The sequence below is a fragment of the Argopecten irradians genome, chromosome 2 (assembly GCF_041381155.1).
Source record: "Argopecten irradians isolate NY chromosome 2, Ai_NY, whole genome shotgun sequence".
Classification (NCBI taxonomy): Eukaryota; Metazoa; Mollusca; class Bivalvia; order Pectinida; family Pectinidae; genus Argopecten; species Argopecten irradians.
Window position 1 is genome coordinate 2,343,310 of NC_091135.1, and position 144,179 is coordinate 2,487,488.

At 36.6% G+C, this 144,179-nt stretch overlaps 3 protein-coding genes and 1 long non-coding RNA gene across 6 annotated transcripts; 3 read left to right on the plus strand and 1 right to left on the minus strand.

Annotated features, from left to right (window-relative positions):
* Positions 1-13,591: 13,591 nt before the first annotated feature.
* Positions 13,592-25,608, plus strand: LOC138312603 (uncharacterized). Its single transcript, XM_069253415.1, has 2 exons — positions 13,592-14,435; positions 23,681-25,608. Exon 2 carries the CDS (start codon positions 24,508-24,510, stop codon positions 25,606-25,608), a length of 1,101 nt encoding a protein of 366 aa, XP_069109516.1. The 5' UTR covers positions 13,592-14,435; positions 23,681-24,507.
* On the plus strand, positions 20,538-33,637 carry LOC138314121 (uncharacterized). The gene is made up of 2 exons (XR_011207334.1): positions 20,538-23,044; positions 32,319-33,637. It is a non-coding gene; the product is annotated as an uncharacterized lncRNA (long non-coding RNA).
* A 14,213-nt stretch (positions 33,638-47,850) lies between these two features.
* On the plus strand, positions 47,851-114,224 carry LOC138314122 (ATP-dependent translocase ABCB1-like). 2 transcript variants are annotated; one of them, XM_069254300.1, is made up of 30 exons: positions 47,851-47,974; positions 49,651-49,735; positions 57,225-57,284; positions 62,415-62,471; positions 70,177-70,316; positions 72,734-72,969; positions 73,162-73,174; positions 73,462-73,555; positions 75,337-75,508; positions 75,920-76,091; positions 78,691-78,815; positions 80,140-80,311; positions 80,665-80,778; positions 86,063-86,173; positions 86,576-86,701; positions 86,863-87,066; positions 89,195-89,365; positions 90,505-90,666; positions 91,545-91,566; positions 98,372-98,511; positions 99,384-99,554; positions 99,758-99,859; positions 103,326-103,403; positions 103,835-103,918; positions 104,149-104,594; positions 106,290-106,446; positions 106,766-106,963; positions 108,053-108,259; positions 108,953-109,099; positions 109,610-114,224. In XM_069254300.1, exons 2-30 carry the CDS (start codon positions 49,684-49,686, stop codon positions 109,808-109,810), a joined length of 4,134 nt encoding a protein of 1,377 aa, XP_069110401.1. In that variant the 5' UTR covers positions 47,851-47,974; positions 49,651-49,683; the 3' UTR covers positions 109,811-114,224. The 2 variants fall into 2 exon arrangements, with proteins under 2 accessions (XP_069110401.1, XP_069110400.1); XM_069254299.1 differs by lacking the exon at positions 73,162-73,174 and adding an exon at positions 73,228-73,240.
* Positions 114,225-118,769: 4,545 nt separating this feature from the next.
* LOC138314124 (phosphatidylcholine translocator ABCB4-like) lies at positions 118,770-136,833 on the minus strand. Of its 2 annotated transcripts, XM_069254301.1 has the most exons (17): positions 136,726-136,833; positions 136,285-136,521; positions 133,985-134,188; positions 133,267-133,437; positions 132,182-132,343; positions 131,921-131,942; positions 130,552-130,676; positions 129,997-130,146; positions 129,613-129,717; positions 129,158-129,235; positions 128,729-128,812; positions 127,889-128,334; positions 127,495-127,651; positions 124,887-125,084; positions 122,810-123,016; positions 122,056-122,202; positions 118,770-121,625 (listed from the first exon to the last, which is right to left on the minus strand). In XM_069254301.1, the coding sequence occupies exons 1-17, from the start codon at positions 136,810-136,812 to the stop codon at positions 121,425-121,427; spliced, it is 2,781 nt and encodes a 926-aa protein (XP_069110402.1). In that variant the 5' UTR covers positions 136,813-136,833; the 3' UTR covers positions 118,770-121,424. The 2 variants fall into 2 exon arrangements, with proteins under 2 accessions (XP_069110402.1, XP_069110403.1); XM_069254302.1 differs by lacking the exons at positions 118,770-121,625; positions 122,056-122,202; positions 122,810-123,016 and adding an exon at positions 124,458-124,569.
* Between the last annotated feature and the right edge of the window lie 7,346 nt (positions 136,834-144,179).

Genomic DNA, 144,179 nt, shown 5'->3' on the forward strand with positions numbered 1-144,179 from the left:
TATTTAAAACAATATTTTTTCTATTGTTTTATTTTGTCAAGTCATTTAGCTGATTGGACTAAAATGTTTTGTTCGTATCTATATAGGAGACAGTTTTGATAGGTTGTTTTATTTCTAAAATCATAGACAGGAGTTTAAGATTAATACATGTAATAATTTTGTTATCGTTTTTTTTTAATTTCTATATACAAAGACCAAGGTCTACAATGATCCTTGACAAAAAAGGACCATAATGATTATGCAAAGTATATCCAAGAACAGATTCTCAAATGAAATCCCCCCTTTCACACCTTTCACCACCACCACACCCTGAATTATAAAAATAATGAAAAGGGAAGCATCTTGTGGTTATATTTAGCACCGAATGGGAACTTTACTTAACCTCAGAGGGTCACATGGTATGGTGACGGAGATAAATCTGTCAAAAATATGACCTAAATTTTCCAACGCTGTTGATAGAAGGATTAGAGGACATATCATTGAGTTACACAAAATAACAAAGGACATCCATGATAAAGAGTCGTGTACTTTCTTAAAATTATGGAATAATGTTACAACTACCCCTTGGTAGGCATAGTAGCAGAGAAAATACAACAATGATATTCCCACAGTAATCAAGGAAACTTTTATTTAGTAACTATTTCAAAACAAGAACAGCGAAGCTGTGGAACATTCTACCCGAAGATTTTGTTTCATCACCAGACCTTAACTGCTTAAAAATAGACTGGATAATACATGAAAAAATCAGTATATACTATTTAACTGTAAAAGGCTGCCATAACCGGGATATGAACTTTACCATTTTAATTATAAATCTATATCTTTGGTGAAGAGGAACTAATTAGGCCATGTACTGGATATTTTTAAAATTTTAAATATTTTAAATGACAATAGAAGAAACTAATAATGTAGTCAGGTTTAGCGGACTACTGTGACATAGGAAGTATTTATCTTAAATGAACCAAAATCCACATAGCATGCTAAACATCAATGTCAGGCTATCAATGTTTGAAAAATGAAAGTGTTTTGATCTAGTTATATAGGTTATCACGAGATTAAGATACCAAAGTCCACTTTTACAATCATGCAATAGGCACAATTCTGACATCCTACTGGTAGTACAGGGGGTGCCTGGAATTCTTTAAATAATTAACAGACTTAAATAACGGAACAGCCCACATCAACTTTTATAACGCTTATAATTAAATGTGACCTATGGAAATCTTAAGATGTAAGCATCATAACTAGGTCATGTCAAGATCAAAATGTAGCACTTAGCATCAATAGTGTGTTATAGAATGAAAGTTTGAAACTATTGTTTTTAATTATGAAATAGAACAAATACTTAATAGGTCACTGGGATCTACGTTTTAAATTTTCCATCTGCTTTCTGAACTCAATTTCACGTCCCATGATTTGCAAGCAAATAATTCAAATATAATATTTCTTCTGAAATATTTATACATATACAATGCATATAATTATAATTAGGACGTAAACAATGAAAACATCAATTTTATTGACCATTTTGTTCCTAACATTACCATAAGCGCAGATAAAATTGAATGTTGTGACTGACATACAATATGCAGTTGACCCAAAGTAATCTTCATGAAAAATATTTTGCTTATCATAAAACGGCCCAACATGATACCCCTCCTTTGAGAATATAGTTTTTTTTTCATTTGATAATCTAATTCAATTATATACTGTAAACAAACGGTTTTTTTTTACATATTTTATTTATCTATTTTTTGGATAAAATACAAAACTATTTATTGGTAGTGTCTGTGTATATTAAATTTTAACTCAAATATTAAGTTTTATTTATGTACGTGTGTGTTTAACTCTAACTAACAGATTTGGCAGTAATTGATCTTTTAACTAACATGTTTGATTTGATCACTTTTGTATATCATTAACCGCAATGTTATAGTGGTATAGTTTCAAAAAAAAAATTATCGGGAAAACCTGATAAAATCCAGGAAAAACAATTCCAAGAATTTAAAAAAAATCGTTCATAACATTAAACTACGTGTAACTGTTACTTTTAATGTGTTATGATTGTATAATGTAGACAAGAAGTTTGAATTTTGTTTCCACAATTTTGAATGAGACATTGTTGACCTGCGCCACAATCTGAATGTGACTCGTACAAATTTATTGTATGGTTTATAAAGTACTATTGTATTGTGTCACAGAAATGTCTTACATGTGTGTTTTGTAATGATAATACAAAGAAAGTATAACTCAAAACTCATATTAAAACATAAGTGTGGAACACTGGTCATATCAAACCATGGTACAATGTTAAACTTTATGCCTAGTATGCAAAATCATATTTAAACGATCCACTGAAAAATAGTTAGTCAAGGGAAAATACATTTTCATTCTCTATTTTATATGGTTCTGGTCTGTGGTACCATGGACTTTGGACAGTTCCAACACTCTGTAGGATAGAAGAGAGATTGCTCAACCATTATTAATTAATGGCAGTTCGTGGTTTCGACAAATTCGCCAATATTCCATGTAACGTTCTGATTGTTCCATACATACAAGATACACTGGTCAAAACGTCGTGGTGTGACGGAGCTCAAAAACAAATCAAAGGAAATATTTTTGATCGTTGAACTTTTATACGTATTGTGTTTTATTTTTTTTTATTAAACCCATGAACAATCTGTGATCTGTTTTGTATTTTGTTGGATTCATAATCACACAATCATATACCTGCCTGTGCATTATGCTAACAATTAGTGAAAGAACTAAGGATTAGTAACTTAATCTGTACTTGATTTTAATAACTATGGTATACTGCCAGATAAACTTTATTCGTGAATACGACAGCCTCGTCATCTTGGCTTTTTTAGTCTCGCACCAAAATAAACCATGTATTCGAATTCATTATATACCAAGTGGCTAGTTTTGTAATAGTTATTAATGGTACTTGCGATAAGGATCCCTCTCCTATATGTCGGAGCAGTTGAACAATATTTATTGACATTTTATTCATCGCATAGAAATAGAGTGTAAGAAACTCAAATATTTCAGTCCCCTGGACAATTTAACAAGTTATGAGCCATCGGACATTATGTAGTAGGGCTCCATGTGTAATCACAACCAAAATCCCCCTCTCGGTGACAACTAGGCCTAGATTAGTGTTCCCAGGAGATTGCGAAACAAGTGATTTATGACAAGTTAGGATTAGCTGCTACCTTGAAATCCCACTCAGCCACCCAACCAGCCAGCCGTGTAATACTCCTATACAAAACAAGCATGTCCAACCAGCCAGCCGTGTAATACTCCTATACAAAACAAGCATGTCCAATGACAGTGGTAAAACTCATTTGCATATAATGACATTATTATCAAACGTACGTCTAACGTTTTCGGATGGGAGGAAAATCGTGCAGAAAAAAATCGCACTCGTGTAGAATACGAGTATGTTTGTGTTACCTAAATCACTAGATAGTGTTGTGGCCATGCTAATTATGCCACACATTTGACGTCACACGTGGCACGCTCTCCAGCCACCGCTTATATTGTAGCGTTCTGCCGAACAGCATGGCTATTTTTGTGAGATCCGGCCTTCGGCTGCCACTTGCCGAAGGGTTTATTTGTCTTTCATTATCCCGTTTTACTATTCATGTCATATTATGTAATCGTGTTCGTTTTGTGTGTCTTGATAAAGGGGCAGATCGCCTTGAAAAGGTGGGGTTGTGAAATCCGCCCACGTGCCGATTTTTTCAAATTTTGCGGTGTTAAAGGTCTAGGTACATAACTACTTTTTATGTGCTTTTTTATTTATTCTGTATGTTTTAAAAAGGCATAAAGGGCCTGAAATGATGTTTTCTAAAATTACTTTGGGTACAGTGTATGTGGCAAGGGGACCCCTTGTGTCCATCTTTTGAACATATTTTTTGTTTTTTAATTATTTTTGAGAATAAAAGATACTTCATTCTTTATTTAATATCCATTTATAATGATATTTACGAATTATTTTTACGACAAATTGATTTTGAAGCAAAAAAACTCATTTTTTTTGTCAGGATAAAAATTGAGGATATTGGGTTTGCTCGAAAATATTTGGCATGTTATTGATTTTGTCCACTCTTTTAAACCATTTTAAAAGTATACTATAGGTATAATCCTATAACAGGTACTTTTTCAAAAAAATTGAAATCCGAGAAAATAGCATTTCATTGGCTGAAATGTAGCGAGGGGAATTTTCTAAAAAATCAATATTTGTCCTAGTTGACCATAAATTTAAAATTGATCATAGACACCATAATAATATTTTTTACGAAAAAGTAAACATTTTTGGAAAAAACGAAAACGAAACATTGCTCTTTGTCATCTCATATCACCCTGTTACTGCAAGAAATGTAACCCTATAGAGGTAGGCAGGCTGGTAGCCTTGCTTAAGCCCCAATGATATTATTGGTGATAGACGATTGTAACCCTATAGAGATAGACAGGCTAGTAGCCCTGCTTAAGTCCCCATGAATATCATTAATAGATATGATATTTGAATATTCCCGCTAGGTAAACAGGAAGTGGGGTACCTGTTGAACCTTGACAGAAGTTGTTATGTTAGCCGTGTATAATTGTGGATCGCGGGGCTGAGTTAAATTATAGTGTATTTTATAAGAGTACAAGTATTAGTTATTTAATAACAACCATGTATATATTTATTAGGCTGTGTTTAATTTCATAGTGCATTATTGTGGTGTATATAGTGTTGCTTAGACCTAGTATTGATGTGTAGTATATTTAAAGGTCAGTAACACGGGATTGTTTACTCATGTTTGCAGCCAGAGTTAGGTTGTTGTTTTAAGGCATGGCCAAACTAGGTGACCGAAATATCAGTAAATTGTTACGGCACCTACTTTGTAGCGACTACGTGGGATGTTCTGGAAAGCATGGCAGGACATCGCACGGTCTATGCACGTGTTAAACTAGGTGACCAATTTATTAGTTAATTGTTACCAAATAGGTATGGGTATGGTAGGGACTACGTGGAATGTTCTGGAAGGAATGACAGGACATCGCGTAGTCCACACACCTGTTTAACTGCGCAGTATAGTTTGTGCAAAATGTGCATATTACAGGCGGTTCTGTCCAGCCTCAACCAAGTCCAGTCAGAAAATCAAAACATTTCTATTTTGTTAAGCCTGCATCAGGCGCCGGTAAGGCTGTATTCTGAATTAAAATTAGTAAATTTTGACAGTTTATGATGAGCTGGGTAACCTTTGGGGCAAGCATTGTCCCAACGGCACGTGTACCAGTCACGTACCCAATCATTATAAATAGAGGGCCGCAATAGGCCCTAGTCAGACGGAAACTAGACGGAAACTAGACTGAAACTAGACTGAAACCAGACGGAGACTGAAACTAGACTGAAATTAGACGGACATCAGACGGGAATAAGACTGAGACTGGGTACTTCCGCCTCACATACACCTACGTCACCGCCTCCTCTAGGGCCACCTTTGAGAGAGAGAGAGAAAGTGAGAACTCTTGTCTACACTTTGAATAAAAGCCGTCAACAAGCTTCTACCCTACTCCTTGTCGTCATTTCGACCAACACAGCCATCCATAGGACGACAAGGTGGGGTAAGAGGTTATGTTATTTGGTGCTGCATGACCAGGATCTTCAATATAAAGAAGAAAAGAAAGAACCTGAAGACGAAGAAACAGACGGCTAAAGGTAAGCGAAATTTCTCTACTTTGATTAGTACCTCTAGTAGCTGACCATTTTTAATGTTGTTTAGGTATTTAGTGGTATAATTTGGTTAGTTAGAAACCAGGTACTGTCAGTATACATATTTTTGGCAATATTTAAAAAAAAATATGTCTCTCAATTTAGATGTAGACATGGCCCAATTAACTGAGCGTATGGCAGGTCTAACACAGACAGAACAAAATAAAAAAAATATGCCCCCAGATCAGAATATTGCTCAGGACGATAGTGAGGTAGTGTTAAGAAACATGGCACAACATTTTAAGAACTTCTCTGCAGCTATGACAGCGCAGGGAGTTTTCCAGGTCGTTAGGTCATTTGAGGGTGACCCCACTAAATTCAAGACCTGGATAAAAGAAATAGAAAAATACGCGAAATTAGTAGGGCTAGATGACAAGGAAATCCCTAATATAGCGTATCAAACAAGTGTAGGTTCAGTAGGGGATTTTATCAAACGATATTTAGACGATTTAGAGGGAGATCTGTCTTGGGAGGACCTTAAGAAACTCCTCAAACAAAGATTCGCTGACATAACAGATTCGCATCAAGCTATGGCCTTATTACGTAAAACGATACAGAAACAGGACGAAAGCGTCCAGATATACGCTGAACGACTCCTGCAAGTAGCAGAAGACGCGTATCCTGATGCCCAGGAATGTGAAAAGGGCATTGTTCAAAGACAATTAGTTAACGCCTTTTGTGATGGGTTGCATTTCGACTATGTTAAGATGAAGGTTATGCGCGAGGACCCAGACACATTAGAGAGGGCGGTACATATAGCTATGCGCGAACAGAACCTTAGGAAAAGGTTCAATCTAAGACAAGACATGAATAATGATAATGACATGGTCTTAAGGCCAAGACAGGAACATGTATATGACCCTCAGGTAGCCCCTACGCAAGACACCTACTTTAACCTTAGACATAACGAAACTAACACGAGGCGAGAAGTACCAATGGACATTGACCACACCAGACAGAGACAGTGTTATAAATGTAAACAAAACAATATCATAAGACATAGACCACGCCCAGTACAAGACAGAAATAGTTTTAGGGAAACACAGAGACAGACACCCCTTAATAGAGCCCCTAGAAATAGGTATTCAGACAATAGCAGATATCATAACCAAACTCAAAATAGGTCGTATAGTACAGGTAACAGAGTGCAAACTCAGAACCCCCCACAAGTGCAGTCATTAGGTCGAAATAAACAAAGATCACAATTCAGATGTTTTCAATGTAATGAAGAAGGTCACATAAGAAAGAACTGCCCCCAATTAAATAGAAAAGGTAGGCCGTTAAACTAAAGACCTCGCTTCATAAGGAAACCGATGGGGCGAGGTTGAAAAGAAATAAGAAGCATGTGTCTAAGAAAATAGAAATATCGGGTAACCCAAGTACAACTGTGATAAAAATAGGTAAACAAAAATTAAGAGCTCTCTTAGACACAGGTGCTGAGGTTTCCATAATCAGCAATAGGATTTTTAAGATGTTACCGAATAAACCACGACTAAGAAAAGAAAGCATGACTCTCCAATCCGTCAGCAGTACACCGCTCAAGGTAATAGGTTCAGCAGACATTTCATTTCAAATAAGACATTTGACCTTAAGACATAAATTTTATGTTGTTGATGGCATGAACAGAAACTGCATCCTTGGTTTAGATTTTCTTAAACAAAATGGCGTTAGAATGTATTTTGACCTTGCATGTATGCGTATAGGTAAGACCTATGTTCAATTAGAGGAAGACATACATATTGCCTCAATAATAAGGACCACCCACAAGACATTGTTAAGACCGCAAACGGCAACGGTATGTCAGGTAAGACTCCCAAGAACTTTTAAGATACCAGGATCAAAGCTCTTAGAGATATCACCAAATGACACTTGTATATATGATGAACCTGGTTTGACCTTACAAAACGGTGTAACAAAGGTCACGAACCCTCGCAAGATACCTATCTTGATACTTAACCAAACAAACAGGACGATTAACCTAAAACGAGGAAGTGTAGTAGGCAAAGCACAGGCCTTAGAAGACAAAGACATTTCAAGTATAACTGCGACAAAAGACGATGACAAAGACGAAGAAAACTTTAAGGAGGTAGATGTACCAGACGAGTACAGTGCTGAGACACTAAAGATATTAAGAAGAAACAAGGATCTATTCGCCAAAAAGGATTCTCAGCTTGGACATACAAAAACAGTTAAGATGCATATAGAAACAGGAGATCACAAACCAATTAAGAACCGACCTTACAGGACACCCCTGAAGAAACGTCAAGTAGTGGACGAAGCCATTGACGAGATGTTAAAGGCAAAGGTCATAGATAGGTCTAGAAGTCCCTGGAGTTTTGGCTTAGTGGTAGTTGATAAGAAAGATGGAAGTAAGAGAATGTGTGTAGATTTTAGGAGTTTAAATAAGATCGTTACCCCGATGTCAGTACCTCTTCCTTTGATAGATGACATTTTGACCCTCCTAGGACACTCAAAACATTTCACTACATTAGATTTGAAAAGTGGATATTGGCAAGTAGAACTCGACGAGGAAAGTAAACAAAAGACAGCTTTTGCCTGTCACAAAGGACTATTCCAGTTCAACAGAATGCCTTTCGGACTAAGTAACGCCCCTGCTGTCTTCCAAGAATTGATGAATATTGTCTTACAAGGATGTGAACAATTCGCCACGGCTTACCTTGATGATGTCATAATTTACAGTAGGACAGCTGAAGAACACCTGAAACACTTACAGATAGTCTTCAACAAATTAAGACAACATGGACTCAAACTAAAGCTTAAGAAATGCACTTTCTTCAAGAAAGAGACGGAATATCTTGGCTTTATGATTACGGACAAAGGTGTAAAGCCGGACCAAAAGAAAGTTGAAGCTATTAGGGCCTTACCAACCCCTACTTGCGTAAGAGATGTAAGAGCATTCATTGGAATGTGCGGTTACTACAGGAAGCACATCCCCAACTTCTCAAAAATAGCGGAATGTCTTACAGAACTAACCAAGAAGTATGCTAGGTTCAAATGGACTGAAGAATGTCAGAAGTCATTTGACTATCTTAAAGAAAGTCTTACAGTAGTACCTCTACTAGCATACCCAGACCCAAACCAACCATATGTGCTTTATACAGATGCATCAGACACATGCATAGGAGCTTGTCTTACACAGAAGACAAAGGAAGGTGAAGAAATGCCACTTTATTACTTGTCACATAAGCTTAGCCCAACACAGCGTAGGTGGTCTGTGATAGAGAAGGAAGCTTTTGCTGTGGTATATGCTCTTCAGAAGCTTGATAACTACTTACACAACAGTTCCTTTGTAATAAGAACGGACCATCGCCCACTTTCTTACATATTCTCAGACAAGAAGACATTGAATAAGAAACTCTCCTTATGGTCCCTTACTGTAGCGTCCTATAATTGTAAGGTAGAATATATTGAAGGTAGATTTAATTGTTGCGCGGACTTACTATCAAGACTACCAACAGATACAGGAGAAGAAGCTGAGGATAAGCAAGGAGAAACCCAGGAAACTAAGGACATTCATGATGTCTTGGACGTAGATGACAGAGCCTTAGAGATTGGAGCTCTCAACTCTAACAAATTTAAGCCAAGAGACTTTGTCAGTAGTACAGTTGATACTCCAGACGATATCGTTAAACCTCATATGGATCTCCCTAAAGACATAGACATGAGAAAAATTCAAGACAATGACGAAGACATATCAAAGCTGAGACTTAGACTTTGTAATGGACAAGCAACCAAGAGTGAGGAGGAGCGCTTCTTGGTTGTAGATAACTTAGTGTATTATTTGTCAAACGCGGAATCAGATGACCCGGTCTTGAGACTTTACATTCCGAAGGAACTTGAAGGAATGGTGATAAGACAGTATCATGATTTCCTAGGTCATATGGCAGTTGACAAAACATATGACGTAATAAGAAAGAAGTATTATTTTCCTTTGTTATACAAGAAGGTTCACCAACACATTGAAAAGTGTGTGACTTGTCAGACAAGAAGTCAGAGTAACCCTCATCCTCCTCTTCAAGACAGCCAGATACCCCCATACCCTTTTGCTAAGGTAGCAATGGATTTGTCAGGCCCTTATCCCCAGACATTATCAGGAAACAAAATACATCGTGTCGTTCATAGATGTTTACTCTGGCTTTCCGGAAGCATTTCCAGTCCCTGACAAATCAGCAGCAAACATTGTACATCTTATCTTGGAAGAACTATTCCCAAGATATGGTAGCGTATTAGAACTGGTTACAGATAACGGTTCAGAGAATATCGCTAGATCAGTAAAGGAGACACTAGAAGCATTGAATATCCACCATGTTACCACTTCTTATTATTGCCCCCAGTCAAATGGAAAAGTGGAGAGATTTCATAGAACGATGGTAGACATTTTGGCCAAGAAGATCAAAGAAAACGTTAACACGTGGGATCTTTTCTTGAACCAAGTATTGGCCGCAGTAAGATTTCATACCAGTGAGGTAACAAAGGCTTCGCCTTTCTTCCTGCTTTATAACCGCGATGTAGTACTCCCCTTGGACACAATCTTAAAGCCAAGACGGCGGTATGCCGGTGAAGAGTTACACAAGATCGCCTTAGAGCAGCAACATAAGTCCTTTGTTCTAGTGCATAGACACATGAAGCAAGCGAAGAAGAAACAGAAGAAACTCGCTGATAGGAACTGTAAAGACGAGAATCTTAAGACAGGAGATCCGGTTTACATAAGAAACCATAAGCGTACCTCAAAACTGGACAATAAATGGACACCTTACTATAGGATTATAGAGCAAACTGGACCAGTAAGTTTTAAGGTAAGAAACCAGCTTACAGGTGAAGTCACGAAGACACACGCGAGGCATTTACGATTAGCAAATGTTGATGAATGGGAGTTGCCCAAAGATAATATAGGTCGACCTTTAAGGAAATCGACATATGTAGTTCCCCCTGAGAGTAGTTCAGAGGAGTCTGAGGAGGAAACATCCTTAAAAAGAGTCATAAGATATAGAAGACAAGAAAGGTCAGATTCGGACTCTGAGGATGATATTCCGTTAATGGAGCTAAGACAAAGGCTCCGGACTCGAGAATTGGACAAAGCTAGTCCTATTGATTCAGATGATGAACTTATACCTTTATCACAATTGAAAGGTAAGTTAAAAGAAAACAATAACGCTGACACTCAGACAGATGACGACGATGATGATGATTTTGTAGATGCGTCTGAGACTGGTGGTACTGCTGATGACATGGAGATTGATGCGATAAATAAATTAGCAAATGAAGTTACGCCCCAAATCTCCACCGCAGTAGATAAAACATGTCAAGATGATAGGCTCAACAATAGAAAAGATGTAGATTCTAAGAACCAGACAAAGAAAGTTAAGAGAAATATATCAAGAGACTCTGAGGACAATTCAGAGCTATTTAAAAAATGTCTGAAATATTTTCTTCGAGATCAATAACGAGATTCATTAGTGAATCGTTTCTTATCGTTTCAGAAAACGAAATATAAGCTTTTGTTCTTAATCTAAGATATTGATGAATATTTAGGTACATACACTAAGATCGACAGGGCCCTTAGTGAAGCAAAGGAATTAGTTGGATTAGCTAGAGATTATCTTAATCATTTGAAACTTCAGATCAATATGCTATCTCTAGGACATTTAAGCCCTTCAGTCATTTCACCCCCAGACTTGTACGAACTCCTTATAGAAGTAGAAAGCAAACTTGACCCAGGTGTAAGAGTACCTTTTGACCCGGAAACTGACCTTTGGAAATTTTATAAGACAGTGACCTGTACGACACTTATTAGTACTGATAGCCTTATTGTAGTTATTTCCATTCCATTAATAGACATGATTGGCAAGTTTGCTGTGTACCGAGCACATAACCTTCCTCTTCCGTACCTTGGATCGAATCAAACAAATATTTTGGCGACTTATAAATTAGAAGCAGAAGCTCTTGCAATCAATGAAGCGAAAACACAATTGGTTACAATGACAATTGAGGAGATGAATCAATGTGTAAATAGCGTTAAAAACTACTGCAGGTTTCGTAGTCCAATGTATACTATAATGGGAAATAAGAAATGTATTGTTAATCTTTTTATGAATTGGACCAATAATTTAGTTAAATATTGTACTACAGTAGTACAAAATACAAACACTTCCCCTATGGCCCAGTATTTGACCAATGGCCAATGGATAGTTGTCCACGATAGATCTTTGACCTTTACACTGAAATGCCCCTATAGAACCCAATCTGGTACTGTGGTGACCAGATACCCTATTGACACCTTATCCCTTACGGAAGGTTGTTCTGCATCAAATGAATATATGACCTTGCCCTCATATTATCATTCAGAGAGTAAATATAACCTAACAGATCATTTTCAACAGGTGATTCAAATTATTATGTAGGCTCCATTGAACTCTGGAAACCAATGACCCAAAGACTACCAAATGTAAAAAACATTAAGATACCCCATAAACTTAAGCCTATAAAGGAAATCCCCATTGATGAGTTGATAAATGAACTTGACAATTCATTTGATCTTGAACCCATGGAATCTGATTTGCCCCTCTCGACCTACTTGTCGATAGTAGGTGTGGTAGTAGTTGTTGTTATAGTGATATATTTATGTCGTAGGAGAATTAGGGATAAATGTCAGAAATGTAGGTTAGGTAAATGGTCAGTGAAAAGGGGAAAGTCAGAGTCGAGTGCTTCGCAAGCCTCAAGACCCATGCAAAGACACAAAAGTAACCAATCCACAGAAGACATGACAGCCTTAGAAGAATTGATGACAACATACATCAAGGAACTCATCCACCAGGAACAAGAAAACACAGAAAAACCTACACTGATGTCAGGAAATTACCCTGAGGGCGTTGACCTCGCCGAGGCAGATGTAACTGCCCCATCAGGAAGTGGAGGAATTGAATCGGGTAAACAAGACTGCCTTACAACCCGAGTACGAAGTGTAATATACCCAGACTTAAGAAAAGAGCTCAGTCTTCCATAGACAGATATAAAGTAACGTCTTGGTCGTAACAAGACAATGTCTAAATGTGAAGAAGGAAATGATAATGACCCGGTGAAACATTATGCCGTGATATTTAACGTCTATATGATTAAAGATACTTACGAGACAAAGATATACATATAATGTCTCGGTTATTACAAGACAATACGGAAACGTCTTGGTGTTAACAAGACCAACTCTTGTCTGGATATTAACGTTAATCAATTAAAAAAAAATCACAATGTCTTAATGCGGATAAGACAAAATGTGACCTCTTCAAGAACCGTGGTGGATGACGGACCTAAGAACATAAAGAAGCTCTGAATATAACTAAATAAGCAGCAACTGTGGAGATAAACTGTGGATTTTTATATAGGAGCAGCCATATTATTACGAATGATTTTTAACGATGAAGTTACCATGGAACTCGGTGACTGTTAAATAGGTTCAAACTAAAATGGACGTGACTGTGAAATAATATTACTGATTTTCAACGACGTAGTTACCATGGAACTGTGTGACTGTGAAATATGTTCGAACTACAATGGAAGTGACTGTGAAAATATGTTTGAACTACAATGGACGAACTGTGAAATATGTTTGAACTACAATGGACGAACTGTGAAATATAATTACTGGCCAATTTTTATGATGTTGTGACCATAGAACTGTGACTGTAAAAAAGACTTTATATTGCATGAATATATTAAAAGAGATGTTTTTAGACTATAACGTCCAAGATAATTACAATATGTGTATGTACATATTGTGCATTAAGGTAAAGAGTTGTAACGTTTAATAGGATAACTTCGCGATAATTAAAAAATATACTGCATGACGCATGCGAATGAAAGAAGGTTGAAAGGAGAAATGAATGGAATGGCCACTAGTTACTATTTAGGGAATTTTTTTTAAAAGGAGGCGGTGGTAAATTGAAATATTAATAATACTTGATACTTTGCGTTAAGAAATATGTAAGCCATTCTGAGAAATGCCTTACATATTGTCTTGTTTGAAGAAAGGGGCGATTGTAACCCTATAGAGGTAGGCAGGCTGGTAGCCTTGCTTAAGCCCCAATGATATTATTGGTGATAGACGATTGTAACCCTATAGAGATAGACAGGCTAGTAGCCCTGCTTAAGTCCCCATGAATATCATTAATAGATATGATATTTGAATATTCCCGCTAGGTAAACAGGAAGTGGGGTACCTGTTGAACCTTGACAGAAGTTGTTATGTTAGCCGTGTATAATTGTGGATCGCGGGGCTGAGTTAAATTATAGTGTATTTTATAAGAGTACAAGTATTAGTTATTTAATAACAACCATGTATATATTTATTAGGCTGTGTTTAATTTCATAGTGCATTATTGTGGTGTATATAGTGTTGCTTAGACCTAGTATTGATGTGTAGTATATTTAAAGGTCAGTAACGCGGGATTGTTTACTCATGTTTGCAGCCAGAGTTAGGTTGTTGTTTTAAGGCATGGCCAAACTAGGTGACCGAAATATCAGTAAATTGTTACGGCACCTACTTAGTAGCGACTACGTGGGATGTTCTGGAAAGCATGACAGGACATCGCACGGTCTATGCACGTGTTAAACTAGGTGACCAACTTATTAATTAATTGTTACCGAATAGGTATGGGTATGGTAGGGACTACGTGGAATGTTCTGGAAGGAATGACAGGCATCGCGTAGTCCACACACCTGTTTAACTGCGCAGTATAGTTTGTGCAAAATGTGCATATTACAGGCGGTTCTGTCCAGCCTCAACCAAGTCCAGTCAGAAAATCAAAACATTTCTATTTTGTTAAGCCTGCATCAGGCGCCGGTAAGGCTGTATTCTGAATTAAAATTAGTAAATTTTGACAGTTTATGATGAGCTGGGTAACCTTTGGGGCAAGCATTGTCCCAACGGCACGTGTACCAGTCACGTACCCAATCATTATAAATAGAGGGCCGCACAATAGGCCCCAGTCAGACTGAAACCAGACGGAGACTGAAACTAGACTGAAATTAGACGGACATCAGACGGGAATAAGACTGAGACTGGGTACTTCCGCCTCACATACACCTACGTCACCGCCTCCTCTAGGGCCACCTTTGAGAGAGAGAGAAAGTGAGAACTCTTGTCTACACTTTGAATAAAAGCCGTCAACAAGCTTCTACCCTACTCCTTGTCGTCATTTCGGACCAACACAGCCATCCATAGGACGACAAGGTGGGGTAAGGGCTATGTTATTTGGTGCTGCATGACCAGGATCTTCAATATAAAGAAGAAAAGAAAGAACCTGAAGACGAAGAAACAGACGGCTAAAGGTAAGCGAAATTTCTCTACTTTGATTAGTACCTCTAGTAGCTGACCATTTTTAATGTTGTTTAGGTATTTAGTGGTATAATTTGGTTAGTTAGAAACCAGGTACTGTCAGTATACATATTTTTGGCAATATTTAAAAAAAAAAATGTCTCTCAATTTAGATGTAGACATGGCCCAATTAACTGAGCGTATGGCAGGTCTAACACAGACAGAACAAAATCAAAATATGCCCACAGATCAGAATATTGCTCAGGACGATAGTGAGGTAGTGTTAAGAAACATGGCACAACATTTTAAGAACTTCTCTGCAGCTATGACAGCGCAGGGAGTTTTCCAGGTCGTTAGGTCATTTGAGGGTGACCCCACTAAATTCAAGACCTGGATAAAAGAAATAGAAAAATACGCGAAATTAGTAGGGCTAGATGACAAGGCAATCCCTAATATAGCGTATCAAACAAGTGTAGGTTCAGTAGGGGATTTTATCAAACGATATTTAGACGATTTAGAGGGAGATCTGTCTTGGGAGGACCTTAAGAAACTCCTCAAACAAAGATTCGCTGACATAACAGATTCGCATCAAGCTATGGCCTTATTACGTAAAACGATACAGAAACAGGACGAAAGCGTCCAGATATACGCTGAACGACTCCTGCAAGTAGCAGAAGACGCGTATCCTGATGCCCAGGAATGTGAAAAGGGCATTGTTCAAAGACAATTAGTTAACGCCTTTTGTGATGGGTTGCATTTCGACTATGTTAAGATGAAGGTTATGCGCGAGGACCCAGACACATTAGAGAGGGCGGTACATATAGCTATGCGCGAACAGAACCTTAGGAAAAGGTTCAATCTAAGGCAAGACATGAATAATGATAATGACATGGTCTTAAGGCCAAGACAGGAACATGTATATGACCCTCAGGTAGCCCCTACGCAAGACACATACTTTAACCTTAGACATAACGAAACTAACACGAGGCGAGAAGTACCAATGGACATTGACCACACCAGACAGAGACAGTGTTATAAATGTAAACAAAACAATATCATAAGACATAGACCACGCCCAGTACAAGACAGAAATAGTTTTAGGGAAACACAGAGACAGACACCCCTTAATAGAGCCCCTAGAAATAGGTATTCAGACAATAGCAGATATCATAACCAAACTCAAAATAGGTCGTATAGTACAGGTAACAGAGTGCAAACTCAGAACCCCCCACAAGTGCAGTCATTAGGTCGAAATAAACAAAGATCACAATTCAGATGTTTTCAATGTAATGAAGAAGGTCACATAAGAAAGAACTGTCCCCAATTAAATAGAAAAGGTAGGCCGTTAAACTAAGGACCTCGCTTCATAAGGAAACCGATGGGGCGAGGTTGAAAAGAAATAAGAAGCATGTGTCTAAGAAAATAGAAATATCGGGTAACCCAAGTACAACTGTGATAAAAATAGGTAAACAAAAATTAAGAGCTCTCTTAGACACAGGTGCTGAGGTTTCCATAATCAGCAATAGGATTTTTAAGATGTTACCGAATAAACCACGACTAAGAAAAGAAAGCATGACTCTCCAATCCGTCAGCAGTACACCGCTCAAGGTAATAGGTTCAGCAGACATTTCATTTCAAATAAGACATTTGACCTTAAGACATAAATTTTATGTTGTTGATGGCATGAACAGAAACTGCATCCTTGGTTTAGATTTTCTTAAACAAAATGGCGTTAGAATGTATTTTGACCTTGCATGTATGCGTATAGGTAAGACCTATGTTCAATTAGAGGAAGACATACATATTGCCTCAATAATAAGGACCACCCACAAGACATTGTTAAGACCGCAAACGGCAACGGTATGTCAGGTAAGACTCCCAAGAACTTTTAAGATACCAGGATCAAAGCTCTTAGAGATATCAGCAAATGACACTTGTATATATGATGAACCTGGTTTGACCTTACAAAACGGTGTAACAAAGGTCACGAACCCTCGCAAGATACCTATCTTGATACTTAACCAAACAAACAGGACGATTAACCTAAAACGAGGAAGTGTAGTAGGCAAAGCACAGGCCTTAGAAGACAAAGACATTTCAAGTATAACTGCGACAAAAGACGATGACAAAGACGAAGAAAACTTTAAGGAGGTAGATGTACCAGACGAGTACAGTGCTGAGACACTAAAGATATTAAGAAGAAACAAGGATCTATTCGCCAAAAAGGATTCTCAGCTTGGACATACAAAGACAGTTAAGATGCATATAGAAACAGGAGATCACAAACCAATTAAGAACCGACCTTACAGGACACCCCTGAAGAAACGTCAAGTAGTGGACGAAGCCATTGACGAGATGTTAAAGGCAAAGGTCATAGATAGGTCTAGAAGTCCCTGGAGTTTTGGCTTAGTGGTAGTTGATAAGAAAGATGGAAGTAAGAGAATGTGTGTAGATTTTAGGAGTTTAAATAAGATCGTTACACCCGATGTCAGTACCTCTTCCTTTGATAGATGACATTTTGACCCTCCTAGGACACTCAAAACATTTCACTACATTAGATTTGAAAAGTGGATATTGGCAAGTAGAACTCGACGAGGAAAGTAAACAAAAGACAGCTTTTGCCTGTCACAAAGGACTATTCCAGTTCAACAGAATGCCTTTCGGACTAAGTAACGCCCCTGCTGTCTTCCAAGAATTGATGAATATTGTCTTACAAGGATGTGAACAATTCGCCACGGCTTACCTTGATGATGTCATAATTTACAGTAGGACAGCTGAAGAACACCTGAAACACTTACAGATAGTCTTCAACAAATTAAGACAACATGGACTCAAACTAAAGCTTAAGAAATGCACTTTCTTCAAGAAAGAGACGGAATATCTTGGCTTTATGATTACGGACAAAGGTGTAAAGCCGGACCAAAAGAAAGTTGAAGCTATTAGGGCCTTACCAACCCCTACTTGCGTAAGAGATGTAAGAGCATTCATTGGAATGTGCGGTTACTACAGGAAGCACATCCCCAACTTCTCAAAAATAGCGGAATGTCTTACAGAACTAACCAAGAAGTATGCTAGGTTCAAATGGACTGAAGAATGTCAGAAGTCATTTGACTATCTTAAAGAAAGTCTTACAGTAGTACCTCTACTAGCATACCCAGACCCAAACCTACCATATGTGCTTTATACAGATGCATCAGACACATGCATAGGAGCTTGTCTTACACAGAAGACAAAGGAAGGTGAAGAAATGCCACTTTATTACTTGTCACATAAGCTTAGCCCAACACAGCGTAGGTGGTCTGTGATAGAGAAGGAAGCTTTTGCTGTGGTATATGCTCTTCAGAAGCTTGATAACTACTTACACAACAGTTCCTTTGTAATAAGAACGGACCATCGCCCACTTTCTTACATATTCTCAGACAAGAAGACATTGAATAAGAAACTCTCCTTATGGTCCCTTACTGTAGCGTCCTATAATTGTAAGGTAGAATATATTGAAGGTAGATTTAATTGTTGCGCGGACTTACTATCGCGACTACCAACAGATACAGCGGAAGAAGCTGAGGATAAGCAAGGAGAAACCCAGGAAACTAAGGACATTCATGATGTCTTGGACGTAGATGACAGAGCCTTAGAGATTGGAGCTCTCAACTCTAACAAATTTAAGCCAAGAGACTTTGTCAGTAGTACAGTTGATACTCCAGACGATATTGTTAAACCTCATATGGATCTCCCTAAAGACATAGACATGAGAAAAACTCAAGACAATGACGAAGACATATCAAAGCTGAAACTTAGACTTTGTAATGGACAAGCAACCAAGAGTGAGGAGGAGCGCTTCTTGGTTGTAGATAACTTAGTGTATTATCTGTCAAACGCGGAATCAGATGACCCGGTCTTGAGACTTTACATTCCGAAGGAACTTGAAGGAATGGTGATAAGACAGTATCATGATTTCCTAGGTCATATGGCAGTTGACAAAAACATATGACGTAATAAGAAAGAAGTATTATTTTCCTTTGTTATACAAGAAGGTTCACCAACACATTGAAAAGTGTGTGACTTGTCAGACAAGAAGTCACAGTAACCCTCATCCTCCTCTTCAAGACAGCCAGATACCCCCATACCCTTTTGCTAAGGTAGCAATGGATTTGTCAGGCCCTTACCCCCAGACATTATCAGGAAACAAATACATCGTGTCGTTCATAGATGTTTTACTCTGGCTTTCCGGAAGCATTTCCAGTCCCTGACAAATCAGCAGCAAACATTGTACATCTTATCTTGGAAGAACTATTCCCAAGATATGGTAGCGTATTAGAACTGGTTACAGATAACGGTTCAGAGAATATCGCTAGATCAGTAAAGGAGACACTAGAAGCATTGAATATCCACCATGTTACCACTTCTTATTATTGCCCCCAGTCAAATGGAAAAGGTGGAGAGATTTCATAGAACGATGGTAGACATTTTGGCCAAGAAGATCAAAGAAAACGTTAACACGTGGGATCTTTTCTTGAACCAAGTATTGGCCGCAGTAAGATTTCATACCAGTGAGGTAACAAAGGCTTCGCCTTTCTTCCTGCTTTATAACCGCGATGTAGTACTCCCCTTGGACACAATCTTAAAGCCAAGACGGCGGTATGCCGGTGAAGAGTTACACAAGATCGCCTTAGAGCAGCAACATAAGTCCTTTGTTCTAGTGCATAGACACATGAAACAAGCGAAGAAGAAACAGAAGAAACTCGCTGACAGGAACTGTAAAGACGAGGATCTTAAGACAGGAGATCCGGTTTACATAAGAAACCATAAGCGTACCTCAAAACTGGACAATAAATGGACACCTTACTATAGGATTATTGAGCAAACTGGACCAGTAAGTTTTAAGGTAAGAAACCAGCTTACAGGTGAAGTCACGAAGACACACGCGAGGCATTTACGATTAGCAAATGTTGATGAATGGGAGTTGCCCAAAGATAATATAGGTCGACCTTTAAGGAAATCGACATATGTAGTTCCCCCTGAGAGCAGTTCAGAGGAGTCTGAGGAGGAAACATCCTTAAAAAGAGTCATAAGATATAGAAGACAAGAAAGGTCAGATTCGGACTCTGAGGATGATATTCCGTTAATGGAGCTAAGACAAAGGCTCCGGACTCGAGAATTGGACAAAGCTAGTCCTATTGATTCAGATGATGAACTTATACCTTTATCACAATTGAAAGGTAAGTTAAATGAAAACAATAACGCTGACACTCAGACAGATGGTGTTGACGATGTTGATGATGCGTCTGAGACAGGTTGTACTGCTGATGACATGGAGATTGATGCGATAAATAAATTAGCAAATGAAGTTACGCCCCAAATCTCCACCGCAGTAGATAAACTATGTAAAGATGATAGGACTCAACAATAGAAAAGATGTAGATTCTAGAACAGACAAAGAAAGTTAAGAGAAATATATCAAGAGACTCTGAGGACAATTCAGAGCTATTTAAAAAATGTCTGAAATATTTTCTTCGAGATCAATAACGAGATTCATTAGTGAATCGTTTCTTATCGTTTCAGAAAACGAAATATAAGCTTTTGTTCTTAATCTAAGATATTGATGAATATTTAGGTACATACACTAAGATCGACAGGGCCCTTAGTGAGGCAAAGGAATTAGTTGGATTAGCTAGAGATTATCTTAATCATTTGAAACTTCAGATCAATATGCTATCTCTAGGACATTTAAGCCCTTCAGTCATTTCACCCCCAGACTTGTACGAACTCCTTATAGAAGTAGAAAGCAAACTTGACCCAGGTGTTAGAGTACCTTTTGACCCGGAAACTGACCTTTGGGAATTTTATAAGACAGTGACCTGTACGACACTTATTAGTACTGATAGCCTTATTGTAGTTATTTCCATTCCATTAATAGACATGATTGGCAAGTTTGCTGTGTACCGAGCACATAACCTTCCTCTTCCGTACCTTGGATCGAATCAAACAAATATTTTGGCGACTTATAAATTAGAAGCAGAAGCTCTTGCAATCAATGAAGCGAAAACACAATTGGTTACAATGACAATTGAAGAGATGAATCAATGTGTAAATAGCGTTAAAAACTACTGCAGGTTTCGTAGTCCAATGTATACTATAATGGGAAATAAGAAATGTATTGTTAATCTTTTTTATGAATTGGACCAATAATTTAGTTAAATATTGTACTACAGTAGTACAAAATACAAACACTTCCCCTATGGCCCAGTATTTGACCAATGGCCAATGGATAGTTGTCCACGATAGATCTTTGACCTTTACACTGAAATGCCCCTATAGAACCCAATCTGGTACTGTGGTGACCAGATACCCTATTGACACCTTATCCCTTACGGAAGGTTGTTCTGCATCAAATGAATATATGACCTTGCCCTCATATTATCATTCAGAGAGTAAATATAACCTAACAGATCATTTTCAACAGGTGATTTCAAATTATTATGTAGGCTCCATTGAACTCTGGAAACCAATGACCCAAAGACTACCAAATGTAAAAAAACATTAAGATACCCCATAAACTTAAGCCTATAAAGGAAATCCCCATTGATGAGTTGATAAATGAACTTGACAATTCATTTGATCTTGAACCTATGGAATCTGATTTGCCCCTCTCGACCTACTTGTCGATAGTAGGTGTGGTAGTAGTTGTTGTTATAGTGATATATTTATGTCGTAGGAGAATTAGGGATAAATGTCAGAAATGTAGGTTAGGTAAATGGTCAGTGAAAAGGGGAAAGTCAGAGACGAGTGTCTCGCAAGCCTCAAGACCCATGCAAAGACACAAAAGTAACCAATCCACAGAAGACATGACAGCCTTAGAAGAATTGATGACAACATACATCAAGGAACTCATCCACCAGGAACAAGAAAACAAAGCAAAAACCTACACTGATGTCAGGAAATTACCCTGAAGGCGTTGACCTCGCCGAGGCAGATGTAACTGCCCCATCAGGAAGTGGAGGAATTGAATCGGGTAAACAAGACTGCCTTACAACCCGAGTACGAAGTGTAATATACCCAGACTTAAGAAAAGAGCTCAGTCTTCCATAGACAGATATAAAGTAACGTCTTGGTCGTAACAAGACAATGTCTAAATGTGAAGAAGGAAATGATAATGACCCGGTGAAACATTATGCCGTTATATTTAACGTCTATATGATTAAAGATACTTACGAGACAAAGATATACATATAATGTCTCGGTTATTACAAGACAATAAGGAAACGTCTTGGTGTTAACAAGACCAACTCTTGTCTGGATATTAACGTTAATCAATTAAAAAAAAAAATCACAATGTCTTAGTGCGGATAAGACAAAATGTGACCTCTTCAAGAACCGTGGTGGATGACGGACCTAAGAACATAAAGAAGCTCTGGATATAACTAAATAAGCAGCAACTGTGGAGATAAACTGTGGATTTTTATATAGGAGCAGCCATATTATTACGAATGATTTTTAACGATGAAGTTACCATGGAACTCGGTGACTGTTAAATAGGTTCAAACTAAAATGGACGTGACTGTGAAATAATATTACTGATTTTCAACGACGTAGTTACCATGGAACTGTGTGACTGTTAAATACATTGTATGTTCGAACTACAATGGAAGTGAATGTGAAATATGTTTGAACTACAATGGACGAACTGTGAAATATGTTTGAACTACAATGGACGAACTGTGAAATATAATTACTGGCCATTTTTATGATGTTGTGACCATAGAACTGTGACTGTAAAAAAGACTTTATATTGCATGAATATATTAAAGAGATGTTTAGACTATAACGTCCAAGATAATTACAATATGTGTATGTACATATTGTGCATTAAGGTAAAGAGTTGTAACGTTTAATAGGATAACTTCGCGATAATTAAAAATATACTGCATGACGCATGCGAATGAAAGAAGGTTGAAAGGAGAAAGGGGCGATTGTAACCCTATAGAGGTAGGCAGGCTGGTAGCCTTGCTTAAGCCCCAATGATATTATTGGTGATAGACGATTGTAACCCTATAGAGATAGACAGGCTAGTAGCCCTGCTTAAGTCCCCATGAATATCATTAATAGATATGATATTTGAATATTCCCGCTAGGTAAACAGGAAGTGGGGTACCTGTTGAACCTTGACAGAAGTTGTTATGTTAGCCGTGTATAATTGTGGATCGCGGGGCTGAGTTAAATTATAGTGTATTTTATATAAGAGTACAAGTATTAGTTGTTTAATAACAACCATGTATATATTTATTAGGCTGTGTTTAATTTCATAGTGCATTATTGTGGTGTACATAGTGTTGCTTAGACCTAGTATTGATGTGTAGTATATTTAAAGGTCAGTAACGCGGGATTGTTTACTCATGTTTGCAGCCAGAGTTAGGTTGTTGTTTTAAGGCATGGCCAAACTAGGTGACCGAAATATCAGTAAATTGTTACGGCACCTACTTAGTAGCGACTACGTGGGATGTTCTGGAAAGCATGGCAGGACATCGCACGGTCTATGCACGTGTTAAACTAGGTGACCAACTTATTAGTTAATTGTTACCGAATAGGTATGGGTATGGTAGGGACTACGTGGAATGTTCTGGAAGGAATGACAGGACATCACGTAGTCCACACACCTGTTTAACTGCGCAGTATAGTTTGTGCAAAATGTGCATATTACAGGCGGTTCTGTCCAGCCTCAACCAAGTCCAGTCAGAAAATCAAAACATTTCTATTTTGTTAAGCCTGCATCAGGCGCCGGTAAGGCTGTATTCTGAATTAAAATTAGTAAATTTTGACAGTTTATGATGAGCTGGGTAACCTTTGGGGCAAGCATTGTCCCAACGGCACGTGTACCAGTCACGTACCCAATCATTATAAATAGAGGGCCGCAATAGGCCCCAGTCAGACTGAAGACGGAAACTAGACTGAAGACTGAAACTAGACTGAAATTAGACGGACATCAGACGGGAATAAGACTGAGACTGGGTACTTCCGCCTCACATACACCTACGTCACCGCCTCCTCTAGGGCCACCTTTGAGAGAGAGAGAAAGTGAGAACTCTTGTCTACACTTTGAATAAAAGCCGTCAACAAGCTTCTACCCTACTCCTTGTCGTCATTTCGACCAACACAGCCATCCATAGGACGACAAGGTGGGGTAAGGGTTATGTTATTTGGTGCTGTGACCAGGATCTTCAATATAAAGAAGAAAAGAAAGAACCTGAAGACGAAGAAACAGACGGCTAAAGGTAAGCGAAATTTCTCTACTTTGATTAGTACCTCTAGTAGCTGACCATTTTTAATGTTGTTTAGGTATTTAGTGGTATAATTTGGTTAGTTAGAAACCAGGTACTGTCAGTATACATATTTTGGCAATATTTAAAAAAAAAATATGTCTCTCAATTTGGATGTAGATATGGCCCAATTAACTGAGCGTATGGCAGGTCTAACACAGACAGAACAAAATCAAAATATGCCCACAGATCAGAATATTGCTCAGGACGATAGTGAGGTAGTGTTCAGAAACATGGCACAACATTTTAAGAACTTCTCTGCAGCTATGACAGCGCAGGGAGTTTTCCAGGTCGTTAGGTCATTTGAGGGTGACCCCACTAAATTCAAGACCTGGATAAAAGAAATAGAAAAATACGCGAAATTAGTAGGGCTAGATGACAAGGAAATCCCTAAAATAGCGTATCAAACAAGTGTAGGTTCAGTAGGGGATTTTATCAAACGATATTTAGACGATTTAGAGGGAGATCTGTCTTGGGAGGACCTTAAGAAACTCCTCAAACAAAGATTCGCTGACATAACAGATTCGCATCAAGCTATGGCCTTATTACGTAAAACGATACAGAAACGGGACGAAAGCGTCCAGATATACGCTGAACGACTCCTGCAAGTAGCAGAAGACGCGTATCCTGATGCCCAGGAATGTGAAAAGGGCATTGTTCAAAGACAATTAGTTAACGCCTTTTGTGATGGGTTGCATTTCGACTATGTTAAGATGAAGGTTATGCGCGAGGACCCAGACACATTAGAGAGGGCGGTACATATAGCTATGCGCGAACAGAACCTTAGGAAAAGGTTCAATCTAAGACAAGACATGAATAATGACAATGACATGGTCTTAAGGCCAAGACAGGAACATGTATATGACCCTCAGGTAGCCCCTACGCAAGACACATACTTTAACCTTAGACATAACGAAACTAACACGAGGCGAGAAGTACCAATGGACATTGACCACACCAGACAGAGACAGTGTTATAAATGTAAACAAAACAATATCATAAGACATAGACCACGCCCAGTACAAGACAGAAATAGTTTTAGGGAAACACAGAGACAGACACCCCTTAATAGAGCCCCTAGAAATAGGTATTCAGACAATAGCAGATATCATAACCAAACTCAAAATAGGTCGTATAGTACAGGTAACAGAGTGCAACCTCAGAACCCCCCCACAAGTGCAGTCATTAGGTCGAAATAAACAAAGATCACAATTCAGATGTTTTCAATGTAATGAAGAAGGTCACATAAGAAAGAACTGTCCCCAATTAAATAGAAAAGGTAGGCCGTTAAACTAAAGACCTCGCTTCATAAGGAAACCGATGGGGCGAGGTTGAAAAGAAATAAGAAGCATGTGTCTAAGAAAATAGAAATATCGGGTAACCCAAGTACAACTGTGATAAAAATAGGTAAACAAAAATTAAGAGCTCTCTTAGACACAGGTGCTGAGGTTTCCATAATCAGCAATAGGATTTTTAAGATGTTACCGAATAAACCACGACTAAGAAAAGAAAGCATGACTCTCCAATCCGTCAGCAGTACACCGCTCAAGGTAATAGGTTCAGCAGACATTTCATTTCAAATAAGACATTTGACCTTAAGACATAAATTTTATGTTGTTGATGGCATGAACAGAAACTGCATCCTTGGTTTAGATTTTCTTAAACAAAATGGCGTTAGAATGTATTTTGACCTTGCATGTATGCGTATAGGTAAGACCTATGTTCAATTAGAGGAAGACATACATATTGCCTCAATAATAAGGACCACCCACAAGACATTGTTAAGACCGCAAACGGCAACGGTATGTCAGGTAAGACTCCCAAGAACTTTTAAGATACCAGGATCAAAGCTCTTAGAGATATCAGCAAATGACACTTGTATATATGATGAACCTGGTTTGACCTTACAAAACGGTGTAACAAAGGTCACGAACCCTCGCAAGATACCTATCTTGATACTTAACCAAACAAACAGGACGATTAACCTAAAACGAGGAAGTGTAGTAGGCAAAGCACAGGCCTTAGAAGACAAAGACATTTCAAGTATAACTGCGACAAAAGACGATGACAAAGACGAAGAAAACTTTAAGGAGGTAGATGTACCAGACGAGTACAGTGCTGAGACACTAAAGATATTAAGAAGAAACAAGGATCTATTCGCCAAAAAGGATTCTCAGCTTGGACAACAAAGACAGTTAAGATGCATATAGAAACAGGAGATCACAAACCAATTAAGAACCGACCTTACAGGACACCCCTGAAGAAACGTCAAGTAGTGGACGAAGCCATTGACGAGATGTTAAAGGCAAAGGTCATAGATAGGTCTAGAAGTCCCTGGAGTTTTGGCTTAGTGGTAGTTGATAAGAAAGATGGAAGTAAGAGAATGTGTGTAGATTTTAGGAGTTTAAATAAGATCGTTACCCCGATGTCAGTACCTCTTCCTTTGATAGATGACATTTTGACCCTCCTAGGACACTCAAAACATTTCACTACATTAGATTTGAAAAGTGGATATTGGCAAGTAGAACTCGACGAGGAAAGTAAACAAAAGACAGCTTTTGCCTGTCACAAAGGACTATTCCAGTTCAACAGAATGCCTTTCGGACTAAGTAACGCCCCTGCTGTCTTCCAAGAATTGATGAATATTGTCTTACAAGGATGTGAACAATTCGCCACAGCTTACCTTGATGATGTCATAATTTACAGTAGGACAGCTGAAGAACACCTGAAACACTTACAGATAGTCTTCAACAAATTAAGACAACATGGACTCAAACTAAAGCTTAAGAAATGCACTTTCTTCAAGAAAGAGACGGAATATCTTGGCTTTATGATTACGGACAAAGGTGTAAAGCCGGACCAAAAGAAAGTTGAAGCTATTAGGGCCTTACCAACCCCTACTTGCGTAAGAGATGTAAGAGCATTCATTGGAATGTGCGGTTACTATAGGAAGCACATCCCCAACTTCTCAAAAATAGCGGAATGTCTTACAGAACTAACCAAGAAGTATGCTAGGTTCAAATGGACTGAAGAATGTCAGAAGTCATTTGACTATCTTAAAGAAAGTCTTACAGTAGTACCTCTACTAGCATACCCAGACCCAAACCTACCATATGTGCTTTATACAGATGCATCAGACACATGCATAGGAGCTTGTCTTACACAGAAGACAAAGGAAGGTGAAGAAATGCCACTTTATTACTTGTCACATAAGCTTAGCCCAACACAGCGTAGGTGGTCTGTGATAGAGAAGGAAGCTTTTGCTGTGGTATATGCTCTTCAGAAGCTTGATAACTACTTACACAACAGTTCCTTTGTAATAAGAACGGACCATCGCCCACTTTCTTACATATTCTCAGACAAGAAGACATTGAATAAGAAACTCTCCTTATGGTCCCTTACTGTAGCGTCCTATAATTGTAAGGTAGAATATATTGAAGGTAGATTTAATTGTTGCGCGGACTTACTATCGCGACTACCAACAGATACAGCGGAAGAAGCTGAGGATAAGCAAGGAGAAACCCAGGAAACTAAAGACATTCATGATGTCTTGGACGTAGATGACAGAGCCTTAGAGATTGGAGCTCTCAACTCTAACAAATTTAAGCCAAGAGACTTTGTCAGTAGTACAGTTGATACTCCAGACGATATTGTTAAACCTCATATGGATCTCCCTAAAGACATAGACATAAGAAAAACTCAAGACAATGACGAAGACATATCAAAGCTGAGACTTAGACTTTGTAATGGACAAGCAACCAAGAGTGAGGAGGAGCGCTTCTTGGTTGTAGATAACTTAGTGTATTATCTGTCAAACGCGGAATCAGATGACCCGGTCTTGAGACTTTACATTCCGAAGGAACTTGAAGGAATGGTGATAAGACAGTATCATGATTTCCTAGGTCATATGGCAGTTGATAAAACATATGACGTAATAAGAAAGAAGTATTATTTTCCTTTGTTATACAAGAAGGTTCACCAACACATTGAAAAGTGTGTGACTTGTCAGACAAGAAGTCACAGTAACCCTCATCCTCCTCTTCAAGACAGCCAGATACCCCCATACCCTTTTGCTAAGGTAGCAATGGATTTGTCAGGCCCTTACCCCCAGACATTATCAGGAAACAAATACATCGTGTCGTTCATAGATGTTTACTCTGGCTTTCCGGAAGCATTTCCAGTCCCTGACAAATCAGCAGCAAACATTGTACATCTTATCTTGGAAGAACTATTCCCAAGATATGGTAGCGTATTAGAACTGGTTACAGATAACGGTTCAGAGAATATCGCTAGATCAGTAAAGGAGACACTAGAAGCATTGAATATCCACCATGTTACCACTTCTTATTATTGCCCCCAGTCAAATGGAAAAGTGGAGAGATTTCATAGAACGATGGTAGACATTTTGGCCAAGAAGATCAAAGAAAACGTTAACACGTGGGATCTTTTCTTGAACCAAGTATTGGCCGCAGTAAGATTTCATACCAGTGAGGTAACAAAGGCTTCGCCTTTCTTCCTGCTTTATAACCGCGATGTAGTACTCCCCTTGGACACAATCTTAAAGCCAAGACGGCGGTATGCCGGTGAAGAGTTACACAAGATCGCCTTAGAGCAGCAACATAAGTCCTTTGTTCTAGTGCATAGACACATGAAGCAAGCGAAGAAGAAACAGAAGAAACTCGCTGATAGGAACTGTAAAGACGAGGATCTTAAGACAGGAGATCCGGTTTACATAAGAAACCATAAGCGTACCTCAAAACTGGACAATAAATGGACACCTTACTATAGGATTATTGAGCAAACTGGACCAGTAAGTTTTAAGGTAAGAAACCAGCTTACAGGTGAAGTCACGAAGACACACGCGAGGCATTTACGATTAGCAAATGTTGATGAATGGGAGTTGCCCAAAGATAATATAGGTCGACCTTTAAGGAAATCGACATATGTAGTTCCCCCTGAGAGCAGTTCAGAGGAGTCTGAGGAGGAAACATCCTTAAAAAGAGTCATAAGATATAGAAGACAAGAAAGGTCAGATTCGGACTCTGAGGATGATATTCCGTTAATGGAGCTAAGACAAAGGCTCCGGACTCGAGAATTGGACAAAGCTAGTCCTATTGATTCAGATGATGAACTTATACCTTTATCACAATTGAAAGGTAAGTTAAATGAAAACAATAACGCTGACACTCAGACAGATGACGACGATGATGATGATTTTGTAGATGCGTCTGAGACAGGTTGTACTGCTGATGACATGGAGATTGATGCGGTAAATAAATTAGCAAATGAAGTTACGCCCCAAATCTCCACCGCAGTAGATAAAACATGTCAAGATGATAGGCTCAACAATAGAAAAGATGTAGATTCTAAGAACCAGACAAAGAAAGTTAAGAGAAATATATCAAGAGACTCTGAGGACAATTCAGAGCTATTTAAAAAATGTCTGAAATATTTTCTTCGAGATCAATAACGAGATTCATTAGTGAATCGTTTCTTATCGTTTCAGAAAAACGAAATATAAGCTTTTGTTCTTAATCTAAGATATTGATGAATATTTAGGTACATACACTAAGATCGACAGGGCCCTTAGTGAGGCAAAGGAATTAGTTGGATTAGCTAGAGATTATCTTAATCATTTGAAACTTCAGATCAATATGCTATCTCTAGGACATTTAAGCCCTTCAGTCATTTCACCCCCAGACTTGTACGAACTCCTTATAGAAGTAGAAAGCAAACTTGACCCAGGTGTTAGAGTACCTTTTGACCCGGAAACTGACCTTTGGGAATTTTATAAGACAGTGACCTGTACGACACTTATTAGTACTGATAGCCTTATTGTAGTTATTTCCATTCCATTAATAGACATGATTGGCAAGTTTGCTGTGTACCGAGCACATAACCTTCCTCTTCCGTACCTTGGATCGAATCAAACAAATATTTTGGCGACTTATAAATTAGAAGCAGAAGCTCTTGCAATCAATGAAGCGAAAACACAATTGGTTACAATGACAATTGAGGAGATGAATCAATGTGTAAATAGCGTTAAAAACTACTGCAGGTTTCGTAGTCCAATGTATACTATAATGGGAAATAAGAAATGTATTGTTAATCTTTTTATGAATTGGACCAATAATTTAGTTAAATATTGTACTACAGTAGTACAAAATACAAACACTTCCCCTATGGCCCAGTATTTGACCAATGGCCAATGGATAGTTGTCCACGATAGATCTTTGACCTTTACACTGAAATGCCCCTATAGAACCCAATCTGGTACTGTGGTGACCAGATACCCTATTGACACCTTATCCCTTACGGAAGGTTGTTCTGCATCAAATGAATATATGACCTTGCCCTCATATTATCATTCAGAGAGTAAATATAACCTAACAGATCATTTTCAACAGGTGATTTCAAATTATTATGTAGGCTCTATTGAACTCTGGAAACCAATGACCCAAAGACTACCAAATGTAAAAAAAAACATTAAGATACCCCATAAACTTAAGCCTATAAAGGAAATCCCCATTGATGAGTTGATAAATGAACTTGACAATTCATTTGATCTTGAACCTATGGAATCTGATTTGCCCCTCTCGACCTACTTGTCGATAGTAGGTGTGGTAGTAGTTGTTGTTATAGTGATATATTTATGTCGTAGGAGAATTAGGGATAAATGTCAGAAATGTAGGTTAGGTAAATGGTCAGTGAAAAGGGGAAAGTCAGAGTCGAGTGTCTCGCAAGCCTCAAGACCCATGCAAAGACACAAAAGTAACCAATCCACAGAAGACATGACAGCCTTAGAAGAATTGATGACAACATACATCAAGGAACTCATCCACCAGGAACAAGAAAACAAAGAAAAAACCTACACTGATGTCAGGAAATTACCCTGAGGGCGTTGACCTCGCCGAGGCAGATGTAACTGCCCCATCAGGAAGTGGAGGAATTGAATCGGGTAAACAAGACTGCCTTACAACCCGAGTACGAAGTGTAATATACCCAGACTTGAGAAAAGAGCTCAGTCTTCCATAGACAGATATAAAGTAACGTCTTGGTCGTAACAAGACAATGTCTAAATGTGAAGAAGGAAATGATAATGACCCGGTGAAACATTATGCCTTGATATTTAACGATTAAAGATACTTACGAGACAAAGATATACATATAATGTCTCGGTTATTACAAGACAATACGGAAACGTCTTGGTGTTAACAAGACCAACTCTTGTCTGGATATTAACGTTAATCAATTAAAAAAAAAATCACAATGTCTTAATGCGGATAAGACAAAATGTGACCTCTTCAAGAACCGTGGTGGATGACGGACCTAAGAACATAAAGAAGCTCTGGATATAATTAAATAAGCAGCAACAACTGTGGAGATAAACTGTGGATTTTTTATATAGGAGCAGCCATATTATTACGAATGATTTTTAACGATGAAGTTACCATGGAACTCTGTGACTGTTAAATAGGTTCAAACTAAAATGGACGTGACTGTGAAATAATATTACTGATTTTCAACGACGTAGTTACCATGGAACTGTGTGACTGTTAAATACATTGTATGTTCGAACTACAATGGAAGTGAATGTGAAATATGTTTGAACTACAATGGACGAACTGTGAAATATGTTTGAACTACAATGGACGAACTGTGAAATATAATTACTGGCCAACTTTATGATGTTGTGACCATAGAACTGTGACTGTAAATAAGACTTTATATTGCATGAATATATTAAAGAGATGTTTAAAGTATAACGTCCAAGATAATTACAATATGTGTATGTGCATATTGTGCATTAAGGTAAAAGAGTTTAATAGTTTAACGTTTAATAGGATAACTTCGCGATAATTAAAAATATACTGCATGATGCATGCGAATGAAAGAAGGTTGAAAGGAGAAATGAATGAAATGGCCACTAGTTACTATTTAGGGAATATTTTTTAAAGGAGGCGGTGGTAAATTGAAATATTAATAATACTTGATACTTTGCGTTAAGAAATATGTAAGCCATTCTGAGAAATGCCTTACATATTGTCTTGTTTGAAGAAAGGGGCGATTGTAACCCTATAGAGGTAGGCAGGCTGGTAGCCTTGCTTAAGCCCCAATGATATTATTGGTGATAGATGATTGTAACCCTATAGAGATAGACAGGCTAGTAGCCCTGCTTAAGTCCCCATGAATATCATTAATAGATATGATATTTGAATATTCCCGCTAGGTAAACAGGAAGTGGGGTACCTGTTGAACCTTGACAGAAGTTGTTATGTTAGCCGTGTATAATTGTGGATCGCGGGGCTGAGTTAAATTATAGTGTATTTTATATAAGAGTACAAGTATTAGTTGTTTAATAACAACCATGTATATATTTATTAGGCTGTGTTTAATTTCATAGTGCATTATTGTGGTGTACATAGTGTTGCTTAGACCTAGTATTGATGTGTAGTATATTTAAAGGTCAGTAACGCGGGATTGTTTACTCATGTTTGCAGCCAGAGTTAGGTTGTTGTTTTAAGGCATGGCCAAACTAGGTGACCGAAATATCAGTAAATTGTTACGGCACCTACTTAGTAGCGACTACGTGGGATGTTCTGGAAAGCATGACAGGACATCGCACGGTCTATGCACGTGTTAAACTAGGTGACCAATTTATTAGTTAATTGTTACCAAATAGGTATGGGTATGGTAGGGACTACGTGGAATGTTCTGGAAGGAATGACAGGACATCACGTGGTCCACACACCTGTTTAACTGCGCAGTATAGTTTGTGCAAAATGTGCATATTACAGGCGGTTCTGTCCAGCCTCAACCAAGTCCAGTCAGAAAATCAAAACATTTCTATTTTGTTAAGCCTGCATCAGGCGCCGGTAAGGCTGTATTCTGAATTAAAATTAGTAAATTTTGACAGTTTATGATGAGCTGGGTAACCTTTGGGGCAAGCATTGTCCCAACGGCACGTGTACCAGTCACGTACCCAATCATTATAAATAGAGGGCCGCAATAGGCCCCAGTCAGACTGAAACCAGACGGAGACTGAAACCAGACGGAGACTGAAACTAGACTGAAATTAGACGGACATCAGACGGGAATAAGACTGAGACTGGGTACTTCCGCCTCACATACACCTACGTCACCGCCTCCTCTAGGGCCACCTTTGAGAGAGAGAGAGAAAGTGAGAACTCTTGTCTACACTTTGAATAAAAGCCGTCAACAAGCTTCTACCCTACTCCTTGTCGTCATTTCGACCAACACAGCCATCCATAGGACGACAAGTACCCACCTTTGTTTACATGCACGGCTATCTAATGCTACAAAGTGGCAAACAGTCGGGTTCAAACTTTTCCGATGCGACAGTGAAATTTTCCATCGGCGATAGAATTAAATATTTCGTCGGTTATATTAATACTTTCAGCGCGAAGATTAACAGATTTTCTGACTGACGTTGGTAATTATCGAGCGGACGCGCCGAGCCGTGACGGCCGAGTACACACGGCTTGCACAGGTAAACCATTAGGTTCGTGGAACGGGCCAAGCTATCCGATTGTAGACTACCCCTGTTTACGTCATGCATGCACTAAAACTACTTTATTTTTCTCTAATTCTTGCTACCTGGCGAAACATGCATTTTCAACCTTTTTTCGGGGGAGTTCCGATACGAGCGGTAAAATATGAATTACTGTTTGTACTGATGTGAATTGTGTTGATACTAAATGCTGTTCGAGGTTCTCGTTTCAGATATCGTAAGACCAGAGAAGCAGATCGAAGAAAATACCAGGATGACGTTATGATGCAAAACTTATCAGCTGAAGAGGATTAATCTTGAAATAAATGAAATTATACGACATAAGTTCACGTGTTAATTTTTACCAATTTCCAATTTGTAAAGCTTGTCTACACACCTTGTATACATGGCTTCGATCTGCGATTGAAGACGATTCTGTAGTTCTAGATCATTGATATTCAATTAATATATAGTATACAAATGTACCTGAGGTTCTCGTTACAGATATCATAGTGTAAGACAAGAGAAGATCGAAGGAAATACCAACCTGACGTCATCACTTGTGTTAACTGTTGAAAAGCTGAAGAGGACAATAAAATTAATCGTGTTGATTTTTTTTACATCCCTGAAAAACTTTGATATATTTTCCCTATAAATGGCGTTTTGTAACACCAATCACAGAGTTCCTTTGATGTGGTAACCTTCAACCTCTCACCGATCTGTCGACACCCGAATGCCAATCCCACTCGAAACTTCCAACGATTAACAATGGATTTCATCAGACCCATATCACGCTTGCGCGTCATTGCGTAAAGAAATCAATCTGATCATCAAATCCATTACAACATCTGTCAGTCTGGTTTAGACTATGTTCCTAATTTGATCAGTAATTAAAATAGTGATACCTCTGCAAACTTTGCATTTTACTACTGCTTATCCATACATCAAATTACAGATAACATATATACAGGTATTATCTATAAGTATCATATTTTAATATTAATGAATTAAGTGTATATCTTAATCAGTGCCGTCTATGAACAATACCTTTTAGAAAACAATTAGGGGCGTAATTAAATGCTCGAAATATCATTGAGTAAAAATACATTAGATTTTTGTTTTCTACATACGGTTGAGTTTATGGTGATTTTTATGAAACGTATTAAATTAATCAGTTTCAAGTTTCTAAAAATATCGAAGAAATGTCTGACATTCTCGACTCACTCATGTCACACAAACGCCACCGCCCCACATGTATACAGACCGCACACGCCATCCCCGTCATGAAATAACTATCCACCCAGCGTGAACCAATGACGACCTTTTCTGTTCCTGTCAATTTTTATCAAACCCTGGTCATGCCACGTTTGGCAGCCACGCGAAAACTGTAAATATGTAGTGTGTTTTTATTTAAAGTTAGATAAAATTAATTTAGATTTTACATAGATTTCTTGGGGTTGTTTGCACTTAACTCAAACGTACTTATACCAGGAAATTGGATTGTTTTTCAAATTACAAACATTTCAATATGAATGAACTAATTGCAAATGTTTTTAAACGTTAAAATATCGCCAAAACACAACAAGAAATTGTATCTGTCCGGCATTGTATGTTTACAACGGAAAGAACCGAGTGGCATCATTGAGTAAGTTCGTGAATCGAAGTGTCGCTGAATTTACCATTCCGGCTACATGGATATAGAATGTAATAACCACCTACAACGAGCAAACTTATAATTTAATCGGTCTACCATCCGGCGCTTGATTAAGGCTTAAAAGCCCTGAACCATTACAAGCCGTATCTCCAGTGAGCGTAGTAAAGAAACTTAATGTGGGGGGAACGGGTGTGCAAAAGTCCCTCAATTTATTTGGAAACCCACATCTCGCCACGCACCAGCAGGAGGAGATTGATGACTTTAATTCAAAACACACAACCATTTTTTACTTTATACACTTTTTTTTGATATATCGTTGAGTAGAATCCTTGTACACATTTATAGACAGTGGCGTCGATAAACGGAAACTAATGAATACGCAAATTGCCATGCTAGCGCCAAAGGTGCGATATTTTGGTGGGGGGGGGGGGGGGGCGACAATCTCCTACGAGAAAAAAAAATATTACGATTTAGAATTTTACGATGCATTTGATGAATGTGGGAGCGCCTGATGGCGCGAGATTTGGGTGTTTGAGGAGGTCCGAGGGTCTCCCCCGGGTAAAAATATTAGATTTAGAATGGCTGTGATGAGTTTTACGATATATTTTAATGATTTTAAAGCGTTCTTAACATAATACTTTTTTTATTTAAATTTACCTGCATTAAGAATTGGTAATTGTGAATGCCGTCATATCTATGCAACTCGATCTGAACATACTGGCTTCACACCATCGGTACATTGTTGTTTAACACAAAATAATAATTAATTAATTGTTTTGCTAAGTCATATAAACAGATGAATCTTTTAAGAGACATTTTTTTAAATAGTACGTAGAACCCCCTGATTGACATTTTAAGTCTAGTTCACGAAAATGTGCAGGAGGACCCTTTTTTCTTTCAAATGTGCAATTTTAGAACATTTCAGTCGGCGAAAACAAGAAATGTATGCCCTCGTCCTTGCCCCCCCCCCCTGACCCCTCCAACCCCGCCCCCACCTCCCACACCCGCTTCCTACGCCCCTGTATCTACATTGCCAAATAAAACAGCATAGTTCTATGAAGCTTTAGAGTATTTGATGGAAATATGACAAGAAGTGAGAGGTATTTTCACACGTTAATTATGTATATATTATACATAAATACAGGGTGTACATGTACATTATTAAGCAAACATATATGTACATAGGTCTACAATGTATATGTAAGGTATATTTTTGCTTTGAATACATAAAAGTACACATAAAATTTATATATATAGTTAGGCTGATTTTTTTTTAAGTAAATCGGGTGTAAAAAAGTTATATAACTAGTGACATATAGGGGAATGTCCATTAGACGGATAGAGACTATAACTAGGTATATATAGGGAATGCCCATTAGACGGATAGACACTATAACTAAGGGTATATAGGGAATTTCCATTAGACGGATATATATTATAGCTAGGGCTATATAAGGAAAGTCCATTAGGACGGACAAAGACTATAACTAGAGATATATAGGGAATGCCCATTAGACGGATAGACATTATAACTAAGGATATACAATGTATATGGAATGTCAAATATTGATATAATGATAAAAGAAATACACGTACTTACTTAGTCCGCTAAACATGCCTATAATATTAGTTTTTCGTCATTTTTTCCTTATTATAAAGTCTATATATTAGGCCATTTTTTAAAAGCCTAATAATATTGGCAGGTTTAGCGGAATAGTACATAATATCATGACAAATGAAAATAAAATAATGGTAGAAGCAAGTATAAAAACCATATAATATAATGAAAACCCTTCTTTATGGCTACAAAAACCTGTACAGTATAGGATTATTTTACACTTATAAACTCTTCACAAAAACTTTTGCATACGTTTCAACGTTTATTAGATTAACACAGTAATCAGGAACCTGTAGTCGATAAATTTGTGTTTTCAGTCGATAGTAGATATGTCCATTAGACAGATGAAATTTCCTTCGATCGGATGTTTGGAATGTTCACGCGTCGCGCATGCACATAGGGGTTGTTTACACTCGCCGAAAGATAATAATATGAAATAGTGACTAGGTCGGTCCTATTTATTTTCAGTTTTTCTCCATTTTGAACAAAATTGTTATACAAACTTTTAAATACTGTTATTAACACAAAGTACACAACTTTTACAATTAATTTTAGTCCTATAACTCTTTTTATCTTTTATTACATGATTTTTAAGCGATTTAGTCCCTTTAAGTGACTGCGGACCAAATCGAGTTACCAACAGAATTTAACAACTTTTCATTTCAAAATACAAGTCAACGTATTATGAGATATTTTATATAAAGACTAAATGGTAATATTTCAAAATGAAAAAAAAAGTTTCACGTTCTAATATACGACTTTTCAGGACACGCACGTCTTTGTTTATCTACTACACTAAACCCAGATATATGCACGATTTTAACAGATTAAAAAGAAACTTTCTATCTAGTTACAGGTTTTGGTTCTGGAGTCCTTGACTATTCATTTAGGTACGACGATGTGTTCCGATAAGAATTAGATAAAATAAATAGTATTGTATAATATTAGCACACATACAGTTGTGTAGTCGTACTTATGGTACATGTGTACTTATGTACATGTACATGTTCTTCGACTACTATTTTATGGTGTATGGGGAACTGGGAAGATTCCCACTCGAAGTAAATATCAAACTGAGAATGCTGTGTTTTTGGAATAGACTTATACCAAATGAAAATAAATTAAGTAGCATACTTTATATAAACTAATCTCGAAGTTACATTTCGAAGGAATATACACATTTTAATGGATATTTTTCATTAAAAATATTTTTGACGAATCTGGTCAGTCAAATATCTTCCTCAATGAAATACAAATGATTAACAGTTTTTATAAAAGTTTTATGAAACAACGCCTTCAAGATCAGTTTATACAAAAATGGTTCTCAGGTGTGGAAAACTCCTCAAGAGACAGACTTATCTAATATACAAAAAAAGAATTTGGATTTGAAAATTATCTTATAAAATTATCGGAAATGAATAGAGTATACATAACTAAATTCCGTACATCAAATTTAAAAAATTCCAATTGAGACTGGAAGATGGTGTAATGTTGAGAAACGTGAAAGAATATGCCATTTATGCAATGAAAAAATATCGGGTATGAATTTCGCTATCTTTTTGTATGTAAACACGAAGAAATCAAAAAAAATATACGTATTAAATATATCCCACAGTATTATTATCGTAATCCCACTCTTCATAAGATGGGTGGCTTTATAGGTATTTGTAATATCCAATCATTGAAGAAGGTGTCTCTATTCATTAGAAAATGATGGTATTTTTGTAGATGTGAATAAAAGCTATGATAGTAGTACGGTATAAGTATTGTTAATTTTCAAATTAATTTTCCATATTTTAGTAATTGGTAATGATATATATTGTCCATCCTGCCACGTGCAGTTAAAAATGTAACTTGTATAATCCATGTAACACATTTTAATGTGTCTGGGAGACTATATAATGAAATCTTTGAAAAACTATCTTCTGAGTTGCAGTGACATGGATTAATTACATATTAGAGTACCCGTACACTGGTTAGGCAAGTCTGTGAATCAAAAGCACGACAGGTGGGCTTTCCACGTGTTCGTGAGGTATGACCCCGTTGTCTTGGTCACGCTAGAACCCCGCGGCGATTTACATGCCAAGCCACGCAACCGTATTAGTTCTCAGGTAACTTTCTGGGTACGACTTCGCCAATTTTCGTTATGGGTTCGTTGGAATGGCCACGCGTGTGATTTAGAGAGTACCCGCTGGCGGTTAATGGCCAACCTTTGTCCATGGTCCGTAAACATGAGGTTAAAAGAGAAATGTTAGTGATAGATTGGATTAAATATCCCTCTTGCTAAATAACATTTTTGTGAGAAATCGATTTTTATTTTTTTTTTTATATTATATATATATATATATATACAATTAACCAGGCAATTCACGCTAAAAATATGTTTATAACCAGAAATATAGTTCCATAAATGCACACGATTCAATAAAACACGTAACGCAATAAGTCGGTGGATTTTATGAATAGTAAAGAAATTTGTAAAGTGAGTTTGACCAAAAGACATAACGGCCGAGTATAAAATAATATATATCATTACTGGGTTTGCGCTGGTGTTCCATAACTGAGGTCCTCAGATTGAATGGGGTCCTTTTAATACATCCTTGATATACAAAGTTCATTTGTTCATTTTTTTTATTTCAAGTTTAATACGATCTTTGATCAATCTAAATGATTCAACCTGCGGGCCGATTATAAACAATCAGGTAAAAAGTGGTTTCAAAAGTATTTAGTGTTTCATGTATATCGACAAAACACATGAAATTAATGAGAATAATTAAAACAGATGACATGGGTCGTTTAGCTGTACTTTTTTTGTAGATCAATCGATACAATCCATAAATATCTTCATAATTCCTTCCACGGTAAAAAAAAAATTGTGTGAGTCCATATTCGTCATATCTTCTAGGTCCAAAATCTGCTGCATAAAGTCTATGAATACATTATTGTTTTTGTCAAAACTGCATACTACTTTTAAAACCACTGCTCCGTTAAATCAGTATCGTTTAGTACAGTAGTTGAGTGATGACATGCTGTGAGAACACGTGGACGACATTACATCTTTTGCTTATCCGTACAGTTAATTGAAAGAAGTCTACAAATAGTCAATTAAAGAAGTCGTATCACCTGACTGGCTATAATGTTTAAAATTGTCTGAAAAATGAACATTATTCTTTATGAAAAATGTCACCGTGCCTTATGGGCTATGTCATGAATACTATTACCCAATCACATAACAAGCGTACCTTGATTGGTATTAATTGACTCCGCCCCTTGTCATCACTTCTCTCGCTGAATCTTGAATTGACAATTTTTTCAATTCATTTTATTCCGACCCGACCTCAGTAACAAGCGGCCCTTTAATGACCTGGGGGTTGTTTTTTTCTGTGGGCTTAGTCGTTTATCTTCATAATTTTGAAGGGGGACTTCTAACACGACCATGAAGATTTGTCTCATACTGTTTTAGAGCTGATATTTCGCGATGACATAGTGACCTTGATGATGCAACATATCGATTTGATATGGTCCAAAGCTAGCTCGTGGAGTGACCGCATTTGTGTTAGGTACTTGAACACAACTAGAAGTGACTGGTTAGCTTGACAAATTTGGACGTTTACTAACCTAAGAATACGGATGTAACATATAGTAACTAGTACTAAGGATCTATTCATACAGGATTTTTTTCGCAGAGACTTAGCTAGAACCGTAAAATATAGTAACTGAAAACTATATATATTCCATGCTCAGTTGCACAGCACATGCGATACGGTAGCGATACAGTGACAGCGATACCGCCAGTCGACTATATATTGGGAGCCGTGCTCTCGTTATGGGTGAGTGGTCAACACACTAGCGAAGCTTGCCCGCTGGCTCACTGCGCTGTCGCCGTAGGGGGTCAATGAGAACAATAGGCAGTGGTATTTCCATGAAAAAAAATAACGCTTTCAAAACAAAATAACGTTTCCAACGATACTTGTAACGTGGTCACGTAAATAATCACATGTTCTGTTGATGCTAACAAAGTTTCACATAAAAATCACGTAACATTCTGGCAATAACATGGGAAACAAAATCATTAACAATCATTGCTGACACTAACACGTGAAATGAAATGAATAAACGATGCAAAATAAATAGTAACATCAGCCACTAAATCTAACATCATTTAAAAAAGACAAACGCATGCAAAGATAAAGATAACACAGCAGCAAAAAATATAACGTGTACTAGAAAATAATAACATGCTTTTAGTTAAAGATAACTAAAATTTTGATAATAACAGTAAAACAGATATAACCAACATAAGTATTTAAAAAATCACGAATATGGTTTAAAATAACAGTTTAAGAACGAAAATTAACAGAACAGGGCTACCAGTGTACGTCACCGCCTCCTCTAGGGCCACCTTTGAGAGAGAGAGAAAGTGAGAACTCTTGTCTACACTTTGAATAAAAGCCGTCAACAAGCTTCTACCCTACTCCTTGTCGTCATTTCGACCAGCACAGCCAGCCATAGGACGACAGTAAACACAAACCAGTCTGTTCAAGACTACTGATGATACTAGAAAAGGGTCATCTATTCCTTATATTTACAGTTTTTCAAGTCAATGAATATTATTTTTTTCCTGCGGCAGTTGCATATTTTTTATTAAAATATCCATTTTTTTCTCTCCCGTCATCGTCAACGAATTCGATTGAACAGCTGATTGGAATCGAGTCATTCATATATTCCCGCCAAAAGTGGGGTCATGACCTCACGTTGCTACGCCGTCGACTATTCACGTAACAATAGAATCGCCGCGCGTGTTGTGCTAACATTAACACTGATAATGATAATACTAGAAAGCATGGTTATTGAGTCCATGTCAGTGCAAACTGTAAAATATATAAATATAATGTCTATATATATATACTTTATCTGCACAGACATATAAGCACACAGGTACATGCGTACGGGTACCTACATATATGTGCCACCAGGTAAAGGGGGTCAGGAAATAGAACGCCGTACGCATTCCGTGGTGGGTGGAGCGTAACATTCAAATAAGCATTTGGGGATTGAGGCCACTGAAGGGAAAACTACATGACATATTTTATATAAATCAATCAATCGACAACTAAAAAAAAAGCAACGCTTTAAATAATTTGTAAGAAGAGTCCACACATGAGTATATATCAATATTGCGCACGTTTATGTCAGAAACACATATGTTTCTGGTATCGTAGTATAAAGATTGAAAACTCTATCATTGGCTGCTGGCAGCAGAAGTATTTATCGGGTTTTTTCGGGTTTATAGGCATTTTTCCCTTGGCATATTGATTTAAAGGCCCACTACCTTTCCGAAACGGCTTTTGATTTTAAAATGGAAATGTTTAAAAGCGAGATTCGATAATTTCGTCTAGAGTCGCAAAAACTTACCCTTAATACTAAAACTCTTCAGTATCTTCTGAAAAAAAAAATTAATTTCCAAAGAACATAAATGTTATAATTTTCGTTTAGCGGGTCGTCACTTATGTTTCCCGCCGTCTTCCTAAACACCGCGCGGTAGTTGACTATCACGCCGCCAGACGACAAAACAGCGAAATGACTCTCTACTGTTATCATATATTACAAAGGAAATCTTGCATACGTTTAGTGTTGTAACCTCATCCTAGTCCATCGGTATATATTTTCTGATGTTATTAATATTTCTAAGAAACACTTTTTATTTTGCTCCAGAAAGGTAGTGGGCCTTTATTGGTTATTGCATAAATATCAAAAAGACGTTACATAAAGGTCTAGTATTACTAACTTCCCGAAAAAGATGTTTTAGATATGATATTTTCATGCACGCCAATAAGCAAATTTAATTTTTGTTATCCTCGAAATCTATATCTTCCTTTTTTAGATACTGTATGTCACAATGTTTGGACGAAAGCATAATGTTTTTATTCATATTATATATCATATATGTCGTAACTGGGCGAATATTTTGACATGTAATTTTTTCTTCAGTAATTTATTATAAGGCATAAGGTTAATAAATTAAGCTGTGAAAATCACTCAAATGGTCAGATAATCATATATGCCTGATAAACGTTAGTTACTACACAAACATTATGCACTATAAAGTTCTTGATTTCTATGTCTGATGTATGTTTAGATGGAAACATATCTGCAGAATTAATCTCTGTACAATTACTAAAACAATGTACTTCATGGTCTGACGTATATGTACTCATTTCACCTCACTGTAGATGTAAATATTTTTGGCAACCAACCCAGGTTCTGTCTTCAAGGAAGCCTGCCAATATTTCCATTTGGAGTGGTCTACGCTACTGAATGTAACATGGTGACAGAAGTGTGCTGCCAACCGGGCTCGAACCTTTATTCCGAGTACTAACAGCATAAAGGATTACAAAAAAACATCCATATGACAACATATTACATAGGTGCAAGATGGCGGAGAACACAGCCAATGTAATACAATACAAAATATGATGTACATTACAAAAAGCATGTGTTTATATTAACAAACTATATGTGTGTCATATAATTGCAGTTATTTAACAATTGCAATTTTCAAACTTCATGAATTTATAACACAGAACTATAAGTACTGGTAATGAGAAATCCTGTGTGCAATTTGCTGCGATAAAGTTGTGTTCTATACATGTATTATATACATATACTGCTTAATTAATTAACAGTACATTTATTTACCAAAATTTCTTTAAGTTTTTGCATTGGTACAACAAAACAGTTTGAACAATCATTTTGAAAACAGATGGTCGACGATAAAAGTATGGTTTTAAATATTTTTATCCTTAAATCTGGGGTAGTGTCGACTACGGTTCAGAGATAATGAGCTAGGCGGTCTTAATGGTTATTCTAGCTTTATGATGAAGATATTTTCAGTTTCAAAACATTCCATTTACACCATTTCAAACATTCAAACAAGCATTTATCGAACTTTAGGTTAGATAATCAGTCCAATTCGATAGCGATATCAAAATGATGTTCGGATCAGTCTGGACTGAGATTTAGATAGCATATTATGCAAATTTCTATGTAATAAAAAACAGCATAATGTAACACTATATTTTACGAGTAACATAACAAAAAAAAAGCATGAATATATCTAGAATGCGCGTTTTTATTTCAAACTTCTGCCATAACGATGCAAACACGGCACAGTTTTTTAATTAAGATAAAATATGGACGGTTGTCAGTTATGTTATATTGGAGTAACGGTACCGAACTTAAACCGAAAAAATAATAAATATATCTATATTGTTGCCTTTGAAACTTTATCCATAACGTTAACTAAAAAGCAGAAATACATCAATGATATTTCTTATATATGTTTCTAAATTACAGTATAAGTGCAGATTTAAATTCATTATCTTAAAATTATACTAAATCCTAAAAATAGTATATTCATTATCGATCCTTTTGTATATCATACCGAGATTTAAATAGTACAATATATGAACATTTATCGTATAATCCAAAAAGTGACCACATAAAGTGTTAAAATGAAAAATGAAATTACTTGTATACAGGCATTATTTAAGGAATAGATGTTTATTTTGTTGAGGTTATGAGGGTATAATGATAATGGAGCACGTGTAAATTATGTAACCCCGGCGAATATAATATAATATGGAGGTGTCAATAAAAAAAACTAGAGCATAGATGTACGGGGTTTCCGTAATTCAAATCACAATCCAATTGACGGATGTCCTAATCTGCTTGACAGTAATACAATAGCAAATACCCGATATAGTCCACCGAATGCAAATTGCCCGTGGCCAGGTAACTACAGGTGAGTTCGATGAATGGCGTTGTAAACAGGTAAATAACATCCTGGTCCAGGTATTACATAACCAGCAAACCAAAGGCATGGCTAATTATGTATCTATATCGGTGTACGAGTATCTACTCGTATATGGATTAAAATTTGAAAGCGATCGCACGGTCTGAAAAATAGTTTGTTTGTTTTGTTTAATATCTCAATATTTTGATATCAAAAATATTTTTTTTATACCACGTGTTGAAACCTATTACGGTTACATAATAAATGTATCTCAATTAATTCGGTTAGCAACACACAACACAATGATTGTAATGATCAATCATCGGTGTGTGCGTACGTCAAGCATCATATACTTGATGCTTAATCAAGGATTTCTTTAATTATTACGTAAAATTTCATTTTACAGTCACAAACTTAGCAATTCACAATATATCAAAGATATTAAAACTTATTCGTTTCTGAACTCCTCGACAAAAAATCCGAAACTTTCTGTGTGTGTTTTAATTACACGAAGATAACTGCAATTACAGCATAAATTAGAGTATTTGAAATATCGAATTTCACACTTTTAATTATTTACATGCGAGCAAAAGTAATCATAAATAGTTATCGGCTTTTTCTGTGACCGTCGATATAAGTGAATTGAATTGAATTGAAGAGTTTTACGTGCCGCAACGTAATCGTTTCTGGGTACGCGAAAAGATAGGAAATGGAGTTGGAAGAGCAAAGTATGTAGAGAAAGCACAGAGTGGGAGGAGTCGTCTGCTATACCAATACATTATATCTATTAATTTTGAAGACGACTCCTACATCCAAATAGGTCCTATCATGGCATCGTCTAGCAGTAAGTAGCCCTACCCATCAAGAGCAGGCTACGCGGGGGGGGGGGGGGGGGGGGGGGGGAGGGATGGATTTATATAATTTTGAAACCCTTCTAATTATCTATGTAAAAATATCTAAAGTATATCTTGTACGTATACCTATCCTCCGGGTCGGCGTTATCACACCTTGTACGTATACCTATCCTCCGGGTCGGCGTTATCACACCTTGTACGTATACCTATCCTCCGGGTCGGCGTTATCACACCTTGTACGTATACCTATCCTCCGGGTCGGCGTTATCACACCTTGTACGTATACCTATCCTCCGGGTCGGCGTTATCACACCTTGTACGTATACCTATCCTCCGGGTCGGCGTTATCACACCTTGTAGTATACCTATCCTCCGGGTCGGCGTTATCACACCTTGTACGTATACCTATCCTCCGGGTCGGCGTTATCACACCTTGTACGTATACCTATCCTCCGGGTCGGCGTTATCACACCTATACTCTTCATTCAAAGACCACAGAGGGTTTTTTATCGTGCAAGGCTGGGCATCCTCACACGGGACACCATCTTTGAGTCCCATCCGACGGACTAAGTGTTAGTAATTAGTGTTTGTCGTGCGCATGCTCGTAAGCTATTTTTGGTATCCCTGCATTAAAACACAAACCAAGACTGTCTCCGTACAACTATTCACCTTGCCAATGTCTCTGCTTTCTGTAAAGCCATACCTTTCCTTCGACACATAGTACTACCCATTCCGACGTTTTTAAAGTATGCAGATGTTACATGCATATCGTGACGTTAGTTTTGTGAGGGAGTAGTTTTAGTAGGACGACTATGGGATGTTATTATGGAAAGATGAAGTTAAGCCTAAATTGCATGTATGAATAATTTTGAACAATAAATAGTTAGATAATGAAATAATCAAAATTATAAACGAAGAGAAAAAAAGAAGACATTAAAAGGTTTCAAAGCCGTTTCCAGCATCAACTGAAATTACCATTTTTGGCTGCACAAATCCTTTTTAAAAGCTCCCCTTGATTCATAAACTGTAGAAAGAATACATCACAGTAGCGGGATTTAAACAAAACTATAAGGAAGAAACATATCTTTCTATCAAGGATACTGCGAATTAGCAACCACAGTTTAGAAATCGAGGCTGAAGGGTAAAAAAGATTCCCCGTTCTCTGCGGTTATGCAAATTTTGTAAAGAAATTGAGGATGAAACCAACTCTACAGTGAGAACAATTTCCTTTAATAGTCATAAAGATGTAATTAACCACCGTTTAACAGATTTTGAAAATTTGACACGACTCTTGTAAAATTTCTGCAGGATTTAGGCCTCTTTGTTAATGAGTCATTTGAACTGAGGAAAGCTTGCTTGATAAATGTTTAAGTTTTTGTTTTGATCTACTGTGTGTTATGAACATGTATGCTTTGCTGTCGATCCTTTTTTATGGATGTAAGGAAGCAATAAAGTTGAATTGAATTGAATATATCGAGAAAAAGCATCTAATCACATACAGGGATATAGGCTGCCGATCGTAAATTGATTACCTATTTTTTCGGAATGATTGATATTAGTCCGCTAAACCTGCCCATATGATTAGGCTTTACATTTTTTGGCCTAATATATAGTCAGCTCGTAGAACCTTTTAAAAATGTGAAATCGTAAGACAGATTTGGCCTATGCATGCTACTTCAGCGGCATATGAAAAAATTAAAAAGCCTAATGATATATGCGGGTTTAGCGGACTAGATTGATATATGTAAAGATTTTCCAGTTGCTTCTGGTATTATTTGCGTATAGAATAAAGCTACTACATAGCGCGTGGTTTATTCATTTTTCTTATATAATTTCCCGCGACATTTCAGTTAAGTATATATCAAAATGCACCAGACACAACAAAAATATAAAGCGATGAGTTATTTTGTCTGATTATGCAGTAATACATAAAATTTATTAACTTGCCCCTGACTAATTTGACGCATTTTCAATGGGTCATTATCTAGGACGGTCCCCTTCGTGGGCCTCTCGGATAATACTCTATAAATATCGGAAGTGACATCACAGGGTAGCTCTAGATCTGCCAGGATCAGAGGAATTTACCTGGGCGCAAATGTGTAACGTTTGACAGAATAAGAATCTCATACAACGGTAAGAAACATTTTTATTTCATCGACTAAATGTGTTTGTTAGTCAGCTACTGTACTTGTCATGCAATGAATTTTATATAAAAATGTTTCTTTCATAGCTTTACATTTCTGATTTGTATCGTAGTGACCAAGCACTGGACCAGACAGCGGATATTGGTCAGTTTGTCAATGTGATTGAAATGAGGGACCACATGTGCTTTAAACACGTCTTATTCAATATATTCGGTTTATTCCCATATGATTGTTGACTGTTGTTGCAATATCAGCGTGTTACAGTGAACCAGTTTTCGAAGAAGCGTGTCTTTGTAAACAATATTACGATATACCCGGTACTGACTACTGCTACTGGGCTCAGGTAACTTATAAACTAGCCTACTGGGTCGTGAAATTGGATTGGTTTTCACTTTAAAAATGACCTGTATTCTGGTATAATCTATGTAGAATTAAGGATAGGTGTAGTGTGCATGGTTTGCATGCTTGCTAATCGTTCTATTTATATCCATGACAAAACCGGCCAGTGACAGCCTCTGTGAAGTGACGTCTGTAATGTTGGCGGGCATTTAAGCATTGATGTCACTATTTTTTAATTTTATCGGGGTATGAAAAAAAAATTGTTTGCAAACTGTGTGAATCCGCGTAGCGGATTCTCACAAAAGTTTGCAAACAATTTTTTTTTCATAACCCGATAAAATTAAAAAATAGTGACATCAATACTTATAATTAATTTTTATACTCTATTTGATAAAATGAAGTATGTTTAAATGTAACATTATAGTGGTTTTTCAAGGGATTCTTTTTTCCGAATCAATACGCAAAGTCAATGTCTCTATTGTGACGTCACGTTAACGTCGGGGTTTCGCGCCATTCTCGGATTTTTTTTTTCATAGTGGTATGCAAAAAAAATATTGGCCAATCAGAAAGCCAGATTTGGTATGAAAACAAAGAAAAATTAATTATTTTAGAATGAAACTTCATTGGTGGCTGATGAAATATGAATTGATTGGGGAAATTGTGTTAAGATTTTGTTGTTATTTGAATATAACCTATTAAACCAGGACCCAGTTTCATGAATATTCCTTAAATTTAAGGAATCCTTTCAATTAAAATTCTTCTTATATAGCTACTGTAGCTAACGTTACATCCAATCTAACCACAGGGGCCCGTTACTACTGTTTATATTATAATATATATTTTCAGTCACTGGGTACGTTATATCCCATATAACGTACCCAGTGACTGAAAATATATATTATAATATAAACAGTAGTAACGGGCCCCTGTGATCTAACCCATATTTATAATAACATGCATGGTTGTTTGTAAAAATTATGTAATAAAGGTAACTGATATATAAATATATGAAAATATTACTATGTAAGTCTTTTTTTCTTAGAAGTATTTTTATTCACGGAGTCAAGATTTTTCTGGAAACAGCTCCTTTGATTGACAGAACTTTAATAATGTATATTTTTGATGGCCTAGTTGTGATTGTGTACTGCATGATCGATATGAAAATTATGAAGCTTGATTGTTATAGATCAATCTTTCTTTGAATTTTGCTTGATTTTCAGAAGATTTACAAATAATATATTTGATATATATATATATATAACTTGATTTTAGCTAGTCTAACTTAAATGCAGATATTTTGCCGTAAAAGTTCTGTTTTGATTTCAGATAGAATCTCAGTTGCCACTATAATATTTTGGGATGCCAGAGCCCAAATTGATGGGCTATACGCCCACCAGTGCCGAAGGATCAGGTTGGTAATTTAATACATCTGTATGCTTCAGTACTGATCAGGCATGGGGTAATCGTAATCATGTAATCGTAATCAATTGTAATTAATTACATTTTCTCAAGTAATCGACAGTAATCAAAGACTATTTCGATTACTTGTAATCGTAATCGATTACAGTAAAAATTTAAAATACAAATGTATCTACTTGTTATGTAAATCCAATGAAACTATTTTATATAACTGGTCTTGGGATGCTATCAAATCGTAAAAAGGAAAAATTGAAAATATTGTGATAGAAGATAAACAGGTCAATGGTACCTGTAATCGATTATTAATCGATTACAGCATTTTCTCCCAAGTAATCGATTATTAATTAATTACATTTTTAAGTAATTGTGCCCATGCCTGGTACTGATTTAGAGAGGGGTGAAAGCTTGCATGCAAACATGTAGCTAACATGAACAATGGTATGATGGATAAAGATCATCGGAACCTTCAAATTTTTAAATCAATTGAGGGTTATAATTTAGAAATAATATAGTTTTGTCTTTATAGAGACAAGGTATGTACTTCATTCAGTTGATCATTTAAGCATTCACATTTGAGGTTAATTCTTTAGATAACCATTCTACCTATTTAAAGACAATGAGTTTACAAATCTAATTATATATTGATTACTTGTTTTTACCCAGGTACACATTAATTATATTTATTTTCAGGAATTTGATAATTTCCATACAGAACATATCTTTCATAATTATCATCACTTTTATTAATATGAATTTGTCCATTTGACTATTTCTACATTTCATCTCGCTGATCACCTTTTGTTGTTTTGTGGGTAATTATATTAGCTTTGTATGTGGAAACTTACAGGTTCTACCTGTACTTGTGTACTTGATGGATTGTATTGTTTCTCGCTGTTTCACTCTTAAGAATTCTCTCTTTTTTTATTCTTTCTTTTCCTAGATCTGTTAATCATGATATTAATGCATAAAACTTTTATTTCATCTTTTGGTTGGTTAAACTTATTTGAGAATACATTCTATCTTGCAGACTTGCACATATTTTGAATTGTGAATCTTGCCAATTTAACATATGCATCTATGGAAAAGAGTATCTAAAAAGATATGTAACAATGAGAATATTAGTCTATCTTGAACTGATCTTATATTAGATTACATGTATTTTTTAGGAGACTTAAAAATATTTAAACTTCTCAATATATCAATGGTCACCAATACATGTTTTTTATATAAAAAAAATCACATTTTCATAAAACCTTTGCGATAAGAAGTCAAAATAAACTTGTTTATAAACTAAAACAGTTGAACCGATGTCTTCATGAATATGATAGCTCATTGTTTATACCCATACAGGTTCTATTTGCATTATTGATGAACATGGATGTTGTTGTGATTTTTATTGTCTATACATTAGCTTTTGTAATTAGGTGTTGTGATTGTTTTATGTAAATAATTGTAATCATCATTTTGTTACTGTAGTTATCATTTTGGGCTTGATGTTGGTATACAAAATGACAATTAAAAATCACATGTTGCTTACAGTGTAAATGTATAATGATGATGGTTATTGAAAAAATCAAATTGGTTGACTTTTAGAATTTTTAATTGTCACAATTTATGAAATGTCAGTAAAAAGTGCTAATTGTTAGACAATTTCAATTGATTTTGATCAATAAAACCATTTTTGTAAATTTCACTTTCTTTATTAAAGCTATGATTGTCTTTTATAAATGGCATTTAAACAGTAAAACTTATCAAAAATATGAACTTATTTCAACTGTACTATATTTGCCATAATTAGCACCCAGAACCCTTAAATAATTGTAATGAACTGAAAGGGGAAGCTTATTAACCAAATTTAAGTTGTGGACAAAAAAAGTCAGTCATATATTAAATCTTTCTGTACTCCTGGAGTCCTGGTACATTAATCTGTTATAGTAAACATGTATGTCTTTTATCCTTTGAGAAACATTATTATGTTGTGCTTCAAATGTAAAAAGACTTTCAAGTTCTTATGATATGGGATGCTATGCTGATTTTAGAGGCATCACATGTTGTAAAACATCGTTAAATCCATGGAATGGCATGTTAAATAGGAGGGGCGCTAATTGTAATAATTCACGTACCATGTGATACCCGATAACATTTGTGTGGGACTATATATTGGTGATGGAATGACATTAAAAGATGATATCTACAGCTAACGTCATTTTAGAAGGAAGATTAAAAATAGTTATACGTTCCATCACCACTGGAGATACGTAAATTAGCTAGTCCCACACAAACGACAGGTATTTTGAATTTAAAATTTTACTTTCAATTGAATTTATCAAGTTGTAGAAGTATGATATAGGCAGATGATGAAAGCCATTATTTGTAATTATCTATAAAAAAAAAACCATGAATCAACATCATTAATTATCATTGCAATTTATATAAAAAAAAACTGTCTTTATTTTGTTAATCATAATTTAAGTTAATCTGTTATATCAGTTCATAGCAGTGTACCAGCTAGGCTGAGTTGGTAAGGTGTGGCACGGGCGTGTGCCTGCCCCTTTTGTGACGTGATATTAATTGTACAATTGTATCTTTATAGCTTTATAAGGAATACTCATGTCAATGACCGAGAAAACCCTGAACCTTCACACATCATTAATTTTTGGACAAAATCTGTGACCCAGAACTTCACCGTGTCTTTTTACAATAACTGTTTGGAGTAAATAATGATCCAGAATTTCAGCTTTTGTTATACAGAAAGATTTAATGGACGGAAAACCCCAACAAACCTCTCCCTTCGTAAAAATTTCATCAGAAATAATGATGCTCCCAGGTGTCATATGCCCTTTTAATTCAGTTACTCTGAGCATAGACTAGGACATGAGATCAGTCTTGTCTGTTAACTGGCATGGTGCTCCATCAGCCGTAGAAGATGTAGTGAATATGTTATAAGTACTAGACCACCGGTACAGTTAAATTGTCATCATTTTGCTATCATAAAAATTTAGTTTAAACAAAGCGTAAATCTGTCAGGTGTACTGTGTATATTGTGCAATTACCTGGTATAACAAGACGATTTGTGACTGGTGAACATGTCCTTTTATGGATTGCAATATCATGTCACCAGAGTCGACGTCATGTGTATTGGACGTGTGTATCGCCATATTTGGTATAATGATAAGTGTACCTGGTACATGTATACAAGTAATGTGATATAGCCATTTTGTCATGGAAGACATTGTTTGATTGTAGCATTTGATTATCATTTTAGTGGGGAACTTTAACATTTAAAAGTTAATTAATATTATGTATAGACTTGAATATGAAAAGGAGGGTTTGAAATGTTTCAAACATCTAATTTTCTCCCATAAACATGGAAATACAATAGCTACTTGAATCTTGAATAATTAAAAGCTGTAGATTATATGTGAATCGAGAAAATCTGTGCAATGAGATTGATAAAAACATCAACTTTAACACTATTTTCAGGCCAAGGAGTGTATGTAATGTAATCAGAGATAGAATGATATCAGATGGCCTGGCCCCACATACTCTATTCATGAAATGCGGAATATGTAGTTATAGGCCTACTTGAAATTCACCAGCTCTGTAGAAAAATCATGCCATACTGTAAATACACTGGGTAAACACAGCGGGGCTTGACATTCTCAGCCCCACAACTCAATGGTTCTGTAAATTATTCTGTCCTGTAGTTATTGACTTTTATTTTAACACTGAATAACATGGGATCCAATAAAAAAAATTCAAAATTATAGCTATATCAGTTAAAAGGTCTAATTTGTAATATCATAACTACAGTAAAAAAAATAAAAACACAAAAAAGAAGCTGTTATATTTATGCCTATTATCTGATGGAGGTAGGATGGATGCAGGTTCCTTACCTGAGCTCGAGGTGCAGTGTCAGAATGTACACACGACTGAAAGATTTCATAAGACAAATCAAAGCAGTCATATGATTCTCTCCTGTCAGGATACCTTGGGAATAAAAAAAATTACATTGGCAATCTGACAATAAACTACTGGTAGTAGCTGATATGCAGCATGTCTATAATTATATTAAATGCCCTAGTGTGAAGTGATGATGTCACATAATATCCAGTCCCCTGGCCTTTATATGGCTGTACTCAACTACTCATTAGTATGTATGCAGGTCTTATCAATTTATATGTCATGTCAGATTTGATGTCAACAAAAACATAACTGGTATATGTAGTCTCCTTCGGTTATTTCATCATTTAGATACCTATATAAGTTTGATTTAAATTCTAAAATGAAAGATTGTCTGTTACAGATAAAGAAAGACAAGAAAGGGGAAGAAATTAAAAATAAAACATACCAGGGTACTCTGAGTGGAAGTAAACAGGAACTATCGTACATCATGTTATATACACATACAGAACACTGAAAATTACAAGACAGGCAATGTCGAGAGTCCATTTCTTATACTCATCCAACAGTTGAAAATTTATATCTATATATATATTAAGGAAATCTCCATTTTCTCATGAGAAATGCCAGACCTTGGTGATAATCTCCTTGTTAAATTCAAGAAGTGTATATGTGTGAGTTTGATAAATGGAGATTAATGTTGACATTGTTTATCTGTTGTCAGCTAGTAGCTTCCTTAAACTTCCTTTTCAAATTCCACATATTTATAATTATCAACTTTATGGTGTCTTTTGTAGTTACTCAAGAATTTGTGTACCTATGTGAACCAAATTAAGGGTGGGTTAAGCCTTGATGTAGCTCAATCATCACCCAATAAATTATCAACGTATTTAAACTTTGACAATTTCGGCAAGAAATGTACTTTGTGTCATATTATTATAAATGTTAAAGATGGAGTTTAGATAAAGAAATAATACAAATTAATCGGAGCCCTGGGGAGCTATGAACACTTTGATTGATATATGGGATTTTGTTATTGATTAAATGTCAAAAATATCACACAAATTTCGCAATAAATGGACTAGTTACGTCTGTAGGTTCAAAGGAGTACAGTTGTCTCGTTACGTCATGATCAGGTGAGTTTCAAATAAGTACAGTTGTCTAGTTACGTCATGATCATGTGAGTTTCAAATAAATACAGTTGTCTCGTTACGTCATGATCAGGTGTTCAGGATTACATAGTAGGATTGTGACCTAACAAAAACTAGTTTTATATTGTGTTGATTCGCTGGCTCCTTGTGATATCACAAATCATTTATGTATTAAAGTTTGTGCGAGTCAATTCTTGTCTGCAGCTAATCAGTTATTTATGACATGTCTTTAGCCTGATATATTATTAGATACTTGAGATTAGAGCTGTTGTATCTACTTTCTACAGTATTTACTTTTGTCTTTCGTGTAACGTCTTGTTACACCATCCAACACGATCACTATATTGTTTTTACCTAGCTGTCTTTTGGCTATGTGTATGTGCCCTTGGTCTATTTCACAATTACCTTTTGTGGGCACGACATTCATCATAATTTTAAAACAATGGGTACAATAATGTTAAAATGAATACAATATAGAAATTAGATTTGTCGTTTGGAAATGCCTTTAATTTTCACTGCATATTTTGAGCTATGGTTTTTGGGAAAGACTGGAGTTCACAGAGTAAAACAACAAATTAACTGTGGCACTGATCACACTGACCAGAGGTGGATTAAGGATACCTCAAGTGGCCTGAATTATTCAGATCCAGAGGTTAAATATTGTGAGGTCTCGAATATATGGGTTAAGCTGGCTATCTGTTTGTAGGTTATGATATCTACTATATCTATAGGCCAACTTACCATACTCTATCAACAATATCATCCACTGATTTTTAGTGACCATGCATGGTCAGACCAAAAATCTAGGTCTAGAACTCTTTCAAAGTATAATAATTTATTTGGTTGTATAAGAGAATTTGAAGGCAACCTTTAAAACCACTTAAAGAGCATGGTACATTATATTGATATTATGTACACATTCCCATACTCTCCTCGTTTTATATTGACAGTAAGTTCAATAGAACAGAAAAGAGTGTTTAGGGCACAGTCATTATATATATGTATTCTGAAAACATGTGAACAGATCAGAGAATGGGTCACCTGCCAGGTATTGGTGTATGGTGCTATACCATATATTATACCTCTGACCACTGGCTTTACTCCACCAACAACAAGTACGGCTTAATCTGTTAACAGCACGACAATTATATATATACATACATGTATTTATAACTGAGTCTCTAGAGTATTTGCATTATTTAGAAGATTGTATAGTAAAGAGCTCAAAGCTTATATTCTATTTCGTTGTTCTGATGTCGTGTAATAATAGCAATTGTTTCTGACATCCTCATGTATACATCAGACTACATGTACACTACATATTTTGGTGTAAAATGAATGTAAGATCAAAGCCAAGTGGTTATTTCCTAGCTACTTTAAACAGATGGTTGCTAGAGTGCAAACTTAAGTTTGAAAATATGAGCATTATACATTATATAACATCAAAATCGGATCCAACATAAAACTGAAATTATTACACCGATATATGATTCATATATATGATAGCTGTCACCACTTTTTCTTTGTCATACATCCTAATAACTCATTAAAGATTTAAGTTTACTAATAAACTTATTTACTATTCATCTGAAACTAGGATATATTAAAACTATCAGTTACCATGTTTCAAATTTAAGGGAGATAAGCGAAATCTAGCATTATAGAAATAATAGACGTGATATTCTATCAAAATATTCAAGGGGTTTTGTCAGAATTAGTGATGTTCTGTATTATTGACCAGAGGACTGGTTTAGAAGGTGCAAATTGTGTCATTTATTTGGTAATGTTCAGTGCACCTCCCTCAGGTTATGTCTTTAGACCAATATTACGTTTATAAATCAGCTTAGTGATGTGGTATATGTGATATGAATATAACCTGTTAATGGGTTGCCCATATTTTTCGTTCATCGCTGATTAACTTTGCTTTTTATACAAATTGCACTACTGTAGACCTTTGATAATCTGCAAGAACACTTTAAATACAAGCTGGTATCTTTGCCTCGAGCCAAAACTGTCCGGATTGGGAATTTTTTGGACTGTCAGATTCCATTGACTAAATATAAGTCAAAAATAAAATCCATTACCTGGTAATTCCATCTGGATTGTGAGTTTTCTAGACTACTTGTGTCGGTATTATTGAGGCACCTCTGTAGAAATGATCCATATTTGATACCTATTATCTTTGGGGCATCTTTTATTATGATATTCAAACAGCTGGCTGCTTTATTATCACTGATAGGGGAAGCATGAGTAAATTGGTGGTACATTGTTGGTGTTGGTATTAATTGCTGCCACTTACTAGATGATATTGTGTATGTAAATTACAAGTATTGTATTGATGATGCTGGTGTTATAAATGTGTGCTTAAGGATTTGCATGATCTTGCATGTTGGTTATGTTTTTGTTTTGTTTTCTGCTTCATTTTAGCTGCCAATAATCATGCTTCGGGGCCCAACTCAAACGGCCAGCCGAAAATAGACAACAGTGGTAAGTATACTTCGTGGGTTTTTTTTTCTTCAGTTTTTATATTATTTTCTTCTGATATAAATATACAATACTAAAAAGGAATTTCTGAATCCAATTGTCTGCTTTTGGAAGAATAGCTACCAGTATATCTGTTGAAGATTCCTGGTAATTATTTCTTTCAATTTGGTACCTAGAGTGATTTTTTATAGCTCTATTAAAATGTATTTTTACACATGTCAAGCAAGTTACATAGCTGCCACCTTTAATTGAAAATGTAATCAGCACAACTTATACTGCAGTTGTAATATCATAACATTATTATTTATGTTTCTGCTGCAAGATGAAAAATTAGTTTTACTTGTGTGATCTGTGAACAAGCATAATTTTATAACAAATTATATTAAATTATAATAAATTCTGAAACATCAATATGAAAAAACTGCTGTTATTTTGATTTAGTTAATGAATGCAAGTTTTTAGGTCACCTGAGACGAAGTCTCAAGTGACCTATTCTAATCGCCTTTTGTCCGTCGTCGTGCGTCGTCCGTCGTATGTCCGTAAACAATTTACATTTTCGACTTCTTCTCCAAAACTGCTGAAGCAATTTCAATGAAATTTTGCACAAACCTTCTTAGGCATAAGGCCAATCTAAATTGTGAATTATATGGTCCCCGTCCCCCAGGGGGCTGTGGGAGGGGCCAAAAGGGGTAAAATTGAGTAAAATTTCAAAAATCTTCTTCTCTACTCACAGATGTGGTAGAATCAAATACTCTTCATAGATAGAAAGGTCTTAAGGTCCTTTACAAAAATTGTGAATTATATGACCCTGGGGTCTCTAGTTTCCCCCTGGGGAGGGGGTTAAGTTTACTATAGTTTATATTGGGAAAACACATTTTTGCGGATTATTTGGTCATTTGTAATAGGAAATGAGTCAAATGTTGTCAGAATTATCAGTATGAGATGGCCATTTAATCCTATTAACAAATTTTCTATGACTGACCCCCAGGGACTTTAGGGGCGGGGTCAAAAGGGTCAAATAGGCTAAAACTTCAAAAATCTTCTGAAATTCTGGAAATGGTAGAATCAAATACTTTTCATAGATAGAAAGGTCTTAAGGTCCTTTACAAAAATTGTGAATTATATGACCCTGAGGTCTCTAGTTTCCCCCTGGGGAGGGGGTTAAGTTTACTATAGTTTATATTGGGAAAACACATTTTTGCGGATTATTTGGTCATTTGTAATAGGAAATGAGTCAAATGTTGTCAGAATTATCAGTATGAGATGGCCATTTAATCCTATTAACAAATTTTCTATGACTGACCCCTAGGGACTTTAGGGGCGGGGTCAAAAGGGGTCAAATAGGCTAAAACTTCAAAAATCTTCTTCTGAAATTCTGGAAATGGTAGAATCAAATACTTTTCATAAATAGAAAGGTCTTAAGGTCCTTTACAAAAATTGTGAATTATATGATCCTGGGGTCTCGCGTTTCCCCCTGGGGAGGGGGTCAAGTTTACTATAGTTTATATAGGGAAAACACATTTATGAGCATGTTTTGCTCAATTTTCATTGGGAACGACTCAAACTTGGTTAGAATTATTAGCCTGAGACAGCATATCATATCCACATTGGTCCTGGTCGACCCCATAGGGGCAGAGGGGTGGGGCTAAAAAAGGGTCAAATAGGCTAAAACTTCAAAAATCTTCTTCTGAAATTCTGGAAATGGTAGAATCAAATACTTTTCATAAATAGAAAGGTCTTAAGGTCCTTTACAAAAATTGTGAATTATATGACCCTAGGGTCTCGCGTTTCCCCCTGGGGAGGGGGTCAAGTTTACTATAGTTTATATAGGAAAAGCACATTAATGAGCATTTTTTGCTCAATTTTCATTGGAAACGAGTCAAACTTGGTTAGAATTATTAGCCTGAGATAGCATTTTAATATCATATCCACATTGGTCCTGGCCGACCCCCTGGGGGCAGAGGGGTGGGGCTAAAAAAAAGGGTCAAATAGGCTAAAACTTCAAAAATCTTCTTCTGAAATTCTGGAAATGGTAGAATCAAATACTTTTCATAAATAGAAAGGTCTTAAGGTCCTTTACAAAAATTGTGAATTATATGACCCTAGGGTCTCGCGTTTCCCCTTGGGGAGGGGGTCAAGTTTACTATAGTTTATATAGGAAAAACACATTAATGAGCATTTTTTGCTCAATTTTCATAGGAAATGAGTCAAACTTGGTTAGAATTATTAGCCTGAGATAGCATTTTAATATCATATCCACATTGGTCCTGGCCGATCCCCTGGGGGCAGAGGGCGGGGCAAAAAAAGGGTCAAATAGGCTAAAACTTCAAAAATCTTCTAAAATTCTGGATATAGTGGAATCAAATAATTATAGATGGAAAGGTCTTAAGGTGTTTTATAAAAATTTTGAATTATATGACCTTGGGGTCTCACGTTACCCTCCGGGGAGGGGTCAAGTTTACTTTAGTTTATATAGGAAAAACATATTTGTGAACATTATTGCCCAATTTTCGTAGGAAATTAGTCAAACTTGATAAGAATTATTAGCCTAAGATATAGCATTTTAACATTCATATCCGTCCTCGAGGACCCCTTGGGGGACCAGAGGGGCAGGACCAAAAAGGGTCAAAATTATTAAAATTTCAAAAAATACCTCTAAGTTCACAGGTTTGATGGAAGCAAATACTCTTCATAGTCTAAAAAGTGAAATTTATAAATCACTGACCAACTTCAAGGACCAGCATATAGTGTTTATATGTCTTTAATTTGTTTCATTATATATTCTAACTCAGGTGACCGTTAAGGCCCATGGGCCTCTTGTTTTGATTTCTTTTTATTGATGCTTGACCTCATAATGATATATCATTTCCAATGAAACAAGACTGCATTGAAGTATTTGAAAAGCTGATTACAATTTCAGATTTTTCATTTATTTTGCTTGAAAACCTGTAGCAGAATGTGTTTTAATTTACTGTATTTGTTATAATTACTTGTCTGATAACTGCATGTCAGAACTAACACAGAACAAACAGGATATGAATATTGTCACCGTGCATAATTATTAACACTAATTTGCTGGGAGAAATTCTACTAAGCACCATTTTGTTGATAAGGGACAAATCAAATTTCATTACTAGAAGAAAATTTCTTTCTTGCAATTTTAATTGTAATGACGTATTTGGTCATATACAGTTTTAAAATTATAAATCAGAAGCTCACTCAATTTGTGCATAGTTCTTAAGCTTATTGCTAGAGAATAAAAGTCTTTCCGGATCTTCCAACTCCTAGCTAGACGTAAGATGCTTCCAGAAGCAGAAAAGCTACAAATTAGGTGATCAGAAGGTTCTAGAAGTTTAATCAAGTTGGGCTTAAGGTATCTGAAGTGTTCTGAATGAATTTCTATAAGGGGAGATAATTCAGGGGAGATAACTGGACTCTTTCTCCATATAAGACCTTAAAATGTGGATATGAAGGAGAGAGATATTCTACCTGAGGGTCACAAATTTAAAGTATTTGGTAAAACCAGAGGCTTACCAATGGTTTTACAACATTTTGTGATCCCAAGGGTAGAATATCCCTATCCTTCATATCCGCATATGAAAGATTTTTATTTTTTCTGATACCTCAATGTTTTGGTACAATTTTAAAATTATGTTTGCCCGCCATTTTGAGAAATAAGTTTGAAGAAAAACTGAAAGTCAATTCTCCATACATCAAAGGACTAGATATGATAATGGCTCTTTTTGGCCCCTAAATCTATTAAATTTCAAATAAAGTATTTAGAAATTAATTTGCTGCGTTTGAAATATTGAATATGACCCTGATAAAAACTTAATGATATTTTTGTTGACAGAAAGTATGTTTTTGCTATATAACCATGGTAACTTTGCATAAATTATGCAAATTTGAAAATTTGGTCAATTTTGGCATATTTTTGATAGTTTTTCCTTTAAAATCAATAGAGCGCAACCTAGAACACACTTTATATTTTAAGTGAATTAGCAGACACGAAGAATACATCATTTTGAGAAATATAAAGTTTGTTCTAGAATGCGCTCTATGTTAACTAGATGAAAAACTGCACAAAAAGGGTCAATTTTGATGAAATTTTCACATTTTGCATAATTTATGTATAATAAAAATGGTTGCCATGGCAACTAGAACTGCTATATTACCTTATAGCACTATGAAATATGTCAAGTATGTAGTTAATATTTGAAATGCAAGATTAACATCTTAAAATAACAAGCTTTGAAAAATAGCGGATTTGGGGGCCAAAATATACCCTTACCATACCTAGTCCTTTGTGTGATATTTTCAAAACAATTCCATTGTACAGTAAAGCATGCAAAGTTCTGAAAATAACATTACTATTCATTGAGAAAACAGTAAATTTGTTGTAATGCATTGGTGAAGCTATGTAATATATGTACTGTACAGTGTCAGATGTTATGAGTGCATGTCGAGGTAAACCAGTATTACCACTGTAGGTATATATGAGAGGAAATTTCTAGTCTTGCACCCTGGAGAACATTCTCCTTGTTTAGTTTGCTTACAGTATCAATTATCTGCCATAAAAACTCCAGATGTATCTTGTTCAGGGATACGACTTTGAAAAGTTTGCATATGTGTATACATACCTGTAAATTGGAATATTTCATCAAGAAATCAATGAACTGATAGGTAAAATATTATAAAAAAGTTAGAAATATATCATTTGTTTCACTAACCAATTAAATGATAGTTGGGATATTTTGGTAGAAGTAAATACTTATTATACATGTATGCAATAAAAATGTGAACCAACTATTTGTATAACCTGCTATGTATGAATTGATTGTGAGACATGGGTAAAAATTTGTCTAGGAGTGTTAATCAATACGTCAGGTCCATATATGGCTTTGATTACAGCTCCTTCATCAGCCAATGGTAAAGTAGGACACAAAGGTAGGTTCTACTGTTGGGCATGTTTTAAAGCTAATATTGCAACTCCTTCTATTTGTGTGTCACAGTGTTATACAAGCACAGCGACAAATAAAAATGTCGTCATGTGATAAAATATGACATTTTATTGTAGATATCCTCCATGATTGTTTCCTTATCAAACTTAAAGCAATTATTAGCTATCCACAGATAAAGTCGCTGGTGTATATGGATCAATATTTTCTGTCCAGAAACTCAATAGACTTGGTATGTTGATCTAGCATTGTCACCTCTAGTAAAGACTGAGGGTATGATAATAACCCTAATTGATTGATCAAGTCGTCTGTTTCTATAAACCGTATTTATGTGTTAGATGTGCAGCTGCACATTCTTCTGAAAGTTAAAGTGTATACATCACCGACTTCACTAGCCAAGGGTATATTCAGTACGATATTCTCCCCAAAACCCTTGGTGGATGTCCTGTCAAAAATGAAGTTCCTGCTTTCAAATTCTGATTGGATGCGGCTAGGTTCAGCTGACCAATAAAAATGTTGAACAACAGTGATGGCAGTGACTATTGAGGTATGCCATATCTATCATCTAATTAAAATTAGACTTGTAATTCCGTTCCACTACGATACTCTATGTTACGCTCCAATACAAGATCTGACAGAGCCCCGTTCAGAGGTCACCTCAGCATGACCCCTATGGTTAGCCAATCAGCGTGTCGCCTACAGAATCTTCTGTGTGGTTGATTCATTCGTAAGTGTAAAATGATAATAATACATCCCGAGATGTTCCTATTCTAGGCCAGAGGTCATGGTGAGGTGACCTCGAACGGGGCATCGTTAGATCTTGTATTGGAGCGTAAAGTAGAGTATCGTAGTGGAGCAGAATTACAAGTCTAATTTTAATTAGATTGGCCATATCTATCAACAACAGCTTCCAGTCAAGTCATATTTACTATTTCGTCAATTGGTTAATTCTGTTTCACAAAATCAAAATAATTATGCAAAGATAGACTTAGATCTCCTGATAACATTGGCCTCTGAAGCATGAAACAAAAAAATTGGTGTCTGAACAAATAACTCACAAACATTGATCACTGATTCAAGCTTTTCCATTGGTTGCTTATTACGGAAATGGAAGTGGCGCAACAGTGGTGATCGATCCAGCAGGTGGCGCAGTGCGGTAACTTCACTTTTGACATGAGATCCGCCAAGGGTTTCAGGGAGAGTATCATACTGAATATACCTTTGGCTAGCAAATTTGATGTACATCACATAACACGTACTAGATTAATCTAAAATGTATGAAATTAACAAAGTAATATAAAATACACATATCTGGGCTAATCCATTATTCTATTAATTGTGTTTAGATCATGTAAATTAATAATGATATTTATGAATCAGTATATGTTGTAACAATCAATTTAAATATACATGTATTTGCATTGTCTGTTTGTATTGGCTATTACATTTATTTAACATTTATTTCCTTCTGCTTTTCTCGCTAATTGTAGTGTTTTTGTTCATTTGTTTTTCAGTTACCTTCCTTTTTCCAGTTGCATGGTTTTAGAAGTAGCTACACTTATATCCTAACCTGCTTTAGACATTTTATTGGCTTATGTAACTCATTCTGAGGTCATTATTCCATGTGACCTTTTGGCCTCTGCCTCCAGTGTAAGGTCATGACCTAAACGTGATCAATATAAAAGTGTTAATTAAAGCCCCATTATGTTTTGAGGTGAAAAAAATATCGTCATAAAGTACCAAACTTTGCTGAATAGTAGAGCATATATCCTTATGAAAATATCCGCTAATAAAAAATGCCCAACATTTCCATGTTTTTAAAAAACAATAGAAAACCCCTCTTCGGAGAGGGGGAAATCCGTAGTTCCGCCCCAGAGCCAAAACAATCTAGTACGCATGCGTAGGCACAAAAAAGTGGAATTTCCCTAACAAACTCCAACATCGTGCATGGCGAACGCACTGAAGACTCGCCAAATACGTGTCAGCGAACACACATGGCTCCGTTCTTCACCACGAGAACGTTCCTTCAAACAACGATAATTTAGCGTTCAAGTTGCATTGCTCGATCGTGATCGACTGCACGTTATGATCCCACGCAACGCGTGGACCTACAAATACATGTTGTACATGCATGTATTTACATGTAGTTTCTATATAAAACTAGGCTAAAACTATTCAAAATGTGTTTGTTCTTGAATGGAACAAAATTATAATTACAATGGTATTTGCTGATCTTATGTATTTTGTAATAAAGATTTATAGATGCTTATAGTGTCTAATCTAGCTTTATTGAAATGTACATCGAAACCGAACACACGTTTGTGTACATCGAAACCGAACACAAGTACGTTTGTGTTACCTGATGAGGCCTCCCACGGGGTGACTCGCCAAACTCGTAAACAAATGAAAGTAAACACAAACACGCCATGTCGTTACCTGTTATATAGATATCACACTTTGTTTCTTTTTATAATAATGCAGCGATGTATACATACATACGAAGTCTGAAAAGCATACATGTTCTACTCCATCGAAGACCAATCGCGAACATGTACATGAAACTTAGACCAGTGTTTGAGACAACAGGGTCAACGACGATATCGGCATTATCGGATATATCAATGACAAGATATCATGATCATGAATATTACTAACTGAGTACAATCCACATTGTAGCATAAGATCATTATTATGAACTTGGTAATTACTACATGCATAAACATATACACATAATATATGTTTATGCTACATGTAAAGATATGAACCACATGTGTTTGGCTCTATAGACTTTTTTTCTATATGTAATACTGTGTCAATATATAAAGAGAGAAAAATGTCTATAGAGCCAAACACCAGTGCATGAACCACATATGTAGGCCAATGTGATTCATTTTTATCTCATAATTCATTGCATGCACGGGACAGAAAAAGGAATGCATGTACAAAATGTAGAATAGTTTGGTTTGATTGAATAGTACTAATTAAAAAATGGAGTATAAAAACAGTCCGTTAATGATTTCTATACAGTTCATCAAGCGAAGAAGATCTGGTGGAAAAGTATACCAAAAAAGCTAAAGAAAACCTGGATCAGTCCTTCATTAAAAGAAGAGAAAATGGGGAAAATATCCGTTTAAATAAGACTGGTAATAAAGTTCTAGCAGGCATCACGAACTTATTTTTTCTCACATATTTTATTTAGCGCATAAACTTTTAGACTTGCTCCATAAATCGAACTTTTCCTATGAAAACAAATGGGCTGAATGCTAATAAACATAATTCACGTTCAGCGTAAAATGGAATGAACACTCGTGAAATAAGAGAAATTTCAGTTTCAATTCACTTTTCCTTTTTACTACTTACATGTAAGAATTACGTACCGACGGCAAATGATAGTCCACCAGGTAGTATCAAGGGTCAAAATAATATATGTTGTGTCTTTTTAATGATGAAACTCCAATAGTCTGATAATATTTATATCCCCTTAGTTAACTCTAATACTGACGTTTGTACTAATATAAATGCGAGTCTTTGATTAGTTTAATTCGCTCCGTGTACATAAAATTGTAGGCCTATATATAACAAGAGATCCCAGAGGGATCTTGGTACCCACCAAAGAATGATCTATGTCTGACAATGGAGAGATGGATCTTTTCTCTACTTTTTAAACTTTTTCAAACATATACTACACATAAAATTTGAGACAGATCGCTTTAGTACTTTCTGAGAAATAGCAGTAACAAACTTCAACTATCAAAATCCAAGATGGTTCCTTGGCGGTCATCTTGTTGATGATCGGTCCCAAATCGCAATATGCACATCAAGAGCCCTAGGGGAACCTACATGTGAAATTTGAGAATGATCTATTCAATACTTTCTGAGAAATAGCGATAACAAACTTTAACTATCAAAATCCGGCTGCCTGGCAGCCATCTTGTTGACTGATCCGTCCCAAAATGCAATATGCACAACTAGGGCCCTAGGGGAACCTTCATATGAATTTTGAGACAAATCCCTTCAGTACTTTCTGAGAAATAGCGATAACAAGAATTGTTAACGGACGGACGGACGGACGGACGGACGGACGGACGGACGGCGGACCACGGACAAAAAGCGATTTTAATAGCCCACCATCTGATGATGGTGGGCTAAAAATGCCCATACGATAATTAAGACTCATGCACCTGGTAATCACTACTTGATGTATATAATGATCTTTTTCTAAATACACGAAACGTAATCGAAAAACTTTTAATCAGTTAATTATACAGAAATGAAATCTCGACAGGTATCGGTATATAGCCCCCCTCAACATACAGATTAATGTATCTCGACTAGCGTCGATTCCAGTGATCTTTCATCTATATGTACATGCATGTACTATCACATATTTCATAGACGAATATCGTTATAAAATACCCAAAGAATAAATAGAAAGCAGTTATAATACATGTATATAGTACAGTACTGTAAGCTATTAGTCCACCTCTTTACGTATGTTCTACGTATTTAGATATACTGTGCTCTCCTTACTCTCAAATTATGAATAGATTAGTAGCATCATGGTATTTATTTATCTATATATAAGTTTGGATTAATACTGTATTTATCTCAAATTATTACACGGGAGAGGAAAGAAAATCAACCGATCATCACCAAAATTGACACTCCCACGTGTTTATATTTGTACGATAAAATACCCCATATGGTGCCCCATGTATGCATTTTCACTATTTACATCAACTATTTTTCGATTAATACGTATTTTGTATTAAGCTTTATATAAACTATGTGTAACCTTTGACAGGACACATTTATAATCTGTGAAATCTGATATGTATCATATACTAAAACAATTATAGAACATTGTATTGCTCACCGTTTCCTCAAAACTGCCCTCTGTCTCGGCCATGCTTGTTTTGTTTACTATATCCGGGTATCGAACATATACGTATACACGAGGTATTTTTAACTATGCAAATCAACCCGTTCTATTTTAAGAATTCTTTACTAATTGATTATTGCTTAATCATCTTCATTGGAAAGAAACCAAATGAAGAACCTTTCATAAGGGATGTTAATGTATATTTTAGCAAAGTTTGGTGAAAGCATAATGGGACTTTAATGCTGAGCTAATAATATGAAAACTTTGAACCTGGTTTAATCCAAATAACTTTGTGTGAATACGGACATCATTTAATTCAACACAGCTTTAAGTGTTTTTCTCATCATCATCATAATTAAAGGAAATAATTTCTTCTGAAAACCGTATTATGTAAGTGCGAGTCTGACACAGATCTTGACCTTCATGGGTAAATGTTTTCCTTGCTATTTGAATAACCAGACACAATGATTCCATTGTATTTTGTGATTGTGTTGTTAATATGTAAATATACAGATATCATATGCTTTACCTCGTCTGAGTTAACAGTCTCAGTGCTATCATGTCTGGGGTTTCAAATGAAACTTTATACTTTTATGATTTAATTTATAGTTTGAAATTAAAAGACCAATATGGGGTATAAACAAATCTAAATACAGTCAAACCTGCCTTACAGCTACCACCTCTGTATAAAGCTGCTTAATCTTAATACTGGTTCCCAAGTGGTCAGTTTTAACACGATCTGGCCTGCGCATATATTTACACAATGTACATATAAAGACCTTTTGTAACATTGACAGTTGTTCTTGGTCACTTGGATGGCCTCTATAGACAGGTTTGACTAGTTTAGCTTTTGAATAGTAGAAATATACAGTGTTTAAATTTTATTCTGAATTTATTTAAAATTGGTTTACTTCATTATCATAATTGTGAATTAAAAATTTACTGTTAAATTGATATGTACATGAAATCAGTTATGCAGCATGGACTTATATGTTGTACTAATTAAAAGCATTATTCCTAATCATGGGTGGAACGTTAACGATTATTATAAATGTAAATAATACTTTTAAATATACCTTCTGTAATTGTCAGAGACTTGAGACAACATAATTCATAATTTTTAGGCCAAAGTGTTCATGTGATTTGTAATATAAACACAAAAAACCTAAACTGCTATTTCAGCTTAGACTAGCCACCAGTCACTAGAATATTGAAAAAAATCACTTATATTTGGCTTGGTTATTTTTGTCACAACTACATGTCTGATTCTATCCTAAGTTTCAAACTAGGGGGAGATAATAAAGAACGCTGCTGAAAAGTCTTGTCAACAACATAGGGTCAGGTAGCAGTCTAATTTTGGTTATGCTTTTCATGCTCTTTGCACTTTACGCCAACCACACTAAGCCGGAAATACAGATTATTTACTTTAATTCAGGAATATGAGAAGACCCAGAGATATGACTTTATATTTGTATCAACTTAAGGTGTATCAGTTAATATGATACTTACATATTTCATCTTGTAGTTTTGTATACATGTATATGTTGTGTATTATATTGGTAGTTTTATTGGACCTATGAAGATCTGCACTAAATAAAAACATGTAAACTTACTAACAACACCATTAAACTGCAGAGGAAGTTTGCGTTTACTTTTTGGTCATGATCACATGTTCTTGACTTATTTGTCATGAGATCAAATGCCGGGTAATTGTTACTTAAAAACCCCCAGAAAATACAGGACAGCTGAAAACTGATTTACTTGTGCATATTTTATTTTTATTACAGAGAGAGACTATATAACAAATATGTATAGAGTTTAATGATATGAAAGATGAAGGTTTGTTCTGAGTAAATAAAACAAGTTTGAGTTAAAATGTAGGATTTTGTTGTAAGTACACAATGTGACTATGATAGTGTTTGTTCCCATTGATTTTAACTTGAGTAGCACCAATTAAAATAGGAAATTCCATAGTCTAGTTAGCTTACAAATCTGCAAACAAATTCTTTTCAAGTTTCAGTTTTATATAAAGACACTTTGTGCAGCAGTAGTTTGTGCTAAATTTAATTTGATATTTGTATTGTAGTGTTTCAAACGTCACACACACATGGCTGACTGAGACTAACAAATCCAACTTAGATTAATACCATAATCATAGAATAAGTTCACCAGGATAAAATTACATACATATTTGTATGAAGACGCAGACTCAAAATTAGAAAAACGATATAAAAGTTTATGTATTTTCATTTTATAGTTTGTCTTTATCAAGATTACAACAATTTGTATATTAAACTTTTGAGAAATGAAAATTACATTTGTATATAGTCTGTTTAATTTGTGTAGATGTACACAATGACTATTTGTCATCCATGCTTATGATTCATAATTTTTATATAGCAAGGAAATATACACGTGATTAAATTCCTAGGATTGGTTTAATTTGTCAATAGTTATTTCTGGATCAATAATAGACTTGGGTAGTTGCTAGGCAATATCAGGTTTGTTTAGAAGTCTGACCTTTACAATCATGTGGTACAATATTATGGCTAGATTGTTCTTTCTTATTAATCCTCTTTTTTGTGTGTCTGAGAAAATTTCTATAACATCCATACAGCATCCTCAACAAATACTGAACAGAGCCCGGTTTCATGAACATTCCTTAAGGAATCCCTTAATAACTTAAAATTCTCCATAGGAAAGCATTACAGATTTTAAGGAAGGCTCCTTAGCTTAAGATTTTTTCCTTAACTTCTATAATTCTTTCTATGGGGAAAATTAAGTTAATAGTTTCTTAATGTTTAGGAATGTTTATGAAAAGTGGCCCTGAAATTATACAGAAATAGAAAACATAAAAAATGAAATTATATTCCTACACATAGAGAGTACATTTATAAAGTACAATTTGAGGAAAAAAGAATGAAATTATATGTTCTTACAGTACATATGTAGCATACATTTACAAAGTTTAAATTGAAGAAAAAAGTAATTTTATTCCTACAAACATAGCATTCATTTATAAAGTATGTATAATTGTTTTGATTTTATGATGTAGATTCTGAAGATGAAACGTACAAGACTAACGGACGATCTACAGCTGACATCAATAGAGTGGCATTGTCAGATGAAGATGAAAAAAAAGAAAAGAAAGACAAGGAAGAAGAAGAAACCAAAATGGTTGGGTTGTTCGAAGTTGTAAGTTACAGTGGAAACTTTGATACAGACTAGTGAAAAATTTGAACTTCAGCTAAAGTAGCCATGACATCAGTTTAGAAATTATAAGGCATTAAACATATCCTTCAAAAGCCTAAAATCAGTGGTTCTTTGAAACTCCTATGGCTTAATGGGGGTGTGTGCTAGGTAGACCTGTAGATTTTGGTTTTGCACAGGTTATATTTACGCTAGCAGAGTCAATATGGTGTATATCAAACATACATATAGTATTTAGGCCTGGTTTCCTGGCACAAAACTGCAGATTTCTCCTCATGAAACTTATATGAACATTTTTGACTTAAATAAGTTCAACTTAAGTTTGACTTTAATAAGAATAAGCTGTTTATTTTTTTGATGTGTTTGTATTCATTAAGCATTTTTAGCTCGCCTATTCGAAGAATAGGGGGAGCTAATGTTGTCACCCCGGCGTCGGCGTCAGCGTTGGCGTCCCATTTCACATACGTTAAAGTTTTTGAGCAAGTTTCTGTTTCGTCAATTGTTTAAGCTTAAGTCATCATAAATGTTTATGATTTTATTTTCCTAATGTGTATGGATGCTGAACGTGATAATACAACCAATTTGGGGCCCTTTAGGTTTTTTTGAGTTTGTTAATTTGTCAGATTTCTATGTTAAAGTTTTTGAGCAAGTTTCTATTTTGTCTATTGTTTAAGCTTAAGTCATCATAAATGTTTATGATTTTATTTTCCATATGTGTATGGATGCTGAACGTGATAATACAACCAATTTGGGGCCCTTTAGGGGTTTTTTGAGTCTGTTAATTTGTCATATTTCCATGTTAAAGTTTTTGAGCAAGTTTCTATTTTGTCAATTGTTTAAGCTTAAGTCATCATAAATGTTTATGATTTTATTTTCCTAATGTGTATGGATGCTGAACGTGATAATACAACCAATTTGGGGCCCTTTAGGGGGTTTTTGAGTCTGTTAATTTGTCATATTTCCATGTTAAAGTTTTTGAGCAAGTTTCTATTTTGTCAATTGTTTAAGCATAAGTTTAAATAGTAAATACTTGAACATCAACTTCTTCTGAATAGGCGAGCTTTGCTGTTCTCCAACAGCTCTTGTTGAGATTGGGTGTGAAGCTAGAAGGAGCATATTCTATTTCCTCAATAGTAATATATGTTTTTTGTTACATTTCAAATTTTCGCCGAGTTGCCTTCTTTTGCATAAATGTTAATGTTTGCTATAAAAGCGAATTTTTAGGTCATCTAACAGTGATTTTTCTCCTTATATAACTGGGGTCGGTAAACGACCCCATTCCCAATGCCAAACCCCTCTATTTTTTCCCCAATTACAATAAAAAAAATCCCTATCAAATAGCTGAAAAACAAATTAAACCCAGAAATCTCCCCCTTTGTTGTTTAATCTAAAAACAAACTACTCTGAAACTGTTGTGATGGTCATCACCTTTTGATAAAATGAAATAGTTTACAGTTTTACAATATCTAATCACCTGTAATACCATGTTCAGTAATGGGTAGCTTTTTTCCAAATCTGCTCTTTTTGCGATTAAAAATTCCCAATTTGTTGCAAAAACTTTCTTCCCAAAATACCCTGAAAAGTTACTGTCTTACTGCAGGTCAGGATGAACTATTGTCATCGTGTTTCGTCTGTCGCCGTGCGTCGTGCGTAAGACTATTTATACAAAAGCCTATTCCTCCTTAACCTTTGAGTGGATAACATTCATATTTGGTGTGAAGCATCATTGGGGAAGGACAATTATATTTGATATAAATAAGACTGCTCCCATCCCTAGGGGCTGAGTGGTAGGGCCCCAAAAGGTGAAATTTTCTTAATTTTAGCTTGAAAATCCTACTCCTCCTTCATCCTTGGATGGATTTTATCCATATTTGGTGTGAAACATCATTGGAGAAGGACAATAATATTTTATATAAATGAGCTTGCTCCAACCTCTAAAGAAACCCCAAAAAGGGGATAACCTTTTGTTAATTTTAGCTTTAAAATCCTCCTCCTCCTTAACTCTTGAGTTGATTTCATCCTTATTTGGTGTGAAACATCATTGGGGCAGGACAATCATATCTTATATAAACGAGTTAGGTCCGACCCCTGGGGACAGAGGGGCAGGGCTCAGAAGGGGGAACTTTAGGCTAGGACAATCATATTTTATTAAGGACCGAGGTAAGACCCATAGGAATAGAACGGCGGGGGTCCAAAATGGGAGTTTTGCTGAACTTTGGTTATAAAATTTGACTCCTCCTTAATCCTTGTATGGGTTACAACCATATATGGATGAAGGGCTACCAAGTTTATTCAACAAATGACCATTATCTATTTCAGAACTTTATACTGTGACTTTGCTGTTTTGTACCATGAGTCAGATGACCGATAAGACCCATGGGCCTCTTGGGTTTTTTTTTCAGTTTAAGTTTGCCACCTGTGGAGATGTTTTTCTGATGATTCTGGGCTCAATTCTTGCCTGTTGCCATGGTTCTGCTCTGCCTGGAATGATCATAGTGTTTGGTGACATGATAGACTTGTTTGTGGAGTCAGGCCTGTATAGTTCAGCCGTGGATTCTATCTACAAAATCCTCACAGATATGGGCTATGTACTCACATTTACACGGGACCAGGCTTTCTCCGACCCAGAATTACTCAGGTATATACAGGATCTGTCAAACCTCAGGGGATATGTCAACAACATATTCCAATCCATGAGAAAGGCATTTTCAAATTGTTTATAAGTCATTAACATCAGTTCCTATGGTTTTACGGTGTAAGTTTTTTACAAACAGTCCATGTCCAACCAGTTCCTATTGTTATACATATACGATTTTGGTTCTTTACACAGACAGTACCGGAACGTCATAACATCAGTTCCTATTGTTATACAGTATACGATTTTGGTTCTTTACAGACAGTACCGGAACGTCAGTAACATCAGTTCCTATTGTTATACAGTATATGATTTTGGTTCTTTACAGACAGTACCGGAACGTCAGTAAATCAGTTCCTATTGTTATACAGTATATGATTTTGGTTCTTTACAGACAGTACCGAACGTCAGGAACATCAGTTTCCTATTGTTATACAGTATATGATTTTGGTTCTTTACAGACAGTACCGGAACGTCAGTAACATCGGAACGTCAGTCAGTAACATCAGTTCGTATCTACCACAGCTTGACTATCAGCTAGAGAACGACCTTCTGGATAGGATGGGCACTTTTGCTATCTACTACATCAGTAAGTACTGCCTGGAGAATTTTTACCCTGAAATAAAACTGTATTATCTAGTAATCTTAGCTCTTCTCTGCTTTATAAATGAATTTTAGTCTCTGAAATTTTTCATCTTTCATATGAGGCAAAGTGGTAAATCCAACAGTGTGATAAAAGATATTGTCAAATGTTAGAGCATCCTCAACACTCCAGGGGTTACTATCACTTACAATCTCTACACCCCTGGACTATATCATATTGAAATTGTAGACATCTCAGTGGAAAACATTTGACCAATCACACGCCAGCAAAGATTTCCTTTAAAGACTAATGAGAGAGCAATGCTAACATCAAAGTCACGGTCTTTGATGTACATCAAAGGACTGAATTAATGTTCTGTTCTGTTGCCTCCAGTTTTACTATGAGTAGTCCAGGGGTGCAGAGATCATAAGTGATCAGACCCTGCAGTATCAAGGATGATGTAAGAGTGATCTGCCTTTGTCAAGACACAAAAAAACTTTAATGATCAATATCTGGCTGACATTGTAACTTTTGTTTTCCCAGTCATTAGTTGGCCATTGTAACATTTGTTTCCCCAGTCATTATTTGGCTGACATTGTAACTTTTGTTTTCCCCTGTCATTAGTTGGCTGACATTGTAACATTTGTTTTCCCCAGTCATTATTTGGCTGACATTGTAACATTTGTTTTCCCCAGTCATTAGTTGGCTGACATTGTAACTTTTGTTTTCCACAGACATTGGTTGGCTGACATTTTAAATTTTGTTTTCCACAGTCATTGGTTGGCTGACATTGTAAATTTTGTTTTCTCCGGACATTGGTTGGCTGACATTTTAACTTTTGTTTTCCACAGACATTGGTTGGCTGACATTGTGACATTTGTTTTCCCCAGTCATTAGTTGGCTGACATTGTAACTGTTGTTTTCCACAGACATTGGTTGGCTGACATTTTAACTTTTGTTTTCCACAGTCATTGGTTGGCTGACATTGTAACTTTTGTTTTCTACAGTCATTGGTTGGCTGACATTATAACTTTTGTTTTCCACTGTCATTGGTTGGCTGACATTGTAAATTTTGTTTTCTCCGGACATTGGTTGGCTGACATTTTAACTTTTGTTTTCCACAGACATTGGTTGGCTGACATTTTAACTTTTGTTTTCCACAGTCATTGGTTGGCTGACATTTTAACTTTTTTTTTCAACAGTCATTGGTTGGCTGACATTTTAACTTTTGTTTTTCACAGACATTGGTTGGCTGACATTTTAACTTTTGTTTTCCACAGTCATTGGTTGGCTGACATTGTAACTTTTGTTTTCTACAGTCATTGGTTGGCTGACATTATAACTTTTGTTTTCCACTGTCATTGGTTGGCTGACATTGTAAATTTTGTTTTCTCCGGACATTGGTTGGCTGACATTTTAACTTTTGTTTTCCACAGACATTGGTTGGCTGACATTTTAACTTTTGTTTTCCACAGTCATTGGTTGGCTGACATTTTAACTTTTTTTTTCAACAGTCATTGGTTGGCTGACATTTTAACTTTTGTTTTTCACAGACATTGGTTGGCTGACATCGTAACTTTTGTTTTCCACAGTCATTGGTTGGCTGACATTTTAACTTTTGTTTTTCACAGACATTGGTTGGCTGACATCGTAACTTTTGTTTTCCACAGTCATTGGTTTGCTGACATTGTAACTTTTGTTTTCCACAGTCATTGGTTGGCTGACATTTTAACTTTTGTTTTCCACAGTCATTGGTTGGCTGACATTATAACTTTTGTTTTCCACAGTCATTGGTTGCGGTGTACTGGTAGTGGGCTATGGTCAGGTCACTTTCTGGGCCATCGCAGCTGAGCGCCAGTCACATAGGATACGACAAGCGTTCTTTAAGAACGTAGTTCGCCAGGAAATAGGATGGTTTGACACCCACGAATCAGGGGAGCTGAATACACGATTGTCCGAGTAAGTTCATTTATCAATAGTACTCATAAGACCTGATATATCAAATGTATTAACTCTGACATTTAGCCAGTTTTACATTACCTGTGCATAAACAGTTTGCTACCAGTAAATCCCTTTGTTGGTCTTTTTAGACAGGTATGGCTGTACCTGAGAATTATATTCAGACAAAAATAAGCAATCCTTGCTATGAATACATATTAAATTTTTCAAGTGTATTTGCTTCTGAAGATTTAATGTAGATTTTGAATGTTGATATTTAGAGTGCTTTATTAATATTCAAATGAATTGAAGTTTTAACGTCCTGACATCATATCAAACTAATTATTTTGTTTGCACAGACCTAACATCAAATGGAAGATTTGACTATTTGTACTTTGTTAGCCTTAGGACACGCTATTTTTTGTTTTCCAGTGATATTAATAAGATCCACGCTGGGATTGGTGATAAGTTGGGATCATTTTGGCAGTGGTTCTCTGGATTTCTGGCTGGTTTTGTGATTGGATTTTACTATGGCTGGAAGCTAACCCTCGTCATTCTCGCCATCAGTCCACTGTTAGCTGCCACAGGATTCGTCATGAATAAGGTTAGTTTTGATTGGTCAATCATTCTAGTCTGAGATGGGAGAGAGATGACATTTTTGATTGGTCGATCATTCTAGTCTGAGATTGGGTAAGGGATGACAGTTTTGATTGGTTGATCATTTAAGTCTGAGATTGGGGAGGGATGACGGTTTTGATTGGTGGATCATTCCAGTCTGAGATGGGGAGGGATGACGGTTTTGATTGGTGGATCATTGCAGTCTGAGATGGGGAAGGATGATGGTTTTGATTGGTGGATCATTCCAGTCTGAGATGGGGAGGGATGACGGTTTTGATTGGTCGATCATTCTAGTCTGAGATTGGGGAGGGATGACGGTTTTGATTGGTCGATCATTCCAGTCTGAGATTAGAAGGGATGACAGTTTTGATTGGTTGATCATTCTAGTCTGAGATGTAATTTTTGATTGGTCGATCATCCAATTCTGAGATTGGGGAGGGATGACAATTTTGATTGGTTGATCATTCCAGTCTGAGATGTAATTTTTGATTGGTCTATCATCCTAGTCTGAGATTGGGGAGGGATGATGGTTTTGATTGGTGGATCATTCCAGTCTGAGATGGGGAGGGATGATGGTTTTGATTGGTGGATCATTCCAGTCTGAGATGGGGAGGAATGACGGTTTTGATTGGTCGATCATTCTAGCCTGAGATTGGGGAGGGATGACGGTTTTGATTGGTGGATCATTCCAGTCTGAGATGGGGAGGGATGACGGTTTTGATTGGTGGATCATTCCAGTCTAAGATGGGGAGGGATGATATTTTTTGATTGGTCGATCATTCCAGTCTGAGATGGGGAAGGATGACTGTTTTGATTGGTGGATCATTCCAGTCTAAGATGGGGAGGGTGCAGGTGGGGCAACTGTTCCCCAGGATGGGGGGGCAAACATGTCTTTTTGCCCCGCCCCCCCCAATTTTCGCCGACTAAAATTTTCTAGAAATGCTTATTTGAAAGAAAAAAGGGTCCTCCTGCACATTTTTCATACTTCATTATAGAAAATTTTCCGCTGCGCGGCGCATTTCCTAAAACGTTCAAGCACATAATGTCAAACCTTAAACAGTAAAAATTCAATACAAACGAACTAGACTAAAAATGTACATCAAGGGATTCTATGTACTATTTAAAAATGTCTCTTAAAAGATCAATTTGTTTATATATCTTAACGAGACAATTAATTCATTTTTTTTAATGTTACATAACAATGTGCCGATGGTGTGAAGCCGGTATATTCAGATCGAGTAGGGTTGCATAATTTTATGACGACACAATTATCATTTCTAAATGCAGGTAGCTTTAAATCGAAAAATTACCATGTTAAGAACGCTTTATAATCATTAAAATACATCGTAAAACTCATCTCAGCCATTCTAAAACGTATTTTTTTCGGGGGAGACCCCTGGACCCCCCAAACACCAAAATCTCGTGCTTTCGGGCGCTCGGAAATTCATCAAACCTCATTTCTAAATCGTAATATTTTTCCCGGTGGAGGCCCCGGACCCGCCAAACACCAAAATCTCGTGCCTTCGGGCGCTCGCAAAACCATCAAAATACATTGTAAAACTCATCTCAGCCATTCTAAATTACAATATTTTTTCTCGGGAGTCACCCTCAGACCCCTAAAACACCAAAATCTCGCGCCTTCGATGGTCACACGCTAATTTGGCCAATTTGCGTTTTTCGTTAATTTCCTTTTAGCGACCTCACTGTCTATACATGTGTACAATGATTAAATTTAATGATATATGAAAAATGTACATAAAGCATATATGGTTGTGAGTTGGGGGGGGGGGGTTTACAAAATATTGAGGACCTTTGCCCCCCCCCCATTACGTTTCATCTTCCTACGCCACTGGATGGGGAGGGATGACGGTTTTGATTGGTGGATCATTCCAGTCTAAGATGGGGAGGGATGATATTTTTGATTGGTCGATCATTCCAGTCTGAGATGGGGAAGGATGAAGGTTTTGATTGTCAGTCAATATCATTCCAGTTTGAGATGGGGACGGATGACGGTTTTGATTGGTCGATCATTCCAGTCTGACTGAGATGGGGACGGATGACGGTTTTGATTGGTCGATCATTCCAGTTTTTGAGATCATCCAGTCTGGATGGGACGGATGACGGTTTTGATTGGTCGATCATTGGTCGGCGGATGCACCATCAAGATACTGTATATATGATGGATTTGTACTCACATCAAGATACTGTATATATGATGGATTTGTACTCACATCAAGATACTGTATATATGATGGATTTGTACTCACATCAAGATACTGTATATATGATGGATTTGTACTCACATCAAGATACTGTATATATGATGGATTTGTACTCACATCAAGATACTGTATATATGATGGATTTGTACTCACATCAAGATACTGTATATATGATGGATTTGTACTCACATCAAGATACTGTATATATGATGGATTTGTACTCACATCAAGATACTGTATATATGATGGATTTGTACTTTATGGAAAGGCTTTGGCTTTTTTTCCTACTATCACTATTTTTTAACGAAACATGCCTTCATGGCCTCTTCCTGTCCTTCATTATATCTATTTGATGTAAAACAGTTGGTGGGTACGATGTCAAGTCTGGAACTGAAGGCGTATGCAAAGGCAGGAGCCGTAGCTGAAGAGGTGTTAAGTTCTATCCGTACCGTAGTGGCTTTCGGCGGCCAGAAAAAGGAGTTTAAAAGGTAACACTTTGTAGACTTTCAGAGTTTTGTATTTCTTAGATAATAACATAAATATACATGTAACATGTAAATACATTATTTCAAGAACTTAATAAGCTACATCCTGATATACAGTACACAATGGATTCTAGTACAGTAAAACTACCGTTTTTGGATATATCTGTACATATTAAAAATGGTGAAATCTCTACTGACTTGTATTGTAAGCCGACGGATTCGCATAACTATCTTGATTTTTATTCAAATCATGTAAGGTGCACTTATTTGTAGCAAATGCTCAGATTTTTATATTGGTCAGACAGGAATGGAATTGAGAAAGAGAGTTACATTACACCAACAACAAACCAAAACAGACCATCTCAGATATTTAACAGTAAACGAACATTGTCATATGTGTGCTAATGATAACTTTTTTATTTTACCAATATATCAAATGTCTAATTCAGATCTTTTAAAAAGAAAAAAATAAAGAAATGTATTTCATTCAACTTATGAAACCTGTGTTAAATTCAGAACGGGACAAAGGAACTTCATATTAGTTTTTATTTTGTCCTCATGTTTTTGTTAGTTTCTTCCAGAACCATTCACAATATCTTTATGTACCATGTCATGACGTAATCTTACTATGACGTCATGTTTTACAAATAAAAGAATTCAAACCCCTGAAGACCGGCATGAGCCGAGAAAGCGCTAGGGAGGAAAAAACTGTTTTATAGTTGTGTTTTCTTTTTATGTATATGGAAACCATCACATGGACACGTTCTTTTTTACTCATATAACATATGTATATATAAATGCACTCTTGTCAGTAAGAGTCCTTAATGGCTAATTTACTTGCCCGGATCAGCGATTAATTTGTAGTTTATTACCATAACAATGCTTGAACACATCTTTTGTTTTGATGTCAAATACATATTTAATTGGATCTAATAAAAACTCTTTATTGTTAATTTGAAATCCTTCATCTAATGACGCAAAATATGTGGAAGGGCATGAAAATACGAAATTTGTGGTATGGCATGAAAATATGAAATTTGTGGTAGGGTATGAAAATATGAAATTTGTGGTATGGCATGAAAATACGAAATAAAGTTGCCACAAAAATAAATATTCATGAATATGTTGGAAACAGCAAAGACAACAATATATATTGATTATGTGAAAATAAATGGTTTACAGTACCAGGTGCTATAAAGATTACAGGGCTTGATACATTTCAGAATACCCTTAACTCTGATTGTTATTAAATGTAAAATTATATTTTCAGATTAAGAGAAGTAGCTGTTTGATATTCCTTAAGCTTGTAATTATTTTTAACTTCCAGGTATGATAAAAATTTGGAGCATGCCAAGGCTATTGGTGTTAGGAAGAGCATCACCAGCGGCCTTTCAATGGGACTTATATGGTTCATTATGATGGGCTCATACGCTTTGGGATTCTGGTATGGTGCCAAGCTTGTTCGTGAGGATGGTTACAGTATTGGAAAAGTCCTCATTGTAAGTTTTCTTAAAGGAGCCTTGTGGTAATCGCTGTGTCTGTTTGTCAGTCATGCAATCACTTAAGCATAGGCTCTTTCTGGTGAACATTGGTTGTCTAGTTTAAGTTTGCAAATAATTCTGCTTTTCTAAAAATAATTGAAGTTCACACTGATATTTTTGTCTATATCTGTAAATAGATTTAACATTTATAATTGCAGTACCTTTGTAAAAGTTGTTTTACCTAGTATTAATTTATCAATTTGATACTGCCAGTTTGTGTATCACTGGTGACCTTTCAGAATGGCTGTTGTTGTTCTCACCTGTTGTTGTTCTCACCTGTTGCTGTTTAACCTGTTGTGATTCATTTCCAGGTGTTCTTCAGTGTCCTGATTGGTGCATTTTCTCTGGGTAATGCAGCTCCTCATCTCCAGAGTCTGGCTGTCGCTCGAGGAGCGGCTTATATAATCTATCAGCTCATAGAACAGGTAGGCTGTCGCTGGAGGAGTGACTTTTATAATCTATCAGCTCATAGAACAGGTAGGCTGTCGCTGGAGGAGTGACTTTTATCATCTATCAGCTCATAGAACAGGTAGGCTGTGGCTCGAGGAGTGACTTATGTCATCTATCAGCTCATAGAACAGGTAGGCTGTCGCTGGAGGAGTGACTTATGTCATCTATCAGCTCATAGAACAGGTAGGCTGTGGCTCGAGGAGTGACTTATATCATCTATCAACTCATAGGACAGGTAGGCTGTCGCTCGAGGAGTAATTTATATCATCTACCAGCTCATAGAACAGGTAGGCTGTGGCTCGAGGAATGACTTATATCATCTATCAGCTCATAGGACAGGTAGGCTGTCGCTCGAGGAGTGAATTATATCATCTATCAGCTCATAGGACAGGTAGGCTGTGGCTCGAGGAGTGACTTATATCATCTATCATCTCATAGGACAGGTAGGCTGTGGCTCGAGGAGTGACTTATATCATCTATCAGCTCATAGGACAGGTAGGCTGTGGCTCGAGGAGTGACTTGTATCATCTATCAGCTCATTGAACAGGTAGGCTGTGGCTCGAGGAGTGACTTATATCATCTACCAGCTCATAGGACAGGTAGGCTGTGGCTTGAGGAGTGACTTATATCATCTATCAGCTCATAGAACAGGTAGGCTGTCGCACGAGGAGTGACTTATATCATCTATCAGCTCATAGAACAGGTAGGCTGTGGCTCGAGGAGTGACTTATATCATCTATCAGCTCATACGACAGGTAGGCTGTGGCTCGAGGAGTGACTTATATCATCTATCAGCTCATAGGACAGGTAGGCTGTCGCTCGAGGAGTGACTTATATCATCTACCAGCTCATAGAACAGGTAGGCTGTGGCTCGAGGAGTGACTTATATCATCTATCAGCTCATAGAACAGGTAGGCTGTAGCTGGAGAAGTAACTTATATCATCTACCAGCTCATAGGACAGGTAGGCTGTCGCTCGAGGAGTGACTTATATCATCTATCATCCTCATAGAACAGGTAGGCTGTGGCTCGAGGAGTAACTTATATCATCTACCAGCTCATAGAACAGGTAGGCTGTGGCTCGAGGAGTGACTTATATCATCTACCAGCTCATAGAACAGGTAGGCTGTGGCTCGAGGAGTGACTTATATCATCCTCATAGAACAGGTGGGCTGTCGCTCGAGGAGTGACTTATATCATCCTCATAGAACAGGTAGGCTGTCGCTAGAGGAGTGACTTATATCATCCTCATAGAACAGGTAGGCTGTCGCATGAGGAGTGACTTATATCATCCTCATAGAACAGGTAGGCTGTTGCTCGAGGAGTGACTTATATCATCTACCAGCTCATAGAACAGGTAGGCTGTCGCACGAGGAGTGACTTATATCATCTAACGGCTCATAGAACAGGTAGGCTTTGGCTCGAGGAGTGACTTATATCATCTATCAGCTCATAGGACAGGTAGGCTGTGGCCCGAGGAGTGACTTATATCATCTATCAGCTCATAGAACATGTAGACTGTGGCTCGAGGAGTGACTTATATCATCTACCAGCTCATAGGACAGGTAGGCTGTGGCTCGAGGAGTGACTTATATCATCTATCAGCTCATAGAACAGGTAGGCTGTCGCACGAGGTGTGACTTATATCATCTATCAGCTCATAGAACAGGTAGGCTGTCGCTCGAGGAGTGACTTATATCATCTATCAGCTCATAGAACAGGTAGGCTGTGGCTCGAGGAGTGACTTATATCATCCTCTTAGAACAGGTAGGCTGTCGCACGAGGAGTGACTTATATCATTTATCAGCTCATAGAACAGGTAGGCTGTGGCTCGAGGAGTGACTTATATCATCTATCAGCTCATAGGACAGGTAGGCTGTGGCTCGAGGAGTGACTTATATCATCTATCAGCTCGTAGAACAGGTAGGCTGTCGCTCGAGGAGTGACTTATATCATCTACCAGCTCATAGAACAGGTAGGCTGTGGCTCGAGGAGTGACTTATATCATCTATCAGCTCATAGAACAGGTAGGCTGTGGCTGGAGAAGTAACTTATATCATCTACCAGCTCTTAGGACAGGTAGGCTGTCGCTTGAGGAGTGACTTATATCATCTATCATCCTCATAGAACAGGTAGGCTGTGGCTCGAGGAGTAACTTATATCATCTACCAGCTCATAGAACAGGTAGGCTGTCGCTCGAGGAGTGACTTATATCATCCTCATAGAACAGGTAGGCTGTCGCTCGAGGAGTGACTTATATCATCCTCATAGAACAGGTAGGCTGTCTCACGAGGAGTGACTTATATCATCCTCATAGAACAGGTAGGCTGTCGCACGAGGAGTGACTTATATCATCTAACGGCTCATAGAACACGTAGGCTGTGGCTCGAGGAGCGACTTATATCATCTACCAGCTCATAGAACAGGTAGGCTGTGGCTCCAGCCAACTGCCATTATATATTGATTGATAGTGATCTTTTTCTATATCCATCTGTTTATTTGGAGTAAGATAACTTGTACATTCAATTGATTTATTTAAGGATTAACTTGAATAGATTTTTAGCTCACCTGGCCCGAAGGGCCGGTGAGCTTATGTCATGGCGCGGCGTCCGTCGTCCGTCGTCCGTCCGTCGTCCGTCCGTCGTCCGTCCGTCCGTCTGTCCGTCAACATTTCCTTTAAATCGCTACTAGTCATAGAGTTCTACATGGATTGTAACCAAATTTGGCCACAAACATCCTTGGGGGAGGGGGAACAGAACTTGTATAAATTTTGGCTCTGACACCCCGGGGGCAGGAGGGGCGGGGCCCAATAGGGGAATTATAGGTAAATCCTTTAAATCGCTACTTGTCATAGAGTTCTACATGGATTGTAACCAAATTTGGCCACAAACATCCTTGGGGGAAGGGGAACAGAACTTGTATAAATTTTGGCTCTGACACCCCGGGGGCAGGAGGGGCGGGGCCCAATAGGGGAAATATAGGTATCCTTTAAATCGCTACTTGTCATAGAGTTCTGAATGGAATGTAACAAAATTTGGCCACAAACATCCTTGGGGGAAGGGGAACAGAACTTGTATAAATTTTGGCTCTGACCCCCTGGGGGCAGGAGGGGCGGGGCCCAATAGGGGAAATAGAGGTAAATCCTTTAAATCGCTACTTGTCATAGAGTTCTACATGGATTGTAACCAAATTTGGCCACAAACATCCTTGGGGGAAGGGGAACAGAACTTGTATAAATTTTGGCTCTGACCCCCCGGGGGCAGGAGGGGCGGGGCCCAATAGGGGAAATAGAGGTAAATCCTTTAAATCGCTACTTGTCATAGAGTTCTACATGGATTGTAACAAAATTTGGCCACAAACATCCTTGGGGGAAGGGGAACAGAACTTGTATAAATTTTGGCTCTGACACCCCGGGGGCAGGAGGGGCGGGGCCCAATAGGGGAAATATAGGTAAATCCTTTAAATCGCTACTTGTCATAGAGTTCTGAATGGAATGTAACAAAATTTGGCCACAAACATCCTTGGGGGAAGGGGAACAGAACTTGTATAAATTTTGGCTCTGACCCCCTGGGGGCAGGAGGGGCGGGGCCCAATAGGGGAAATAGAGGTAAATCCTTTAAATCGCTACTTGTCATAGAGTTCTACATGGATTGTAACCAAATTTGGCCACACACATCCTTGGGGGAAGGGGAACAGAACTTGCATAAATTTTGGCTCTGACCCCCCGGGGGCAGGAGGGGCGGGGCCCAATAGGGGAAATAGAGGTAAATCCTTTAAATCGCTACTTGTCATAGAGTTCTACATGGATTGTAACCAAATTTGGCCACAAACATCCTTGGGGGAAGGGGAACAGAACTTGTATAAATATTTGCTCTGACCCCCCGGGGGCAGGAGGGGCGGGGCCCAATAGGGGAAATATAGGTAAATCCTTTAAATCGCTACTTGTCATAGAGTTCTGAATGGAATGTAACTAAATTTTGCCACAAACATCCTTGGGGGAAGGGGAACAGAACTTGTATAAATTTTGGCTCTGACCCCCCCGGGGGCAGGAGGGGCGGGGCCCAATAGGGGAAATAGAGGAAAATCCTATAAATTGCTACTAGTCGTAGAGTTCTGCATGGATTGTAACCAAATTTGGCCAGAAACATCCTTGGGGGAAGGGGAACAGAACTTGTATAAATTTTGGCTCTGGCCCCCCCGGGGGCTGGAGGGGTGGGGCCCAATAGGGGAAATAGAGGTAAATCCTTTAATTCGCTACTAGTCATAGAGTTCTGCATGGAATGTAACCAAATTTGGCCCGAAATATCCTTGGGAGAATAAGAACTGAGTTTGTATAAATTTTGGCTCTGGTCCCCAGGGCAGGAGGGGCGGGGCCCAATAGGGGAATTATAGGTAAATTCTATAAATTGCTACTTAATTGTCCTAGAGTTTTGTATGGATTGTAACTAAATTTGGCCACAAACATCCTTGGGGGTAGGAGAACAGAACTTGTATAAATTTTGGCTCTGACACTCAGGGGGCAGGAGGGGCGGGGCCCAATAGGGGAAATAGAGGTAAATTCTATCAATCGCTACTTGTCCTAGAGTTCTGCATGGATTGTAACCAAATTTGGCCACAAACATCCTTGGGGAAAGAGGAACAGAACTTGTATAAATTTTGGCTCTGATCCCCTGGGGGTAGGAGAGGTGGGGCCCAATAGGGGAAATAGAGGTAAATCCTTTAAATCGCTACTTCTCATAGAGTTCTGCATGGATTGTAACCAAATTTGGCCAGAAACATCCTTTGTGGAAGGGGAACAGAACTTGTATAAATTTTGGCTCTGACCCCCAGGGGGCAGGAGGGGTGGGGCCCAATAGGGGATTTAGAGGTTAATATTAAAATTCCTTTAGAAAAGAAACAATGAACCTGTATTCAGAAAATTATTTGGCATTACAAACCAGGTGAGCGATACAGGCCCTCTGGGCCTCTTGTTTATGTTATTGAGATATAACATAAAAATCTGAGATGACGGCGTAATGATTCAGGTTTTTGTGTTATATATCCATAACATAAAAAATCTAGTAAAATTAATCAATTTACTGAAGATGATCTCTTCATTACTCAAAATTCATTTTGCGACTCTTTTGTCTGTGAAATCATTACGCCGTCATCTCAGCCAATCAGAAGCAACATCACAAACGGCGACGCCATTTTTTTCTTTGATAAAGTAGTTTTTAAGCCAATGAAAATGCTCGTAACAAGCAAAATTGAATTATTGTAGAAACCCCATATAGACAGTCAATCCAAGGATGGGAAAAAACCTGACCATATCCAAGGAAACGTGGATTTTCGTGGAGTCAGATTTACCTACCCAGCACGTAAAGAGGTGGAGGTGTGTATATCCACATTTAAATATCAAATATCAATGTGTAACACATAGCTGGAAATATATTAGGTTTAAACATAATTTATTCTGAAGATGTAGAGCTTTAAAAATTGTATGTTGTATGTGAGATGCATTCAAAATATAAATTGACATTTTCGCAATTTTATTTCAAGGTACTGATCAAATTCATGTCTTGTGTGTTCACATTGAAAATACTTTTTCAAGTGATTTTTTTGTTTTTTTTGTTAGAAGATGTTGATATTTAATTTTGGATGAATTTGGTTGAACTTCTTTGAAGAAGCTAAAGATAAGTGGTTTTATTTGGAGGTATGAAAGCTGGACAATTTCTAATAAGATTTTCAGATATTTGATGAATGCTATCTGAAAGTTCTGTAATTTTGTTTGTAGGTACTGAAGGGAGTTGACCTGCATGTGGCAAATGGTCAGACAGTAGCTCTAGTGGGATCTAGCGGATGTGGTAAAAGTACCATGGTCCAGCTGCTTCAGCGCTTCTACGATCCAACTCACGGACAGGTTTGTAGCAGTCATACCAGTTATGAATGTGTGTCCAGTTTGAAGTTATTTAGTGAAGTTGCTACCTTTTACAACAAAAATCCAGACAACAGAGTGATATGGTCATACCCTCAGATGCTCTCATTAATACTGACTATATATGTTCTTGTTTTCCTCTTCAGGTTTTGATAGATGGTACAGATATCCGTGAACTAAATGTAACCTGGCTCAGACAACACATCGGAATAGTCAGTCAGGAACCCGTTCTGTTTGCCACAACCATCGCAGAAAATATCCGATATGGTCGAGACAATGTGACCGACGAGGAAATCAGAGCGGCAGCACAGATGGCTAACGCTCACGACTTTATCAACAATCTTCCCGATGTGAGGCTCACTTCCATTTCTAGCTTATTCAATCGAAATATTTCCTGAAACTAGAAGGATTGTGTCTCTAGGAATGAACATTTTCTTATTTGACAATGTACAGAAGAAATAATTTTTAAGGCACTGTGAACCAAATTGGCTCATTTAATTTGATGGTTGGATTGCTTTCTCATCATATCTGTGTGTTCTATAGGCTTGATAACACTTAACAAAAGATCTGGGGTCAAGAAATAGATAATCAAAAACAGACCAAACTAAACTCTCTAGGTTAAATATCAATTTTAATTAAACTAAATCCGCTGTCTATTCAGAAAGATGTAAAATAGAGTAAAACATGTTTATGACAAACCCGCTTACATTGATTCATGTTAGGGCGGAGAACTTTTCATTCCACATCAAGATTCCTTTAAGATTTCTGTAATTTGAGATGAACTATGCTTATAACTTATTTTGGTGGTCCCTAGAGATTTGTTATAACCGTTTTTAGCTCACCTTGCCCGAAGGGCCGGTGAGCTTATGTCATGGCCCGTCGTCCGTCCGTCCGTCCTTCAACATTTCCTTTAAATCGCTACTAGTCATAGAGTTTTACATGGATTGTAACTAAATTTGGCCACAAACATCCTTGGGGGAGGGGGAACAGAACTTGTATAAATTTTGGCTCTGACCCCCCGGGGGCAGGAGGGGCGGGGCCCAATAGGGGAAATAGAGGTAAATCCTATAAATCGCTACTAGTCCTAGAGTTCTACATGAATTGTAACCAAATTTGGCCACAAACATCCTTGGGGGAAGGGGAACAGAACTTGTATAAATTTTGGCTCTGGCCCCCCGGGGGCTGGAGGGGCGGGGCCCAATAGGGATAATAGAGGTAAATCCTTTAAATCGCTACTTGTCCTAGAGTTCTGCATGGAATGTAACCAAATTTGGCACCAAATTTGGCCACAAACATCCTTGGGGGAAGGGAAACAGAACTTGTATAAATTTTGGCTCTGAGCCCCCGGGGCAGGAGGGGCGGGGCCCAATAGGGGAAATAGAGGTAAATCCTTTAAATCGCCAGTTGTCTTAGAGTTCTGCATGGAATGTAACCAAATTTGGCCACAAAACATCCTTGGGGGAGGGGGAACAGAACTTGTATAAATTTTGGCTCTGACCCCCCGGGGGCAGGAGAGGCGGGGCCCAATAGGGGAAATAGAGGTAAATCCTATAAATCGCTACTTGTCATAGAGTTCTGCATGGATTGTAACTAAATTTGGCCACAAACATCCTTGGGGGAGGGGGAACAGAACTTGTATAAATCTGGCTCTGACCCCCCAGGGGCAGGAGGGGCGGGGCCCAATAGGGGAAATAGAGGTAAATCCTATAAATCGCTACTAGTCCTAGAGTTCTACATGAATTGTAACCAAATTTGGCCACAAACATCCTTGGGGGAAGGGGAACAGAACTTGTATAAATTTTGGCTCTGGCCCCCTGGGGGCTGGAGGGGCGGGGCCCAATAGGGGAAATAGAGGTAAATCCTTTAAATGACTACTTGTCCTAGAGTTCTGCATGAATTGTAACCAAAATTAGCCACAAACATCCTTGGAGGAGGGGGAACAGAACTTGTATAAATTTTGGCTCTGACCCCCCCAGGGCAGGAGGGGCGGGGCCCAATAGGGGAAATAGAGGTAAATCCTTTAAATCACTACTAGTCATAGAGTTCTACATGAATTGTAACCAAATTTAGCCACAAACATCGTTTGGGGAAGGGGTACAGAACTTGTATAAATTTTGGCTCTGACCACCTGGGGGCAGGAGGGGCGGGACCCAATAGGGGAAATGGAGGTAATTCCTTTAAATCGCCACTTGTCATAGAGTTCTGCATGGATTGTAACCAAATTTGGCCACAAACATCCTTGGGGGAAGGGGAACAGAACTTGTATAAATTTTGGCTCTGGCCCCCCGGGGGCTGGAGGGGCGGGGCCCAATAGGGGAATTAGATGTAAATATTCTAATTCAATATTCCTTCAGAAAAGAAACAATGAACCTGTATTTAAAACATTTCTTGGCATTACAAACCAGGTGAGCGATACAGGCCCTCCGGGCCTCTTGTTTACTGTTAGTCTAATGCATAAATATTCAAATGTTTTACCAGAAATATGACACATTAGTTGGAGAGAGAGGAGCCCAGCTGAGTGGTGGTCAGAAACAGAGAGTAGCCATTGCTCGTGCCTTGGTCAGAGATCCACGCATTCTTCTGTTGGATGAGGCGACATCAGCACTGGACACAGAAAGTGAATCTATTGTACAGGAAGCACTTGATAAGGTATCACTTGTCAAACGTTAGGCTCCTTTAGAGTATTATTCATTGTTTAAGACATAAAATATAATACAGTGGAACCTCCCGAAACCGATCATGGTCGGTGCATATAATTTCGGCCGGTTTAGAGAGGGTTCGGTTTGGAGAAGTGAACCGAATACCGATCATCACGATCCGGATTTAATCGATCGGAAGTCGTTTTTTACATTAGTGCACCGCACGTATGCCTAGTGTTCGTTAAAACCGACCGATATTGATTGTTAATGTGAATGTTATCACAAAAGAGAGAATCATACGTTTAAAAGGAATGGATTACAGCAAACTTGACTTTGTTACCGCTTATAAACGTAGTTTAGTTAGTTAGTTGCGTGAATGTTCCTGGGGATGTTCTCGTCTGCAACCTACATACGACCGATCGCTTCCGGTTACGTCAAGAATCAAATTTAATGGTCTAATATTACACGATGATCAGTTGATGCCGGTCATTATATGACAAAGTCATTTTCTAAAACAATACATGGCTTCGGCTTCTTCATACAGATAATTTACGTTATCCGACAACTACATATGTAAATAAAAAAAAACCGTGTGATTTAAATACGAAACTTTCTCTTTATTACTAGCTCTGCTTGTTTTCCTACAGTAAACAAACCACGTGCACATGGTAGACCTTCGTTAGATATCTAAACAATAGGCATGATTAAATAATTACACCACCATCTCGGGTATAATTACTGTGTACCTATAGCCTTCACATCTGTATACATGCCCAAGGACATGGCATGCAACAACTATGGTACAGGTACGTGTGTATTTCACGGTCGGTTGATCAGACCTCAATGCAATCTATCGGTGTCGCTCAGGTAAGGCCGGTTTTCAGAAGTGTATTTTAGTTACATTTGACTATTCCGATCTCAAAATCGGTCCGGTATTCGGAATTGGGAGGGATCGGTTTTGGGAAGTTTTATATACTATTAATAAAGAGGAATTCATTCCGTACATGACATCCATGTTCGGTTTCTAGAGGTGATCGGTTTTGAGAAGGTTCGGTTTTGGGAGGTTCCACTGTATTTAATATTGAAGATTATGATTTGTAAGAAAGTTCTTGTTCTTTCTTGACACGGAGATAACCGTTCTGATTAAAGGCGAGGGCCGGTAGAACTACCATTGTGATTGCTCACAGACTGTCCACCATTAAGACTGCTGACACCATCGCTGGGTTCAAGGAGGGCGAGATCGTAGAACGGGGAACACACGACCAACTGATGGCTAAAGACGGTGTTTACAAGACGCTAGTCACCATGCAGGTGAGGATTAGGGTCATGAGTGGGGCTTCAGCATTAATATAGGAAAAATCTTGGACGAATTCGAAAATAGGTTTGATTCAAATGTGACTTACAGAGTTATTGCCCTTTGCACAAATAATAATTATTGGATCTTTGTTGTGAACATGATAACTTGTGTAAATATTCGCCAAAAATAGCGAAACATTGTACGCAGACTAACATGAGAAAAACAAGAATGAAAAATGTTCTTATTCCATTGTACCTGATGGAGTTATTTCCCTTTGCAAATATAATTTTTATTGGAACTCGTGAACATGATAACATGAGTAAATATTCACTGAACTTAATGAAATTTTGTGTGCAGACTAAAATACAATAGATCTTGGGCTAGTTTGAAAATCGGCTTGATTCAACTGAAACTTAAGGAGTTATTGCCCTTTGCGATAACAATAATTATTTGAACTTAAAAAATTACATTCACCATAAATATTTTTTTTTGTATTTTGATGTTTTTGATTACTTTATGTAATGTAAATATTTTTGCATTCACAAAAAGTTGCTTCCTATTTAGTGTTTTTTGTTTTTGTATTTTGTCAAAAGGAACAAAAGACCTCAGTTGGCTAGTAAATGATATAACTAATATATATCTAATATCAGGTGAGACCCATGGGCCTCTTGTTCATTTTTAGTTACTCGCCATGAAGAATGGGACATAAAGTGACACCCATGTATGCCCGATCCTGTCTTGTTGTTCATGTCTCTCCCAGATTTCTTACAAAAGCAGAAACATTTAAGTCTTTTCTAGTGTTGATATGAAGTCTAAATTATCAGTATTTATTACAATTCAATATATTTTGAAAAAAGACTTTCTTAATTTTTTTTTTTTTTCAATATTTTAGACCCAGGACCGAGATGAGGAAGGTAATTATGGTTTTATATAATTATAATGATTTCACATGCTAGAAGGAGCAAATCTATTTACATTATGTAGAACCTTGTTTTATTCCTAGGAGTAGTAATTCAAAGTCTAGAATTATATTGGTCGAGTATCCAATCAATGCGACAGTTGTGTCTAAAGTCAGAGGTCCTGTATAATAGTGTACTGTTTTACATAATTCTAAATTTAATAAAACAAGGTTTTGCATAATAATTTACAAATGAGGTATGGAATAAAATATTGTTTTTCATTTCTCAAATAGCCCTTTATATTAAGTAGAGAAAAGTAATTAGGTATAGTTATGCCTAGTAAATATAACACACCTTCACTGCAGATGTATTAATACAAGTATATTAGATTAGAATTGATCGCTTCATTTTACAAATTATTTGCTTTGTTTGGTCACAATAGAAATATTAACCAACTTGATGTTTTCTATGTAGATTCTGATGACCTCTTTTGTCTTTAACATCAAAATTGTTTAGTGCTGGTTCAAACGACATATTTACACTAAAGTTACAAGTCAAATCTGGTTCTAATGACATATTTACACTAAAGTTACAAGTCAAATCTGATTCTAATGACATATTTACACTAAAGTTACAAGTCAAATCTGGTTCTAATGACATATTTACACTAAAGTTACAAGTCAAATCTGGTTCTAATGACATTTACACTAAAGTTACAAGTCAAATCTGGTTCTAACGACATATTTACACTAAAGTTACAAGTCAAATCTGATTCTAATGACATATTTACACTAAAGTTACAAGTCAAGTCAAATCTGGTTCTAATGACATATTTACACTAAAGTTACAAGTCAAATCTGGTTCTAATGACATTTACACTAAAGTTACAAGTCAAATCTGGTTCTAATGACATTTACAAATTACATAAAGTTACAAGTCAAATCTAGGTTCTAATGACATATTTACACTAAAGTTACAAGTCAAATCTGGTTCTAATGCATATTTACACTAAAGTTACAAGTCAATCGTTCTAATGACATTTACACTAAAGTTACAAGTCAATCGGTTCTAATGACATATTTACACTAAAGTTACAAGTCAAATCTGGTTCTAATGACATTTACACTAAAGTTACAAGTCAAATCTGGTTCTAATGACATATTTACACTAAAGTTACAAGTCAAATCAGGTTCTAATGACATATTTACACTAAAGTTACCAGTCAAATCTGGTTCTAATGACATATTTACACTAAAGTTACAAGTCAAATCTGATTCTAATGACATATTTACACTAAAGTTACAAGTCAAATCTGGTTCTAATGACATTTACACTAAAGTTACAAGTCAAATCTGGTTCTAATGACATATTTACACTAAAGTTACAAGTCAAATCTGGTTCTAATGACATATTTACACTAAAGTTACAAGTCAAATCTGGTTCTAATGACATATTTACACTAAAGTTACAAGTCAAATCTGGTTCTAATGACATATTTACACTAAAGTTACAAGTCAAATCAGGTTCTAATGACATTTACACTAAAGTTACAAGTCAAATCTGGTTCTAATGACATATTTACACTAAAGTTACAAGTCAAATCTGGTTCTAATGACATATTTACACTAAAGTTACAAGTCAAATCTGGTTCTAATGACATATTTACACTAAAGTTACAAGTCAAATCTGTTTCTAATGACATATTTACACTAAAGTTACAAGTCAAATCTGGTTCTAATGACATATTTACACTAAAGTTACAAGTCAAATCTGGTTCTAATGACATATTTACACTAAAGTTACAAGTCAAATCTGGTTCTAATGACATATTTACACTAAAGTTACAAGTCAAATCTGGTTCTAATGACATATTTACACTAAAGTTACAAGTCAAATCTGGTTCTAATGACATATTTACACTAAAGTTACAAGTCAAATCTGGTTCTAATGACATTTTTACACTAAAGTTACAAGTCAAATCAGGTTCTAATGACATATTTACACTAAAGTTACAAGTCAAATCTGGTTCTAATGACATATTTACACTAAAGTTACAAGTCAAATCTGGTTCTAATGACATATTTACACTAAAGTTACAAGTCAAATCTGGTTCTAATGACATATTTACACTAAAGTTACAAGTCAAATCTGGTTCTAATGACATTTACACTAAAGTTACAAGTCAAATCGTTCTAATGACATTTTACACTAAAGTTACAAGTCAAATCTGGTTCTAATGACATATTTACACTAAAGTTACAAGTCAAATCTGGTTCTAATGACATATTTACACTAAAGTTACAAGTCAAATCTGGTTCTAATGACATATTTACACTAAAGTTACAAGTCAAATCTGGTTCTAATGACATTTACACTAAAGTTACAAGTCAAATCTGGTTCTAATGACATTTACACTAAAGTTACAAGTCAAATCTGGTTCTAATGACATATTTACACTAAAGTTACAAGTCAAATCAGGTTCTAATGACATATTTACACTAAAGTTACAAGTCAAATCTGGTTCTAATGACATTTACACTAAAGTTACAAGTCAAATCTGGTTCTAATGACATTTACACTAAAGTTACAAGTCAAATCTGGTTCTAATGACATATTTACACTAAAGTTACAAGTCAAATCTGGTTCTAATGACATTTACACTAAAGTTACAAGTCAAATCTGTTCTAAGACATTACATATTTACACAGTCTATGACATATTACAAAAGTACAAGTCAAATCAGGTTTGGTGGCTTGCTAAAACTTTCATGCTTATATTCTATGTTACAAATGTGTATGTGCCACTGATTTACCATTGAACTGTTTTTCATGCTTTCTATGTGGATTACCTGGTGGAAGTTGTAAATAGAAAAACAGCATGTGACTTACCAGATGATCTGTGACTAGATGGTCCACCCTGTGACTTACCTCTGAGTCTGTGACTAGATGGTCCACCACTGTGACTTACCTCTGAGTCTGTGACTAGATGGCCCACCACTGTGACTTACCTCTGAGTCTGTGACTAGATGGTCCACCACTGTGACTTACCTCTAAGTCTGTGACTAGATGGTCCACCACTGTGACTTACCTCTGAGTCTGTGACTAGATGGCCCACCACTGTGACTTACCTCTGAGTCTGTGACTAGATGGTCCACCACTGTGACTTACCTCTGAGTCTGTGACTAGATGGTCCACCACTGTGACTTACCTCTGAGTCTGTGACTAGATGGTCCACCACTGTGACTTACCTCTGAGTCTGTGACTAGATGGTCCACCACTGTGACTTACCTCTGAGTCTGTGACTAGATGGTCCACCACTGTGACTTACCTCTGAGTCTGTGACTAGATGGTCCACCACTGTGACTTACCTCTGAGTCTGTGACTAGATGGTCCACCACTGTGACTTACCTCTGAGTCTGTGACTAGATGGTCCACCACTGTGACTTACCTCTGAGTCTGTGACTAGATGGTCCACCACTGTGACTTACCTCTGAGTCTGTGACTAGATGGTCCACCACTGTGACTTACCCCTGAGTCTGTGACAAATTGGTTCACCACTGTGACTTACCTCTGAGTCTGTGACTAGATGGTCCACCACTGTGACTTACCTCTGAGTCTGTGACTAGATGGTCCACCACTGTAACTTACCTCTGAGTCTGTGACTAGATGGTCCACCACGGTAACTTACCTCTGAGTCTGTGACTAGATGGTCCACCACTTTGACTTACCTCTGAGTCTGTGACTAGATGGTCAACCACTGTGACTTACCTCTGAGTCTGTGACTAGATGGTCCACCACTGTGACTTACCTCTGAGTCTGTGACTAGATGGTCCACCACTGTGACTTACCTCTGAGTCTGTGACTAGATGGTCCGCCACTGTGACTTACCCCTGAGTCTGTGACTAGATGGTCCACCACTGTGACTTACCTCTGAGTCTATTACTAGATGGTCCACCACTGTGACTTTCCTCTGAGTCTGTGACTAGATGGTCCACAAATGTGACTTACCTCTGAGTCTGTGACTAGATGGTCAACCACTGTGACTTACCTCTGAGTCTGTGACTAGATGGTCCACCACTGTGACTTACCTCTGAGTCTGTGTCTAGATGGTCCACCACTGTGACTTACCTCTGAGTCTGTGACTAGATGGTCCACCACTGTGACTTACCTCTGAGTCTGTGACTAGATGGTCCACCACTGTGACTTACCTCTGAGTCTATTACTAGATGGTCCACCACTGTGACTTTCCTCTGAGTCTGTGACTAGATGGTCCACAAATGTGACTTACCTCTGAGTCTGTGACTAGATGGTCCAACACTGTAACTTACCTCTGAGTCTGTGTCTAGATGGTCCACCACTGTGACTTACCTCTGAGTCTGTGTCTAGATGGTCCACCACTGTGACTTACCTCTGAGTCTGTGACTAGATGGTCCACCACTGTGACTTACCTCCAAGTCTGTGACTAGATGGTCCAACACTGTGACTTACCTTTGAGTCAATGACTAGATGGTCCAACACTGTGACTTACCTCTGAGTCTGTGACTAGATGGTCCATTACTGTGACTTACCTCTGAGTCTGTGACTAGATGGTCCACCACTGTGACTTACCTCTGAGTCTGTGACTAGATGGTCCAACACTGTAACTTACCTCTGAGTCTGTGTCTAGATGGTCCACCACTGTGACTTACCTCTGAGTCTGTGACTAGATGGTCCACCACTGTGACTTACCTCTGAGTCTGTGACTAGATGGTCCACCACTGTGACTTACCTCTGAGTCTGTGACTAGATGGTCCACCACTGTGACTTACCTCTGAGTCTGTGACTAGATGGTCCACCACTGTGACTTACCTCTGAGTCTATGACTAGATGGTCCACCACTGTGACTTTCCTCTGAGTCTGTGACTAGATGGTCCACAAATGTGACTTACCTCTGAGTCTGTGACTAGATGGTCCAACACTGTAACTTACCTCTGAGTCTGTGTCTAGATGGTCCACCACTGTGACGTACCTCTGAGTCTGTGACTAGATGGTCCACCACTGTGACTTACCTCCAAGTCTGTGACTAGATGGTCCAACACTGTGACTTACCTTTGAGTCAATGACTAGATGGTCCAACACTGTGACTTACCTCTGAGTCTGTGACTAGATGGTCCATTACTGTGACTTACCTCTGAGTCTGTGACTAGATGGTCCATTACTGTGACTTACCTCTGAGTCTGTGACTAGATGGTCCACCACTGTGACTTACCTCTGAGTCTGTGACTAGATGGTCCAACACTTTGACTTACCTCCAAGTGTGTGACTAGATGGTCCATAACTGTGACTTACCTCTGAGTCTGTGACTAGATGGTCCACCACTTTGACTTACCTCTAGCTGAGTTTGTAGTGTATATTAGTCACCTGCTGCTGAGCACAGTGAATGACCGTACCCACACATACATCTGTTCAGTAAAACAGTCTCTGATAACTGAAGCTCAATATTAAATACTGATTTTTAGAGGTCTCTATGACTTATCTGAAAATAATGTGTTTAATCGGTATATTCAAAAATTTAATTAAAAATCTTATAATAATGTAAGTACGAAATTTCATTGTTTTCGTTATTTCAACTACTAAAAAATTTTATAGACTCTGATTATTAAGTATTTTTTTTTAATCTAATTTTCTGATGTTTTACTGAGTTTGTTGATGTATGTAAATATTTATGTGCCAAATGGTGTGAGGGAGAACAATGTCTAATCTGACATCTTGTCCAAAGCAGACACGCATCAAAACCTTGTCTATACTGTTGTATAATACCGACTAAGAAATGTGTCCATTTACAGAGGGTGTCAGATTAGACATGGTTTGCTGCATCCTACAGTTTGTATTAACCAACATTTATCATACTTTTCTCTCATTTCATACTTACTTTGGATATTTGGATTTGCTATTTGAAGAAGGTATAGTAAAATGTCTACCCAATTTGTATTTCAAATGTATTTTCAAGTTATGATTATCAATTTTATCAATTTTATAACAGCTGCCTATAACTTCAGAATTTTGAATACCCAAACTACCTGAAATATCTCCCCAATTGTCTTTTACTTTGAACTATGAACTTGAAAGTCATTTGTCTTATTAATTCCTGTTTATTTTGATAAAATAAGAATTTTGAGGGCTGGAGACGGGATGCGTTGATAAAATACAGATAAATATTTTGCATTTTCTAACTTATGAAAATCTCATAATCTTATTTGTCACTATTGTTACTCAACATCAGTCACATTTCTGAACTGTTCAAACTTGTCTCAAATATTCTTTTTGCTAACTAATTTAACTTCACCTTGAAGATTCCTGTTATTAACAATTCAATCTTTACATCAGATTCCTGTTATCACAATGGTGATATGTAAAACGATGGAGGGCACAATTGTCAATCAAATCTTTCTCTTTCACCAATTGTTGTTGAATCTTGTTTTCCTGCAAAAGTTGTCAGCATAAACGTTAATTTTCTTCCAAGTTATCCGAGTATACATTCAAGTTGTCCAAATTATTCTGCTTTTTTATCGTCTTTATATATATAGGCATTTAGCTGATAAACGCTGGAGCTCGTTCACCCTATATAAATTATAGGAAATGGGCAATTGGCATTCGAACTATGTTGATGAATTCAAAACTTCATAAAATAAGAATTTAACTTAGGATTACTTATATCAGCAGGTTGAGCGATTGCTGTAAATTGCAATTTGCTTTTTACAAAACTTTAAGCAATATCCCTGAATATGATAATCCATAGCACATTGTTGTAATTGATCTTGTTGGTATTTGTTTTATTATAGAGGAAGAGATTATTGCAGCCTATGTAGATGATGGTAAGAAACCTACCCCAAGTCATGGGAAACTGAAGCGACTGATGTCTACCACATCGGATGTAGGAAGTGCAACTGAGGATGAGGTGGAAGAGACAGGAGATTTAAAGGTTTGGACCATGTTTATATGAAATAAACAAAATGTTTTCAAAGACAAGTCTTAATATGAAAATTATCAACAAAAATCTTGATGGAAGACAGAGCAAATTTAGGAAGAGGAAAAAGGGTCAGAATGACCTATAGTCATCATGGTTCACCTGCCGACGTCTGCTCTGCGTAAAGGGACCGCGGTGGTCGAGTGGTTAATATGTCCTGACATTTTACCACAAGCCCTCCACCTCTGGGATGTGAGTTTGAATCCCATGTGGGGCAGTTGCCAGGTACTGACCGCTGGTCAGTGGTTTTTCACCAGGAACTCCAGCTTTTCTCCACCAATAAACCTGGCATGTCCTTACATGACCCTGGCTTTTAATAGGACGCTAAACTAATAAAACCAAAAATGTTGTGGGTAAACTTTTCACATTTTGGACTTCTTCTAAGTTCCCCCTGTGTGATTTGTCTGAAACTTGCCTGAAATAATCCCTTGGACCTCTTGTTAGGTTTGAAGCTTTGATGTCAAGGTCACAAAATGTTTCGCCAGTCGTCGTCTTCCATGCGTAAACCTTTCACATTTTGGACTTCTTCTAAGTTCTGCCGGTGTGATTTGGCCGAAACTTGCCTGAAATAATCCTTATATGCTTCTGACAAAGTATACATTTCAAGTTGATCCCAAATTACAAATGGCTACCATGACACCATATCTAATTAATTTCCAATACTACTGTTGCCAAGGTAGTCAGATGAGCGTTAAAGCCCTTGGACTCTTGTTAGGTTTGAAGCTCTGATGTCAAGGTCACAAATTCTATGTTTCCTTGGGACAATCCAGCACATCTTTCTTACTCAAACTGTACACTAGTATTGATCATACAAAATTTTATTGCAGGGAAAGAAGAAGAAGAAGAAGAAGGAAGAGAAGGAAGAATCGGCTCCATTTTCTCGTATAATCCGTCTGAACTCCCCTGAATGGCCCTTGATCTTATTTGGCACATTTTGTTCCATTTTGAATGGTGGCGTACAACCAGCTTTCGCGGTTATCTTTGCAGAAGTCATTGGTGTAAGTTCCTTCAAGTTGATTCTTTTTGATAAACAAGTGCGTTAAGGCTTTTATTTTTATAGTACAATTCATAGGCTCTTTAGGTATAGACCACTGAATTATATTGGGAAAAAAATCAGAAAAAAAACTTATTTTTATGCAAAATTGGTGCGTCAGTCTATTTTCCTGTGTGTTAATACTTAACACATAGCTTCTGTTTCCAGGTATTTGCTGAAGACGAAGAGACACAGAAAAAAAATGTGGCTATGTATTCTCTGATACTGGTTGGCATTGGTGCTGGAAGTTTCTTCGCTATGTTAGGACAGGTATAAAGTATTACCAAGATTAGTAAAGTGATTCTATTTTGTAAACACTAGCTAATTTAACAGATATTTTGGGGAGAGCTTTTTAAACATTGTTTACTATGATGTCAACTTGTCAGTACCATGTCAGTTTAATTTTCCGAATCAACTAGCATATGATGGGTGAAAGTTGATGGTGATATCGTAGATATTTTCTATGATATTGTTGTCTTCTCTTTACAATCCTGATATATGGTGATAGATATATAAGATAACAGTTCTATCTTGTACAGTGGAACCTCCCGAAACCGATCATGGTCGGTGCACATAATTTCGGTCGGTTTAGAGAGGGTTCGGTTTGGAGAAGTGAACCGAATACCGTTCATTACGATCCGAATTTAATCGATCGGAAGTCGTTTTTTACACTAGTGTACCGCATGTATGCCTAGTGTTCGTTAAAACCGACCGATATTGATTGTTAATGTGAATGTTATCACAAAAGAGAGAATCATACGTTTAAAAGGAATGGATTACAACAATCTTGATTCTGTTACCGCTTATAAACGTAGTTTAGTTAGTTAGTTGCGTGAATGTTCTTATGGATGTTCTCGTCTGCACTAACCTACATACGGCCGATCGCTTCCGGTTACGTCAAGAATCAAATTATATGGTCTAATTACACGATGATCAGTCGATGCCGGTCATTATATGACATAGTCATTTTCTAAAACAATACATGGCTTCGGCTTCTTCATCAGATAATATACGACATATGTAAATAAAAAAAAAACCCGTGTGATTTGAATACGAAACTATCTCTTTATTACTAGCTCTGCTTGTTTTCATACAGTTAACAAACCGCGTGCACGTGGTAGACTTGGGGTGTTCTCTGAACGCCAACATATTTATCAACAATAGGTAGGTGTTGTTTTAGGAAACAATAGGAAGGCAATTATATACTGTTTCATATAAGCTGTCTTTAATTTCACCTGTAAAGTCACCACAGATTTACCTGTATTTCAATCAGTATCATAGGTAACATTGGTGGGTTTTGGAAAATAATTCCTTCAATGTATTCCGTACAATTACAATGTAAATTATTAATTAAAGATAATCTGTGCTTTAATATACATAAAATCATAAATATTGCAAATGCTAAGAATTAATATGGAGCTACATGTGGATTATTAAGAACGATGCATTTTGAGTTCCAGGTGAAATATGTTTTTACAAATCATATCTCAATTTTATCAGAAAAACAGGTTTCTTGATCAGTGTATATTCTAATGTAACAGTATTCTGTATTGACATAGGAGTTCTCGTAGGGCTACATTCTTAGCCAACTTTCATTTCTTGTGACCGTGCATAGTTGCGCATGATTTCTTTTATCGCATAGACGTACACCTTGAAGTATTTGGTTAGAAAGTGGAGTGGAGAAAAACAATATCATAAAAGTTTAAATTAATATTGTCGGAAATTTTGACCTGTTGATTATAGTTTAAGTTGGTAATCTATTGAAGCCGACACAAACACACATATATGATGTTTTATAAACATTGGTAATAATATATCATTGGTTTTTAATGCTCTATATGTTTTTTAGATACAAAATATTTTTAGAAGTCACTTAATAATATAAAAATACTAAATGAAATGAGATTGGAGACTGTTACTTAGGGTCTTAACCATATTCATTTTAATACATATTATAGATGTTAATGTTGCAATACTGGCAAAATTATTTCAAGTCGAAATGTTGTAGGTCTTGTAATTCTCAAAATGTTGCAAACTTTTAGTGCTCAGAATACCAAATTAACAGTTTTCTATTTTTTTCTGTTTAAAGATTACTATTATAGTACATATACCAATTTGTATCTACAATGTAGTAATAATGTTTGCGGAAAATCAACCATAGGAAAGAAATTTATATGTTATTTCTAACATGCACAAAAATATATCATTTTACTGCGCTGTTAACGGACAACAGTTTAATTATGGGTGCTCTTTTGCTATAATGATATACATTTACATTATAATGTAACATCACGCTGATCTAGAAATATCATCTTAGGATAAGAAAGCAGGAAAATTATATAGTTATGATAAATGATGCATCCTAATGCAACTTTCAAAATATATTGTATGTTCTGTTAACTTAAAAAGGTCAGTCAAGTACAAGTAATTCATTTTTAAAATTTGGAAATCATATTTGACATAAATTCACTTACTCTTTTGTAGGTAATTAATGCAGATGTTACATGTACATGTACTATATATGTATATAAGGTCACTTAACAGACATATATGGAAGACCTTGTTGAAATATATCACGTTTCAACAGGCAAAAGGCTTGTATTATTTCAAACTTTTAACCAAATTAGTGATACACTAAGTTGAAATAGGATAATTCTTTATTGGATTTTTTTCTTTGATATTACTGAATGGGAAAGTTACTTCCATGTGAAATAAGTTTCAAAGAATTTTGCTTGATTTTAGTATCAATCTATTGAAAATCTAACAAGATTTATACCAGAGATTTTAGATATATCAAGGAAATCTTTAAAATTCTTGAAATAAAATCATTGTGAATTTAATTTAATTTCATTCATAGATTCTACTTTTTATATTTTCATAGCTATTAACAGAAACATATATTATGTATATATGTATCTGATATTAAATATGAACACTTGTTGAAATAAAAATTAATCAATATACATTTAGATATCAACACTGGTAACTTTTACAGGTAAATTTACCTGTTGGCATTGGGTCTGCTTTTAGGAAAAAGACTATAACCACTGTCACAACAAACTGCCCCACAGGTAAATCCAAAATGTTGGCGTTCAGAGATACACCCGTAGACTTTCGTTAAATATCTAAACAATAGACATGATTAAATAATTTCATCACTATTTCGGGTATAATTACCGTGTACCTGTAGCCTTCACATCTGTATACATGCCCCAGGACATGGCATGCGACAACTATGGTACAGGTACGTGTGTATTTCACGGTCGGTTGGTCAGACCTCATTGCAATCTATCGGTGTCGCTCAGGTAAGGCCGGAATTGGGAGGGATCGGTTTTGGGAAGTTTTATATACTATTAATAAAGAGGAATTCATTCCGTACATGACATCCATGTTCGGTTTCTAGAGGTGATCGGTTTTGAGAAGGTTCGGTTTCGGGAGGTTCCACTGTAACTCTCTCATACATATTTACTCCTAGCTAGCCCTTTATTTGTTGGTCATTTACGGTAATTCTAACGATGTTGACGGTAATTTTCAAAGTATTACAAACACTGAAACTAGTTGTGTTACAAATATTATATAATAACCTTACTGACCTAGAGAATGTGTGTCAGAATTTTGCTCTAACTGCTCTAGATTCTTCGATGTCCTTTCTAAATGAAAGGTAGAATATTTCAAATTGTAGAGTTTAAGAACTATGTTTTTATACAGTGTATTAAAATAGATGATTTACTTTCAGGCTTACTTATTTGGAAAATCTGGAGAATGTTTGACATTAAGGATCCGACAGATGGTTTTTAGGGCTATGTTGAGACAGGTATACATTATTGAGTATCAGATTGGTTTGAAATCACTGGTTTTCTTATCGATGTCAACTTTAAAACCAATGTGAATCATTCAGTCATTCTTGTCAAGGTGATTTTAAAAATGCTCATGATTAATCATGTAGTACCTGAATCACCTTTAACTCATTTAGACTATTCAAAATCAAAGGCTAGACCAGTCTATTATGAAATTTCAGGGGTGTATATTAGTTAGATAAAGTGCAGTGAATTCAAGTCTTCTAACATTGACTCAATATCAGAAGTCAGAAGTTTCTACTTCAAACTTGGTTTATACCATTGTGCATGTCAATAATGCCTTTTTGAAACTTAAAGATACCTATGTTTATAAAGGTAAAAAAAAAACCTATCATAAAGAAGAAGTCAAACCTGGCTGATATGTTTAATTTATCATATGTTTATACAGGACATTTCCTGGTTTGATGATCACAAAAATAGTACTGGAGCCTTAACAACAAGACTAGCTACAGATGCATCACAGGTCCATGGGGTAAGTTAACATGAAAATGTTAAAAATGACCAGTCAACTGGCGATCAAAGTTATATAATTATCTTTAGATCTACAGTTTGATAATGATCGGAAAAATAGTGGGTATAAAAGAAAGTTATTGTATGTGTCATAGATACTGTTGTCATATTGTAATAATTTATCAAATCTAGGTGCTGGAACAGTTTATTATCAAAATTTAAGTGATGAGTGATTCCGATTGTTTACTTCAGGCTGCAGGAGCCCGAATTGGTAGCTTTTTCCAGGCCTTGGCTAACATGGGGACAGCCATTGTCATAGCATTTATCTATGGCTGGAAGCTTACTCTGGTCATCTTTGCCTTCCTGCCGATCATCGCTGTCGCTGGGATGTTGGAAATGAAGATGCTGACTGGGGTAGCTGGACAGAATAAAGAGGCTTTGGAAGATGCTGGGAAAGTTGCCACAGAAGCAATAGAAAACATCCGAACGGTGGCAAGCTTGTCTAAGGAGCCAAGATTTCTGAAGTTGTACGTCGCTGATCTGGAGGTGCCCTACAAAGCTGCTCTGAAAAAGGTTCACCTGGTAGGGCTAGCCTTCTCAGTGTCACAGGCTGTGCTTTTCTTTGCTTACGCAGCCGCCTTTTACTTTGGAGCCTACCTAATAAGGGAGAATGAAATGTCATTTGTCGATGTGTTCAAGTAAGTGAGATACAGGATTTGTTCTGTTATTGTAATAATATCACATATAGTTACTATCAATGTTGTCAAGGATTTTGCTTTGAAATGATGATGATATGAATCACCTATGTGAGATGTGTACTTTTATTTAGGATGAAAAACAAGTTCATATTTCTATTGAGCCAGCAAGTCCTTACTTTCACTTTATATAGATAATACACAAGGTATTCCCTGCTATTGTATCTCCTGTGGAGTCAGTATTTAGTCCTTACTTTCACTTAATATATAGATAATACACAGGGAATTCCCTGCTATTGTATCTCCTGTGGAGTCAGTATTTAGTCCTTACTTTCACTTAATATATAGATAATACACAGGGAATTCCCTGCTATTGTATCTCCTGTGGAGTCAGTATTTAGTCCTTACTTTCACTTAATATATAGATAATACACAGGGAATTCCCTGCTATTGTATCTCCTGTGGAGTCAGTATTTAGTACTTATTTTCACATTATATAGATAATACACAGGGAATTCCCTGCTATTGTATCTCCTGTGGAGTCAGTATTTAATTTAGTAGTTATTTTCACATTATATAGATAATACACAGGGAATTCCCTGCTATTGTATCTCCTGTGGAGTCAGTATTTAGTCCTTACTTTCACTTAATATATAGATAATACACAGGGAATTCCCTGCTATTGTATCTCCTGTGGAGTCAGTATTTAGTACTTATTTTCACATTATATAGATAATACACAGGGTATTACCTGCTATTGTATCTCCTGTGGAGTCAGTATTTAGTCCTTACTTTCACTTAATATATAGATAATACACAGGGAATTCCCTGCTATTGTATCTCCTGTGGAGTCAGTATTTAGTACTTATTTTCACATTATATAGATAATACACAGGGTATTACCTGCTATTGTATCTCCTGTGGAGTCAGTATTTAGTCCTTACTTGCACTTTATATAGATAATACACAGGGAATTCCCTGCTATTGTATCTCCTGTGGAGTCAGTATTTAGTACTTATTTTCACATTATAAAGATAATACACAGGGTATTACCTGCTATTGTATCTCCTGTGGAGTCAGTATTTATTACTTATTTTCACATTATATAGATAATACACAGGGTATTACCTGCTATTGTATCTCCTGTGGAGTCAGTATTTAGTACTTATTTTCACATTATAAAGATAATACACAGGGTATTACCTGCTATTGTATCTCCTGTGGAGTCAGTATTTAGTCCTTACTTTCACTTAATATATAGATAATACACAGGGAATTCCCTGCTATTGTATCTCCTGTGGAGTCAGTATTTAGTACTTATTTTCACATTATATAGATAATACACAGGGAATTCCCTGCTATTGTATCTCCTGTGGAGTCAGTATTTAGTACTTATTTTCACATTATATAGATAATACAGAGGGTATTACCTGCTATTGTATCTCCTGTGGAGTCAGTATTTAGTACTTATTTTCACATTATATAGATAATACACAGGGTATTTCCTGCTATTGTATCTCCTTTGGAGTCAGTATTTAGTACTTACTTTCATTTTATATAGATAATACACAAGATATTCCCTGTATTTAGTCCATACTTTCACTTTATATGGATAATACACAGGGTATTCCATGCTCTTGTATCACCTGTGGAGTCAGTATTTAGTCCTTATTTTCACATTTTATATATGTTACACAGGGTATTCTCTGCCATTGTGTTTGGAGCTATGGCTGTTGGACAAGCAAGTGCATTTGCCCCAGATGCATCTAAAGCAGGAGTGTCTGCAGCTGCAATTTTCAAACTCCTTGACCAAGAACCTAAAATAAATTGGGAGTCTGAAGACGGACAGAAACCAGTAAGAAACATAACTTGATTTAAAATTTCATAATCAAAGAATACATGAATAGGACAAAGGTAGTTCTATCATATATATGTGTTAAGTACCTCTTTGAAAATATATTTTGACAATTTCAGGCTAAATAAATTGTATTTGACTATGAATATCTACTGAACTGCAGAAATGCAAGCAGATATTGACTTTCCTTTTTTGTAAATAATGGGTAATGTCAAAGCTGAATTTTTTATGTTATTTCTACACATTAGGAATCTAAATAAATTTAACCCATTTAAATAGCAACTTTATTTCCAAGAATATTTTAATTTTAACTTTTCAGGTAAAATATGTTAGTTCAGTGTCGTTCAATAACACCAAATTCCACTACCCGACTCGTCCAGACATCAAGGTTCTGCAGGGACTGTCTCTTAGTGTAGCCCCAGGGGAGACCCTCGCCCTTGTAGGGGCCAGTGGATGTGGCAAAAGTACGACAGTCCAACTTATAGAGAGGTTCTACGATCCTGATGAAGGATCTGTGGTAAGTGGATGGTTTGTAAGAGGGAGACTAGCTAATAAGATTTCCTCTTTATCTATCCCTGATGTATTGTATTGGTGAGGTACAGTTTATAGAGAAGTTCTATGATCCTGATGAAGGATCTGTGGTAAGTGGATGGTTTGTAAGAGGGAGACTAGCTAATAAGATTTCCTCTTTATCTATCCCTGATGTATTGTATTGGTGAGGTACAGTTTATAGAGAAGTTCTATGATCCTGATGAAGGATCTGTGGTAAGTGGATGGTTTGTAAGAGGGAGACTAGCTAATAAGATTTCCTCTTTATCTATCCCTGATGTATTGTATTGGTGAGGTACAGTTTATAGAGAAGTTCTATGATCCTGATGAAGGATCTGTGGTAAGTGGATGGTTTGTAAGAGGGAGACTAGCTAATAAGATTTCCTCTTTATCTATCCCTGATGTATTGTATTGGTGAGGTACAGTTTATAGAGAAGTTCTATGATCCTGATGAAAGATCTGTGGTAAGTGGATGGTTTGTAAGAGGGAGACTAGCTAATAAGATTTCCTCTTTATCTATCCCTGATGAATTGTATTGGTGAGGTACAGTTTATAGAGAAGTTCTATGATCCTGATGAAGGATCTGTGGTAAGTGGATGGTTTGTAAGAGGGAGACTAGCTAATAAGATTTCCTCTTTATCTATCCCTGATGTATTGTATTGGTGAGGTACAGTTTATAGAGAAGTTCTATGATCCTGATGAAGGATCTGTGGTAAGTGGATGGTTTGTAAGAGGGAGACTAGCTAATAAGATTTCCTCTTTATCTATCCCTGATGTATTGTATTGGTGAGGTACAGTTTATAGAGAAGTTCTATGATCCTGATGAAGGATCTGTGGTAAGAACCTTATTTTCCAAAGGACAATCAGCACCTTTTTTTTTTTTTTTCCTGGAAATTGGATGTACTTCTTATATACCAATGTAGATACGTTATACAGGTTTCATTCTAAGGACCTAAGCTTAAAAAATGATATTTTCCACAGATAATTGATCACTTTCCTATTCCCGTTACATTACACAGATAATTGATCACTTTCCCATTCCTGTTACACTACATAGCTGATTGATCACTATCCTATCCCGGACCTGAATATACAGTGGCTACGTGAACAGATCGGTATTGTGTCCCAGGAGCCAATCCTCTTTGACTGTAGCATCGCAGAGAACATCGCCTATGGAGACAACACCAGAGATATACCAATGGACGAGATCATTGCTGCTGCCAGGAATGCAAATATCCATGAATTTATTTCATCATTACCCGATGTAAGATAGACCTCTCGCTTACTGAAAATCAACTTCTTTCGAGTGCGACTTAGGTATTTCAATTCAAGTAAATTTCCAGTAAAGTTTGTTTTCATCAACAACAACTTATGACTTTAGATGCATTAATTTTTATACAGTCCTATTTTAATTAACAATTAAAGGATTGTTAGATTGCATTTATTGGAGATATAAATGCAATCTAACAATCCTTTTATTGTTATATTTACATTTTACTTTCTAGTTCAAAGTAAAACATAAGTAAGATGCGAGTGAACATTTGAAATTCCCGCTTCAACCATTTAACCTCAACAGCCTCAAAAATAGTCCCTATAAAAAATTGAAAAGATAACAAAATTTCAATGTTTTTCAATAGCTTTTCAGTTCACTTTCAATTATCCAGACTATTGATGTCATTTTTCCCGCACAGACTAACATGTTGTCAGTAAACAAGACCCACATTCATTTATGTAGATATTACTACACCAAGTCTAGGCTGCATTTATTGGCTCATAATGCAGATCACGATTAGCAATAGTGTAATGGGAGTTGCAGTGGCAAAATGTAAATATTGCGTAATAAAATTGATGTTTGAGGGAATTCATTAGTTATAAGTGTAAGCATTCATTCCTGACAGACCTTATAGTTTGCACCTCATCTTCTATGAACAGGGATACGATACAAGTCGAGGAACAGGGATACGATACAAGTGTCGGAGACAAAGGGACGCAACTCAGTGGTGGACAGAAACAACGAGTGGCCATCGCTCGGGCCTTGGTCAGAAATCCCAAAATCTTGCTGTTGGACGAGGCAACGTCTGCCCTCGATACAGAGAGTGAGAAGGTAATATAACTCGGACTAATTAACTTATACTGAAAACTGACATATTATTTTAATCAACATTAGCTCTGGATTAGCCTACTAGCTGCAACAATAGACCTCACTAATGTTAAACAGTAAATTTTCATGAGGATAAACTAAACAAGTACTTAAACCATGTATTGGTTGGTACCATCAACTCCTGTCAGTCTTGCTCAGATATGTGGGGTATTTTTATCTTTCTGGTCTTACAAATACAAGAGTTCAAATTAATGTATTATAAATGTTTATAGGTTATCTGTTGTACCTGCTTAATCATATTGATCACAATTTCAACGGTATCAATCAAAATACTAAACAATGTTGTAGAATTTGCCAATATTTCTTGTTTCATGTTTCATAAGGAATGTAGAATAATACTTTTATATCATATTTTGCTTCTTGGTTATGTAACAGAATTAGCCTCACTGAATTGTCCCTTTACTGCATTATGTATTAATGTGATGTATTGAAGATTTCTGGTGTTATTTTCAGGTTGTTCAAGAAGCCCTGGACAAGGCCAGAGAAGGAAGGACGTGTATTGTGATTGCACATCGTCTGTCCACAATCCAGAACGCTAACAAAATCTGTGTCATCAAACACGGCGAGGTTGTAGAAGAGGGACGACACAGTGACTTAATGTCTAAACAAGGAATTTACTACAAACTCCAGTCAGCACAAGCTCGCAAAAAGTAAAATTAGTATAAGTACAGTGTTTCTAAATGACACAACAGTCCCAAGTGCTTCATACGCCTTTGTCTCATACATGTGGCTGTAAAGTTGTGAAAGTGGATCAAAATGATAAGGAATCTGTGCTTGCTCCAATTGTCAAAATGTATCTCTGTTTGCTTTTGTATCATGATTTTGTGTATTACATTGATTGGTGCAAAAAGGACACATTATTGTGAAAACTAGCTAGGAAATATTTATAATGGAATCTAGTAAGGACAGATTCATAGTGAAAACTAGCTGGTAGATGTTATTGGGGTGCAACTAGCGCTGAATTGTGGTATAGTGGTACAGTAGAACACAGTTATAATGAACCTCTGGGGACCAGCAAAATACCTTCGTTATAGGCATATATTATACACATATTGTAGACATTGTATAGGAATTCTAACGGGAATGACAATTACTACGTTATAAGTTATGAATTTCTTGTAAGCATGTTCGTTATAAACGTGTTTTACTGTATCGCCAAAGTGAAATTCTGGCAGAGTATGCAAAATTCATTGTAACATGAAGGAAACAAATGCAACAACTTTTTTTAAACAAAAAAAAATGCTTCTTCGTGTCATCAAGTTTTGACCAACGTTAATATTCATATTAAAATGTTTCTTTTTGCATAATGATATAAAACCATGAAACTTAAATGTAGCTATTAAAATAATCTTGTTGTTTATATTAAGATATATAAAATGTATTTCTGCTAGAGAACCAAATCTATTTAAGTGTTTATAGATGGGGATGTTACTGTGTGAATGGAAGCGCTGTTGAGGTTGTGAAGAAGGATTGACAAAATTGCTTCACTGTTGTGAGGAAAGTGTTACTGGGCCAACAGTTTATATTATTTTATTTCACAATTGTGGAAAATTGCTAAAACACGGGTAATCATACATAAAAAGTACTTAATCCTTGTGATTAAAGAACCATGACAGAAAGTGAGGTTCAAAAGAAAATGTTTTGATTTATTCAGAAAATATTTCCAGACTTTGTTTAGTGTTTAATTACCTAAATTATAAACAATTATTATTCTGACAGCTTAACACTACTGTCACAAACATGAATCTGATCTATATTAAAAATGGCCTGCTTTTTTATTGTAAATACACACAATATACCGGTATAGTTTGATTTTTAGAATATTTGTTAAGACGACCTGTGATATCATTATGTTTATGTAAAGATTTTTTTCCCTTGTGTATGATAACTATAGATATCTAGATATTATCTGTGTATTATTTGTGTATTACTAGATATTATCTGTATTATCACTCCGCGCTGCAGCTGTGATTGTCTGGCTGGATAGAGAGTTACGGTTAGGGATGTGTTAACTGATTCATTCTTTCTTTTTTTAAAAATGAGGAAACTTATAGACTATTTTTATATTTTTAAGGCCATTACTGCATTTTACTGTTCTCGTTCTACATAACTATTAGAAACAAAATGTGCAGATCATCTTCAATCCCTTTACAAGTTTCATTTTGAAATTAGAAAAAATCACATTTTTATCAAACTTGAGACTTGCTCAGTTTACTTACAGGTATTTTGACATTTTTTTTTAAATTCTTTTTTTGTTATTGTAGAAATGATTCCTGTTTTATTATGATTGTTTCTATCATATGAAGCATTTGGTAAAAAAATGATATTGTGTAGTTTATCTTTTTTTCATTCTGCTGCACAAGACAATCTTGAAAAATTATTAATGCTCGATGCAAGAAATATATCTTCATTATTAGCAAAATGTGTTCATTTCTGTTTTCTAACGGATTGATACAAGTTGTGTTGTTGGGAAAAAATATATGGTTTTGTGAGTTTGTATAAGAAAGTCACTTCCATTGTAGCTTATAGCATACCCCCTAGTTTTGAAAATCACCTTGTGAACAGGATATCTCAAGTTATATATCATTAACAGCAATGAAATTTGGCAGAGACATGTAGTTATAGATAAGGACGGAACTGATAAAACTTGGCGACAAACAGACATAAACTCTATTTTGAGGAATTAAAATATATTTCATTCCTTCTTTGTCTATAGTAATATATATTTAAATGAGAAACACAATGCATTATGGGAAATTATATGGCCGACGGTACCACTTCACACAAAAGAAATATAGTTTAAGAAAAGATTAAGGCAATTAAGAAATATTCATTATTTTTCTATTCTTAAATATGTTACTCAAAGTGTCATGACATCATAATTACCTGTGTTGGATAATCTATATTCCCTGGACACGTTGGGCCGAGACCCAACCAATACAACTTGTACATTGTTATCTTAATTGTGAATTTTATATTGTGTTGAAGAATATGAGATAAAAGATAAGTAATTAATTTCAACGTATTGAAACAAATTCAGTTTACCTCTTATAACCAGGACAGCCAAACATCTTTGATTTTTTTTGTCACCTATAATGAATTAAGCCCTCCTCCAGCAGGTATCTTTTAAAAGTACACAGTTGTACATGTGTGATACCGATAAGCAATCATACAGGAAAAAGTTTCCCCAATTATTTTTTTATCATATAACAATATTCTGATAAATTTGAATAAACAGCATTGTTAAATTTTGAATTTTATTAAATTTTCTAATATTAAAGTTAAGTTGATGCTATTTGAATTGGTCCCAACAATATTCTTACTAAGAAGATGCTGCTTCTGCATACGCTCACACTAAAATCCTGCTCAGAAAAAAAAAACTGTTCTGCACAAATCAATTTTTTTTTATAAAACTGTTGATCTATATATAACTTAACATTTGATGAATGACATCTGTCTTGAAAGAATTTTATGATTGTTTTAATACCAACATTGATAACAATTAAATACCAGAGGTCATTTGAATTGTCCTAATTAATTATTAGTTTAAACAGTGCATGTAAGTGTTAATAAAGAATATTAGTCAAAACCAATCATTGAACATTAATTAACTGGACCATCGTGCTACGAGGCCATTGGCCTCTTGTTTAAAAAAGTAATCAGTTGATTGTTAAGTGATTAGATGTTGTACAGAGGTTATCACCTGTATTATACAGTCTTATATGCAGGTGTCATTGCATGAGCAACACACAGAACACTTACTGCAACAGGCATCTGGCATGTTAAATGTGAAATAGACAGCTTCAAACAACTACATAAACGTCCCACCTAAGATTGACTGTCAAATCACACAATTCTCCATCATCCAACAAATTCGGATTTAATTGTTTGTTCTATAATTTTAGAATTTTACTGACTGTATTGATTATAAAAGTTTTATTTGGCTTTACACTGATATAGCGAATTAACAATCTAGAATGACAATTTTATCATAAAGATCTTGTTTTGACAGTACTTGATCCTGAATATAATCATATTAATGTATATATCTTTGTAATAGACACAACATTCATTTTTTTTTTTTTTTTTACTATTTCACTATCACTTCATCTTTTCACGTTTTTCGAATATCTGTCCAAAACACTGTTGCCTTGGTTTAATCTAAGGATTTATATAGTTTTATCCTTTACTGGACATATCTGTATTTTACATTTCAATCAGGTAGAAGTGTATATATTTTATATGTTAATTGTTACTCAGAGATGTTTTGAAAACATTTTACATATCTACATATATATGCACTATGCAACTATAATAAAAGTTGATATATAACTGGCCCTTATACCTTTTCCAGAGTCTCTATATTTACAGTCTAATAACTGAAGTATTTACAAGTGTTTTGATGGTGGACCATTAATTGAGTTAGAGGTGAGGAAACCCTTAGTTACATTATTGTGTATTAGGACATTAAGACCATCCTTGCGAGACTGCTGCTACTATACCCTGTTTATATAACACTTTAGATTCATCATTTTACTCTCAGAATATAAATGTATAACTGTATATTTCTAAGGTCTTTTTTGTTATTTTATTTCAGTCATTCAGGGAATTTATCATTCGAATGTGTCTTTACGTTTTATTTTATCATACAGGTGATTGTACAATAATGTGGCTGGTTCTTGCCATTCTCTTCAAAACACCAACCAACAATGGCATTCAATTAAAGTCTAAATGAACAAATAAAAATCACGATGAAATAAAATAGCAAAACGAAGCTGTATCAACTTACTAAATTTCACAATCCAGGAGTGCTTGGAAATGTTTGAATTTAGATTTGTGAATATGTCTGATGCACAGTGTATATATATCCTTGTCGGAAGAGTTTGTTAATACAGATATAGAAAAATCAAAATGTTTTTTACCAGTACACAAATACTTATATATTGCTTATAAGTTTATATAGTGATGATGATTATTTGATCTTGGTATTGTAAAATCCAGGTCTCTGTTTATTGTTGTGATTATTTTATCATTATCATAATAAAGCATTGTATACACCATAACACAAGTTTACTGTTTTATCTCTCCTGCTGCAGAGATTGTGAGGTTTTTATCTCTCCTGCTACAGAGATTGTGAAGTTTTTATTAGCCCACAATTATCAGATGGTGGGCTATTCAAATCGCTTTTCGTCCGTGGTCCTTGGTCCATCTTTCTGTCCGTTAACAATTCTTTTTACTGTTATTTCTCAGAAAATACTAAAGGGATTTTTCTCAAATTTCATATGTAGGTTCCCCTCGGGCCCTAGTTGTGCATATTGCATTTTGGTACCAATCAGTCAACAAAATGGCCGCCAGGCAGCCATCTTGGATTTTGATAGTAAGTTTGTTACCGCTATTTCTCAGAAAGTACGGAAAGGATCTCTCTCAAATTTCACTTGTAGGTTCCCCTAGGGGTCTAGTTGCACATATTGCATTTTGGGACCAATCGGTCAACAAGATGGCCAACATCTTGGATTTTGATAGTTAAAAATTGTTAACACTATTTCTCAGAAAGTACTGAGGGGATCTGTCTCAAATTTCAGGTGCAGGTTCCCCTAGGTCCCTGGTTATGCATATTGCATTGTGGTACCGTTCAGTGAACAAGATGGCCGACAGGACGCCATCTTGGATTTTGACAATTGAAGTTTTTTACAGCTATTTCTCAGAAAGTTCCCTTAGGGGTCTAGTTGTGCATATTGCATTTTGAGGCCGTCATCTTGGATTTTGATAGTTGAAGCTTGTTACCACTTTTCTCATAAAGTGCTGAATTTTAATGTCTCAAATTTTTTATGCAAGTTCCCCTAGGACCTTAGTTGTGCATATTGCATATTCGGACTGATCGGTTAAAAAGATGGCTGACAGGTAGCCATCTTGTTTTTAGATAATTGAAGTTTGTTACTGTTATATATCTCAGAAAGTACTCAAAGGATCTTTCTTAAATTTTATATGTAGTAATATGTAGTAAATGTTTGAAAAGCAGAGAAAAGATCCCTCTTTCCTTTGTCAGACATAGATCATTCTTTGGTGGGCACCAAGATTCCTCTGGGATCTCTTGTCTCTGCTGACTGATAGTAGATTTTTTTTAAGCATTTTCAGCCCTAAAAATTACCAGTGCGCAAAATTATAAACCAGTTTTTACGGTATATGATATTGGAATGTATCCCAAACTTTTTATCATATTATTTGCCAATAACACTGTTATGATATCTGATGGTCTACAACAAGTGTTTACATGAATTTTAACAATATTGCATAACATGGAAATTAGAACTTAATATCAGAAAGATAAAAGGTACAACAACACCAGTTGATGTTATGAAATACAGATGAATTAGATTTTATAAGAATTGTTTACATATCAAGGTACAGAAAAATAATGTTAATGGTAGCGTTTTTAAAGAAAGGGAAAAAACCTGCTGAACAAACAATTAAATCGTGTTTGCTGCTTTATATAAGAAATAAAGAAATGTATCTCTTCCTGTTCATCTTAAACTGAAAATATTGATTTCACTTGTAATGACAGTTTTATTATACTCATCAGAGGTATGGGGATTTGAAATAGTTCCTGCTTGAGATTTGTGAAGTTTTTATTATTCTCCTGCTGGAGAGATTTGTGAAGTTTTCATCTCTCCTGCTACAGAGATTTGTGAAGTTTTTATCTCTCCTCCTTCAAGTATTTGTGACGTTTTCATCTCTGATACAGGGATTTGTGAAGTTTTCATCTCTCCTGCTACAGAGAGACATGAATGATACATTCCAAATGTCAGTTAAAAAACCAAATTATTGCACTAAAATTCTTGGTTTTTAGGTCATCTGACCCGAAGGGTCAGGATAACCTATAGTCATCATGTTTCGTCCGTCGTCGTCCGCCGTGTGTTAACTTTTCACATTTTTGAAATCCAAGATGGCCGCCATCTTGAAAACACATTTTGAACTTCTTCTCAAGTTCTATCTGTGCGATTTAGCTGAAACTTGCATGAAATGATCCTGACAAGGTCCTGACAAAGTGTTGTTATTTTTTGGGTCGATCAGAAATCGAAGATGGCCACCACAGCCGCCATTTTGAACTTCTTCTCAAGTTCTATTGGTGTGATTAAGCTGAAACTTGTAGAAATGATCCAGACATGGTCCCGACAAAGTGTTGTTATTTTTTGGGTCGATCAGAAATCCAAGATGGCCGCCACAGCCGCCATCTTGAAAACAGATTTTGAACTTCTTCTCAAGTTCTACCAATGCAATTTGGCTGTAACTTGCATGAAATGATCCTTACATGATCCAAACAAAGTGTTGTTATTTTTCAGATCAATCTGAAATCCAAGATGGCCGCCACAGCCACCATCTTGAAAACACATTTTGAACTTCTCAAGTTCTACCGGTGCGATTTGGCTGAAACTTGCATAAAATGATCCCGCCATGGTCCCGACAAAATATTGTTACATCTCTGGTTGATCCCAAATCGAAGATGGCTACCATGACACTATATCTAATTAATTTCCTATATGTTAAGGCCCTTGGGCCTCTTGTTTGAAATAAAATTTGTTCCTGACAAAGTGACACCATATATAATTTATTTTACTATTGCCAACTTATGATTTTTAGCAGTACTGAATTATTAATACCTATGCAGTGTAAGTATTGTAATTTTCAAAATTTTGGGGATGAATAACAAATTTAAAGTTCTTCAGAATTGTGAGTATGAAAGTAATAGCACAGATAACTTTATAACTGAAGTTAACATTGGACTTGTTAAAGGGACAATTCAGTCTAAAAGAACATAAAATTTGTACATATATTGGTACAATACCAGTTCTAACGGAAATTAGATCAGTCGGTTTTACTCTGTTATGCCAGAAAAGCCCATGGTGGTGAAATGCATGTGAAATGTTCGAACTCGCTTGCTGTCCGCCATTACACATTGTGGACAAACATTTTGTATGTCAAACCCGGTCCCTTGCTCGTAGAGTAATCCGTCTTTTGTCTAGAACTGCTCAAATTGCTGTGACAGTAGTGTGTTTACCTTATTAGGTGAATTGTATTGCTTAAACATGCGTGACTTTGGCTCGGATATGGGTACAGCGTACATATTGTACCTGCTTAATTGTATTGATCAACGATTCGTAATTACAACAGTATCAATTAAAATACTAAACAATGACATGGATTTTGTCAATATTTTATGTTATATGTTTCATAAGAAATGTAGAACAATACCTTTATGCTATATTTTGCTTGTTGGTTATGTAAAAGAATTAGCCTGAGTGAATTGTCCCTTTAATATACTAACAAAACCAACGGTAGGTTATTTTTCAATGAACTTTTCAGTTAATCTATGATTAAAAGAAGAACAAGAATTCCACATAAGTGGATGTGTCGCCTGCACAGAATCACAAAAAATAGTTAATTATAGTTGAAAATATTGTTAATAATTAGGTGAAGTTATCATATCCTGTAACTCTTGCAAATATTGATGGATTTTGACCATTATCGAACCCATCTTAGATCTGATTGATATAAAGCAATACACTAAATTTGGCTGAAATCGAAAAGTAAATACTGAAGTTATATAGCGGAAATAATTTTTTGATGATTTTAAAGTCCCGTAACTCTTGCAATAGTAACTCTTCCAGTATCGAACCCATCTAAGATCTCATTGATATAAAGCAATATACCAATTTGGTTGAAATCGGACAATGAATACTAAAGTTATTGAGCTGAAACCATGGATTTATCTGTTTTGACGATTTTAAAGTCTCTTAACACTTGCAAATATTGACGGATTTCGACCATTATTGAACTCATCAGATCTTATTGATATAAAGCAACTTAAATTTTTTTGCTGAAATAGGACAATAAATATTTAAGTTATCGAGCTGAAACCATGGATTTATCTGTTTTGATGATTTTAAAGTGCCATAACTCTTGCAAATATTGACGGATTTTGACCATTGTTGAACTCGTCCGAGATCTCATATGATATAAAGCAGTATACCAAATTTGGTTGAAATCGGACAGAAAATAATTAAGCTATCGCACGGAAACCGTTCCCCAGATGCTGACGCCTACATAGCGATACCTAAGCATCGTCCTTGCGTTGCAGGTGACACAAAAAAGGATTGTGCTTGGATTACCTCCCCTTTATACCATATACTTACGGTTCTGTGATTTTAAAAAGAAATGATGCTGAAATATGACAAAATTTGTTGTTAATTGAGGCTCTTTGAGGTTTGGATTTAAGAATAACATTTTTCAATCCCTTAATTATTTACACTGATCATTCTGGTCTGTGCTCTATATGGGATGGATAGGATAACATCATGGGCGACAGGCAGTCATCTTGGATCTTAGTAGTTGAAGTTTGTTACTGTTATTTCTCAGAAATTACCAAAGGGATCGGTCTCAAATTTTGCTATTGGGAGAGGGATTAATGTGATTTTTAAAATGTGTACGGTATATTGCATACAATAATATTATGTTTGTAAAATACAATTGTACATATCCATTCAATTGGTTTCATTGTGTAAACATGTGCAGGGTAATTCTTAATGCTCAAAAAATATCAACAAGGATATCAGTTTGATAGTAAAGATTTATTTCTTAAATGAAGAATGACATCATAAATGTAAACTAGTTTTACAATAAAATATATTATAATAAAATATATTAAACTGATCAGTACAATTATGGACTAGACTAGATCTATATTTGTTTTCATAAATACTTCTGAAAACAATCTGGACAGATATTACACATAATATTAAGGAATAGGTGAGTATATATTTATATTAGAGAGATTATATATACTACAAAAAAAGGCATACAGCTCCAAAAGTAAGATAGAATATCAATAGCTGTATACTGTAAACATCTTTCTTTCACAGCTAATAAATTTAGTGATTTCTATTTTAAAACATTTTCACAGAGATTGAAGTTTCATGGATTTTAAATTGAATGGAAACACCTTTGAATTTCATTGTACAAGACTTACGGAAGATATAAATTCGCGGAGATAAACTTTCATGAATTTAACCTTGATCGAAAAATTCGCGAAAATTAATTGGACCTGAAAGAGAGTTGGTTTACAGTACTGTCACAATAATTAAATAAAATAATTAATTGATAAAAAGGAAAAACAATGACTCCTTCCCTTCACCTGTTTTAGGGGGATAGTAGGTTGTTAATGAACACTTGCAGTAAATCTTGTATTTAATGAAACAGAAATACTTCAATGTTCATGTTGATAACATTCAGCTTCATTAATGAAATTTCACGAAATGGACGGAATTAATGTTAACATAAATATAAAATAATGGACCAAGCGTAGATATTGGAGGTAAATAAAATAATGGACCAAGCGTAGATATTGGAGGTAAATAAAATAATGGACCAAGCGTAGATATTTGAGGTAAATAAAATAATGGACCAAGCGTAGATATTTGAGGTAAATAAAATAATGGACCAAGCGTAGATATTTGAGGTAAATAAAATAATGGACCAAGCGTAGATATTTGAGGTAAATAAAATAATGGACCAAGCGTAGATATTTGAGGTAAATAAAATAATGGACCAAGCGTAGATATTTGAGGTAAATAAAATAATGGACCAAGCGTAGATATTTGAGGTAAATAAAGTATTGTTTGGCCATGTAAATTATAATCAATGGCTCAGAATCAGTATAATAGGGCCATGAAAACATCTACATGTACCATATAGCTAGCTATTCTAGGACTCTGGTATATATGCTGGTAAGTACATCCAAACGGTTTAGGGTAATAAATCACTGATGGAAGAGATGTCTAACTGTATATTGACTAGGTTTTGAGTTGATCATCCTTTGAAATAGCACTGTACATGCATATGAAAAAAGCTTTGTATTTAAAGATATCACAATGTACAAAAAAATACAACATAGTATATATTAATTAAGCTATGATGAGCACCTGAGAAAGTTATATGATGGTGGGCTAAAAAAAAAACCCAGCAAAGAATGCCAAAAAAACATTTAATTAAAAAAAACAATTTGGTAAAAATAAGCACTTTTAAAAAAATAATAAAAATCTGAAAATCAATATTTCCTTATCATTTTATGCTATATGGTTACTTGCATGGCCAATTTAAATAACCCAATAACCAATGACTATAACCAATTTTAAATTATACATGTACAACAGATTTGAGAAAAAATATAATTGACTTTGAAGTTCAATGATTTCTGGTGTTAAGAATTTAATACATGTATAAATATTAACTTTTTCTAAACTATTTCAAGACACTTTAAAAAATTTGAACTTATAAATACAAATAATATTAGCACGAAGACCATGCTTTTATCAAAAGCAACTTAAAATGGAAAATAAATGTGCCAATAAATGAAACATTAAATATTTACCCAAGATATTCTTGCAAGCATGGAATGAATCAATGAATGAAAAAACAAATAGATTTTTACAGCCATTCTGATAATTCAACATGATCACAAATAAGGAACATTGAAACAGAAACAAAATGGTGGTCCAAACTTATGGTCACAACATATGGTCACATATTATAAAAAAAGTTTTTGATGGAGAGACCTGAAAATGTACAAGGAGAATGGAACCAGGCGTTTCAGTAAGTAAGTGTTGTCTGTTGTAATGCTTACACTCACTATAAAAATCTAGATCAAACGTAACATAAGAACTATGTACACAAGCTATCACAGTCAATTAATTATAATACTGTTTCTAGATTTTTGTTATATGAATAAACAAACGAAATTATAAAAGTCATCTATTAAATTCTAAAATATTAAAAGTCATATTGGATTTGTTTTTACCCTGCTACTTGGGGTAAGTTGCCCAATATACAAGTGTATAATATGTTAACATATCAGTAAAACAATACTTTATGATGTCTCTGTATGTCTTAGTTATGAGGGTACTATTTATCAACCCTGTTTAAAAGATCTTGATAGATTGATTGAACATTTTGACTTTAAATGAAAGTCAAGGTCAATACAGTAATTTAACAAACTAATTAAGCTCGCCACAAGTCTGACTACCCATATCATCTGGTAATCTAATCAAAGTTTCAAGAACATGTTGTAAAAAGTACAAAAATGTCTTCAGTTTCAAGTTACCTGGTAGCAAAAATGATGGAGAATAGGTCAAGAATTCGTTTATGATAGAAAATCTAAAGTTATATTTTTTTAAATCAATGAGAGGAAGTACTAATTAACAAACAATCTCAAGACTTATGTTTGCCGACTTTGAGCAGCGTTGAGTTTGTAATAGAGTCCTTGTTTAGACATCAGGTCACCATGACGACCTTCCTCCGCTACTTGTCCATGTTTAATGACACAGATTTTGTCTGCATTACGGATGGTGGACAGACGATGGGCTATCACAATACATGTCCTGCCCTCTCTGGCCTTGTCCAGGGCTTCTTGTACAACCTGTAAGGACAGCAAAGGCAACTAAGCATGTCGAGATTAGGACTATATACGAAGTTATACTAATATATAGACCAAATTTATCATGTAGGACAAAATCAAGTCTTATTTCTCCCAATGGTCAGGTTAAATATTTTAACAAAGGACATAAGGAAGGTGATGTTTTAAAGGTGAATGATACATTTAATTGCACATTTTTAATGACCCTATTTGAAGCATGTGCCAAAGGGCACTTAAAACTTTCAGAAAATTTAGGGGTGCTTAAAAATTAATGTTATTTTAGCCACAAATCAATTTATAGAGGAATTAAAACGTGGTATATATGATTTTTTCATTTTAGATTTATTGTATTCAAGAATTTTGATCAGGTCTGGAAAAGGGGCAGTTTATTGGCTGTATTATGCTATATGGTAACCTAACTTCCGTCCGTTACCTTCTCACTTTCTGTATCGAGGGCAGACGTTGCCTCATCCAACAGCAGGATCTTGGGATTTCTGACCAAGGCCCGAGCAATGGCCACCCTCTGTTTCTGTCCACCACTGAGTTGTGTCCCTTTGCTTCCAACATTTGTTTCATATCCCTAAAATATAAAAGTTATTTATAATGTAACAGGAGAGGAGAAAATGTAGCAGCCAGACCAGGATTCGAACCCGAGACCCTTTGAACACTAGCCGAGTGCTCTACCAGCTGCGCTACCTGGTCAATGATCGACCAAGTCCAATACGCCACATATTTAACAGTTAATATTCAGTGTGTTGTTTCAGTCTCTCAGCAAACTTTGGTTTTAGTTTGATTTGTAATTTTGTTTGTTAAATGTTCCAGTGATACTGTCAAGGTCATTTTAGGTGTGACATTGCATGATCTTTTTTTTTTTTTTTTTCAAATCTTAAATCAGTTGCCTATGATATAATTTCATGAATAATAGAAGAAAATTGAAAAAACTATCTAATAAAAAAAATAACAAAATAAAAGTTGATGTAGTACAATTTCTTGACCTTCAGAATTCTTATATGATAATGTTACAATATGCATGCATATGATTAAGTACAGTCACCATCCATTACTATATATTAAATGTAGTCCCTCTTCCATGACATCAGATAAATGGATAATTATATCAATCAATATTATCACTTCATTAAATTCAGATATTAAGTTAAAATTCATGAGTTGTTATGTACACTGACCTTTGGTAGTGATTCTATAAACTTATGAATGTTGGCACTTCTGGCTGCAGTGATAATCTCCTCCATACCGACCACACGGAAGTTGTCGCCGTACGCGATGTTTTCAGCTATGCTGCAGTCGAACAGTATAGGCTCCTGTGATACGATACCTATCTGGGATCTTAACCACTGTACGTTAAGATCCTTCATATCGTAGCAGTCCAATTTCTGTAATGAATATCAATAAGTATAGGGGTTGTGCTTCAGCAATGTTATATCTCATTCCCTAGCTATGTACGACTTAATTTGAAGAATTAAACTCTTCCGGAAATAAAAAATTATGAAAGATTGAAAAAGAAACAATTTATCGAACAAAATTGCTTCAGATTCCACTGAGAAAATGCATAAAGACAAATCCAATGTTCCAGAGTTGATAGTGTGATTAAGAATTTATCAAATTAGAGGGAAGCCGGTCAGTGACCTTGATTTATAAACTTGCCTCAGATATTTTCAGTTTTTTTTTATTTGTGCAGTTTCAAATGTAAAAGTGATGACATACAGTTTTGTGCCAAAAGTCATTCACATTTTTATGATGCGTTGTCAGTTAATACCCGGAAGTAATTACAGTTTCTTTCCTTGCGATTCAAAAAATGGTACTAGAATCGGAACTCTTTTTTGTTGTGCAAGATAAAGTACGTGGGTTGTCTCCCATATCTGTCAAATTCGCGTGGGGCTATTTTTGGTTTTGTAGCAGACTTCAACAATCATGAAGAATGGTTCGCCGGGAATTGACATTGCGTGAAAAGGAATAAGTGGTACGATTGAAAGAAGACAGTAGGAAAGTTGTAGACATTGCGAAAATTATAGGATTTTCTGATTCTACCATCAGTAAGTTTTTAAAGAATTTTAAAGAAAGAGAAAGTGTTGAAAATAAGTAGTAAAGCGGGCGGCCCAGATTAACAAGTGAACAGGGGGATTCAAAACTTTTTCGCCTAGTAAAACATGATCGTCGGCAAACATTGACGGATTTATAATCTACCCAATTTAATTCATTTACTCCTGTTAAAGTTTCAAAACGTACTGTACAGAGAAGATTACATTTTGAGGGTTATTCTAGGCGGTCTGTATATAAGACGTTGACGATATCAGCAGTTAACAGGAAAAAACCAGTGGAGTGATGCCGTGGACATAAAAATTGGATTATTTCTGAAAATTGGAACACTGTAATATCTCTGATGAGACACAAGTAATTTTAGGTACTGATCAAAAAGTATATTTGTGGAGAAAAGCCAACGAGAAATGGCGTCCCGAGTGTTTAGGGATCAGGACTGTACGTCATGGTAGTTCCCGAGTGTTTGCGTCGTTTTCCGGGGGTGTGTTTGTGCCTCCAGAGTAGGTGTACTGAGACCAATAGAAGGAAATTTAAAGACAGATAAGTACATTGAACTATTAGATCAAAATTTATGGCCTGTTGTCTTGAAACATTTTTCTGATAAGCCTTAAATATTCCAAGATAATAACTGTCCTGCACACATGTCGGGAAGGACCCGGGTAGCAGTGGAAAACAGAAATTAATATGAATTGTTTAACCTGGCCTTCTCACTCTTCAGATATTTACATCATAGAAAATGTATGGAGAATGATTAAGATTCGTCTACAGAAAGTGCAACATACTATTAAAAGTCGCCAAGAACTTATTGATGCTGTTGCTCAGATTTGGACTTCATTTACTCCGGGGTATATTGCTGCGCTGTATGTAACTTTACCAAGACGAGTCCAAGCTGTAATTAAGGCAAAGGGTCATGATGCATGCAGCAAAATACTAAAATTTCAGGTACATGTAGGTGCGTTTCATGGATTTTGAGTTATGGTTTTCTAAAGTTGAAATATTCATAATCACAAGACGACGCAACATCATAAATGTGTGTGGACTTTTGGCACTTGTTGGAACTTGTTCCCAGTTATCTCCACCTTCATGTGGATGTAAACTCCAGGAAAGTACAAACCTGCTAAGGTGTTGACAAATTACAGATATATCAGGGATAGATAAAGACGAAATCTTGTTAGCTAGTCTCCCTCTTACAAACCATCCACTTACCACAGATCCTTCATCAGAATCATAGAACTTCTCTATGAGTTGGACTGTCGTACTTTTGCCACATCCACTAGTCCCCACCAGAGCAAGGGTCTCCCCTGAAGATACTTCTAGTGTTAGACCTTGCAGAACTTGTACATTTGGTCGAGATGGATACGAAAACTTTGTGTTCCCGAAGGAGATCTTACTGGTAAAGTTCACCTGAAAGTAAGAGAACTTGAGAAGTGAAAATTGGCTCAGATAGGGAAATAATAAAAACAAGAGGCCCAGAGGGCCTGTATCGCTCACCTGGTTTGTAATGCCTAGGAATGTTCTGAATACAGGTTCATTGTTTCTTTTCTGAAGGAATTTGAATATTTACCTCTAATTCCCCTATTGGGCCCCACTCTTTCTGCTCCAAGGGGTCAAAGCCAAAATTTATACAAATTCTGTTAACCCCAAGGATGTTTCTGGGCCAAATTTGGTTACAATCCATGCAGAACTCTAGGACAAGTAGCGATTAATAGTATTTACCTCTATTTCCCCTATTTGGCCCCGCCCCTCCTGCCCCCAGGGGGTCAGAGCCAAAATTTATACAAGTTCTGTTCCCCTTCCCCCTAGGATGTTTCTGGCCAAATTTGGTTACAATCCATGCAGAACTCTAGGACAAGTAGCGATTTATAGGATTTACCTCTATTTCCCCTATTGGGCCCCGCCCCTCCTGCCCCCGTAGGGTCAGAGCCAAAATTTATACAAGTTCTGTTCCCTTTCCGCCAAGGATGTTTCTGGCCAAATTTGGTTACAATCCATGCAGAACTCTAGGACAAGTAGCGATTTATAGGATTTACCTCTATTTCCCCTATTGGGCCCCGCCCCTCCTGCCCCCGTGGGGTCAGAGCCAAAATTTATACAAGTTCTGTTCCCCTTCCGCCAAGGATGTTTCTGGCCAAATTTGGTTACAATCCATGCAGAACTCTAGGACAAGTAGCGATTTATAGGATTTACCTCTATTTCCCCTATTGGGCCCCGCCTCTCCTGCCCCCAGGGGGTCAGAGCCAAAATTTATACAAGTTCTGTTCCCCTTCCACCAAGGATGTTTCTGGCCAAATTTGATTACAATCCATGCAGAACTCTAGGACAAGTAGCGTTTTATAGGATTTACCTTTATTTTCCCTATTGGGCTCCGCCCCTCCTGCCCCCAGGGGGTCAGAGCCAAAATTTATACAAGTTCTGTTCCCCTTCCCCCAAGGATGTTTCTGGCCAAATTTGGTTACAATCCATGCAGAACTATAGGACAAGTAGCGATTAATAGGATTTACCTCTATTTCCCCTATTGGGCCCCGCCCCTCCTGCCCCCGTAGGGTCAGAGCCAAAATTTATACAAGTTCTGTTCTCTTTCCGCCAAGGATGTTTCTGGCCAAATTTGGTTACAATCCATGCAGAACTCTAGGACAAGTAGCGATTTATAGGATTTACCTCTATTTCCCCTATTGGGCCCCGCCCCTCCTGCCCCCCGGGGGTCAGAGCCAAAATTTATACAAGTTCTGTTCCCCTTCCCCCAAGGATGTTTCTGGCCAAATTTGGTTACAATCCATGCAGAACTCTAGGACAAGTAGCGATTTATAGGATTTACCTCTATTTCCCCTATTGGGCCCCGCCTCTCCTGCCCCCAGGGGGTCAGAGCCAAAATTTATACAAGTTCTGTTCCCCTTCCACCAAGGATGTTTGTGGCCAAATTTGGTTACAATCCATGCAGAACTCTAGGACAAGTAGCGATTTATAGGATTTACCTCTATTTCCCCTATTGGGCCCCGCCTCTCCTGCCCCCGGGGGGTCAGAGCCAAAATTTATACAAGTTCTGTTCCCCTTCCGCCAAGGATGTTTCTGGCCAAATTTGGTTACAATCCATGCAGAACTCTAGGACAAGTAGCGTTTTATAGGATTTACCTTTATTTTCCCTATTGGGCTCCGCCCCTCCTGCCCCCGGGGGGTCAGAGCCAAAATTTATACAAGTTCTGTTCCCCTTCCCCAAAGGATGTTTGTGGCCAAATTTGGTTACAATCCATGCAGAACTCTATGACAAGTAGCGATTTAAAGGAAATGTTGACGGACGGACGACGGACGACGGACGGACGACGGACGCCGCGCCATGACATAAGCTCACCGGCCCTTCGGGCCAGGTGAGCTAATAATAAACGTATAATTTTTCATATATACCGGGTACATCAGTATATATATTATATTTTGAGTGTTGTACTGATAGTCGTCAAGAATTGATTAATGTGTAGATGAACCTCAAATGATCCATCGATTCAAATATTTCATTATATATTATTTATATCTTTGAATGAATCATTCCCGAAATGTCAAACATGGTAAGAAAAAATTGGTTAACATTTCACAAAATATTTCTACTGCTATGAAGTGCAAAATTACAAGAAAATCCAACTGTTTGATTACTTTACCAATTATTAGATCTGATAAGTTTTCAAATTCTAACTGATGATCAATCTTAAATTGTTTGTTGATTATGTACAACACAAATTGACATAAAAGACAAAGGTTCTATATCTGTACAATCACTACCCAACATTTTTAAATATTGTACTTATTGTTTAAGAATGAAACCTACAGGTTTGCTGCCATCTTCTGATTCAGAGTCAATTTTAGGCACACGGTCTAACAGAGCAAATATATGGGATGCAGCGACCTTAGCTTTAGAGGCATCAGGAGCAAAGGAACTAGCCTGTCCTAGAGCCATACCCCCGAACACAATGGCTGAAAACACTCTGAAACAAAACTTTTACCCATTAGCCTAAAAATCACCTATTTTATATAAGCCTTCTTGAAGTACAACTATCAGATGTTGAAAAATATTTGTACATATATGAAATTATGTATGTCATTTTTTATAACTGAGATAGATCACTGATAGTACCTCATTTTAATTTATACACACTGATATGTTTTTTTATCATCAAAAACTAAAATCTCCATATCCAACTCAACAGATTTTAAACTTTTACCTGAAAACATCACCAAACTCCGTTTCATTTTCCCTGATAAGATAGGCTCCAAAGTAAAATGCGGCTGCATATGCATAATAAAGCATCGCCTGTGATACGGAGAAGGCCAGCCCAGTCAGGTGGCATTTTCTGATGGCCTCTCGGTAAGGTTGCTCCAGACTTTTGATATACAGAACAAATATTTTGTCCTCCATAGAAAGTCCTGCCACTGTCCGCATGTTTTCTATGGCTTCTGTGGCAATTTTTCCAGCTTCTTCTAAAGCCAACTTATTTTTCCCAGCGACTCCCGTTAGAATTTTCATCCTCAATCCAGCAGAGACTGCCATCAGAGGGATAAAAGCTAGAATAACCAGGGTCAATTTCCAGCCATAGATCATGCCAATGATGATGGCTGTCCCGATGTTGGCTAAAGCCTCAATGGCTTTTCCGATTGTGATGCCAGCTGCCTGCAGGTAAAGTATAAAATCACATCAAACACTGACTTCAGGTTCTAATCAAATGTTTTCATAACTTTCACTTCTCGGTTGTGGCATGATATTATCTCCCCCTAGTTCAAAACTTAACATGCCATATAAAGACAAATTTCTTGCTGTTAATTATCCAGCCCAATCATCCAACCAATTAGATATCAATAAATTATGATACATAATAAATTAGACAGTGCAAGGACATATCTGATCTCTTTTCCAATCAAAATGGACTGAGACAATGCAAAGTAATTACTTTAACTGTACAAGTAGTTAAAAAGTCAAAACCTCCCCTAAAAATTGCCCCCCTAACAATGGGGTTTGTGATGATTTCATTTTAGTTATTGTATGGCAGTAAAGAATAGAAGTATACCCCATGAACTTCAGAAGCCTCTGTGGCAAGTCTTGTGGTCAAGGCTCCGGTACTGTTCTTTGGGTCATCAAAATAGGACATGTCCTACACACCAAAATGGAAAAGACACTCAATCAATACTTTTAAATGTGTAAATTATTTTCCTACTATGTGTCCAACTATAGAAACTGAGCAGCATTTGAAATTAACGCCTGTGAAGTTAAGGGGGCCAAACTATATCTCTATTACCAGGTAGTAAAATTTACCAGGTACTTTAAATGTGACAAATATCAGGAAGGAAATTTTACAATTTTGGCTGTATATAAATCTAGATGATATAACAATACATGCATAATTACAGTGATAGGTTTTTACATTATAATAGATTAACTTTGACAATTTTTCAAGATTTTCCAGAATATTCAATATATTCTGTTTTTATATGCTTACCTGCCGCAGCATAGCCTCGAATGCCATTTTCCTCAGCCTCATTGTCAGATTTTCACCTGATTTACCAAACATGTAACTCTGAAAATATTTCAAAATTAACTGTAAAGATGTAACTTTAACTATTATTATTTCTGCATCCTTTTTACTGACATATTGCATAAACACAGCTTGACAATTTATCAGAAATGTTCCTTAAAGATGCTACACCGCTGACAATTACCAGTAGTATTTTTTCTCAATCAAAAACAGTAGCAGACGCATTAGTACTTTTCTTCAGTTACAAAAGTTACATACTTTACACTATTACCACCATTTAAAAGTTTGAGCTTCTAATTTTACGTCTTTAAGATAAAAACATTAAAAATAATTAATTGATCAACAAGTAGATTTTTTAATATTTCAATATATAATTTTATCCAATATTGTTTTAGTTTGTAAAAGTGTATCTTAGATACCTGTAGTGATAGGGCGATGAGAGCTCCGAGGCCAATACCGATGAGAATGAGGACATACTTCCTTATTTCTGTCTCCTGGTAACTGTAATCCGTGTTACCAAAAACCTGTACAAATATACCAAAATCAAATAAAAAACACGGAAATAACAATGAAAGGTAACAGTTAATATTACCAAAAACCTGTAAAAATATCAAAGATTGAAAATTGTAAAATAACAACTAAAGGTAAAACCTCGAGGTAATTAGAATTACCATAAATTAAAATGATAAAAGTACTAAGTCTTTGTTTATCAATACTTTTAATTGATTTTAATAGTGTTTACCTGGGTAAATTTCATTTCTGAATGCTTTTTGATTCTGGAGATAAAATAGTTTTGTACATACTGTAATGATACTGGAGAATATTATAGCAAAACACGGTTGAACTCCGCCAAACAACAAACTCGCAATACAGCCTATTACTATGAGGTACCACTCCGGGGAGTTTAGTCTCATGATTCTCTTGAACGATGGCTCGAGCAAGTCCTCTTCTTTCTTAAATGGAGATATTATTTTCTTAGCAGCAAATAAAAATTCCATTCTCTAGTTTTAAAAAAGGAGTTTGAGTATAAGTCTTAATTTATCTATATCTTGTAAAATTTCTTTATTTCTCTTAGAAAAACATTTGTATATGATTTTTTTTTTCTATTTTTTAAATAAAAAATCTAATGAATCAATTGTAATTTTTAATTAGCTAACGATTATGAAAAACAATATAGCTAGCTATTTCTGACTGGAGGCAAACCATGTAATGTTATCCACAACATAAATATGTCAGAAATATAAAACATAGAAGCAAAAGTTAATTAAAACCAATACCACATTCTGCTTAACCAATTATACAATTTGAGCGAGTTTTTGATCTCTAAGAGGTCAGATAGTCATCACATATTTCTGTACCTTGTCAGCCTCCTTATCAGATTTTACACCCTCTAACTTCTGAGCATCCACAACTGATTTCTGAGTCTTCAGCATTTTGGAAGATTTCTTTTCTGTTACTACATACTCCTCAATCAATTCATCCTCTATCAAACAAATAATTATAAGAACTTTAATGAGTGTTCTGCAGGTCGGAGGCAGCAGTGGTACAGATGTCATACGTTAAAATAAAACATAAATATAAAAGGCCCAGGGTACTCATGTTTGATCCATGTGACCTTGAATGAAAGTCATGGTCATTCATTTGAACACACTTGGTAGCCCTTTAAATCCCAGCATGCTACAGGCCAAATATCAGTACCCTAGGCCTTCTGGTTATTGAGAAGAAGTCGTTTGAATGAAAAAGTGCTTGACGAGGGACGGTGCATAATGACCCGAAGGGTCAGATGACCTAAAAAATGTTTAATAGGGAACCAGTGTGACACAGACATAAACATTACTGAGCTATGTAATTATTTATATCCATGGAAAAGAATAGACAAGAGGCCCAGAGGGCCTTAATGGTCATCTGACTACCTTGGCAATAGTAAAATTAATTTTATATGGTGTCACTTTGTCAGGACCATGTCAGGATCATTTTCAATTTCTTTCAACAAATTTTATTTCAAACAAGAGGCCCAAGGGCCTTAACATATAGGAAATTAATAAGATATAGTGTCATGGTAGCCATCTTTGATTTGTGATCAACCAGAGATGTAACAATACTTTGTCGGGACCATGTCAGGATCATTTCATGCAAATTTCAGCCAAATCGCACCGGTAGAACTTGACAAGAAGTTCAAAATGTATTTTCAAGATGGCAGCTGTGGCGGGCACCTTTGATTTCAGATTGACCCGAAAAATAACAACACTTTGTCGGGACCACGTCAGGATCATTTCATGCAAGTTTCAGCCAAATCGCACTGGTAGAACTTGAGAAGAAGTTCAAAATGTGTTTTCAAGATGGCGGCCATCTTGGATTTCGGAGCGACCCGAAAAATAACAACACTTTGTCTGGACCATGTCAGGATCATTTCATGCAAGTTTCAACCAAATCGCACCCTCAGAACTTGAGAAAAAGTTCAAAATGTGTTTTCAAGATGGTGGCTGTGGCGGCCATCTTGGATTTTAGATCGAACCGATAAATAACAAAACTTTGTTGGGACCATGTCAGGATCATTTCATGCAAGTTTCAGCCAAATCGCACCGGTAGAACTTGAGAAGAAGTTCAAAATGTGAAAATTACGAACGGCACACGACAACGGACGAAACACAATGGCTAGAGGTCATCCTGACCCTTTTCGGTCAGATGACCTAAAAATCAGCTGAGAAAAAAGGTGGAATACCTTACCTTCAGCATCATATTTTTTTGTCTGAAAACAAAATAGTATTTTATTAAGCGTTCTAAAACAATTAATAATGTCATTCTGCTACTTAAAAGGATGCTTCATTGCTACATTGGCAAATTATATATACAAAATGACAGATGCTGTAACCAGCAAGAAGTGCATGTGCATGTATAGAAACAACAAGAAGAAAGCTTGCATATGTATAAATAAATCCCTATATTTTGATAATGTTTTATATCCCCTATTTTGTGTAATATTCCTACCTGTAAGGTAACAAGTTGCTGGTACACTCCTTGTTTCTGCATCAGTTGTTCGTGTGTTCCTTGCTCGACAATATCTCCATCTCTAAACCCAGCAATGGTGTCAGCAGTTTTGATGGTGGACAGACGATGAGCTACCACAACAGTTGTTCTGCCAGCTCTTGCCTGAAATTTATAAATATTACAACAGTTGTCCTCCTAGAACGAATATATGTATACCCGGCCTACTATACCTTTTGGCTGGGTTGGTGCCTATGTGTCGTAATGGAGCACTGCTGAGAAAATCACTCAGGCACTATTTTCTGTACTTTTTTGTTGGTTTCCAATTATTTGAAGAGTATACATCCATTTATATATTATTTTTGTCCAAAACAAACATTACGACCGCATTACTACTCATAATACGTCAAATTCATAATTTGTAGACTTGCCGTATAATTTTACTTTGAAAAGGACATCATATTTATATGTGAAAAAAATAATGTCTCTCTGTGAATTTGATGTTTTATATGGTTCAGTTTTATTGCCCATTAGGTAAGTGATATAAAACAAGAACAATTATATGCATGCACACGTTTTGATAATGATTTGCACAATAATTTCTTTGCTCCATTAGTAGTAATAAGCACCAATTGTAGCTCTAAAGACAACATCATTATCTGTCTTAAAGTCTTTTGAGTTACAATATTGCAGCTATCATCCTGCCGGCTCTAGCCTGAAATTTATAGATATTACAACAGTTGTCTTGCCAGCTCTAGCCTGAAATTTATAAATAATCCAACAGTTGTCCTGCCAGCTCTAGGCTGAAATTCATAAATATTACAACAGTTGACTTGTCTTGCCAGCTCTGAGCTGAAATTTGATGTCATACATGAACCATGATCGAGTTTATCCATATGACTAATGTCATTTTATTTGTCCAAAATATTGCTGAAATAATTTGGTAAGTTTCTTTTTTATCATCCTTTAAACACTTCGAAAGTTTACGGAGGCAGATCGAGGCTCATTATCAGCAAATATAAGCCAATATCATCAGAATATTATATTGAGCCTATCAAATGATTCGTGTAAATCAATTAGATTCTTACCTTATCAAGTGCTTCCTGTACAATAGATTCACTCTCTGTGTCCAGAGCCGATGTCGCTTCATCCAACAGAAGAATGCGTGGATCTCTGACCAAGGCGCGGGCAATGGCTACTCTCTGTTTCTGACCACCACTCAGCTGGGCTCCTCTCTCTCCAACTAGTGTTTCATATTTCTGGTATGACACAGAAATGGGGGCTTTTTAATCTGTATATACATCTGTTTTCAGGATAATAAATGTTCGAATCGGTTCAATCACTCAGCATTCTTCTACATGTCTTCCATCTCTGATCTGAGATTTAAACTAATATTTAAGAATATTGCCAAGCAATAACTGTAGGTTGGATGCATTTCTATAGGTACTCAGGATTTCTGAACTTCAAATAAACATGAGTTTTATCCATGAACCTTAGATAAACTCAATTAAAGGTAAAAGAAATTGGACAGTTCTGCATACATACATGTATAAAGCATACAGTCAGTCTCTCATTAACTCCAAAATGAAGAGTATGACCTAATGTTATGGCTGTTGAGAGCAATGTAAGCCTTATCCTCCCGTAGACCAAAGGTTGGCTTGATCTATTGATCTTGTTGAATAAATCTAATTCCATGTCTTTAGTTCTAACTCTGCGACCTCTCTTTGCTTGTGTAAATTATGTGAATCAGTTATTACCAATTAAGCCTCTTTCAGTATCTTGCTAATTTTTGTGAATCATTGTTACCTCCGGGAGCTGCATGATGAAGTCATGAGCATTGGCCATTTTGGCTGCTGCTATGATTTGGTCCTGACTGACACCCTCCAGTCCATATCGTATGTTCTCCTCAATGGACGTAGCAAAGAGGACGGGCTCTTGGCTTACCACCCCAATGTGTTGTCTCAGCCACTTAACATTCAAATCCTTCATGTCTATTCCGTCAATTAGGACCTATATCATATATTACAGTATATATTTACACTTTCATGATATAATAAACTGGATGACTAATTACAAATAGTAAATACTAATTTGAATATATATATGGCTAATGTCATTAATTATGTTAATTATTTTATGTTTTCACAGAATTTTCAGTATCAATACACCATATAATTTTTAGCAGGATGTACTTCAAAACAAGCAAATTTGTGGAATTTCCATCCCCCGCTTTCAGGACATATTGTAGGTAAACATTATTGAGGTTAGGTGTAACCTTGGTTGAAATATGAAACAAGAGGCCCATGGGCCTTAACGGTCATCTGACTATTAGCACAACACAATGTAGTCGTTTAAAGATTTTAACCTTTTTGACCCCTGTGACCTTGTATGGAGGTCATGGTCATTCATTTGAACAAACTTGGTAGCCCTTCATCCCCAGATTCATCGCTGCAGGCCCAATATGAGTATCCTGGGCCTTTTGGCTCTTGAGAAGAAGTTGTTTAAATATTTAAGCCTATTTGACCCCTGTGACCTTCAATGAAGATCAAGGCATTCATTTGAACAAACTTGATAGCCCTTCATCCTAGCATGTCACAGGCCCAATATCAGGTCTCTAGGCCTCTTAGTTATTCACAAGAAGTTGTTTAAAGGATTTTTAGCCTATTTGACCCTATGACCTTGAATGAAGGTCAAGGTCATTTATTTTAACAAACTTGGTAGCACTTCATCCCAGCATGCTGCAGGCCCAATATGAATATCCTGGGACTTTCTGTTCTTGAGAAGAAGTTGTTTAAAGGATTTTTAGCCTATTTGACCCCTGTGACCTTGAATGAAGGTCAATGTCATTTATTTGAACATACTTGGAAGCCCTTTATCCCAGCATGCTACAGGCCAAATATCAGTACCCTGGGCCTTCTGGGTCTTGAGAAGAAGTCATTTAAAGATTTTAGCCTTTTTGACCCCTGTGACCTTGAATGAAAGTCAAGGTCATTCATTTGAAAAACTTGGTAGCCCTTTGTCCAAGCATGCTACAGGCAAAATATCAGTACCCTGGGCCTTTTGGTTATTGAGAAGAAGTCGTTTGAATGAAAAGTTTACGCACGGCGATGGATGGTGCATGATGACAATAGGTCAACCTGACCCTTCGGGTCAGATGACCTAAAAATAAAGTGAAGTCTTATTCAGAAGTAAGACATTTAACTTTGTTACCAAGTTTGAAGGAAATGGGTTAATATTTATTACAATTATTTTATGGAAGTGGCAGAAAATGACTTTTTTTTTCTCCATTAAATCAAAGGGCCATAACTCATTAACTAATTAAGATCTACCAAAAGTGGCGATCAAACTTGGTTAAGCCCTAAGGCATTTAACTTTGTTTTAACAAAATTAGTTTTAACATTTATTAGTTATTACACAGAAACTACATAAAGAAGACATTTGTGGTAAATTAAAGGGCCATAACGCTGATAAATAACCTCCGCTGAAAGAGTTGAGTGAACCTGGCCAGGCACTTAAGGCAAAAATCGGTTAATATTTATTACAGTTATTGTACAGAAGTGGCAGAAACTGACTTTTTTTTTTATTTAAGCAAAGGGCCATAACTCTGCTAAATAAGGTCCGCTGAAAGTCCTGATAGTGCTTGGCCGAGTCCTTAAGGCATTGAACCTTGTCACCAAGTTTGAAGAAAATCGATTAACATTTGTTACAGTTATTGCACGGAAACGAAGTGTTACAGACAGACGGATAGATAGACAGACAGACAAACCCAAATTAATATCCCCCGTTTCGGAGAAAGCGGGGGATAATTAACTGGCTCTATATTGCTCTTGTATGTTCACATTCATTTGAAACTTCAGTACTGATCTTTTGTTCTACTGGGTATGTACTGAAATACATGGATTTTAATCTCCACAATAGTTGGTTTATTTATGTGACAGTCAGATGACTAGTACACGTGTTAATGTTGGACCTAAAGTGTTCCCACTGTCAACTTTCTGTCAAATATAACCAAATACATTTTTAAAATAACTAGACGTATTGGTGCTTTTCTAAGTCACTGGCCCTACAATCTACCTCAGAGTGCTGATAGAGTGTAAACTGCTCACCTGTCCAGCCTCAGGGTCATAGAAGCGCTGAATCAGTTGGACCATGGTACTTTTTCCACACCCGCTGGATCCTACGAGAGCTACAGTTTGTCCTCTCTGTATCTTCATGTCTACCTTGTTCAGTACCTTCACCTCGGGTCGGGCTGGGTATCGAAACTCTATGTCTCGGAATTCTATATTCCCTTCCAGGCTGTCCGGAGACTTGCCTTCCTCCGAACTACTGTCAATTTCTGGACTCTTAGGAAAACAAAAACAAGTAAACATTTAGTATGTACACACGATATATCCTATTGATTTTCCAGCAGACCATATTGATTTTATTTGCATATTTTCCTAAAACCAAATACATTCACCTGTAATAAATGCACAGAATCAGGTGTTTGCTAGGATTGTTACATGCAAGTTTTCAATGAAAAATGTTGTTTTATAAATATTTCTCACCAAATCAATGAGTTGGTATATGGTGTAGGCAGCAGCCCTGGCCTCTGTGAAATCCTGAAGGTTTGGCAGTCCAGTACCAAGGGACATGGCTCCAATCAGCACCGCAAAAAACACCTGAAATCAATGTGGTAAAATATCAGTAAATTTCCTCACAATATGTCAGATCAAGGTGAAAAGACTCGAGTCAGCTAAGTATTTAAACTATATGAGTGGAGAAATATCTAACATTTTAATTGATTACCACCCAGTTCTCCGATATAGATACCAAACTCCCATACGCATACCCCAGTTAGCCGACCGGAGAACAAGGGTAACTTTACCCGAAACCTCCCGCCTCCTCTAAATATTTTGTAATCGTTAAGCATCGAGCTGTAATCAAACTATGGGCCTCCCACTAGTTCTTAGACTAACTCGTAAGGCGAACTTCTATACCTAGGAACTCTCCTTCTCCCTCGTAAGGAGAACTACTATACATTTATACTACTGAATTACCAGTTCTCACTCTCCTCGTAAGGTTCGAATAACTGACTTCACCAAAAACTCCCCCAAACTCTCACCAGGAACTCTCCCTCGGTCGAGTAAAAACTCGCGAAACTACTATTTACCCAGTTCTCCTTCTCCCTCGTAAGGCGAATTACACGCCTACTTTCCATTCGTAAGACCGAAACTTATACTCTCCTAGAAAGACCTATACCAACTCGTCCTTTCCCCGCCCGTAACGAATACTACCCAACTCTCCTCTCCCGTAAGATCGAACTACTATACCCACTGTTTTCTCCTTCCCCTCGTAAGGCGATACCTACTCATACCCAAACTCTCCTCTCCCTGCGTCTCTACTATTGTTCTCCGTATCGTGAAAGAACGAACTACTATACCCAAGTTCTCTCCTCTAGTAGCCTCGCTTACCCCAGATTACTCTCGGCTCCCAAACGAACTACTATACCCAGTTCTCCTCCCTCCCTCGTAAGAAAACGTCTTACTACTATACCAGTTCTCCTCTCCCTCGTAAGTGCGATACTACTATACCAAGTTCTCCTCTCCCTCGGACGTCCATAACTACTATACCCTACTCTCCCTCTCCCTCGTATACGCGAATAATATGACCCAACTCTCTACACTCCCTCGTAAGGCACTACTATCTCCTCTCCCTCGTAAGGGAACTACGAAGTTCTCCCCTCCCTCTAAGACGAACTACTATACCCCCCCAGTTCTCCTCTCCCTCGTAAGGCCGAAACTACTATACCCAGTTCTCCTCTCCCTCGTAAGCACACTCTTATACCCATCGAACAAATACCTACGTAAGGCGGAACTACTATAAACCCGCCCACACTCCTCTCCCTCGTAAGACGAAACTATACCCAACTCTCCTCTCCCTCGTAAGGCGAACTTACCCAACTCCCTCGTAAGTGACGAACTACTATACCCATCTACTCTCCCCTAAGGCGAACAACTTACCCAACGAACTACTAAACCCAACTCTCCTCTCCCTCGTAAGGCGAACTATAATACTATAACACAACTCTTCTAAGGCGAGGAACTGCACTCTCCCTCCGTAAGGCGAACTAACTATACCCAGTTCTCCTCTACCCCTCTCCTATATCAAACTCCCTCCCTCGTAAGACGAACTACTATTTACCACTCTTCCTCTGCCTTGTATAGACGAACTACACCCAACTACTCCTCTCCCTCGTAAGGCGAACTTACTCTGTTCCTCTCCCCGTAAGAAAACTTACTTGAACCCTCCTCCTCTCCCTGGTAAGACGAACTACTAAACCACTATAAGCTCTCCTCTCCCTCGTAAGGCGAACTACTATATAGTTCTACCTCTGGTAAGACGAACTACTAAACTCCTTTACCTCTCCCTCGTAAGGCGAACTACTATACCCAACTTCTCCTTTCCCTCGTAAGACGAACTACTATACCCAACTCTCCTCTCCCTCGTAAGACGAACTACTATACCCAGTTCTCCTCTCACTCGTAAGACGAACTACTATACCCAGTTCTCCTCTCCCTCGTAAGACGAACTACTATACCCAGTTCTCCTCTCCCTCGTAAGGCGAACTATTATACCCAGTTCTCCTCTCCCTTGTTAGACGAACTACTATACCCAGTTCTCCTCTCCCTTGTTAGACGAACTACTATACCCAGTTCTCCTCTCCCTCGTAAGACGAACTACTATACCCAGTTCTCCTCTCCCTCGTAAGACGAACTACTATACCCAGTTCTCCTCTCCCTCGTAAGGCGAACTACTAAACACAGCTCTGCTCTCCCTCGTAAGGCGAACTACTAAACACAGCTCTGCTCTCCCTCGTTAAGGCGAAAACTACTAAACACAGCTCTGCTCTCCCTCGTAAGGCGAACTACTAAACACAGCTCTCTGCTCTCCCTCGTAAGGCGAACTACGAAGAAAAAATTTCAACACAGCTCTCCTCATTCCCTCGTAAGGCGAACTACTATACCCAACTCCCTCCTCTCGTCATAAGTAAAAATGTCACACACCCCTGTGTATTTGATGCACTGTGCATCTACTCTGATCGTTGATCGGTGGTTTAATATCCGGACTACAGACAGCCACGCAATGGGTAATTGTAGTCTGGTTTGATTGGTTCGATGTCCCATTAATAGCCCGAATTATATTAGGACATACCAGGTTTAAGAGGTGGAAGAAACCGGAGTATCCGGAGAAAAATCACCGACCTACAATTTGTACCTGGTTCCGACTTGATACAAGTATGACGGATGTGTTCATACCTGCCGTGTGAGCTCCCAGCCTGTTTGTGTTTTTTGGACAAAAGTTCGACGTTTTTAGGCCTGAGATTTGGCTCAGGGCGTGGTAAGTGTTTTTTGTTAACAACTGTGTATTTGAAGTTTTGATACTTTTTTTCAATTTCTTACACTTTTCGTGATTCATATATCACAATGGACTGTTTTGTTGACCTGTTATTGAGCTATAAATAGCTATCTTCTACCTGTATACCTTACCTGTGTAAGCGTACCTACGATAACTGTCCCTTCGACGTTTATACACGTCACCACTGTCGTTTTAATCATCGTACATTTGTAATCTTTGGCGCAATGTGCACGGATCGCGGTCGTAATAATGGACAGTATGGATAGAGATTCTATCTCATGCAATGACGGTTCAGAAAGGGTAAACACTGATCTCACACCAGTACAGCCTTTAAGCACATGGCAAAATGGTCAACATGAAATCGGCTTCATATATACACACAATGATCATGAAAGTTCCCAGATCATTTCATGAACCTCCAAATAACCCTCTAATGATATCCCGGGTTATCTCAGTGAACTTAAATCCATTATAGACAAACCAGGTCTCTATTGTTGTGTCAAATTCGAAACATAACCCACGATAGTGAACCTGATCTTGAACAATTACGCTATGAACGTTTTAAAGCTGACAATGCAAGTTAAAAATTATACATTTGAAATTAAAATAATAATGATAATAATAAAGCTTCATTTTTTTCTTTCAAAATTAGTTTCTGAGAAACCCCTTTGTTCGGCCAACGCTAGAGGTTTCTCCTCCTTCTTTTTCAGGCAGATCGGATTCCGATCCGACAAAATATGAGATGAACAAGAAGTGTTTGATGGGGACTACAGTCCCGATCCCGGTTCATTTTTCTTCCTCTGTCTGTGAACCTTTCTCCCTCTGTCTGAAAAAGAAAATAACTTTTGAGAATGCTCTACGCGACTTTTTATACGAAAGTAAAATCAAATGTCCGTACTTAAGGTACTTCAATCGATTGTGGAAACCTACTGCATCGGCACAGTAAACGTAGTGGACGATGAGGACACGAAGTCGTATTCCCTTCATTCTGGCCGAAAGATGTTCATGCCAGAGAGTCCAAAACCAATATGATGACTCCAAATGACTTCAGTTTTATGTGTTGGAATATGTGAGGTTTTAGATAATCACGAACTCAATGTTTCAGAACACAAATCCTTTAATTTGCTTGATGAATATACCGAAGCAGTGCTGCAAAGTTTTAATTTAATCTCTAAATGGATCAAATTTAATTGACGAAGGGCCGAAAAGACGGTTCCGTTGACACTTATAGACATCATGTATATTGTTTGACAATATTGGAATACCCGATTAAATTATATATGTTCATGATATCGACATATTTTATAAGGAAATAAACTGTTGTTTACTTAAGGCTGCAAAGATGGCAAGCAATTCATAAAAGTATTTTTAAAAAACATTTAAAACCATATTGGAACAATGATTTGACGAAACTCCATAAGGAAATGGTTCCCAAGAGGTCATTTTGGAAAGCGTCTGACCCACCAAGAGGAAACACCTGTTCGTCGTCATGCGTTTATTAATTGCATCAACGAACAATTTGACAATTTGCTAAAATTGACCAATCGGGTGATGTTGACCAAATCCTCTTTAGGAAACTATCTAAAAATAGAAACAGTAGTGTATGTTGTTGTCAAACAGAAATGAAATACAATGGCGAAACGCTTTGTGAATCCGAAAATGTTGCTGGGGTTCACCCTGTTAATAAGTTGTTTAACAATGAAACTTTTGATACGTTTGTCGAATTTTTTTTCAATATGTATTATTAAGCGTTAATGAATTTCGAAAAAATTCTTTTAAAGAAAAAGACATGTTTTTATTGCATTCGTTTACAAGTGAAGAGATGCAGCAAATATGTAAAAAAAAAACCTAAAGAATGGTAAAGCTGGTGGAGGGCTGAAGTTGGTTGCGAGTTTCTAGTTCCTAGTTCCGTTTGATAAACGGAACTAGGAACCAGACCCGAGTTCCGTTTAACTTAAACGGAACTAGAAATAAGACCCGAGTTCCGTTTAACTTAAACGGAACTAAGAACCAGACCCGAGTTCCGTTTAACAAACATACTGGCCAACGAGCGGAGTTCCGTTTGTTCAATTACATGTTATTTACAGGAATCGAACTTAAAGCTTCCATAAATAATACAGCACAGAACTAATCTCCTTAACACAAATTTCCTTAAATGGATCTGACACCTAGACTCCAGTTCCGTTTAACTTAAACGGAACTAGGAACCAGACCCGAGTTCCGTTTAAGCTTATACGGAACTAGGAACCAGACCCGAGTTCCGTTTAACTTAAACGGAACTAGGAACAGACCCGGGTTCTGTTAAAGCTCAAACAGAACTAGGAACCATATTAGAGTTCCGTTTATTTGATGGGAACTAGGAACCAGACCCGAGGTCAGTTTAGAGCCGACGCTTGCATAGATGTGACTTTTTAAGATTTATTTTACAGGAATCGTCTTTGAAATTTCAGGAACATGTAATCAAAGTAAAAATCATTTCAGTGCAGATTTCTTTATACGAAGCCGACAACGAGACCTATTCTGTTCTGTTTAATATTATACGGATCAAGGAACCAGATCCTAGTTCTTTTAAGCCGATGTTGGCCTATACATTGCCTTTAAAGACTTTAATGAATATCCTGATTCTTAATAGGGCTCCGTATCGCAATACGGGTGCCTTATATTAATAAGGTTGTCGGTCTATCTGTCCGTCCATCTGTACGTCCGTCCGTCCGCCTGTCCTTTTTTAGTTTTATTTTGTTACCAAGAAGTCTTAAATTTCATATGTATGTTACCTTAGTGCCCTTATTCTGCATATTACATTTTAAGGCCAATCGGTCAACATCATGGCCGAGAGAGAAACAACTTTGATTTTGGTAGTTGAAGATATTTATCTCTATTTCTCAGAAAGCACCAAAGGGATCTGTCTGGAATTTCAGAGGTTGGTTTCCCCTAGGTTCCTAGTTGCGTATAAGGCATTTTTGAATCGATCTATCAACAAGATAGCCCCAAATGGGCCATACCACTCAATCAAACAAAATCAACAAGATGGCCAAGAGGCAGCCATCTTGAATTTTAATATTTATAGTTTAAAAAGCAGATAAAATATTCCTCTTTCGTCAGACATACATCATTCTTTGCAAGGCGCCAAGAATCCTCTAAGATCTCTTGTACTATACTGTCATCCATCATTTCGAAATCAGATATTCAATTGTACATTTCATTGTCAAGATATTACTTAATCGCAAAACACCTAGAGCGGGGCCTTTTTTGACGTGTCAGTGTTCTAGTATTTTACAGTAATCGTCTTCGGAAACTTTAGGTACATATAATCACAGTAAAGGTCAATATAGCGTAGAAACGGAGTCGAAAAACCATGTCCGAGTTCCGTTTAAGATCATACGAATCTAGGAATTAGACCCGAGTTCCTTTTAACCCAACGCATTCAAATTCCATATTCAGTTCACGTGCTTTTACTGACCAATGAGTTGAGTTCGTTTATTATGATTCCCACGTGTAATTAGATGTTTAACTATTTAACTAGACATTTTCATTAGACAATTTGACGGGTGTTTATCTAACAAGGAAAAGTGGTCAATGGCATTCATATCTTAACTCGAGTTATAAAGAAGAATTTTTCCTCATCTCGCACGCTTAGGTTAGCCCTGTTGCACCTCAGTTTTGGTCAAAGGTTCAAGCCCCTGGTTATGCAATACATGATAAACTGCCGTCCTCTTTGCCAGCTAAGCTTGAGTGTTGAACTCTGGAAACTTGGTCAGTGAACCAGGTAGTGTTCGGCTCCAAGGAGCTTCACAAGATTGAGAAGCTGTTGCGTCTCTCCATCCAGAATGTCAAATATAAACTTGAATACTTCTGCCCTGAAAAGGACATTGAGAGCATTGGCTTCTTTGAAGGTGTCATTACTCGTCAATGTCTTGTTGGCTTGGCGTTTCTCTCTGTTTTGAAAACAAAACCGCTCTGTCGAAGAACCTTACCGGTCCAGTTTGTTGATTACCCTTCTCAGATCTCACTCTTCCTTCTGTTCTGATTTGAAGCAAGACGTGGTCCCTTCTGCCCTTTTTGAAGATAATTCAGACGTTGAAGGCCATTACCTCACAGAGGTCAGCACCACCAAAGAAGAAGGCTAGAAATTCTAGGACAAGACGAAAAGTTCCTGATTCGTTTCTCAGTCCTTGATAGTTTCATACGAAAGGTCTGTTCTTGAGAATTCAGCCAGTCTCAGATTCTAGTCCTCCTCTCGTAAACTAGGGTTTGGGTTAGGCAACAATTCTCCATCTGTGAAGGTCTCGATATTCCTCGTTTTCATCTTCTTGTAGGAGATCGTCAGTCCACCTTCTTTCTAGAGTCAATGGAAGGATATCACACATGACTCTTGAGCCTTTTCTTTAGTGAATTTAGTGAAGGAGCGGTTTGACATTCCATACTTGCGGCATCCGCACCTTTTGTCAAAGTATGTATTTTTTCCCCCCCTCCTTCGGGGGATCCGGAGAAGGCAGTTTCCATCGTGAGGAATAAGGGACCATGCTTTTAAAGGCGTGGTCGAGGAGGGTGCCTATTATGGATTACACACTCGGCTTCTATTCCAGAATTCTTTCTTATCCGC

What these genes read in the sequence shown, in the direction of transcription:
- LOC138314124 (XM_069254301.1), bottom strand. Translation starts at nt 136,812, where the DNA reads ATGTCCCTTGGTACTGGACTGCCAAACCTTCAGGATTTCACAGAGGCC. An exon ending in GAGTTTGGTGATGTTTTCAG is followed by an intron (nt 127,652 to 127,888) that starts GTAAAAGTTTAA and finishes GTTTTGTTTCAG; the next exon opens with AGTGTTTTCAGCCATTGTGT. An exon ending in TCGATACAGAAAGTGAGAAG is followed by an intron (nt 121,626 to 122,055) that starts GTAACGGACGGA and finishes CTGTCCTTACAG; the next exon opens with GTTGTACAAGAAGCCCTGGA.
- LOC138314122 (XM_069254300.1), top strand. Translation starts at nt 49,684, where the DNA reads ATGCCAGAGCCCAAATTGATGGGCTATACGCCCACCAGTGCCGAAGGA. An exon ending in GCCGAAAATAGACAACAGTG is followed by an intron (nt 57,285 to 62,414) that starts GTAAGTATACTT and finishes AGCTATCCACAG; the next exon opens with ATAAAGTCGCTGGTGTATAT. An exon ending in TTTTGCTATCTACTACATCA is followed by an intron (nt 73,556 to 75,336) that starts GTAAGTACTGCC and finishes TGTTTTCCACAG; the next exon opens with TCATTGGTTGCGGTGTACTG.
- LOC138312603 (XM_069253415.1), top strand. Translation starts at nt 24,508, where the DNA reads ATGTCTCTCAATTTGGATGTAGATATGGCCCAATTAACTGAGCGTATG.